Raw genomic sequence first — 144,179 nt, 5'->3', positions numbered from 1 at the left:
AAAATGGCTAAAAAAAGACACTCGGTCAGACAAAATCACGTATTTTGCCCTGACGTAGTTACTAAAGCCCGCAAAGTCATTGTGCACGGTTCCCTAAAAGTTTTCGAAAACAGTAAAGCCTGCAGAAAAATGGTTGCGAAGACTGACGTGATTGGTCATGAACCTCTGTCATGAGGAAATGACAAAGAAGTATTTTTCAGTGTTTAATTAAAAGGAAAAAATTATTTTAATGACAATTTATGTGATAGATTTTTAATTAAGTTTAAAAGTACAAAAAACTATTACATAATTTACATCAATCAAAAATTATATTAATGTTGATATTTTACAAGCATACACATGTTATTTTAATTACACAAAATTGTGAAATTTATTATATTACAATTACTTTTTGCTCTAACACGATTTATGGTTTTTCACAAAGCCATGCCGAATAAACGCACCCAGCTTTGGGGTGTTCCGACATGACGTAATCCGAGCTCGGCACATGTGCGTGTGGCTTTAAATTCTGATCTAATACCGATTACTGGCACGCACCAGTCTCGCTGGATCGAAGATTCCTTTCGATGCCTTTGATGTTGCAGATAATGACCGGGGAAAATTTTAATGTACTCCGAAACTTACAATTTAATATTTACACTAACCGTATATAAATCTAATTATACATCAGTACAGTTAAATTCTTACTTGTTTAGTATTGTTATATCACATCTTTTATTTATTATACTCGTTTATATGTACTCAAGGACATTATTTTATTACTTTATAATTTTAAAATTTGTACTAAAAGGCAATAAAATTAAATACCGATATCATTGTTATTGAACCGAAGGACGTTCAATGCTATCCAGCCTAGGCCTCTCCCACAGATTTTTAATATGACAGATTGGAAGCGGCCTGCATCCAGCGTCTTCCAACAATCTTACAGAGTCGTCTGTCCTTGTGGGTCCCGTCTATCCGTACCGGTCCGTATGGTAAGTGCAATGCCCGAAAATTTTCAAAAAAACTTTTCTAAGGAAAATCGGTCCTATGATACGTGCGAGTGTTCCTTACATGTTTAGTAAATTCTAAGATGTAGTCGTCCTTGGTGTCATGATCACTAAATCGTATTAACATAAAAGGCGTATGCAAAAAGAAATTATGGAGTCTTATCGGAGCATTATTTCTTCCGAGACATCATTACAACTTTTTCAGAGACGATCACACACGCTATCAGACTCTGTTGATCACCGTACAACGCATTAAGTCACGGGACGTGTTTAATCTATAATGCGCCTTATCGCAATATTTTCCATTTCCGGGGTAAAACCGGGAACGTCGGCGAGGCATCGCCAAGGGAAATAAGGAAGGCTGAGTTTCACTTTGTTGTTTTTTTTCCGGAGCCGGGGAAAATTTTTCGTACTTTCCTCTTCGTTTACACTTACAGCAGTTACCGGTGTTTCGAGCTCGATTGTTACTTGCATTCCGCTCTTTTGAATTAAATATAGGCGCCGGGCAAAGGGTAAAATGTCTGGATTTGCATTTCGTTTGCAACAATAAGACGGGATTGGAGTTAGTCGTTCCTATTCAAGTTAAATTTAAATAAAAAAGCTATGGCTTATACCGACAAACCTAATGTATTAAAATAAAAAAAAATAATTTTGATTCAATTATGTATGACAAGAGTTATTTTAGTGAAATACTTCACTTCACGTTTATTAAAATAATATATGCGCAGTAAAGCAAAATTACTTGTATTCTGGCTTCGAATTAGGAACTATATAAAATTTGTTCTTGTTTATGAGTAATCCATTTTGTATTAAAATACTATTACATAATAATTCATGTTTCGTAGTACTTCAGAAACTGTAGTACAAAAAAATTTATACTAGGGATGCTCGTATCAAATTTTTTTGACAGAAGATAAGGCAGACAGAAATTAGAAGTGCGTGTTTTACCTAACAATATGCTTTTTAATATCAAAGTGGTATTGTCGAAAATATTTTAAATTTTGAATCCGTCCCAATGCATAAGAAGTCGTTTCAGTATTTTCACACGTGTTGCTTCTACTGTCGATTCATACACGACACTCAAAAAATGTAAATTCCTCAAACCGTTAATTTGTAAACATCTCGAATATAACTTTTAATCACGAGCATACCTGGTCTTATACTTTTAATATTTTGCATCAGCTATCATAAAGTTTTCCGCCAATATCGCTCAGGTATCGATGTCGGTAATTAGTTAATGTTCGCGCTCATCTCAGATAATTTATTGAGACGGAGCACCAGGATACCCCCTCTGAGTAATATCCTCCCTTCTTTGTGCGGAGATCAACTCCCGGGAATTGGCGGCGGCGAAAAACTCAACCGAAATATTAATGCACAGGTTCTATGGTAAGTATTGACGTTATGTCTGTAGTTGCGCGACTATGTCTTGATATTATTTAACATTTCTTAGTCAATATGGATTATATTGACTAAAAGGACGCAACGTCAAAAGGCTTGGGATATGTTCTTTTGATATTAAACTGTTAACTAGTTTATCATTTACTTTTGAAATTGTTATTGCTATCAGTATCACCATCTCTATCACTATGACCATTACTATTACCGTTAATTTGACTATCGCTATCACTATTATTAAAACTATAATTATTACATCATCATTATGTCAGCTGATGACACCCGGTGCGAGACTTAGGCCTCCCCCAAGTTTTTCAAAAATTATAACCACGAGTAACACGAACACAACGCAAACATTCGTATCGCAAATCGTTTGCAAACTTTTACAGAATTTTAATTAAAAAATATACCTTGGTGGAATATAATACCTTTCACATTTTTCCGCTTGTCCGGAAATACGCTATATAGATTTTTTACATTGATAAAAAATGAGTAGAAATTTTCTAAATATTGAAATGATCAAAACAGTTCAGTCCCTGAATTAGAATTTGCTCTTCAATAGTCTCACCGGTGGATTAATCAGGGATTGTTTCATTCGCGCTTTGCGGTGAAAAATTGTCGCCATCAGCCGAGTCGGCGTCTCCTCTGTTATAACCCGATGATACATCGCTTTCTGACTTCGTAATATTTTTTATTTTAATATCAGAAGATGTAAGATAATTATTAGAAGTTGGTTTAAAATAGATATTCTCTTCTTATTGCATGCAGACTATGAATGTTTATACACATTGACATAATAGGTAAATATTGTTTATCAAAATAAATAAAAAACATTGTCCAAATATAGCTGAAGGCAAAAAATGAAAACGGCTGGACACATTCGGCTCGGAGGGAAATATTAAGAGGATTTTAGTAAAAATAGTAAAAACAGTTATCCTTTCCTACATAAATAATATAGTAATAGTGAAATAGTCGTCACAAGATGTAAAACATTTAAAAAGTTACACACTTAAAAAGGCGTGTTAAGATGTAATCATATAATATAATAAAAAACCTAACGTGTTCCCATAAAGATATTTGAAGTAAAGAAATTATTTTTATAAGTAATCGTTGTTAAGTATTAAGATAATAAATCAGTAAGTAAAGCGCTCGCTCTGAAAAATACTTTTATTTTATTTTTAATCGATTGCGACACGTCAACACCTTTTGACGGTTCGAAATCTATTTGAACAGCTTCTATTTACTCAAAAAATATTTTAAATTAGTTTTTGCACAACTAATCATCTACTTTGTATTTAAGTGTACTTATATTGCCAGCCAAATTATTTGATTTGATTTTATTTACATTTTTATTTATACTTATTCATATTTTTGGGTTATATACTGAAGTTTGAAATATTATAATTAGTTAAGGTAATATCATTCAAAATGATCTCATATTGTAAATATCGAGCCATAGTTATCGTAATCTCGTGATTTTTCGAAAATCCTACCCAATTTTATGTAAATTTACCTTATATTTATTAATTTTTTTATTAAAAAATACTGGAAAAGACTTTTTTCTATCCTTTCTGCTAACGATATCCAAAGTTTGCCACTTCCAGAAGAGTTAGTTCCTCATCTTTCGTATTTCCTTTTGTCAAAAATAGCTCTTGTTGAAGTAGTAATATTAGTGAAGTTAGAATTTCGTTATTTTAATAATAACATTAAATATTTTAAAGAAGAAATAAAATACATGAGAATAACTACCTATAAGGGATATTCTTATCAGAATCATCTTTAATTTTACTGTTAGTTTTTGTACCTTAAGCAAAGACAACCAAGTGTTTGCTTCATAACTTACCAGTAATAAATATATCTATATTTATATTTAAAAAAATTAAAAAACTAAAATAATTCGAAATAAAAATCGAATCACTATTCAGTCTTCTTGTGCTCCTTTGATTTTGAATATTGAAATGCATATTGAGTGACATCCCAATCCGGAGTCACTATAACGTATAATCTTAAATGATCTATAAACTTGGTAGCTTTGTTATTCGATTGAATAGTTGTGTGTAAAAAAACGAGCTAAAGCGAGGCGCACGAGATTAGTCACTGTAAAGAATTATTCGCTAAAAGTCTTCAATGGCCTACCACTTCAAACTCCAGTAGACATGGCATAAATAACAATGGTGAAATAGTATTTATTAATAACTAAAAAAGAAAAAAAAAATTAAATATTATGTACACAAGAAATGTAAGTGTGTACTCGTATATCAAGTCGGCTATGTATATTAAAGTTATGTATCTTCCCAGCTACAGTTTCTTTTTGCTGTAATAAGTTCAGGTTTCACTCCACGCGCCGTGATTGGCTCTGCTCCCAGGGGGACTGAACTTCGTCAGCAAATGAACTGTGAGCTAACACCATAATAATTTATAAGATATACAACGTTATTTATTACAGTCGCTGTGATATTCGATGGCATGCTTATGAAAACATATTAAAGTTTCCCAGTCACGATCTGGAAAAAACTAATTATTTTGATAATTAATGAACATGTTTTAATTTATGTAACCCACGTATAAATTGACCTAAAATAAAAATTGTCGTTTAAGTCATATGCAAACCTTTTCATAAATAATTAATTTTCTTGCAATAAATCGTTTAAGTGTTTAGTGATTTATTCTCCCCGAGCAATTGATGGTATATGTAGTATTTTAAAACAAAGTAAAAAACAAAAGAATATGCGAAAGCCATGTAGCATATTCATTGTAACTGTGGCCAATTTATTTCACGCGAAACACTAGTTAAAACACAAAACTGACTGCTTATTTAACTCATTGATAACTTAAAGTTATACCCGAGCTTGTTTAAAAATCATACGTGTTTAAAGAACATATTACAGACATAAACATTTAAATTCAAATTGTTTATTAAAAATGAAACATGTATTAAAGGACAAAAAATACGTAGTCTTATTTATAATTATTAAAAAAAATCGTAATTTGAAAATAGAACACGTTTTAGGCTGCCTACCTTTCCATATATACATGTACATTAGTTGAAAACACATAGAAGTTATCAGTCTTCCTGTACATGCACGCTACAGAAATAAATAAGTTGAGCGCGGAACAGGCACCGTGAAGAAGATATATTGTGTGGCGAGGGAATACAATTCCGGCAGCAGAGGTCGTTCCCGTTAGTATAAATGTAAGTAAATTTGAATAAAACATACTTGGGTTTCGCAGCGAATCTCCTTTTTTTGTAAACAAACTCAATGTTTTATGTTAGTTTATTTAAACTCTAATACGCCTTGTTTTCTCTTAGCAAACACACATTTAAAATTTCCATTACATTAATGATAACGATTTAGAAAAAAATATAAAGAGAGAGGGCAATAATGACTTTAATTTTGCAAGTATTAATGTAATTAATAAATTTGAAAACAGAAGTCATATGCAATTTGTTTGACTGTTTAAATAAAAAATGATGAAAGTAATAAAGTTTATGTTTAATATGCAAATCCGTGACAAAGGGCCATACAATAAACAGATAAAGATAAAATGATATTGAGATCACGCACTGTACGAAAAAGCTTTGTACAGTCGGCACATGTAATATATTATTTTATGTAAAATATTTAACAAAAGTAAACTACTCTTTAAAGTTGACTTATTGTAGGCGTTGTTTATATTCCGATATTCGTTAGTGAAAGTTCGGCTGCAACTTAGTATTTATTTTAATATGTTTATAACAATATTTGACATGTGTACACACATATAATTCCTAAGAAAATAAATTTTTTACGATTACAAAATATGGAAAAATAACATTATTTTATTTTTTTACAAAACGAAGCTCTATCATTTATAACAACTTAACAATAGCGGGTAGAACCATGATCACATGTGAGAATTTGACTTGTTCAATGTCTATTTCGCACCAAAACCAAGATTACAAAAAGATTTTTTTTGTTAGTCGCCGATTTCAAAATTATCAGACTTAAATCATGAATACCTAGATGTATTTCATAGATATATTAAATACTTGATTTAAAATCGAACGAATATTTTATTTAAATAATTGTTAATCGGCATTATCTATTTTATTAATAATTTTCTTTTTTTCCTATTTTAAGATTCCCCAAGTTTAAATTGTTTTTAAGGAATATAACATTAAAAATTGATTTTTTTTATATTTGAATAGTTTATTTTTTATTTGGGATAGCATTTAAATGGCCTTTTAATTTTGTTATTTATTTATATATTTAATCTAGCGAAAAGTTTTTCTTACATTTTTATGTAATTAAAACTCGTAATTTTCTATCCGTACCTACTCACCTAACCGTACATTAGGTTGACAGCATGAAATTTAAAACAGAAGGGGTTAAGTAGATACTCTAATCCACCGCAAGACAACGATCGGCCTAACTTTATTTTAATTAACTCAAACCATTTGTTGGGTGTGTAACATATACATATGTTGCCACAATTAACGAATGCAATTTATTTTAGCGCTTGATGTATTGCTGGCACGAAACTCCACTTATGTATAAATACATGAAAATATTTACGTCACAGAAAGTTACTTTAAACGTAGACGACTTTGAAAATTAATTACAACTCTACAGCATGATGTGTAAAATCTCTAATTTAGTGAAGTATAGCTCATTTTCTGTCAATTAATGTGCGGTATGCCCGATCCAAAAATCAATGGTTTCCAATACATCGTAACAATGTAGTAAGAAAAAACGGATTATTGTGGATTAAAATTAATTATTGTTTACTTTCTGTCCATACACACTTTGTATTGCCAGAAATTACTGTCTCATTACTATAGAAATAACTGATTAATATTTATTTATAATTCCAGAGTGATTCGCTCAATCTATACAGGATGATTATAAATAGGTGTAAAAAGTTGAGCTTTAAAAGAGTTTTGTTGAGCTATACATTCACCCCTTTAAAGTTTTTGCACCTATTTCCAATCACATCCTTTATAATAATTTACTTAAGAATATAATGACAAAGAAATCTGTATTAATACCATGATTTAAAAATAAAAGTGTTATAATGGAGGGAAAATTTATACGTCCAGTGCTTATTTTATAATGTTACAAGCTCCGAAAGGGAAAGTTTGACAATTCGGTACGGGGTACCAAAAAGGGTGTTGAAACAAATATGATATGTTTATGGGTTTCTCGTGTTATGCTAATGCGACATCACTAACGTAAGTTGCTAAATGAGTTTTAGAAATTTGTATAGAAAATTATTAAAGTACCTTTATACACGTACCGTTATATACAATGTAGACTTAAATAGCATAAAATTATTAGTTAGATTATTCATATAATTGTAATCAAAGTAATTTATTTTATATGAAATTATTAGAGCATTTTAAATTTAGTAAGGCATTGTTTGAACATAAACAAATACCCTGAAATGATAACAAATAAGAAGGCTGCAAATATAAAAAATAGGAGACCTATTTACTAAAAGGAAGAATATTGACTTGCAAAAGAGATATGAAAAAAAAAAACTAAGAAAAACACATGTCGAATGACAATCTGACTATTAAACTGTTTGTGGAACTTATTAATATTTGTTGTATTTTATTTACTTCCTATTTTTCTTCTATAATTATGCATGTCCGCCGATAAACGTACAATGCTAGCCATAGCTCTTCTATGTGTACTTTAATTTATCTTAATTTCTCTGTATGGCTCAAAATTATTGTATGTTTATCGTGTAATAAAAATAAAGTCGAAATTAAACAGGAAAACCTACTACTCCTTTACACGGTTTTCCTAAAAAATAACAACAGAGTTGCCATGAGAACGCTTCGTATTACTGACCACTATCACAACTATATTCTCAGTTAAATTACTCTTATACTCTCTTTACTATTAATAAGATAGTCGCTGTTATTATGTTTGTTTCAAAATTGTCAATAGATTTTGTACATATTATATACACCTAATCGATCACTCGTAGCTCCTCGCCATTAAGAAGGAACGAATACGCCCACGGGTGGTCCCTCACTGCCACGGGCAAAACGCGTATACAATTTTGAATAAAATTCAGAAGTCATTTGTTTGCCTACCTGTTAGTAAACGAACCTGATTGATTACTACAAGAACTGTTGGTATACTGTGCAATCTTAAACTCAATTTTTGAAGTATTATAATGTATACTCTAAACAAATTGATTTTTGTAGCCCTTTGTGGTTGGATATTATTTAAAAAAAGCTTATACTAATTTGATGTAACGATGTTCATTATTTAACAAGTGTATTACAATAACAATGGTAAGCTTAATTTAATTACAATATTTTAATTATGATAAGTATACGATAATGAGTTGGAATTATAATTTAATTAATTTGATTCTAGTTTTAGTTACTATTCAATTAAATTCTAAACACAACTTAATTTAATTTTTAATTATTTACTTAATGCCTATATGGATCCCGTATACCCATACCCCTCCCCATGGTACATCACGTTTCTCTGTCCATAGCTCTGGCCATCCATCTTTTCCCCAAACAATACATATTAATCTGCCTATCTGGTATTAGGTAGTTCTCTTGATCTAGTAACTCTTAACCCTGACTTAGACCTGATCTTAGTATCGATGGAACATATGAATAATAGATATACGATCCTTATAACGGGCTATGTGACTCGCTCACTTCCATTTAGCTTTCATTGAAAAGCTTACGGCATCGCATACGTTTTTTTTTTTAGATGTCAACGTTCTACTTAATTTTATTTATTTAACAAGAATTAATAAAAAATGATAGTGTATTTAAAATTTCATGTGTATGTAATGGCGGACATGGAACAACAGTGACATTGTCAATCACAACAATCAACCGCAATAGACAACAAAGTGAATTACGTCGCAACCCGCGGTCGCCCTTCTGAAGCTGAACTAAGCTAAACGCTAACCCGATCAGGCATAATTTGTGACCAATTAGAATAATGGTCCACTGCTAGTGATGTATGCATGGCATGTTCAGAACAGAAAAACTGTTGAAAGTGTTCTCCTATAAAACATTTAAGTAAATAATAATAATAAATAAAATATTAATAATGGATATCTTAACAATGAAATTAAAAATTATAAATTCACAATTTACATTTTAACACTTACGAAGTTTTTCCGCAAGTTTATGATATTTTTGTTTTTTATCAAATCATATTTTTCTTATTTATTGTAGCTGTTAGATTTATTTTTAACTTTATTTTTTAATTCTTCGTGTATTATTAAGTAATTTAAATTCTGTTTCTACTCCACGTATGTTTAGTTCGTTAATAAATGTTTGGGGATGCGGTTGTCCGATGGCAGCCGTCAATGTCGCCGATTGTACCATCGTATCTATTTAGGCACACAGTTAAATATTATATTGGGCGTGTCTGCCTCTGCCACTGTGCCATAGTGATGGTGTTAAAAATGAATAGCATAACCCCGTGAATTACAATCAAAACTCACTTAGAGACTAAAAATTAAAATAAGTTTTTATTTTTACGACTCCATTTTTGTAAATTATTTGACGTTATATGAGAAAAAATTTGAATGGAAACTAATTATTATTGCATGTTAATCCGCAGAAATGGCCTTGAGAATTCTTACGACCTAAGAATTTTATCTTTAAACGAAAACACTATTAATTAATTATATTTTTTAATTGTAAACGTTTTATACAAATTCTGTAACACGTGGAGACATGATTGCAACTATGTTCCAAATTTAATAGCACAATTATCTAACAAATTTTGTACAAAATCATGCTTAGAATCGAAAAGAATGCTGTTCCAAAATTAATCCAATATTTTTGTACATATGTCGCACAAAAATTCTGTAAAATAACACGCAAAGAATTCTACGCATCGATATTTAAAAATGATTTAGGCATTGGTTTTATACATTCCTCGAATAAATTTCGTTTAGGAGCGTCTTTTCACATATTTTAGTTCAATAAAATTTTAAAGAAATCTATTAAAAATTGATGACTTTATCCATGTTGAACAATGGCAGATTAAGCCTTTGTATTATGTATCTGACACATTTAACAGAAAGACCACACCCTGGATAAACATTTAACGTAAGCTACACGGGAGTTGGTTACCAGAACTGTTGATACATACTAACAAAGGCAATATAATTATGTTCATTGTCACACACATGTAACCATGAATTACGTGTTAATTTATTGAGGCGTGTCCGAACGTCCCACCGGGCGCGGGACATTGTATTGTCACTGTATTAGTTCTAGTTACATTGACAGGCACTAGACGGTTCAATTGTTGCCTAAACGTTAACCATAGCCTCCTGAAATATAAACCGATACTATAACTTATAAATTATTGAAACTTATACGTCTAAGAAAATAACTAATATTTATGTGTAATGAAGAAAATAATTTTGGTCGATATGTCTTTATTTTGTGACTGACTATTATAACAAATTACATTAGTTGGATCAATTAATTATATTATGTTCTTTCCTGTTGTAACAACATTAAAAATAGAAGCTCATTTGTCAGCTTAAAACTTTAAAGCTTTTACTCCTATTTCTAATCACTCTGTATAAAGTGATCACTCCGAAGTACGTCTCATTAATGTTTTTTTCAATTGTAATGCTACAGGCTAGCTATTAAATTGGCTGTTCAAAGTCTGTAGGGACATATAGTAACAATAATCAATTTTAATATGTAGCAATTCCTTTCTTTAATATCATTAAGTTATTCATTATTTTTTTAAAAGTCGAATTTTGGAAATGTTGTACCATTCATTAATTGACAGCAAATGTACTATAAATTCACCACTTTGTAACACTCCAATAACCAAAAACTCTATATATTTCCTGGACCTACAGTTTATTAATATGTATTAGATAAAGAAACCAGATGGTTTGAAACGAAATATTATAATTCTGTAAAACTTATTTTTTGATGAGTGTTTCCACAAGAAATAAATCCACAGTCTAACAAACAATCTACGTCTGTTTTCTAAAGTTTCCGTGCTCAGGTGCTGCTTTTAAACCTTTTTCTACATGTCAGAGATACCCTTATCAATCCTCGACTAATTTATGCACACATTTGTTTGACCAAAAAACGTTTAAACTTAACGATTTACGGCGAACGTCCGAATTTTTTTAAAGAGTTTACATCGAAATGTAATATAAACTTTGACATTATATTTACTTTAATACATAATTGAATAAAAAATGTACAAATTCGTTCGACAACATGAGATTTTATTAAATTCTAAAATATTATATCTTCCAGCAATAAGCGAATAGCGGATATATACGTATTTAAAATGACCAAGAAGTGGCCTCTTTAAATTGTAAAAAAAATTGCAATACATAAAGATCCTCATCCTCGCGTCATTTTCTTCATCTGATGGTCGTGATCTTCTAGACACGTTATATTGTCGAATTGCGACCGACAACTGTAAGTTTCATTCTTCTACGGCTGGGCTACCACTGCTCACGTTATTATTTATTATTACTCGATTTCAACCTTACTCGATATTGCCTACCAATTAAGCTGAGTTAGTTATTCCATATTTAATGTAAATTAATATAATTTGTATTAAATAAACAAAGTAATGGTACATATATGAATTATTGCGGAAATAACGAAAATGTTAACAAATCGATATTTGTTATTATTTGAACATTCCATGCAAATGAACTAGAAAATTAGTACAATTTAAAAATAGAGCACTTGTTTTGTGGCTGTATGTAGATAACGGTCATAAATATCGGCAACAAAGTCCCGCCAATCGCGACAATGTACACCCCATTTGTCGCGTATTGCCAGCTGTAAATAATAACATGGACGAGCGCAACTTTATCAAGCTAATTTATTGTCTCATTATGAGCGAACACTGCGTTTAAATTTCGAATTGGTCGTCGTAAATGATTTATAACGTAACTGGTTTTTTTGATACGAAAAGAGAGGTTATTTAAAAAAAATATTCTTACAAACTGTAAATTTCAGTTAGGGGTAAACAAACAACTAAAGTCTGCATGCTGATTAGTTGCCTAATATTATGACGATATCACATTAGTGATTTATTTAAAAAAAATATTAATTATTAAAATTAATCATAAAAATTACATATTTATTTGAACAATGCGTGAATTCAAAACGAAACGTATCCAAATAATCTTTTAAATTATATCACATTCTCAACTCTTGAGTTATGATCAATTATAATAGGACATCCAATTCTGAGCAAAGACCTCCCCGATAAATTCAAATTTATATTCAAAAATTTAATAACAGTCTCAAATAATGCTTAATAGTCTTTCGTACAAATAATTTGTTCTTACTTCTTGTATTGTGTGTCACAGTTTCTGAGAACATCGTTCACAGATTCACAGATTTTCAGTTCTCCTATTAGTGTAGTATTTTTTTGTAAAATTAAAAATTTCATAGGAAGTATTCGTGACAGGCTTCCACATTCATCCAAGATTATCGTTAAAAGGACAGGTTAAGAGTTGGTAGCATCCGGGACTTCCCCGAACAGGGTACTTTGCCCGCCTTGCGGGGAAGTGTTCTATACTGCTGTTGTCGTTCCCTGATCTTTACTCTAAGGTTTCAGTGGCCATCCGTTCTGCGCGCTATTTAGCCTACACACTGCTAGTTCAAGTTGCCAATACGCAGTGCTATATGCTTTACTTTCGTTCGTCGACGAATCTCTTCATTTCCGATCAATACGAGAGCATTACTATCTCGTAGAGAAATCCTACTAATAGGTCTCTCCATTGGTCGTTGAGCGACTGTAACCTAGTCAATCCTACCAACATTATTACAAAAATCATTTGGAACATAACTTTGAACCTGATTATTTCTAAAATGGTATGTTGTACAACGTAAATAACCGTTTTAAAATACTATTGCTGTGTATGTACATATATAATGTATAAGAGATTATTGGCTTTTGTTTAATTTCCACAATTCCAGGATGCGGAGTTAACGAACAAAATTGGTTGAAAATACTTAACGAAGCGAATACAAGGGCTTTGTATCATTATAACCGGTAATATTTCCCCCGAGATTGACATTAAAACTATACGCGGACACCGAAATTCGCTAAATTTGCGCAATAATGGCTCCCGTATCCCGGTTGATTTGCCAATAAACGTGCCAAAATGAAATGTTTAACGGTTCATTTATAGGTCTTAACGGTAATATAAGTTTCGATCAGAAATAAAATAAAATTATTCTAAAAATAGTTTCTACTGGTGTTCCAAATAATTAACTATCATGTGTGTAAAAAGGGATTCTGGATTTTAAAAATACATTTAAATTTCTTACTAGTTTATCTTCATTGAAAATTATCATTAATTTATAAAGTTATTGTAACAGATATGACTATAAATGATGTTATGAAATCATTTTATTTTACTCTTGTAATAATTATACTATTTTATTTTTTGAAGAACAGCTTATTTTCTTTGATATTATTTTTAAAACTATATTGCCGGTTCTTAAATTTAGGCTTTAAAATTAGAAAAATTTATTGACACTTGAAAGGGATTTGAAAACTAATTTTTTCGACTTGCTCAAGAATTTAGCTTGATTAGGTATAAACTTATGTTTTATATACTATACTTAATACCTAAAACAAATTAACAGTTCAATTTAGAACCCCAATACAAATATACTCACACACACAACTTTCGATTAAAGTGTCCAGAGACAGTCTGCAAATTTTGAGTCGTCCGGCCTGTAGGGAGTAGCAATCCGGACGGACGTTGCAAAGCCATAGTAATATTAGACTACGAACTCGGATAATCCATTTACGAAGTACCATTTGGATTTCGGGGCACTGAAAGGAAATTTCTACATGATAATATACATGATATGACGATAATATTATAACTGGTCACACATGCAAAAAGGTTTATAATTTTTTTTAAATTGTAAAACATGAGTTAATATTCATCCTTACTACTTATTAAAAAAATAATAAAAGTGACTTCGGTGACGAAAAATTGTACCGGAAAAATAAGTGTTTGCTCCAGGTCAGTCAATCTTCACGAAACAAAATTTTTTTGTTTAAATCTTTGAATATATTGACAAATAATAATTCAGTCCTAGTGAAATAAAAAAGTGTATCCGTGTACTTAATTTGTATGTCAAGATTTGTATCATGGCACTTTTACATCATTTTGTTGTTTATAAAAATTCCGTGAAGTCAGCTAGTGGTAGAGAAATTGATGTTGAAGTTAAAATATACAAGAGTGTTATTTAAAAGACCTATTTTTACAAGTGAACGTTTAACCGCGATGAACCAAATATGTTGAGGAAGCGTAAATTCGTGCGATATACACGCGACAAGTATCAAACAGAAAAATTATGCATGAAGCAATGTTATTCAATGAGGTGTACGAAATTCTCTACACCCTACATTCCTGGCTTTGAATATTTAAAGCGCTGGATGTCTCGCCGAGGTAAAATTCATTACCGTGCCGTGTAAAAAAGCCGCCCCTCTTTGTTTAAACACAAAATCACAATAAACTTGCTCTTGTAATGGGCTATGCATTTTGAGGAGACGCCATAGCTTCCGGGGGCGTTCCGTTTATTCTTTTAATCTGCTCAAGTACCGCACATAACGGTTGTACGACGTGGTAACTTTAAATATTTATTATATTGATGTAAAAAGATAAATAAGGAAAAAATACTCCGTCTGTATAGAGATCTTTCTTTCCGTGCATATAATTAACGTTTAGGAAGATTTGATAAGTAGATCAGCATATAGACAGTTATAACTCCATTATATAAAACGAGAAATTTACACACACACATAATAAACAATAGCTTGTAAGTGGAATTCTTTTTTAAAACATTAAATGACATAAAATTGGTAGAAAAGTAGATAAATTTTTCCGATACTAATTTACGTTAATAAAACTTGAATTTTTTTTTATGTTAATTAATAGATCTAAGTCCAATTTTAATTAATGAAATATTTAAATTCATAACATTTAATACAAATAATTTTATCATACTATTAGGCGTATTTCGACCACTTCAATCTATTTATGTTGACATTTGAACATAATCTCGTACCAAATATTGCTCGTTTAGTTAGTACGGAACTTTTCGCCGCTTATTAACGAAGCCAACAACTATGGCAAATCTAATTTCTTGTTGGATCATATCCTGAGGGAAGCGATGTCGGGAATAAGGATCAAAGTTGTCGCTAACACAATTAGTGAGACAGATTAGTTTCGGTCAGGAGTGGCCCAACTTGCTCACCGCGTTTACCTGACCATTTTGTGGATGCAATTAATTTTGCGAGAGAACCTATAATATCTTTACATATCAACATATTTCAAATAATTATTTCTTGTTTTATAGTCGTCATCTTATGTAGATGAATTAGTCAAAAAGGATATCAAAAAATCAAAGTTAATTATAACTGGATACCGTTAAAATTTATTAAAAAAAAGTATGATGATTATTGGCTTACAAATAATCATTATACTGTTACTCTTGTTAACCTAAAGCTTACACTGAGAGAATTGAGGACTATAGTATTCCAAAAGTGGTAGTCGCCATCTGAAATATGTGAGCGGTGAGACGAGGGAGGACGCGATTTACACGACGCACGCGACATATTTGAGAACAAACGGACTGACAGTTTTATCTACCTTGTCCAACAGATATCTCCTGATGTACTAATACTTTGAGTGTACCCTGTATTCTATGAGCAATGGTTCGATTCCCAGGGTAAAATCTTAAATAATTCATTCTTTGTACATTAATTATATAAGATTGCCACTGATTACACATAAGTTTTTATATGATGGACAGCAGAGTCCTTTGCGTACTATAAAACCACACTGCGATCGCAACCCAGCTGCCAAGCGTGACGATATGGCCCATAGATATCTTTAATGGGAGGCCTATATCTTCCAGTGGGGGTCTATGGGATAAAACGACGACACTATATTCAAGAATTAGAATCAGCGAAAATTTAATATTAGAACAATGTACATTAAAGTAATATCAAAATTAATTAAAACATTCTTGTGGTGTTTTTAGATGATTGACTATGATATACTTTGAAGAAGTAATTTTCGACCCCGGTAACCTATTATAGTTTTACTGTTTAACAATTAACAGATTTCGTATGATTCAAGGTTTAAAACAAGCAATAAATCTTTTAAGCATTAACAATTTACAATAAAAAGTAATGGGGTTGGATATAAAGATAATGTTGGACTATAAACAAATAAACGACGTCCAATGTTTATTCTTTCCAATTATACTATTCACCTATTTTGCAATATTATTACTGTACAAGTTCTACTATCCTTTTTAACCATCTCATATGTTTGTCATTCGTCATAACCACATAGATTAAGTTATAATGTATGCAAAATAATATCTCTGTACTGACTCTGTAATGCTGTGATATTCTACAGGAAATATATATTTATGTATCCTTTTAATATTAATAATAGAAGTATCAATGTTTTAATATATTCATATTTATCTGCACATACATTATTAAAAAGCTATTTTAAACAACATCAGAAAGCCATTTCGAGATTCATACAGAGTACAGTTATTCCCAGTTGGGCCGCCGTCATCTGAGGTAGCCAGTAACTACATGCTTGTTAACTCGTCTCATATATTATGAAGCTGTGTCAAATGTATCTGCTAGCGTATACATAGGATGTTACAAAATAAATTTAAAATTATTCATAACTTTTCATAGTTAATATTTATTTTACCAATGATTTGACTAAATTATTATTTTATTTACTTTACGTACTATTTATATATTTTTTGTTTAATTTGTGTGCATAAAGAAAAAGAACTGACAAAAAGGAACCAATAAAAAGGTACCAGGAGAGTTTATTGTAAAATCGTTCATAGTTTTCTTCGAAGAAGTTTCTAATTTTATACTGTTACATATATACCGCACAAATAAACAGACGAAGTTGATAAGTTCAATAGAGAGCGAAATCTATGAGGGAGGCCTGGACGATCTATGACTGAATGAAGTTGGGACGGTTGATAAATTTATTACCTATCTTATAAGTAAGGTTATTGTATTGCTATTTTATTATGAACGATTCTTGCCAAGATCGTCGTGAGTTTAGCGATTCGGTTTCTCAAGCAAAGTTCTTTTTTCCATAACGAGTCTTTACAGTGAACCTACCTCTTTTACTCGGGCTTGAGATAGGCAGTGCCGTTGGAGCAGTAGCACTGATAGAGTCATTTGAACTTGACTCGTATTCAATTTTTAGACATTTTTATAAATAGACAAATATATAAAATGTTAACATTCTTACGTCACATAATACCATTAAAATTAAGATATATACACATCTATATCACTATATTTTTCGACGTTATCCATAAATTATTTAATATTTTATTGTTAAAATACTAAATCACCCTGTTGCAAAGGGTGGTTAGCGAGGAGGTAAAATAAAGGCTCGCCGAATGTCGTATGCCGTGACCTTCTGGGATTTGCTCGCGGCTTACTTATTTAACTTCATGTAGAACTATCTCCGGTCCAATATTTGCATCAAGCCTGCACAAAGGTAACTGCGTCATTTAAAATTCTCCCGTTTGAGTCGGTTATACGCTTCTTTATTTAAAGTTAGTTACTGTACTTATATAGCGAATGAAAGTTGATATTGTGAGATGAACAGATCTTGTAAAAGAAACAGTGTGTAGGATTTTTTTACGTGATACTAATGCTTGAAAAGGAATTTATCTACCTCTGTATTAAGTATATTGTAAAAGTTACCTTAAAAAACCACTGTCAGTGTTGTTGTAGGCTCTTTCAGATCAGGGACAGACTTTTCAAATTCAGATAGATATTATTCGTCGTCCAAATATGTGGAGCGTATCGTTTAACAAACAGTGAATTAAATACTAACAAGCTGGTTCTCTCTAGAGTTCTCAAGTACTCTCTATACAACTCGTAATGAAACTTTGATTTTTAATTAAATACAAGCAACGTCACTCTTTTTGCAAATTTTCGAATAAATAAATAGAAAAAAAAACCTATCTGCAGTATTCTTGGAAAATGACTTTTGATTATTTTTTGCCTGGAATTAAAATTTAAATGAATTTTTCTTAACAGTCTTTTAAAAATTAAATGCTTATTCAAGTTACAATTTAAACAAAAAAACCGCTCAATGTGCAGACCTATTATATGTACCTATTGTAAGAATTCTTTGTCAAAAATGTTCAAGGAAAAGATGATTTGTCAAAATAAATTAACCATAAGACAGTCGTCATAACGTTGTCAAATATTTACGTAGGGCTCGCCGCGCCGACCGAATGTTACAAATGATAATGTACGCAACCTTCTGCAACTCGGTACAAAAAAAGCGACGAATATTATTAAAAAAAAAAACATTTTTCTTAACCCATACAAACCAAATAAATAATAATTAATCAATAAAAATTAAAATTATTACTGTTATGAAAACATGATAATTTCAATATTGAAGTACCATCAAAGTACAAAAACATTAACTTAGTTTTTAAGTAATTGTTGTTTATTATAAAACATTTATACAGATAAATAAAGTAAGCCTGAAATGTTTTTAAAATACCTTTGTTATTGGACTGAAACAGACTGAAACCTTTTAATAAATTAGAGGCCAATAGAAAAAAAGAAACCTGTCAGGACCAGTAGCTGACCATAATTTAAACTTCACCTTTATACGAGTTGATCAGCATTAATCGGTTCATTCTCCTACGCATCCCTTGTAACACATAAAGTGTATTACATTTTCGTACCATGTTGTAAGGAAATATGAAATCTCATGTGATTTGGTGCTTACAATCCATCATCGTCCACGACGTCCGTAATAACGTAGCTACCCGGAATGCGAAATACACGATTTTTTTCACAATAACAAACACACATTAAATCATAAACAATGTTTATTAGCTTTATAGAAAAACTATATAAATAATTTTTAAGTTCACGTTACGTTTAATATGTTAAATGTTATATTTTTAAAATAAAAGATCCTTCTTTTAAATTTCAAATCAAGTCCCTAAGGATGTAAAGAAAATTAAGTGTCTACTCGCAAGATGGCGCTTGCGTTAAATTTATATTGCGTCGCGATGCCGTGCGTACACTTAATATTCATTAATTCAGTGTTCAAATGAGCACCAGTTCAGTCTTCCGCATCGTTGCCGCGATAGATTTGAGTGCGGTTTTGTTTCGAGCAGTTGGGGTTTACAACTTACGGATAGGGGTATGTGTATGTGCGCAAAATGCAAAGGTTCCTAAGAAATACAATCTCTGAAATATTTTATTCCAAACTTATTTCTAAAAATAAATAAAACACTTCAGACATTACTTATATTTTAACCACTTACTTTTACTAACACCGTTACGTACATAGAATCGATTATAAAGTGAAATAAAACAATGGTTCGAAAATCAAAATTTTGTAGAAGTTCCTGGGAATTTTTGATTTCTGCCAAGGTCAATGTTTAGTTCTGTTTTCCAAGAAAACAATTAAATTAAAAGAAGCAAGGCACCAATATTTTTTTGTATATAAATAGGTGTATAACTGTTTGTATTTGTACAACCACTATATAAAACATTTTCTATTTTTACATAAGATAAAATATATTTTTATAAGAAAGAGTGTAATAAATTTATTTAGGCTGTATATAATTTTATATATCTTATTTCTGCGTTATTGTTGTAGTTACCAAACTTGAACATACATATATCTATATTTCTCTATACGTACTAAAATAACTAGTTTATGATGAAGTTTTATACGACGAAAGCGTGGCCGAGGCAAGAAATTAAGAGTTGTGTCGCTCAGCGTCCTCGGGGAAATTCGACCAATCACAGCGAGCGAAATTGCTCATAGCAGGATAGTGTACACACAGGGACGTCTACTGTGAAATTCTTGTGAAATAATTTTTTTACGATTCTTCTGTTTAATATTTTATTTAATTAATCGTCTTTTACTTTACTTTGCAGCAAAGCTAGTTGAAAACCTTAAATTTATCACAAAACTGCTAGTTTTCTGCCATTGAAATTTGAATTGCAAATTATCACGTCATCATTTATTTTTAAATATAGAACGTTTTCTGCTAGACATGTGCCTCACATATACTTCCAATCGATCTTGATTGGGTCGTCTGTCCACCTGATGGTGGTCGTCCTACACTGCGTTTGCAATTCTGTGATCTTAACTCTAAAACCATAAGGTCACAGCGGCAATTCTGTGCGTTGCGTGGCCTGCGAACTGCCTTCAAGTAAAAAATTCGAAAATAATACGTCATAAAAGTCAGTAAATAAGCTTCACTAACAAGAGATGCATTTAGAAAGCATTTTTAATATGTTTAATTATATCATTATTAAACTTGTTTTTGTTGTTTAATTATATCATAATTAAACCTTAATAACCTATATACATAATTAGCCATAATAGAGATCACTTTTGAAAGTAATTTAAAAACATATTTTTTAAACATGTTTAAACTGAAAAATAAAGGATTGCATTGTTTAAAAATTATATCGTCATGGCCGTAGCGTCATCAAGATCTGGAATAAAGTTCAAAATGACACTAAAGTTTTTCAAAAATTCACCTGCAGGGTACGTCGTTTCGCTCTTCGCTTTGCTTAGGTCGCCCCCAAAAATGTCTCTGGATGGATATACTATAATCACCACGCTTAGCAGACGGGTTGGCTCGGGATCGCAGTGTGATATTATGGTACTCAGTGAACGCTACTGCTTATCCTCTGGAAACTTCTTTGTAAATGGTGGCAATCCTACTTAATTAATGCCCAAAGTGTAAATTATAAATGAGACTATATTCATCAACCAAACCAAACCAATCGACACAGCAACCTACGATCTCAATTCTGTCTTTTACCTTCTTATACAAATTCAAAGATACATTTTTCTTGACGCTCAATCAACAATCATATTATTTATAGTAGTAGATATATATTTTATAATTTTTGTTTAAATAATACATACCACTGTTCAACATTTTTTTTTTAAAAAAAAGAGCATCTGAGTGTGATTTCATGCATCTGAACAGCGTACGTTTCGCGTACGTTTTCCTCGATTTTGTTTAAACCTTACGAATTGTTTATGTGTTAAAATGTGACCGACATTTTAACACTTAAATATGGTCTTTATTCGACTTACGAAAACGTCTTTGTTAAACTACAATTATATGAAAAAAATCATTATAAAATTAGCTTTTTGTCACTGTTACAATATTAAGAAGTAATTTGAAATGTTAGATTAAATTATAGACCAGTAGAAATACAAAATAATTTATCGTTAATCAAAATTGTGATCCAATATTTAGTTGGAATCTGCATATGTATATAAAAAGCTTAAATTATAGTCTTACTTACTTTTTCAACAAAGGAAACAGTGAAATTCTTAAATAACTTCCTATAGAAAATGAAATATAAATTGTTAAGTTACCGGTACCATTAAAAAAAAAACTTGTCAAAACATCAATAATCATCCGAACGTCCCTAAGGAGCCGCGGCAAATTCGGAAAACAACCGTAAAAGCTTTTAAAATTACCGCGCATTCATTCCCCGCCCTTTGTGGTGGTACGCAAAGGCGTTGGATTTTTAAAACTCAAAGTCAAACGTCATAAAGAAATAGATTCGAATCTTTGTTCGGAATTTAAATCCCAAGCGATTCGCACGTCACAACGCGCACCGCATCTGAATTACTGATTGATTACGCATTCGCAGTGCGGGTGACGTGTGGCGAACGAAAACAATAATATAATACTGGTACTTTTCATTTAATTTATAGTAATGAAATCTACGTTTTTTTCTATTTAGAGTCAAAGGTATCAACACCCTACTTAAATAACTCTTCTTCGTGTTTTTAGGATATAAAAAGAGATTAGCTGCCATCAAACATTTCATTTTACATTGCCGTGTATACCAAAGGTTGCAACAATCTAGGTTTTCGAAACACAAAATTTTGCATAAAGAATAAAACACAGAGTCAAAACAAAACGATTTATTAAAATTTATAATAAGTCGGCTTCAACCTATTATAGAAAAAATCTGGAATGAAATTTTAATTTAAAATTAACGAAAACTCATTAAGCAACTGACCCTTCTCATAACAAGCTTTTCATCTTGACACTACTAGACCTTTACTGACCCCACTGATGGCGACCGCAGATATCCCCCCAACGTCCTGCTGCTTTACTGATAAAACAGTAAAACCAAATGGCGCAAAGTGACCCGATCCCTTTTCAAAATTTCTATGGGGAGTTAAATGCTTAGTTAAGTTAAATGCTAACGGTTTATAATATTTAAACTGATCGTAAATACCATTAAAACACCAATATCCATATTATAATTCTATTTTTCAAATATAGCAATGCTTTGTTAAGTTTTCATTTATTTATTTTTATTTCTTTCTTTCACAGTTAGTTTTTACGCCTGTATTTCCCTAGACATTTAATTAAAGTTTAATTTCAATTTCAAAATAAAATTAAAAACTCTAAAATAACCAAAAAAATATATCAAAAATTGCAGTATTTATATCTTATTACTATATTTATAATTGTTTATTAATAAAATATTTTGTTTTCAAATACGACTTACATGTGTCAAAAATATTTCGCTTATTCACCATGTCCTTAAAGGTAAATATAAATTTATATCTCTGAATAAACAGCCAATTAAAACCAAAAATTCGTTGCGACAACTGTTTGTCTTGTTAGCAATATTTTTAATTGAGACAGACCCTGCATGCGTTGTCAAACAATAGTTCGAAACGACCATATTAGTTTGACCCATTATAAATATCTTTCTTTCTGTCTTTTGATTGTAGATATCCCTATCGTTGTGGTTAGAGAGAGCAAGGTATGCTGGAGAGATATCGTGCACGGGGTTGTTGTTTACTTAAACTGGGCAAATAATTAAGAATGTTCATTGGTTCTGTCAACACAGAGTGCGGAGGCAACGCGGTGTGATCGGCTGGGGATCCGATTGTTTGTCCTCTTTCAAATGTGTGGTTGATTGAAGTTTATAGCTTTTTGTTTCGTTCTTGATTAATATTTACCGTGTCCGTAGGTCGAGTTTGATTATTGGACCATATATATTATCAGAATGCAAGCCGTCTCCAACCGGTCCTATCAGAAATCAGGAAGGCCCAAGTCCAGCCGTGGACGTTCTATAACTGCAGTAACTATATGTCTATATATACGTAAATATACGTATATAATAGAAATAATAAATACATGTAGAAGAATATTTCAGAACTTACCATTTATAATATTACTTACTTAAGAATTTTTTTTCCGTTTAGGTGAAATAAAATATAACAGTAACAACAACTATTTCTCGTTCTATGTACGCACGCCACAGTTCCTAGCCGATAGGTTATCTTTGCCCGTAATGTTGTCTTTGTTTCATAACTATTTTAAAATGTGTTGACTAATATCTAAAACGGAAAAAATAATATTATACGTTACAATTTTTCCTAAACGATAAATATTATTTTCTTTAGACATATTATTAACAAGTTATGGTACAAATATTAATACAAACCAAAATTAATGCTAACTTGAATACTTATAATGTGGCAGTGACGTTTTCTTAACCGAAATAATTCTTATTTTTAAGAAGAATGAAACGTGTAATACTAATAAAGTTCGTTGGGAGAAAAATATACCAATAGACTATTCAACTAATGTGAATAAGTAGGAAATAAATAGGAAAACTTTCATAATGAATTTGTATGTGGTGAAAGTATGAGGTATAACAATGAAATAACTCTTTAACCTGCTGAAGGATTTAAGTCTGTCAAGAGTAAACATCAGCTCATTTCTGGAGTAAGTACTCAATCAACAGCACATAGAGCATAGAGCATCTGGGCCAAGACCATATCCAGCTCGTACTATGGAGCTCGCGGTAAGCTAAGACGGTGTCCGGAAAGAATTTCCGCGCTGTCGATGCCGTCGTTTCTCCAATGTACCACCTATTCCATTCGTCAAGCGTTCGAGCATTCGCATTAATCATTTAAAATTTGGGGAGAGGTCTGATCGGAGAAGGTGAATGCTAAGCCATTGCAGAGTGGCCTTCTGAATCTGCTGAGCGGTTCGTCAGCCCCAAGCACTGTACCCCGCCCTCCCTCTACAAAGCGATGGTCCAACACGGTGTATCCATGGAATGCTGACAAATTTCGTCTCAACTTATTGATTTTAACTGCCTTTTGTACTACACTATATTATAAGTATAGACTAAATGCAACACCTATTAACTAATTTACGAAGATTAAATTAACTATTGAAAAATATTAAGAAGCAATCAGGTGCCTCAACTGTGTATCAAGTATGCATTCAGATTTTATATGTTATGAATTAGGCTAAAACACTGAAATTGCGGCATTATGGAATAAAATGAAAACGATGAAAATCTATTTACAATTATTTACTACTAATAACATTTAATTTTTGTAGCTATTTTTTTTTCTTCTACTAAATTTTAATCAAAAATCTAAATTCGGAAAAAGCTACTGTTGTGAAATACGCGAGTTCGTAATTTCTTTTTAATCCAAACGTTTCTTTGGGGAAACTTGCCCGTGCCCTTATTAGAGCCCGCGTATTTATTTTGTCCGCGACCGGATATCGCCCGGGAGATTCTCGGGTCATTATCCGAGAGCGGGACACGTGATGCGTGAAATTATTTCGTACTTTACACAATTCGGGGTTACGATGTGCGTATGCGCCCCTTGGACGTGGGGTGACGTAAGAATTACAAGGATACGACTTGGTAAGTACTAAATTATTTGAGCAAAAGAACATAAAAAATTATTTGCCCAATTATGTTGTGATCATTGCGAACATCCTCATAATATTTTAATATTAAATAAAGGATTGCAAAAGAAATATTTAATAAAAAAAATTATTAAAATTGTATTACATTGTTTATTAATAATTTTATTGATTCGTGGTTTTTACGAACATGAGTGGTTATACATATCTTATAAAAACATAAAAAATACGTAATGTCATTGATATTCCAACGCATTTCCGCTTGGTTCACCGGGTCTCCCCCGCCCGATTACGATTCGTATAAAATGAACTTGTTATGCGATACATCTGGTACAATGCCGTTTGACACTGTGATGCATTACGCCGCAGTTACCAGCCGGTCTGGATCCAATTCGTAATTGTTACTCTAATAGTGTTTATACAAAATCCATTTGTTTGCATTCTGAAATCAATAAGCCGTAGTGAGTAAACAATTACTGATTTCAAATTGTATAATTGTTATACTATGTAAATTATTAATTTCGCACACGTTTAAAACTAAGTTTCAATAATCATACAAACTATTTTTATAAATTAAGTTGATAAAAACAGTTTATCCGTTAGTTCACCTATATTAAAGTTAATAATGACAGTTCATTCGTTCTGGTAATTGAAATTAGACTTTGTTTCAACTGAAGTAACAGTTGTGAAACCACAATGGTTACCATACCACGATCATACAGAAAGAAGCGTTGCTATAGTTTCTACCGCCTTCATTTTTGCCGGGGCTATCGTTTTTCCATCTGGTCAGCCAGGTATTAACAACCAGCCAAGTTCAGGTTATTATCAAGTTAACAGTTATTATCGATCGAGTGATAGTCCATGTTAAGGATTATTCTAGGGGGTTCTTGAGGCAAATAACTCCATTGAGCGTATTTCTAAGCGGGCTTGGCGGCCTTGCAATGCGATGAAATTGTAATATATAAAAACCCCAGCCAAGCCTCAAGACTTAAAGTTTTGCTACCTTAAAGAGATTTTAGATTTAGTGCCCTCTGCGCCCCGTATCCTAGAACCTATGGAATCTGCAAATGCCACCGCGGCAGTATTGTAAGCCGGGATAAAAAGTTGAAAACATCGCCTCCTCTAATTAGTAATGATCGATTAGTTACGCGGATAACATTGAATCTTATCACAAACGAATTGTACACACAAACAATAATGTACTGTTTGTTACGATTGTCCAATTTTAGATGTTTTTTTTTAAGTATGCAAAAGAAGTAAATTTATTACATAACCAAATTCATTATTTCAAAAACATTACGTCCACTGATAATCACACCCATATTTTTCCAAAAAAACCTATTGGAAGTGGCCTACATCCAGCGTCTTCCATCGTCCTTAACAAAATCGTCTGCCCACTCTGTGAGCAGATGTCCTAATCTGCGCTTGCTGCTCATTGCACTCAACAACCTTAAAGGCCCAGCGGCCATTTGTTTTACGTGCAATTTGAGTCTGCCCAGTGCCACTCCAACTTGTCAATCTGCTGGTCTATATTATTGTGAATTTTATAAAAATCTCTCCATCGAATTATTTCGCTTAATCTAAAGAACTCGATAAGACAGCACGCAGCAAAGCTTTAAGGGGAAAATAAATCTGATAAGCGACTGTTTATTCGAAAGAATTTCAATCGCGAAGTGTTCGCACCTCACCTGTCGTTCCCGGTTTCCGCCGACGGGATATTAATGAATTTCACCAGATTTCCCCTTGCTTCGTACAGAAATTCCCCGTTTACGCGAATCATTTCAGACATGTTAAATTATACTTTGCCTTCCAAAACAAATTATGTTAGCGATACATAGAATACTTTCGAGCGTGACTGACATGTAAAACTCGTAATGTAAGAGTATTTTAGATTCAAAGAAACGTAATATATTCAAATAAAAATCATACGCAAAATTTACTATCCATAAAGCTTCAACTATACGTAAAGCTTGCTTTAATATTTTTTTTAAATTTTCATTAAAGCGCTTTAAGGTTCTTATAAAGCGAAAAAATTAAAAAAAATGGCGAGTCAAATAGTACAAATAACACCATTCATTTCCAACAGACCATAGATCAAATTAAAAAAAACGTGTTCCTGGCTATCAATCATTTGACTGAAAACCAAAAAAGTTAGAATAGAATCTTGAAATATCGTGAGTTAGTAAACATTACAATAAAAGCACCATCTCATTATTGCTAAAGCTATGCAGCAGTATAATATACAGAAAACTAGTCTATTATTAAGACATTAAAACAATAAATGTATAATAGTGATCAATCCGAAATTTATCCAATTTATTGATTTTTTTAAAAAAAAACTTTTGTCTGCACGAAGACTGTCAGAACAATTTGTTGTATATACATTCAAACAATTATTCGCACATTCTTTTAATACATTTCTCTTTCTGTTACACAAAAGAAATAATGGTGAGCATTCTCTATTTTAAAATAACACATTTCTAACCCTAACGAGTTAAATGTCTTCATTTCACCGTACATTGAACGTCAATAAAAACACAAAAGTTTCGCTCAAATTGAATTTATTGCTTGTCAAATTTTCGCACTTGTTACCGTAGCTATTGTTGTGTGTGGCCATTGCTGATAATTGCTTTAACACATGGTATTATGACGTGGCGACGAAAGGGGTGAGATCACGAAATAATATAGAAACAACATTATGATTCTATGGACTAAACAATCAACTGCTCCGTTGATCACATTTCAGACAGTTAGCTCATATTTTATGTACTTCTTAATATCCTAATATGAAGTTTTTTAACGATATTATTAGACAGAAAATGTTGTAATGTTAGTTTTATCTGCAATAAAGACTGTCTCCATACTGCGGAACTCTTCTTACGTTGTATTTATCATCCCAAAGAGCGCAAAACCAAGAGATGGGTAAAATTGCACCCCAAAAATTATTCGCCAAAAGATCCTTTACATTGCGTTTACTGCAATAAAATAACAGCATTTTAATTGCAAAATGAAAACATTAAAGCGTAGTTTTTTTAATTTTACAATATCTACAATTTATATGAAAGAAATGGCAATGTCTTATCTGTGTTTTATTATATTTGATTATTAATTTTTTTTATTTATAGCCAAATTCATATAATTAAGACCAAAAATTTTTGGCTCATAATTTTTAATTCCATGTTAGCAATAAGTAATTTAAAAACAGTCTGATATGTCATATAAAGTTTAAAGGTTTCTTTTGAAATATTTTAGTCTAATAATCAGAGCAGGGCCAGGGGTCTGTAACTTACAATAGCAAGTTGCAGGTTTATTCTCGGTAGGCGTGAACACTTCTGTTTGTAATTTGGCAATGCTTTTGCTCATAAGCGGTAGAAAACAGTTTGAGATGAGCTTGGATCGAAATGGAAAAGGTACGTGTCACCTACCAATACGCACTGATGGAGTATAACCCGCATACTCTTCTTATAAGATGATTGCATACCCTAAATTTTATAAACATTACTACGTTTTTGACAAGCATGATCTTTGCCTATTCATTATTTTTATCTTCGTCATACTAATTTCAATTTTGTTTAACGTCCTTCAGTAAAACAGACAAACCAACAGTGAATTCCAATATAATGACTATTTCATTTTAAAATATTTATAATAATTTTATAACTTTTGTGCGTAAATTTAAACCAAACTTCGTACCCAAATTGATGTATTTTCAACAATATATTATAAAACTCGCGCGACACGACACCGAAAACATTTCTCGTCCATAGTGCCCGCGTCGCATTTACTTTAAACTTGTAGTAGCGCGTTGGGTTGCCTTAAAAGTGCTAAGCCGTGTCGAGACCGCTCTATTCCCAGGGATACGACTCTTATCCATCAATATCTTTTGCATGCGCCAGAACCGACGGCGGGAGTGTAGTTTATCACCAAAGTGGCTTCAAACTATCCATTGTTGTTTTAAACGTGTTTATATTTGTAGAACGTTTTTATAATCTGTTAAGCTTAATCTTAAATATGTAAAACAAATCTTCTACAGACGATACAGATATTTAAAAAATTCAATTGGTTTTTAGTTTTTTGTACTACTATTTTATAGTAATGCGTTGTTCAGAGCATTTATTCGTCATACATTTGATCGGTACAGTAAATTATTTTAAAAATATTACGTTTATATTAAGTTTATTAGGAACAAGCTACTAATAAACCACCAATATTTATCAGCAAATGGAAACCACGATAATAAATTGCTAGATAGTCTCATGATCGAAAAATCTTCCGTTTGTAAGTGTTAACATTTACATCAGTCTGAATATTGTAATAAGTAATCAATACAAAAAAACTCGTGTATCGATTTAAATTTATCAAAGTAATCTCATCAATTTGTAAATCTACCGCTTACGTTATAATTATATAATTAATTTATGTTTTATTCTAAAACCACAGAAACGTGATATGAACGGTCTTCACTTGATTGTAAAAACAATAATTCTAACATTGTGTAGTGCTAATCAGAATTTGTAATACAAAGTCTTTCATAGCTCACCTTTACGATCACCATCTGTTACATAAGACGACACATTTCATTGGTCCAGTTAATTTACTGTCTAAAAATTAGTATAACAAATATAATTACACCCGAAAAATTTATTTCGTACCAAAACAAAACAAAAACGCTTGCAGAAATAACAAATATATAAATACCACATATATTTATAGCAATTCATCAACGCTATATTATATGTTATAATATACCATAACTTAAGAAAACATTATCATAGGTAAATAAATTGAGGTGGAAGATTACAGAAACCGGAAAACAATTGACAATAATAAAACTGGAAAACAATGGTTTAATTATTACTAAACTGGACAAAGGTCTTCTTTGTCGATTTTGAATAGGTCCCGTTGAAAGTGGCTTACATTTAAGGTTTTCCAACGACCTTAATACCGTCGTCTATGTGGAGTATACGTCATCCTCTGCGCTTGACAGTCCTTAGTCTCCAGTCTGTAGATGTCTTAAGGCACCAGCGGCTCTATATTCTGTGCGCTTTTTGGCCTGCACACTGCCTTTTCACCGTCTACAATTACATTTACTGGTACTTTACAATTCTAAAATCGAATGAGCACATGATATACAAAATTATTGAGCACCCGATGTTTAAATTAAAACATTATGTATTTTATGGTAGTCTTGTGTTTATTACTTAAGAGCGGCTGGTAGACATAAAGACAAACTGCACCAATTTTGGTTGAGATTAGTGTTTATAGAAGAAAAAAAATATTAGCTCACCAGAAGGCACAAATTAGATACTCGTAATCAAAAGATAGTAAAGGTTTTTTTTAAGCAGAAAAGCGAAAACAATTTTTACTAAAAATACTTACTTTATCAGAAATTACAATCAGACAGTATACTATTGAAGAATGTGTATTATTCGTATTAAAACATTTTAATAACACACCAAGTCTATTATTCAATGAATTATGACGAGATTTTCTAAATAGATAGCTATATATTATTGAAACATATTAATAAACATGTTATAGTGTTAACACGTTAAAGTGCCAAAGATTTCATTTACTAGAAAAAAGAGCGTATTAACTATAATTACTGTTCATGTAAGAAAATCATACCTACTTTTTCACAGGTAAGAGACTTAGGCATTATTCTTTATGAAAAACTATTAGTTCGCACACTAATCACATTTTTAGTAAAGTCTATGTGTCATTAGGTTTTATGATACGTTATTCTTGACCCTTGAATGACATCGTCTTAAAATTCTTTATGTCAGTTACGTAAGGAACGTAAAAGAATTTTCGAAATTAATTCTGCAGCGTTTTCCTAGGTTACATAGAGAATCTTGAAAAGATTCAAATACAATTTATCGAGTTTTTTAATTACTTGGGAAAATTGTACATTTTAACATATACGAAGTCTTATCACTACCATAGAATAAAAACAGTTCAAAGTAGGCGACAAATAACAGACATGTTATTCCTGTACTATGTATCAAACAATAAATTTTATTGTACCGAATCTTTCCTCATTTCCACTAAACATCTCAAACATACTTCGTTATTTGCGGTTCATAAACTTGAATTTTTCCGCATACCATATATTTGTAACAAAGAATTACTCTCACTAGACTCTTTTGATATCACTGGATACTCCTACAAAAAAGTATAGGAACGTCTTTTAAGCAAAAAAAAAAAAAACAGAACATAAAAAGTAAATGATTTTTTTTATGTACCACTCTTAAGTTCTATACGATGTAATACACAAAGTATACATTAGAAACTTAATACTATATATAAGGGGAATTGTTAATTAAACATACACCATGCACAATAAACATACACGCTCTGTACACTGTCATTATAACACACTATCTTCTTTTTAGATTTTTCTGTTGTGTTTTGAATCGATAATGATGTGTACTTTGTAATTGGCGTACTTAATGTATAAATGTTTATATTTTGTTGTGAACGAACCTGTCAGCGTTGAAGGGCCTTGGAATAAATAAATAAATATTTTAAATTAAATTATATAACTACATATCTATACCAGAGAGAGATTTGCCGCATAAAGGACGGCTGTACTATTAATATTTTACTTATTATTAAGTTTTAATATCACCATCATGCCAGCCGACAGATTCCAAGGTCATTGCGATTGCATGGCGATTTTTGGTAGAAATCTGCACCTAAAGATGTAGTATTTTTATAACAATGGAAAATGATCACGTTAAAACCCTTTACATATACCAGGCGATCAAATACAACCCAATCGTTAACTTTGTAATGATTTCACATTCAATCAGGCCAAAAATACCCTGGGGCGAATTTTATTAAGCAACGGACGTCCATCCGTAAAGTAGCAATTACGTCACCTACAAACGACATTGAAAATTACCTATTGCCAACATTTTTTTTCACTCAACTCCCAGTAGGCATCGAAACTGGGTAGGAGTGGCCAATTGATACAAGAAACTCCCATTGGCCGGTAAAAACCCACCCACAAATGTAACAAAAAGGAATATATCAGTACAACACGCTTGTCCCAAAACGTATTCAGCAGAAGAGCCTTGAGAATTTCTCTTTCCCTTTCTCAAGCCGGTTTGTTGTGTTTCAGGACGGTGCAAACTGAAAACGAGTTTGTGTATAAATCCCTAGGAGATTGTACAACGCCATCTGACGGGAAATTTAAGAACTACTCAGTTACAGTTTTAAGAAGATGGCGCCGGTCGTTCGTTAAAAACGCTTGTGATTAACCACTTTTTGTATATTAATAATTTTACAGAATATTACAGAGGTATTAACACTCTGTAATTTGTAATTATATTGTTTTATGTAAATCCTATAACTTTAATAGTACTTATATTTTAAGTTATTTCAAACAAATATATTTTCATTAAAAAAGTTCGTGAACTTTTTATTTGCACAAAAAAATAAGAATGATTAAGGATTCAAATTGAATAAGAAGTTTCCTTTTGAAACCTTATGCATTTTACTTAAATAATTGACTGAGAGCAGCGTAAGTCGCTGTATCGCTGACAGTCGACCAGCTGTTAGCAATAAAGCTGTACCGCGGTAGTAATTATTAAATTATTTATTATCATGGCATTCGTTGTAGATTACCTGATTGTCATGTAGATCAGGCAGTGATAGCAGTTGAACTTCACACTAGTCGACAATTGCTATAGGCTAACATTAATATTCCATCTCTTATGTTTAGCTTATAATATAGAGTTGTATAATGTAATGTTCTTGCAGCAGTGACATCATGTTTTTTTTTTTTTTTAAAAAAAACTCATAACGCGATTATATTACCACCTATACAATTTCTTGGTACCCTTACATTTTTATATAATATAATATTCATAAATATAATATTCATAAATATAATATTAATATTATGTAAAAAATTTACAGGTTGAATTCACCGCCACGGAATTAATGGCTTGAGGGTCATTTGGTTCGATTTAAAATTTGTAATGCAAAATCACAATTTGTTTTATAATTTTTCGCTGCCTGTATATTTACCAGAAAGTTGAAGTTAAAAGATAATTTTTATAAAGATAATTAATTGTGATAATGAAATTTTACAAGAATAGACACAGCCGTACATTTGAAACAAAAGCATCCTTACATAATCATATATAAACGCACACGGCTCAACTTATTTTAGCTGTGAACCTATAGTAACAAATTATTATTATATTATGATCTCTTACTAAATCTACTCGAAAAACATCTTAGTTAATTCGTGTATGAATTTTCTTAATCCATTTGTGTCATTTTGTATTCATGAAGCCCAAAATACACTGAATACTTAGTTTGGAACTTGCTGTAATATCTATATTTAATACGATATTAAAAATTGACAGTTGTTTTTTCCACATCGTGGTGATAACCATGTTGGATCTTACTTTATTCTTTATGAAATTTAAAATAGAATTTTTTAGTCCTGAGCGGCTATCTGACCTGTGCTCTATGTGATAAGTGAACTACCATTTCAACTAACCAATCCACTGGACAATGCGAGCACAACGTGGAGCATCCTTGTCAGAGCTGAGAGTTGAGCATCCACCCACATGTTGGACTCACGACCTGACAATCGGTTGAAATCTATGGGGAAGCTTTTACAAACACCAGACGTTCTTAGACTGAAGTGATGATAATGATAATGGTGATAAATTATTACAGAAAATATTTGAGACATTAATTACTAACAAATTGAAAAGTAAACTAGATAGATATAGTTTCTCGAGTCAAAGCGATATTTATAAAATTTATTTGTTAAAGTTAAAGAGAGCGTGGTAAAGCCGATGTCTCGACTGAACATTCTCTACATAGAACTGCGCAGTCTATAAAACATTGCCGCATGAAATCGATCTCTGATAAGTAGCTTACCAATTTTATAAGGGAGCTTAGCGTGGGACGCGTACTCTAAGTGCTTATCCTTGAAAAATTGTACCTAAAGCCGTTACTTAGATGTCTCATTAAATTTATGAGGAATTTCTTTTTTGTCTATCGCTGTAGAATGAACGAATCTAAGAGATTGAATAGATGAAAATGCTTTGTAATAATTATGACAGTAAACAAATATACTTATTACAGATACTTTTAATAGAAAATTTAATCATATTAATAAATATATTACTTTTATTGTACATCGTGGAGACTGCCACACATTCTTACGTACGTGTAAACTGATAAAGATAGTCTATGGGTCTTGGTTTTTTTTTTAAAATATGGATACATGTTACAGCTTGAATAGTTAACAGTGTAAATGCTGTAAAGGGGGAATGAATAGTTTATTTGCGGACATTTAATATATGCTACACTCTGTCCAAAAATAAATATTTTCAGAAATTTTAAATAATGTTAACATAGCCAAGGAACGATTTTAAAATTAATCATTGTTTCGTGTATATATCCTTGCTGGCTTTATACTGCTCGAAGTCATTGGACTGTCGCATTGGAATTATTGCATGCAAATTGTAGAGTGGACACTTTATACAGAGTGATTAGAAATAGATGTTAGAGGTTTAAAGCTTTTTGCTGACAAATAAGCTATACATTTTCTCCTTTAAAGCTGTTACGCCTCTTCTTTTTTTCGTCTCTTTTTTCAAGATATAGCTTACAAATAAAAATATTACTAGAATTATAAATTGTGGGAACTGGCACATATTCTCATGTGCATGTATAAAAAGCTGTAAGAGGTTGAGCTAATAGATTTCATAAAAATTAAGATGCGCAATTAAACGTTAATAAGGCATAGTATGTATCGAAGGCATTTACCCAAGCTTGATGCAACATTGGAAACCTCTTTTTAAAACTGCTTGAAGATAACGTAAGAGATTGGTTGAAAGATAACTGATTGCTGAGTTTTGTGTTAATTATACAATACAATTTTTTTTGAGAAGCGATTAAATCCTAAGTTTATATGTACCTAAAAATTTATTAATGGTTATATAACATTTACATCGGTGATATCTTTTTGATCAGACTTATTGTCATCGTTAAAAACATTAAAAGTTAAAGTAAAAAATGAAAGTCCCTAGAAATCAAATATATCTCAAGCACACACAATCTTAAGTGAAAAAATTTCAATGTACTTTAACGATATAATAGGAACAAAATAATAGTGAATTTGAGTGCGGTAGACGTAAGCGCGAGAGATATAACAGAAAAATCTCTATAATTTGCTGAATGATTTATACCTGTCGAGAGCGAACATCAACTCATTTCTGAAACATATTCCAAAGCAGCATTAATAGGATAATTTAAAATTCGATTAGGTAATAAGAAAAATCTGGTTGATGAATGTGAAATCCAATGCATTACAAAGAGACCTGCTCTTTAGACCTTTTAGCCTTTAGCTACGTGGGACGTCAGCCCCGAGAACCGTAATTAACCCCTTTCTTTAAACGCGATGGAGCCCGCACCCGCGCTATGAATCCATGACATCATCATAGGTCTTTATAGATTCTAAATATCATCATTGTAACTTTTACAAAATTTTAAATTTTGATTATTTAATTCACTAGCAAACTAAACGGAAAACTAAATATTATCTGCATATATATATAAAAATTAACGAATAAAACTGTTTTATTTTTAAATAAAATGTCAAATTGCAATACAGCTGTTCGCTGCACGGTGAGTCATGAGTTTAGATGCCATAGATTACCAGTTTTAAAGGATGGCAGTGGATTCCCGAAGCAAAACTTTTTCTAGATTAGTACATCGCAGCGACATTTCAAACACCAACGCGTACTAAGCCGGTTGCAGCGACTTAAATTTTATAGCAAATGTGAATTTTGTTTAATATTTTATCAAAATATATTCTTTATCAATGCGAGGTGGCTACCTTGTTGAACTTTCTGAATTTTTAGGACGGATGTCGTTACTAGCCACTCTTCAAACATACTTTAATACATCATTGAATGTACATAAATAGAAAATGAAATTGTTGACTTAAAAGACCACCCATTGAACTTTTTTTAGTTATTATTAATTTGTTGTGTAATTCTTCTTGTGACACCAAGAAGAAGTGTACAATTAAGAGTATTAAAAACAAACAATTGTATGATTACGTAGTGATGATATAATTACTTCTTCGAAGTATTGTTATTCCTTATCACCTTGTTTTGTGGGTTCTGCACAGAAAGAGATTTACGTAATATGGTTTAAAATAATACAAAAGAAATGTTTATATTTACGCTTAGTCATTAACTCAAATCCAGCCACATATCTTGTTATTGTTTGATCTAGTCGAAGAAATATATATACAATTAACCTAATATATATATATATGTTTATATATATATATATATATATACACATATATGTATAAACAGCGTATAAAATTAATTGGTGTAGGACCAGATTATTTAGTCCTCCAATAATGACGACGAGGAGCTAACTAAATTATTAATTAAAATTTTTAGCATTTTGTGGTGGTTTACGTCACTTGGTTGAAAGTGGCTTGCATCCAGGGTTTTTCTACAAGCTTAACAAGATCATCTGTCCTTTTGGTTTTCTTATTTAGTTATAATTAGATTTTTCCCACGGCGTTATTTGGAGCAACGTAAAAGAATCTGTTCCTGTTGGTCAAGCACATTAAAGGCGTGAAATTGCGTACTAAGTTACGCTGTATCGGTAATAGCTAATTAGCTATAATCCCATAATCGGTCAGGATAGGAAATCGCCCACTCGGGTCCTATTTGCGGTTGCCGCGATTAGACCCATAAAACTCGATGTGATCTTGATAAGGGATGCGTGAAAATCGGTAACAAACCTATCTCGTTTGTGTGAATGTTCGGTATACATTCCAATATGGCTACACGTATTGTTTTATACAAACACTTACTAAAATATGGATTACGTAAAAGAAATACATATTAAACATTCCATATATAATTTTTTAACTTACATTTTCAATGTTTACATTTTATGTAACATAGTTTATAACAACACATATAACACTTTTTTTCTTTTATCAAAAATTTTAAATTCAGATTTAATATCGAATGTATTTAAAGAACATGGAAAAGGTCTTCACTCGAATACAAGGGGAATATAATTCTAAATTAATGAGAACATAGGCATAATAACTGTTACTTATTTTAATCCGTGTATATGTTGATTGGTCATAGGTGTGAATGCTCTGTTGTGAATGTCAATTAATAGTATAAACCTATCTAAAAATGATTAATTTTCAGTTTTCGAAAATGAGGAAAATTTTTTTTTAGAAAAAGCGTATTAAGTACATATTAAAATAAATTATTTTTTACACTCTCTGCCCGTAGAATTTGTACTGCCAGAAGTAATTGGCTTGTAGTATCCCTTTAGTAAAATTTAATTAATGTAGGATATTTCACAGTTATTACTTTATATAGAGAATTAGAAAAAGGTTTGGTTTCAGTAAAAACTCTTTTAAGCTTTTTACTAAAAATGTGTACGTAATCTTACGTTCACCTCTTACATCGCTTTGACACCTATAACCAATTTTCCATTATATTCATTAACGTATTTAAATTTTAAAACAAGGATATGGAAAAAGGCTATTATTTATTAATTCACTCTATTCTTGTGATTTTTCCTCGAAGGATATTCTCGATAAACAATACAAATTTATTTAAATTATATAATACACACGGAAAACAAATACAGTATATTTAGAGTTTAAACAATGATAAAACGAGGTAAAGCAAGTTATAAATATTATTGATAAATTACTGAATAATTATTGTAATAAATGTAAGGAAGACAGAATCATTACTAAATGATCCCTTAAAGTGACAAAGTGGTTCACCGGTTAGGAAACAGTTTACAATGCGGTCCAAGTTCTTGTATTTTTAACTTAAAATCAAATGTATTTATTGTTACTTTTAGTGTCCATGCGAGTACCATCTTTGGTATTTCTAAGCTTAGTAAATTTTCTAACAACAACGTTTTTACTTTTGAATAAATTTACCATTGCGTATCCACACAAACTATCACAGCCCAAAAGAGACTAACCACTAATAAAACAAAATACATCTATCGTTTACTTTACTATTAACATGGCTAGTATTTTTTTGTTTTATGTTGTTAAAACGTTCCAAGGTACGCGTTGTAATTTACTGATTTACATCTTACATAATGTCCTAGAATATGCCCATTCTCGCAATATATTCATTCATTCTTTCGTGAACAGTCCCGATGTTACATAATTCACAAAAACTGCGCCTCTTGCCAAAAACTTGACTCTCTATCTACGATTACAAGCCTCAGTTCTGAATCACTAGGCTACCAATGCTTGTCCTTTGTTACATTTAAATAATTGAAAAAATCAATTCAAATTTAAACTAAACCTAATTACAATTTATGTTAAAATTATTGTAGCGGTAATATTTGTAGATTACAGATCGATGTATGAGGTTATTGCATTTAAACTTTTATTTGATTGATGTATAAATGTAAATGTACAATTCGAAGCTCATCAGAAAAACTTTTGCTGAAATGGCTATTAGTAAACTCAAAACGAGTAGAATGGAATTCGTACTACGTTGGACTACTATTTCGCGAAAATTTTTGACGGGATGAATTCCTAATTTTTCCCGAACTGTTACTGCATTCACTTGATTTTTGAAACTAACTTTTGACTGCTAGTTGGCTTCCTGTGGCATCAGTGTAGCAAATTTTCCAGCCGTCTCCAATGTATTCAAATGCAGTTTTATTAACGTCTATGCATATTCAAAGAGTTCGTCTTGGTCCTCTGGTTTTATTTGTGAACATGCTCAGTCACTCAAATGTTTACCCTGAGTGCTCTCGTTTTTACTTTACAATGAAAATTACCGATTTCACTATTGCATTGTAACTTAGAATATTAATCCATCTTTGTTTATTTTTATTATATTCATATATTTTAGTTTAAAAAGGAGTTTTTAATTAACTCTTTTATTAATTATGACAATTACGTCATCATCACCATCTGTAGAATCGTAGGACGCCCGCTGACCGGTACGATCTTTTCTGCATCCTACATGCTGTATCTTCCAATCACTTCGTGCAAGGTCGTCTGTCTACCTTTTCCACCATAATTTTTAGTAAATTTTTAATAATAAGTTAACATTTTACTTTCAAAATGTAAGATGATACAGGTCCTGTGACTTTACTGTAATAATTTTTTTCTAGTGATGCACTTTGCGATCATTGCAGTTTAATTTTAATTGTAAATAATATTAATGTAATGTTTTATGAAATATTAATATTACATCAGAAACGTTTTTCGTGACTACGAACGGGACACGGTGAATGGAGGCTCGGAACAAAGTGGTACAATTAAGTAGCGACCCGCTCCACCAAAGTTCAACAGTTTTTCCCTCGTAATTCTATTACATTATTAACTTACAACGTGTTAAAGAAATAAGGATTGGAGTACACATTGTGACGTATTTATCGATATTATTATTAACTCCCCTTTTCTTAATAATGCACGAAATATTTATTTAAATATATAATACAATCTTTACAAGTGCTAGGAACATTGTACATACATTCTTTATGTTCCACAAATCCATAGCTCTTATTGTCAACACTTAAGAGAACTCGTCGCAATAAATTTAATACAAATTTTTCGGGTAAATTGTAAAATAAAAATCAGAATTTGCTTTGAACAAAATGCTACTTTGTTATTTTTTAATTAAAATTCTATCAATTAAAAAAAATAACTTAAAATTAATTTCTTTGATTGACAACTATAATATCGAATCCGTGTATAACAGCAAAATTTAAAAAATGATTATTGATGAAAGGCAATATTATTGAGATTTAGGTTATCGTGATGATCTATGAACTATAAAACTTTATGTACAATATACCTTTTTTAGAAACAAGAAAATCTTTTCAATGGCAGAAGACGCCGTTCTAATATTAACTAGAATCACATTGAACTCCCATATAATGGTATTCTTTTCTTTCAGACGGGGAAAACTCAGTAACTATAAAAATATAATTACTTTCATAATATCCTTATTACACTAGTATAGCTATTTAAATTAGGACTTTTTTAATTTTTTTTTCAATAAACTTCAATTTATTACATAATCATAATCAGAGCTTTGTCATGGGAATATAACGAAACGTAATATACAATCGCTCATAAAAGATTTACACGTTTTTCATCTAAAAATCTTGGTATTTCTGAATGGATGTTCCAAATACTGAATTAAAAATAAATTTACTACCTGTATATCAATATATAGCTCTATTATTTATACTTATTCTTAAAAATATGTTTTCATATCTTGTATTCGTTTAGCTTTAAATTTTTGTAATTCTTGAATTAAAAAGCGATCTCCGTAATTACTTAGCCTTTATTTTCGATGTTTCGATCTATGGTTATCTTTATTTACTATTTATTTTTCATACTCGATATCGATACACAGAGTGTATCACCTCCCTAGACTGCGACGTCTTCCGCTTGCTCCGCTCACACAGATCGCTAGCTGAAAACTTTTAATACTTTAACTTGACTCTCACTCAATTTCGCTTAACGCCCGCATCGTTGACACGCCTCGATGCCGCTGCGATATCGTCCTGTAACTGTTTTACAACTGTGTTATCCGACCGAATTGAAATTGTTTAGTTTGAGCGAAAACATTCAATTTATAATTACGTCAATTTAAATTAACAATCATTCATCTTAATATTTTTGTATACTATTTAATAGTTTTTTTTGCTAATAATTAAGTTTTATGTAAACCTTTCTACAAAAATTAAATGTCTGTTTTGCCTGAGTGTATAATACAATGCAATCTAAAGAACGCATTGCACCACAAGAACGCGACAAACACGGTTTAAGACGAAAATCTAGGAAGCCGCATGCGTAGGTCATTATTTAAAAAAAATCGCAATCTTCTTCGGCTATAAAAAATTAAAATTAGTAAATACTATAACATTATAACTAATTTTAAAATTAGTCCATACGTTAATGACAGTAATAAACAACATTTTGGGAAATATTGTTACTCTTGTCTCGTACCACTTGACAACCAATTAATGTCTTGAGTTACTACTTAGTGTAAATTTTATTACTAAACTTTCCCAATCCCAAAATTTTAAAAGATATTTAACAAAATTTTCTAGGTTAATTAAAGAGATAAAAATGATGCATCTGTCTCTCAAAGGAAATGCATACGTGAAATATGTATTTTCACAATTCATTTCTTATATATGCATGAGGTAGCTGTGTTTATTTAAACTCATTCCTTTTTGTGGGAAGTGAAACCTTCAGCCGGTACAAGGTCAAGAATAAAGATGACTATTACCTCATTTACAGGAAAGCGAAATATAGCGCTTCTGCAAAAGCATTTATACAGGTAGATGCATTTATTTGATTATTATTATATATTGAAAATATTGCAATAAATATAATATAATTTATGTAATGTGACAATAGATAATAATTAGTATAACATTAGGCTAAAACATAATCCTAGACTTTTTATTTAATTTGAAATGTTTATATTGTATTCTAATTGTTATTTGATGTATATTACACGATAAGTATTATAGAATACGGTAAAAAATGTTATACCCATTACAGACATAGTGTGTAATATGTAACCTGTATTGGGCACATAAATCAATTGTTTTAAACACACCCAACAAAGTTTTTTTTTTGTTACCGTCTTATAAAGAACTGTTGTTGTTGTTGAGACAAGAATTTTTGCTGGGAAAAGAATTATTTCCAGACACCTTTGGCTTAAATTTAAAAAAAAAATATTCAAAACGAGTTAAACTATCTGTTTGGTGTGTCATTATGACTCCTGAGTACATGCATTTAAATTCGTCATTAGTAAGACTATTCAAGATGTTTTTATTTTTATATTTTAATTTAAAATTGTTAAGTGTTGATATATCACGTAATCATGGAGGGCTTCCGACTTATGATCAGTCGCGATAGAAGATAAGAGGCAGCCTACTTGCCGTATGTAATTCGCTTGCGGCATAACTAATAAAAAAAAATTGACAAATATGTCAAAGACGGTAGTAACTTTGAATAAAAAGTTATCCAACCTTTTTGACAGACCAATAAAAATTTAGGCAAACTTCAAAAAGATAAACGATCGACGAAAAAAAAAAAGAATTGAAAACGTTGAAACAAAATAAAACCCCATCACGACACGACAAATTGATGTCATCCATCCCTCTCTCGCTAACAGTCGCTACATATCACGCCGCTCACGTCCTCGACATTTTTCCTTTATATATTATTAATACATAAGTACAATCGTGCACTCTTCGCACTCACGATTCATGTATAAATCTGTCCTTTTCTATATTGTTGGGTCTAGTTTTCCCAAGCGACCGAACCCCGAGGGTAAAACTCCCTAGGGTCGGTATTGACTCTACTATGGAAGGAAAGTTATCTGTACACCTATTGTCGGCCACCACCCTGCCTCCCCGGCCACCCGTCGAAGGACTTTCTTACGCATTTCACGCTTTGTTTTATTTTCCACGAGCTTTCCAGGTTTTTAAGTCAACAACGTTCGTTTGATTCAATGTTGATCTGTAGCCACTTGTTGATATCGATGTCATTTGCTATACTTGCTAAGGTAGATTCTAATTTAACAAGCATTTAAATTGTTTCGAACATAATTAATAACTATATGATATTACTAAGATGGTACAATTATTAGATTGTTTTCAGTTACTAGGAGTTATTTATAACAAGACACTAACATATTTCTAATTTTGTACTTACCGGGTAAATCTATAAGCAATCACAATGACTTAGCATAGAAAACAATTAAAACCAAAAACATTTTATTTACAGCTCCATGATGTGTATACCTCATAAGCTGTACGAAATTACTTATATATCTTACCTAGTGAATAATATTTAATGTCGATAATTCTTCTAAATTAGCTAATGCTATCTATATTTGATGAAAATTTACAAAAGGATAACTGAAATCATACTTAAATCCTATAAACTTCTATTTAAACCGAATCGAAGCATTTGCAAAAAATTGTGTATAAACAAAATTGAGAACGACTTAACAAATACGGCAATTTTTTTCTTATTTCAGTTAGAGCACTTGTAATTTGTCTCAAACATTTGCAATTAATTACATTAAGAATGTCTTCGGTATGCCTTCCTGGAAAATAATAAAAAATTAAACGAATAATATTTGATGTGTCGTCAAAATCAATTTTTTTAATTCACGTCTTGTTCGTTAATATTTTTTAAAGTAAGATACTATTGAAGTACAGTCTGTTGGAGTAACTAAATATTTGTAATGTATTTGTAATTATGTGCAATGTAAAGTCATAAGTTTCATAGGGAGGTTAATATGTAATCTACCACAAAGCCTCACTTCGGAACAGTGGTCAAATATCTTAGGATTTTAAGTCACTATGATACACTGGTTTCTTTGCAATGTTTTATCTTTATGTAATGTGTACGTCTGCGGGGAAAATAACGTTCGACCTATGATTGTAACACGCAGCTCTTGATCATTAGCTCTGCTCTGACGAGATTGAACAATTTATTCCATTTCTCTCTCCGATCTATGATATGCTTAGGATTTCTGTACAAAATCAAATCAATAATGAGGAGAGTCATTGTATTTACAAGTTTATGTGGTAATGGGTAGGCCACATAACACTCAAATCAGTTGTCCGCTGAGACCATAAGGTGGCACAAGTGAGGACCACAAGGAAGCCAACTTTTAAATGCATAACTATTTTATTTACATATTATCAATAACAGAAAAATAGTCATGAGGAACATAAAAATGAATAAAAAAATTAATTTGATTTATTTTCTATGGTTGCCAGTATTTGTTCGTGATTTTAAAAGCTCTGCTTTTTATAATATTTTATTTTTTATTAATTAAAACTTGTTGAAATTGACAATAGGTTAACCTGCATTATTAGAAATCTATGGAGGGTCCTATGTGAACCAGTGGACATTCTACGGTTGAAATGATGGCAGTTTTGGTGATTCGATCAAAAATTATAAGTTACAGTATATTTATTTAATATATTATTTATTATATTTAAAGTTGTAATAAATAATATTTGTAATGCTATATAATTAAAAAATGTGGTAGTAGTGATCATATTTGTTCGCATCGAAATTACCCTAAAAATAATTCGCGCTGGTAACCTGACCCGCCCCCACTTAATACGATTTAAGGGCAGGCACACACCGAACGCTAATTTAGTAATGCGCGGTCACACGACGCGCGGCAGCCACGCGGCGTTGCACCAACGATTTGTTCACTTAACTCATTTAGTGTAGGGACGACAAATATGTGTCCGGGCAGATAATAATGTCAGTTATCTTTGGTGCATTTGCGAAATTGGTTTTTATGTTTTATACTTTCCTTTACGTTTACTTACATAAACTTTATCTGGAACTGTAATATGAATCAGTGGAGGCTACGTATAAGACAAAGACGTATAGGACTTATTCCTCCATAAAACTTGGCGATCTCAGAACAGCTGGAAAGATAAAATAATGATGATGATGCCAATAGGCTGATGAAAATAGTTAAAAATCCTTTTGACATTCTGTATTTAAACTTATTATCGTCTTAAAAAAGTTAACAAAATATCTTAGACCTTCCTTTTCTTAGTTTTAAATCTACAATTAAAAGTAAATTATTAAATCAATCTTATTATAGCATGAAAATCAAAAGTTTAATTAATCGAAATGTATAAAATTATTTTTTATACTTATTTACATTATGGTATGCATTAATCATTGTAAACTTTCATTTACAAAGAACAACCATTGTGTTTCTAGGCGGCTTTTCTCAGCAGATTAGCATTAGCTTACTTCGTACGATGTTAAAATAATTGACGATTCAAATGTGCGCGTAAATGCCTTATTCGAAAATAAAGAAATTTTGAATTTGCATATCTCTATATTGATATAACTTTTGTATCTTAATATAGAAATGTAAATTAATGTAATTTTTTTTTATTTTAAGACAGTTTAAAAAATAATTTTATTTCAAAGAGAAAATAAAACTTTCATGTACATTTGATGTTAATAAATAGTTCAGAGTATCGGTACTTGTCAGATTGTCGATTTTAATACCTTCTACATACACGCGCTATAGATATTTCTTTTGAATGATAATTGTGTTTGCAAAATCTGAACGCTACGGGGTGTGTCATTCAGACACGTGCTTACTATGCCGTAGCACGTGCACCGCACACGACGTCAGTGGAGCGACTGCAAAACACCCGTTGCTAGTAAAGCAATTGCAATAAGTTGTTACATATTTGTTAGTGCATTATAATTATCTTGTTATAGAAAAATGTAATCTAAAATATTCGGCTAGCAATTATTATGTCCATAAGCACGTTTTGATTGAGTCTTTGTGAAACGGCCTCCACTAGTAAGTTAAAACAACTATCACAAAAGATAACTGTCGGCAGGTCAATCCCTATTAAGCTCCAGAGCATATGCAGAAAGGTTTGAAGCGCTCTTTTTAAATAGCGACCGTCTTTTTACTAATTCATTTATGATTTTTTATTACAGTATTTTATGTTATGATAACACGATCTTAAAGAATAGATGTATTATAATTATTTTTTATACAGTTTTACCGTAAAACAATGTAAACTTAACTTAATATAAATAGAGCAAGCATGTGTGTTTCACCCTTCAGAAGCCGGTGCAAATTATCATAATTAATTTATATTTACAAAAGAGAACGTCTGCAAAACACTAGTTGCCTCTTTTTATGCTAATTCCTGTAATACAATCCCCATTCTTCGGCAGCACAATTAGGAGCAGCGATAAACCCATGCATTATCTAGTCACCGTTAACAATGGAAAATATTACCCTTGGAGAAATATAAAAATGGTTAGTATAATATTACAGTTGGGGTCCAAACGTTAGCATGTGTGAAATCACAATGGTGCTCCAACTATTTGCGACGATGTTTTTGTTTGAGTCGTACATGATGGATGGGTCCTATCTGATACCATGTTCGATCCATCCTTGAAATATGAAAGGTTAGTTGAAATAATTAAGTAGCTTACATCTATATTTATGTTAAACATTGCTTAATATTTATGTAGACAAGTTTAAGTACTTATGGCTAGTAAAGATAATTATTTTTTTATTATATTTTTGAATTGAATCGTCGTTTCTGCCTATAGACGTACAGGGCACAGGTTTCTCCCAAATTTATATACATATATATATGTGGTATTTTTGTAAGCAGAAAGCGCTGCTACCCATCCTTTGATAACTTCATTTTTGAGCAGTGACAATCATATTTAACGAATACATATAGTGTGATTTAAATAAAATTGTATCCCGGGAATATATAAGACCACGATCGCAAGCCTCAGTCCTCTACCGCTGCACTATTATGACAAATATTTATCAAAAGTTATACGTTTCCTAGTCACAGCAAATCTTTTAATTATCATTTGTTCCGTAAGACGTTCGCTGAACATAGGAGTTACTGGACATAGGCCTCTCCCATAGATTTCTTATAGTAATAATAATAATGGTTAAAACTTGGAATACAAACTTTTAATAATCTGCATACACATTTAATGAATAATTGATTAATTTGTTAAAAGATAAGACTTGTGTAAATAAAACAAAAGCTTATTTTTATGAATTTTAATTTCGTATTTCGTGATAGTTTTGCTTGTGAACGATTACAATGTACATTTCTTATTCGATATACAATTGTTAAAATATAAGTAACTACATACAATATTTTCAGAGAAAATCCTCTCACACGCTTTCGATTTTGAGGATATAGAAGTCAATTTCGGCATGTTTTTATTTTTTGTATTTCGTATACACGATTTCATATTTCGTTGTATCTCGTAGATATTTCAAATAGAATTTATCTCTCTAAGTAAACGATATGTTTGGATAGATATGATCGATTTAGAACGATATTCACATTAGTCGATGTTTACAGGCAAACTGAAATAAATATATCAGATTGTTCTAGGATTTACAATACGATTATATTTAAATTTATAAACATTACTTACAATAAATATATCACAGACTTTACAAAAAACGAAATATTGACACAGATAGTTTTGATAACAGCTTTTCTAACATAATTATTTGCAATTATTAATTCGAAATCCTGAGCAGTTAAAGAGGTTTAATCAAGTTTCGTATATAAAAATCTACAAGACTATTTCAATCTAGCAAACAAACTAAATTATCATTACATATTACAAAGTATTAGTATGTACAGGAAAATTACACAATTATATACATCTTACGCATACTATGCCGCCTGTTCTAGGTAACTTTAAGTTTATTTTACATCATATAATGTATTAAACAAATAAATACATTTAGCATGAAAAAAATGCTAAAGAGGAATCATTTTCCTTTAAAAACAAAAATGTCACATTTTAACAGTTTTCCAATTTATTATTATTTTTTTCATAACTAATACAAAGGAAAAGTATTGTAATAAAAGTTATAAGGATTGAAAAGTAACATTTAAAACAAGTGTAAACACGCCCTTACCTTAATCCACAATATGACATAGAAGGGACGATCAGTGGGCGTATAATAAACCACTGCTTCAATACAGATTTTTGTTAGAGTACAGTCCTCTGAGTCAGATTTTATTACAGCTCTCACATTATAAATAAATGAACAGTATAATATTCTTAACTTAGCATGCGTTACTTGGAGGCGAGAGGAGCAGTCTGAGCGTACTGTTGCGCACTACAAGTAGGCAAAGAGAAGGGATTCACGCTGAAAGGCGACGATACCAATCCGCTCATTCCTGTAGAAAACACTTTTATTAAACTAAACATAATCTTTTATACATTTATAATGAAAATATGGGATAGCATTAAAAATACTACGCCTTTATCTCTCATCATAATTTCAGCCGCATGACATCCATTGGTAGACTTCTCTTTTACCCATAGCTTCCCAATAAAACACTGAAAAGCTGCATGTAACTCGTCTTCTATAAGTTGGGAAAACTACCTTAACTAGGTTGTCTGTACACCTTGTTGGATGGATATCATACGCTGGCCCGTGTTCTCTACTTCAAAACCTTGAGGACCTAAAGGTTTTCTGGTCGGACCCACTGTCACTTTAACTTATTTACAAGTTTAAGCTTAGCTATTTCGGTAACTTTCGTTCGTCTACGAATCTCCTCATTCCTGATTCGATCTCGTAGAGATATTTCCACCACAGCCCTATACATAGCTCGTTAGTAACTCCGAGCTTTTCAATAAGGCCCCAGGTCCTATTATTCTTTAGTAGGTAGTCAGTAACATTCTGGTGAAAATAAATCCTGGTGGAATCCCTCTATTGCTAAAAAAAAGGATTAGCAAATTAAAAAAAATACAAAAACGTAGGGAGGCATAATTTACGCCATAGTGCTGAATATGGGAGCATTATTACAAAAGTTGTCTTTTGACGAGTAATACGTATAAGTACATGTTTATAATGCTCTGTATAAATAATAATAAAAATTAAATATGAAACCACGCCAATTAAATGTGGTCCACAGTAAAATTAATTTTTTTTTGGCCATGATTTTTTAACTCAAATAAAACTTAATTACAACTTATGTATAACGATCATCATCATCATGGTAATCAATTTACGCCCTCTGCAAGGCGTATGCCTCCTGAAAGTTCGACACGATGACCGGTCTTGCGCTGCCCGCATCCATTACGATATTATTACGTAAATGTTTTTACTTTACAAATTACGAGTAACTTGTTTACGGGCTTTTCATTGCTATACAAGACTCTAAATACGCGCTATATCGCAAAATCTAGCATAGAAATCAACATTATGTGCTGAAGCCGCTTATTATCACTTCATTTAATATTTTTTATATTATGTAATATTTTATATAGATGTTAATTTTAATTAATTTTATCTTTTAATTATAATAAAATAAGAGACAGAAAAACAATCAATGAAAACAAACCTAACCTCGACATGCAAAAGCATAGAAAAAAACATGTGCTCGAAGTGATTCGCAAAAAAAGTAGCAAAGCGGACTAAATTAAAGAGACGCAAAAACAACCGAAATAAAAAGTGGAGCACTAACACTGCACGGACAAGTGTTGCCAGGTATGTTGCGCGGCCTGCTTTACGACAGCGAACGCGCTCCTTAGCTTAGCCTCTTTACAGTGTTGCCCTTTCATACAGCCCGGATTGCATTTTGTATGACCGCTTGCTGGGAAGTCGACCGTGCATTTCTCATTCCTTTCAGTGTAATGTACACTATCTTTTGAGTTATACTCGCTGTAGTTGTGATGGTCAGTTTGTCCGTTCACAGCCGGGTGGTACGGTCCTAACGACGCTGAGAGAAGACTTATTAACTTAAAGGTGCATTGAAAAACATTAGACCGTAGCAAATAAAGTAAATATTTATATTAACAAAATCATTAAAAAGCAAAGCGGGAATAATCTAAATAATATACAAACAAATTTGAATAATTTAAAAAACTAGGGCATCTTAATTGCTCGCTATTTAAACTGTATATACACGAATTTAAATATTATGTTTTGAAAATTTCGTCTTATTATCCATGTTACATCATAACTAGCAATGTCAAAGTACTTATAGCACGTACCAAGGCAGAGTCTTGAAGCGATGTAGCCTGGATATGTTTTTAAAAACTAAGCCTGGTGATTCCATTGCAATCACAAGTCGGCCTATTACATTATTTATTTCAATGGACTTGGAGTAACAATAACCTTAATTATTATTGGCATATACAGACTCAAAATCGTAAATATATATGCTTTAAAACTTTTACAACTATTTAAAATAACGTGTATAAAGTGATCACTCAGAAACAAGTTACAATAATTTATTTTCTATACTGGAATAAAACAGGTCAGAAAGTTTCGGCAGTAAAAAGTCTGCAGGGACAGTTATTAAACAGTAATTGATGTAATAATCTGAATTCTAAAAATGCGTTTTATTATTAAAAACATTTTGATTAACATTGATTTTTTAAATGTACCATACATTGATTGACGGAAAAAAGCTATACATTCACCCCTTTAAAGGTCTTGTACCTATTTCCAATCAAGTATATGGGAGAGGTACTCACGTGAAGTGGAGTTGAAGAGCGAGGTGGGCGGTGCGTAGTGTTGCGCGTAATGCGGCGTGGTTGCACCCGCGCAGTACCGTGGCGACACAGACCCGCCGCTACGCGCGTACTCCTCTAAAAGAAAAAGCCTGGGGTCAACAACAAACTGTGTTAGGATTTCTTGCCACAGTTCTACTTTCTATTGATATTATTTACTTATTTATATAAAGTGAACCATAAAAGGCGTGCTAATTTCAATTCTAGATAACTTTTTATGTGCATAACTACATATTTTTGTAGCAAAAATAGCCAGACCTTTTTTCAACAAGATGTCGTAGCGTACCATAACTATAATGGGTCTTTGGCATTTGTAAATGAAATGTTTAGTATAAAACTGATATCGCGTCAAGGGCAAATTCCCTGGCCTCTCCAGTACTCAAATCTATTTTTCTGAGTCACCTCAAGAGTAGCGTTTGCCCTAATAAACCAATGTATCGTCAGATAAAAAAATCACGTAAAAATATCTGCAATCCCACTAGGAAAGCGAGCTTTCACGAATTTGTCTAGATTCGAGAAGTGTTTTAGTTTAGATAGACATGAAAATCAGAGATGTTACTTTTAAACTAATTAAATTCCCATATGCTTATTGTATTATAAATAAAAAATATAATTAATCATTCCTAAGTTTTGTAGTTCCTTTTTCAATGATTTTTAAAACCTGTCTAACACAATGGCCGACAATCTATATCAATATCTAAACAATGTTATTTATATAATGGCACCGAAAAGATTTTTGTTATTGTTAATACTACTTTATAATTTTCTTTTTCAAAGTAATATTTAGGACTTTATCACAATATTTCTTTTTATATTATTATTTGTTTTAACATAACAAAAGGATTTGTAAAATTTTCTCGCTACTTGCTTTCTGTTATTTATACGAAATCATAAAATGATGAACAAGTAAGACGTACCTTCAGTCCACTGGTGAGGCGCGGCGTCTTGCGCGTACGTGTTGAAAGAAGCAGAAGGAGGCGGCGAGCGTGGTAACAGCTGGTTGTTACGAGGCATCGAGTACAACGCTTCCGCCAAGTCTGCTGCGCGTTTCAAAATTATCTCCTGCGATATGATAAATATGTTTGGTACACCGTAAACTTTAAACCAACAGAACTTATAAAAGTTGTAAATGATCATTCCTAAAATAATACTTGTATATGTATACATATTTAACATCGTTAAATAACGTGAAAGAAGTTGATAAAAGAATTTGTAAATACATTTTATTAGATTTTATATCTTTAGTTACATTTTTGTACAATTTGTACGATTTTGGTACAAAATCAAATAACTGATCTTCATTTCAGCCCATAGATGCCCACTGCAAGGCATAAGCCTTCCTCAAAGATATCTAAGGGGGATATATCATAACCGTCCCAATTGGCAGGCGGGTTGATGATCGTAATGTCGTATTGTGGTACCCAAAGGTCGCTGCTGTTTAACCTCTGGAAACTTGTTTTGTGGGTAGTGGTATTTCTATATATAATTAGTGCAAAAAGTGTGAATTATGTACGATTGATCGAGAATTGAGCCCGCCACCAACGATTGCAAGTCTTAGTCATCTGCCACTAAGCTACCCCTACTATAAAGAATTATTAAGTTTAGGTACTTCGAACAGATCAATAAAACAATATTAATCCAAAAAACTATCTATGTATAACGTCTATAATTAATTACATGGCAAAATTCTTACAGTTGGAAATTATCAGTCATTCATTTCATTAAATAACGTACATAAGATTCTTTACAGGAGACCGTTTAAAACTATCCACGGTTTTGAAAAGAGTACTTACTGTCTCGTAAAATGAGACCGTTTTAGAAAAGACCTTGTAAGACGCGGATAAGAGCACTCGGAAACTCTAGCTAATAGTTCTAGCTTGATAGCATGTATCTTATACGCTTTCAGCGGAAAAGAAATTCTTTTTTATCGGACATAGCATTAGACATCAGTCACGTCTGGTTTATTATGAAATTATATTTATTTATACAGAATATTATGTTATAGGTATAAAATCTTTAAAAGGGTAAAGTTATAAAGCGATCACTATAAATAAGTTTTTTTTTTATTGCAATGTAACAGGCTACTAATTTATGGTAGTAAAAAGTATACAGGGACAGTAAACAATAATAAAATTTAATACGTATGTTATCCAAATTTTCAAAACTCTTTGTAATTGTATTATCATTTCGTTATTATTTATTTCTGAAACCATTACTTTTGGTTAGGACGTACCATACATTAATTGAGATTGACCTATTTAAAACTATTACACCTACAACTAATGATCTTGTATAAAAACGTTACTTAAAAATTATAATGTAAATATAACGACAAATAAACAACAAGATATTTCTAAATATTTTAAATTATTTAGTTAATAAATTGAAATCAAATTTGTTTATTTACAAAAAAATTGTTTTGTTTACCTTTCATGTTCGTTAATAAATTCTACAGTACATAATTTTCGACATAAAAACATGTTGTAGTGTTAAAAAATAGACTATAATAATATTTGCGTACCTTAGGTAACTTCTCCGGGTCACCGGGATGCCTGGGTATTAGTTTCTGCAGTCTTTGGAAGCCGTAGTCTATCGTAGGTTCGTTGAGAGCTGCTATGCGGGAACACGAAAACAAAATCAATCATTTCCCGCTCCGCTAACGACGTCTAATTGATGGATAGTATAAGAAATAAGTCAATCGGATTACTTACAAAAAGAAACCAATAAGACCGAATTTTTTTATCGAATTTTATTACTGTTACCGTTCTACTTTATATTACATTATTAAATTATAACTTTTATACGAAATCTGGTACCATTGAAACAATATTCATTTTACACAGAATAAAAGATTATTTTACGTTACAACAGATATAATTATGTACATGGCCTTATAGAAGCTGCAATTTGCCAATTGCCCCATAAGGTATTTTTTTTTGATTTTACTTTATGATAATCATCATATCAGCAATAATTGAGTTCATTCATCATCATAATCATTTCATCTTTATTTCAGCCGCAAGACGTCCACAACTGGACATAGGCTTCCCATAGAGTTTTACAAAAGAACAGATTAGAAGCTGCCTACATTCGATAACGATTGTTTGAAATTTAGTCAAGAAGTAAAATAAAATAATCGCTTTAATGTATATCAAATTGTCAAAATTATGCACGTAATGTACTCGTAAATAACGAATAAAATTCTAAATTACTTGACCAAGAATGACTCCAGAAATTATGTCCGCCCTTTGTTAAACTTTTATTGAAAACTAATAAATTTTTAGATATTGATAAATAAATAAAGTTTCACTCACAAACATAAACAAATCTTCCAGGCGCCCCTTTGCAGAACTGTTTACTCTTGTAAGAAAGCGTTACTTCCACCACGCCTGGTATATGACGCGGCGGCGTTTGCACTCTGATCGCGTGTGATGTTATTAACTGGATACAAAATAAATCTCATTTAAATCTGACACACAAAATAAAAATATCGATTTGTCGAGACAAATAAATTAAAACTAAAACAATTTATAGAAAGTCTTATTTCACTAAACATGTTTTTTTTTTTAAATACCAAGATATTACTCAATTATATTCATGAAATCCAAAGAAATAATTTTTTTTTCATAAAACAGAAAATCGTACTTACTTTAAACACGTAATAAACGTTTACATAAAGATTTACATTAAAACAGGAATTTTTAATTTTTTAAATATCACAAATTTTTATGTACTAACCTCACTCCAAACCAACATTGTTCCAAATACAACTTGAAGTCCATCGAAGAAGTTGTCACCGACTATAATGACAGTAGACCCTCCAGAGGTCCACCCTTCACTTGGCGATATAGCCTTGATACAAGGCGTCGCCACGGGTAAAGGCGGATATAGACCAGCTGTGAGCAAATAATTTGTATTAAAGTATTTAATAAAATAAACCAAATTTTAAAAACTGAAAACGTAATTTCAAATGATCGCTTAATAGTACTTAAATATGTGATAGTACTTAAGTAATAAATTCTGCTCACGAAGACGTTCATTATCGACACTTTAGTTTAATATATATGTTAAAATATAAATAAGGTAATGTAACCTACAGTCGATACAATATTACATGGAAGAAGCATGGGCGAATATTCCTATGAAGATGACTGCTACGAAAACATTCTGGCAAACCTTATTAATTTACTACATATTTCCATTATCCAAAATATAAAAGAAACTATTATTTTTAATTCACGTTATAACCCTAAGTATTCTGAGTACTTCTCAAGTTGAGCTATTGTAACTAAACTGCGAGCAAGCATATTAATATAGAGTGTGTACGGCAGTATTTTGAGGAGGTCTAAGCTTTGCAGTGAACATCTATGGGATGAAAAGTAGAAGAAAAAGAAGTGTAAATTAAACACTACTCCGTAAAAATACAATAGCGTAAAAATATATAAAGAAATAATATAAAAAAACCACTTTTCATTATAAATATACTCCTGTCAAACTTAGACTGCTAATGTTATGAACGAAAAAAAAACTTTTTTCGGTACGAAGTTAATTCAATTATCTCATTAAAATTCCAAGAAATAACTTTAAAACTTAAAAATAAAATGATATAAATAACATTTAATGCAGCTGAAGGCATCGCCATAAAGTTCGTCGGCCCAGACACTACACAAAAGGCAAATTTTATGTCCCAACAACTTAAAAAGTTGAATAAACGAACCACTGAAACTAATTCCGTCCTGCTTGAGCATTTGTATTAGACGGTTTTGTAGAAAAAGGACAATCGTGAAGCGTAAAAGTTATACCGGGAAGTTCTAAAGGGAAGAAGCAATCGACAATGATAATTGAAAATGATTTTTAATGGCAAACAATAAAGTCAGAGATAGCGTTAACGTTTAACGGTTGTTATGACATTATCGAAGTGTTAGCGTAGATGCAAGAAGGTTATAGTGAGGGGGACACGCGCCTCAAGACAACAGGGGGAAACTCAAATCTTGCGAACAAAACGACTCGGTAATAAAGACGAGAAGAGAAAGTGAATTTAAGGGGACGAAAGAAGATTACGCAGTCCGTACCTTTTTAATTTGGCTAATAAAATATTTTTCGTCGTGGCCTCTTATAGAAATATTTTCCGACGAAATAATATTTAATCTCATAAATTAGGTTCTTGGTATAAAAAATGTATTTCTGAATAAAATGTGACATTTTGATACTGTTAACTTAATTAATATATGTATAAGTATATCAAGTGAAATATGGATTTTTAAAATGTGTTTAAAATTTTAATTTTACTATTTTTAAAAAGGGATTTACATAATTACTTTAATTTTTGAATATGAACAGGTTCTTACGTCTAAAATCCGTCAAAATAGTTGCATATTTCATAACTGTCAATAAATGATAGTATCCTTATTTTCACGATGTATTTATTTACAATAATGTTTATACGTAAAGTTTTAGCTTTCTCTTTTAAACCGGTTTTAGTTCTGTTTTTTACTTTTTTAATTAAGAAACACTATTTTATTATATAATAAAACTCTGTGTGGAAGGCTTATGCCTAGCTTAGGATGTCCTGCAACCGAAATGATAATGGTGAATTTATAATATATCTGTAAATATTATGAGATGAATTATATGTAGATACTAAATCATCGATATTTCAATAAAATACAAATTGTATACAGATTATATATACGATTACATACGATACATTAGCTTCAGAAAAGTCATAGCCCAGCGGTAGAGAACTGAGACGTGCGATCGCATGCTGCGGGTTCAATACCCCAGGTATTCAGTGTTTTACATAACACTTTCCGAGTTAACTATATAGGTATATAAGGATCTATAGTAGTATATCGCCCCATAGATTCCTTTGATGTAAGCCCGTGATTTGTAGTCTATGGTCTGAAACGACGACATTGGTTTCAGGTGCTTCTTGGAAATCAATCAATTTTAAATCTGAAACCAATAACATCAAAAAAGGAATGCTCTTACTCTAGTACAAATATTTGAAAAGGAATAATCTCGCACTAAATTATCCCTCTTCTCTTCAAGTCGGCTTCAACACCCTTATCCGAGCGGCTTCGGGTTCTATGCAAATGTCTACAGTGATTCCTTGCATACAAACGATATCTCTGGATATATATGACTGAGTATTATGTCTTTTACATACTTGTTTCCGAGACTCTATAGTATGATCAAAAAAATCTGATATGAAAGAGGAAAACCCGTTTTGTAATTACGTAAGGTTAATAAACTAAGACAATGTATATATTTAATTCATATAAATATCAGTTTTTGTTATTTTAACATTTGTTCGGAATTTGTTATGTATATTATTTGTTTGTTCGAAAACGTATCGTCCAAAAAGTGTCGTTACATAATCACTGAAACAATAGCTTTTTCAGTAGTGTCTGATAATAATTCTATGTACCTAATGCAATCAAATTATCTACGCACACAACACAAAATCATGCGAGTTAAAACTGCTGGACTAATTTAAAAAATTTGTGTTTTTTGGATTTGTCTTGTCTATATATACATATATATATATCTGCATATATAAAATAAAACCGTGATAGTTACAGTATTTTAAAGAAATATATTTTTAATTTAATCGTATTTTATTAATACTGTTCTATTTAAAAATTAAACATTATAATGTATCGATTCTTGAAAAAAACGAAGTTTGAGTGAGTAATTATTGAAATACAAGTGTCAATAAAGAAAATAAAGAGATTAAACATACAAATAAAAATTAATTTGAATAATACGATTCTTGGGATAAAAAAATTAAAGAACAAATAAAAAGGAAAAATAAAACGTACAATTATTGTCTGGCGCGGCGTCAATACCTTCAGACGGGTCCAGGCGCTTGGCTCGCCGGCCGTGCTTGCTGTTGTTGTGAACGAACATGTTGTCGGAGATCGCCAGCAGCGGCCCGTCCACCATCACTTGCGTCGATATTACCACCTGTTTATACAGTTTATACATTAACATGTACGACAAAAATAAATCATACACCACTTTACTAGTAATAATTAACACCACTTCTAAATTCTTTATAAGGGGCAATACTAGTAATAAGAGTATTCGATTTTAACGAATTTAATTTCATATTAGTGGTAGTACAGAGAAGTAGAAAGGTTCAAGTCGGAATTTACACAATGTACCAAGGTATGCGTTCAAGTGACAAGTAAAGCTTTCCCCTTTTTATCTCACATAAACGCATCTTACGTTCATTTTTTGTCATTATCTTTTTAAAATCTGGTTTATAAATAAGTATAGTTATTAAATGTATAATAAAATGTACAACTTCATATTTTTTGGTTAGAACTTTCTTTTCTAAGTTTTGGCTTTTGTAATACTGTCATTACAAATTCAAAAGCCAGGTCTACAGTTTTATACTGATATTTATTAAATCAACATTCGGTAAGTCAAGAAGTATATAATGATTCAAAAAATTTGGAGACATGTAATCTATTACTCTGTATATACCAGTTTTAAACTTAACATGAACATGAAATTTATTACTATTTTTACGTTTAATTTGGTGATTTGGAATAATTTTTTCGTAATAGAAAATATGAAAATAATAAATAAGGAGGTGAGATAAAAAAAGAATATCTTTAGACGGAACCACAGAGCTATTTCATAAACCGTCACACAAGGAAAGCGCCCAACACATACATACGCAGACGGAATCGAAAGGGAGAGTCCCTGGGGAGGTGGAGCCAATGTCTCGGGACCGTATAAAATGGACGAAAGTTTTCCAATAGGTATGCAAGGGATATGCATTGAGTGCATGTGCGTGTTTGGGCTGCGTGTATTGCCCTCGCGCTTAGTGATACAATACGGAAAATTTACATAGCATTACAGGTATGCACTTGGGTCTTATAGTATTTCTAATTCTTACACTTTTAACGGCAATAAATTCCTGTTGTCACCCTCTGTTTCATGTAGATACTTAATTAGGCCTTACTACATTTTATTACTATTTTCATGTCTAAATCTAGACCTGTATAATAAAGTACGAAATAGAATAACATCGAATATTTTCTCCGATAACTGAGTGCATTCCTTCGGATTCAGAACCAACCTACAAAGGTGTGTTATATATTATAGCCATATATTCTTACCCTTGAAACGGGGAGCGACCACTGAATTATTCAATGACACACAGAGAGCCCAAATATAGACATAGCTGTGCACACCAACCAAACTGTTTATAGAAATAAACGCTATATGTATATACAGTTAAGCTCTATATTTGGCTAAAGTTTGTAATAGGACACGTAAGACAAATATGTCTTAGCCAACTATGAAAGCAAATTTGTACTCATGAGTAGACTTAAGTGTGACTGCACCTTTAATGTCAACCGCGTCAGGGTTGACGCTAATTAATTTATGTAAGTTTGTGAAAGTTTACTTTAACTATGAATTATGGCGTTCTATGACGTATAATCTACACTTTACTATATATGTATTTTCAATGTCTATTATAATTATAATCAAAAATGAATGAAAACATTTTAATTTTACGGAACATATATAGAAAAAGAAATCGATGGTTTCATATATAATAAACAACGTGATGATAATATAGCAAAATAAGCATTTTCAAAATTCGGCTTAACATGTAAAAAACGTATATACTCGTAATACTTTGTACTGCCAGAAGTTATTGGCCTGTCGCATATCAACAAAAAGAAATTAATATTTGTTACAATAATTTAATTTTAGAGTAATAAATAGTTAATGCAGGGTTATTATAAATAGTAATAAAAGCTTCAAAGCTTTCTGTTGACTAATGAGCCACATATTCACCCCCTTATTTTATGAACCTTTACATCTATAACCAAACACTCTGTAAGTAATGAAATTATTATTCTTTTAATAAATAAAAAAACTTGACCTAAAATAAATAAATTTAGAGAAATACGTAATAACGCTCAAATTTCAATAATAATTTTTTTTGTATAGAATGAAAAATCTATATTAATAATTTTGTAAAGCCTAATACTTTATTTCTTTGCAAATCGAAAAAAGTAAACATGTAAACTCGTGCAAATAAATTTAATTTCATTCCTCCCCTAAATTGGAGGCGTTTCAAATATTCAAGAGTCGTGAACGCAACCCTTCCTTCAGTAATGGTTGTACCTCTGTCTGGATGGTTCAATGAATAAGAGACAAGAGATGCAACAAATGTGTCTAAGTTTAAATTTAATCAAAATAAGTTATTGCTAATTAACTTCGCACCAAACATACTGCATTTACAATTAAAATATTAATTTATTATTTTTTAAAGAAAATCCTCTTTTAAGTTTTTTTTTATCTAAATCTGAATTAATGATTCGATAATAAAAATTTAAGAGATTTCAATATTTACGTGTGATACGTTTTTAAATGAGATTTTTTTTAATGAAAAATTAATTTCTATGGGAAACTTATATGCCATAATTTGTGGTCACCAATACAGGAATATCAATGAAACCAAAAATAATATAACGCATGAATAGATAATTAAATTATCTTCTAAACCTAAGATTGAATGTCAGGAAAAAAATTATAGTATATAGTAATTTTTGCTATTAAAAGTTTCGCTTGTACTTGATTTTCCGCGTTCACCTTTTAATTGTGGCACACATCAAACTGGTCAGACGAAGTCGTGCAAGGTACACGGTAATTTTTCCTGGCGTCTAGTAAACAAGCAACCATTTACGTGTCGACAGTACGAATAATTAAGACCGGACTTAAGATTGCGTTATTATTGCTACAACTTGTTTTTGTTCCCTGAACTGAGGTAACTCTATTGTATATTATTGTTGATAACGTAGAAGTAAATTTACTAGCAATATACGCACTTTATAATCTTCAGTAACACTGATTGTCGCTTATAGTATTTGTGCGGGATCAGTTGATTTTTTCACAGGCTTATTCTTAGGTTTTCTTGTATTCGTTTATTTGTCATATTTACAATATAATTAATTCAAAATTTAAGCGTTTAAACAACTATACCCAGTAACAATATTTTTTAAGATCTATTAATCTATGGGTGAGACCTATGTACAGCAGTGCAGCAAACCCATGGTTGTATTGATAATGATGAAGAATAACTATATAGTCGTAGAGAGAAAATTAGGTAAGCGAGTAAGAAATACAATATGTTTTAATGAAAGTTGTATTGTGAAAATGAAAGTTTTCTTATCTAATAGAATCAGGCGTTACCTCGCGGAAGTCCATCCTAACTAAAAAAGGTAATATACGGTAGAGCAATGTTTGTCATACTATCGTATTTATATTTTCAATGAGAAGTAAACTCAAAATTGTTAGTTATATAATAGTTCAATATATTAAAGACATGTAAGACATGTATGTGTCGGAAGTTTAACATCATCGTTATTAGAAATAATATATTCGGTCGCCGTTTGAATTTATGTTCCATTGAATATACTCACTTGAAATCTTCTCATATCGCGCGGGTTTCCAGCGTTTTTTAAGCAATTTTGGTTGCATTTTAAAAAGAACTTGAGAAAAAATCTGAAACAAGTAAAAAGTTTTAATTAGTTGACTTAAAACACGATGACTTGTTTTGTGTTGTGTTGTGATGTTGATATAAACAACGCTATTCCTGGTATTAATAATCACTATTTAAGTAAATAAGGAATATATTAATATATAAGGAAGACATATGTCTTACAGTGGGTATCTATTGGCTGATAAAATAATCAATCAAAAAAATCCAAAAATGAAATATCAAAAAAACATCTAATTTCTTCGCAGCGTCATCTCACAAGGAGGACAGACGACTTTGTTAAGGTCGTCGGAATACGTTACAACCCGCTTCCAACCGATCATAATGGAAATATATAGGAAAGACCTTTGTCAAGAGTGGACTTTAATATTTTGCTGAAAAAACTGTTCATTTTGAAGGCTTTGATTGTGTTTATTGAATTTCTATGTGTATTTAACAAGATGCGTAACGTTTTTTTGATAATTTAGTTGGTGACATGATTATAAAAATTACATTCAATACAAAATACTAGGGAGTATAAGTATTAACTATATACTTTACTAGAATAACACCTCTTTTGCCAACAGCCATCCCTGAAAGTATCATTGCTATGTTCGCTGCTAATCCAGAATCTTGAGGTCGCAGCTGTCTTCAGTTCTGCGTGTTATATAGTCTGCCTACTCTCAGCTGAAGTTGCCATTCCCTGCTACGTCAATTATTTTCATTCGTCTACGGATCTGTTTATTCTTTTCAATCTTGTAGATAAACCCTAAGTATAACATTCTATGGCTCATTAAGTGATTGTGTATTTGCTAATGAGGTCCAGAGTGAGAGACTACGTGTTAGTGACGTAAGTCATTACTTGCGACTTTAGTCAATACACTGAGGGGTATTGAACGCGAAAAGGTTTCATATTTCCCCAAGTGCTGTCCAGCCGAGTTGAATTCTATGATTGATTTATTTCGCTAATCCTGTTATAAACTAGCAATTTTCAGCATTAATATTATTTTTTCGTCATCCACTACTGAGCATGGGCCTCAGCATCTCCTAAACATATTAAAACAAAAAAAATTGCGCTCGGTATCTCTCATGCTAAGCATGGCTAGTATCGAAGCATGCCTTACTTTATGATAACGGAAAAACACTTACTTAAATGAAAATACTACCCGTCATTAAAATCTAAACAATAAATTGAAATAAAAAATATTGTAAATATAGAATCATCGCGTATATATTTTCCAATACTATCTTTATAATAAAGTGTCGAGGGTAAAATGTCAAGTAATCACATTTATCTACACGACTGTCTCTCGTACCGGAGCTTTTGACTTTAACGACAGCTGTTTCCACTTCACAAGCCGCATCATAAACAGAAGCATTAACGTATTAATTTGTTTCTCGTGTTCACTAATTTGTTCTTCCCGCCTTTCCGGCCTAATTTTTTTTTGTTGCGACTATTAGAGGCAAAAACGTGTGTAACTTACATCCCCAGTTTTTCCTTTACATTTTATTTATTATTACTATAAATCTTGTAAATTATTTCATATTATTTACAAACATGTTTTTGTTAATGTTTAGTTTTTGATTTGCGATTTCTTATTGATTTTTTTTAATATTGATACTAAGTAATTTCCAACGCAATGGCTATGGAATATCAAATCGGCTTGAACACAATCGCTGTTATTATGAAATAGTGCAAATTAACTGTTGTTTAAAAATAGAACTTAGGACTCTACACTTAAAGTCTTTGCGAGGTGTAAAGTTAAGTTTGTTGATGCATAAAGTAGTGTGCGATCAGGCAGCCGATCACGATGAATGCTTTAGCAGAAATATTTTACATGGCCTCGGGCTACGCCGCACCGCCGCGCTGAATATTGTTGTGCCAACAGACAAGTATATGCATAGAGATGATATACCACTTAATTATACATTATTCCAATTTACTTGAATGTATCAAAGTTAAAACGAATGTCTGAAGTATCTTACATAAATCAACATTTTACAGTTAAAGATATACATTTTTACCATTTTAGAAGTGATTACTGATATTATGTTATTAATAAATGAATCATTATCTTTTTAAATGAGTATATGTTAAAGCTAGAAATTTAAAATGAAAATATGATTGTAGCAGCTCTGGAAATTATTCGAAATACGAGCATATAGAGTCAGTCGCGTACCTCGAACGTATTTGAGCTCGCGTAGCCCGCGGCGCCGCACATCTGTTCCCGCATTATTTATGTTAAACACCTTATGTCACAATATCGCGAGTTAGGAGTTTACGCGGCTGTCAACCGACACCGGCTCTAGAGGTATGAATGGAGATTTTATTTTAGGAACAAGCGTAGATAGAAATTTTGGCGTCTGAGTTGGCAGACGATTAAGGGTAGGTTTCGACTAGTAAGTCATGTAAAGTGTGAAATTTAGACAACCTTATTCCCTTATATTAAATTTGTATTTTTTTATTGTAAAATATTTAACACAACAGTAATAAAAAAAGGCACATTTTAATTCACAGAAAGCGAAAGTATTTGACTTTCACTTACTCTAAACGAATCCGAAGTAAGAATATCCGTATATAAACGAAATTAACCGACATAGCTCGAGGCGGTTAAAGTTGCAGTTGACACGATAGATATCGCGCAGAATAGTGTCGCTGGTGCCTTAAGTTTCTTGAATGGCGACCACAGACAAACAAGCCCAGCGAAGGACGTCCACTTATAAGGTGGACAAACGATCTTGATATGGTCGTTGCACTGTAAGCTGATCGGTTACAAATCCTCTTATTTGTAGTGCTTTTATTGAAATTAATTAATAATCTGTGTTTGAGTATATTAAAGCGCTAGAAGTTAAAAAATAACGCCATATCTTACTCTATATTTTATTTTAGAATTGGGTAACTGGTTAGAAATTTATTTCAGGATCACGATGACATTATTTAATCATAAAAATAATTTAAATCACCTATATTTTAATTGAGAGCGTAAAGAAAAGCAAGTACGATTAACTTTAAAAACCGCATGTCCCGCTTTCGTATCTTTGACCGCATAAGTATTGATAGAAACGAAAAGGTCACATGACAGTCACGTTATCCCCCGCCATTACTCTTTTACACACAGTTCAGCTTTTATTTTTATTTAATGCTTTGTACAATCTTGTAAGCAAACATTACTCAGTACTACTGATTGAGACAAACTCTTAAGAAACAATAGTATCATTGCTCAACAAATTGGACAAGTTAACGTGGCTATGAGTAGACCATACAGCGCGCATAAATGGCTGTTGTGGCTTTAAGGTTCTATAGTGGATATCATTGAGCGACATTCGCAGCAGAAGACGTCCAATGACAAGAAGGAGAGACGCCCTTATTAAGATCGTCGGAAGGTGCAGGGAGCAGGCCGCTTCCAGCCGTTCTTTTTGGAAATATATGGATAAGACCTACATCTAGTAGCGAAAGTCCTTCGGCTGATATGGCGGTGAAAAATAATTGATTATCAAAGCAATGGCAAAGGATGGATTATATACGATAAGTGACCTTAATTACTTTACTATAACCAGCGGCTAGTTTTCTAGACTTTTTCATTAAATGTTACAATTTTTATTTCATTACACAGCTGATATTATTTTATTTGTCCGACATTTTAATTGGCTTTCAGTTCATCTGGTCACTAGTAGGGCTCTCGTGTTGGATGTTCATAAGCCATAGTTACTGCGACGTACCTTCAAAATTATTAAATAGCTTTTACAATTAACCGCCCAATCAATACATCTAAGTAACAAATACAAGTCATGTAGTAGAACCTTCAAGAGTGAAATGCATTGCCAAGACATTGAAAGTGATGTTTATCCCAGATCCAACTGGAAATGGAAGCATTATAAGTCATTGGCGGATTTTCTAAACTAATTTGTAACTAATCAGTACTAAAACATGATCACAGAATTCATCTCTAACCATGACAATTACAAGTTTTAAGAGTATTAACATATACGATAGAATTACTCGTTTCAACACGTAGACGTCTATTGCAGGACACAGGCCTCGTCCAAATTAGTATATTTGGCGGATATTTAACCGCCACGCTTGGCAATCGGGTTGGTAATCGCATTGTGATATTATGGTACGCAGAGAACGTTGCTGCCGATCCTCTTGAAACTTTTTTGTAGTGACAACCTATATAACTAATGCACTAAGTGTTAATCCGTTACCGCCGGGGGTGCTCAACGGTAGAATTATTTTCCTTAAGTCCTTCAAACACTTACTGTCACTGACTAAATTCTTTGCCATATTCTGACTATATACCTTCCTTCAAGCATTTTTTTTTGTTATACATGAATTATACCATAATATAGAACAGTCAAGGAGAAGATCGCGAACAAACCTAAAATCAAAAATTCGAAAAGTATTCGACTGCTGGCTAACCTGCCCTGGTTAGTTGAGTAAGTTTTATTCTACGCTCTGTGTTCCTCGAAATCTGCGAGAAGGTTGGCCTCAGCACTGCCAACATTACAGGGCTAGTATACAATGATAATGTTAAAACCAATTTATAGTAAAATTTTTCAAGCGCTTACACTAACACATACACACACACAGTTAACTCCAGGCCAACGTCTGTAGCTCACAGTGACATTCGCAATGGCGCTCCAAGACCGGACAAGCGTTAATTTATTTGAGCAGCGTCGCGATTTACGAGTCGGAATGATCCCTTACGTTCGCTGAGTGCCGTCGGTAATAACTCTGATGAGGCCAATCGCTCGCTTCCATTCATTAATGTCTATAAACACACAATTTTACATCCTGTCATTACACGTACCTTCGTGTTCTCGGTCTTATACTAGACTTCGTCGAGTTAATAAAACTTTCTATTGGCTATATATACGCTATTAGAATAGGATCTCAGATAATATTGAGAAACTTTATATAGGTATATTTAAAAAAGTCTTTCTAAGAACTTTGTGTGCTAAGGCTTCTTTTTCTTCTTCTTTTCAGACGGTAGACGCTCATTGCAAGGAAAAGCATTCCCCAAAAATCGCTACGATGATTGGTCTTGCACTGCCCACTTTCAGCACGTTCTGGCGATCTTAATTGTGTCGTCGATCTACCTAGTGGAGTGCCTGCTCAAACGAGAACCTTTCAACCTTAACGGCTATCGGTTGCACGAGTGATGTACGTCACTAACTGTTCTATAGACAATTCTTTTAGATACGTCGGTGAATATGTCGCAAAGAAACTCCCAACGCAGGCTGTCTCCATTGCTTTCCGGCCTTCGTACTAAGGGTTACTCCGTTATAAATAAATACCTATGAATACATTAATATGTTCGCATCCAGGCTATTTCAATTTCAATTAAATATTTAATTATATGTACTTATAAAAATAATTAGTCCTGCTCAGTTTTTTTCGTCTGCTCTTCTCCAGTTAGAAGCCTTTATTATCCGAACACGTGGCTCATCTTAAAGTTAATAGGAGGCGTAAACCTAACGTTTACTTAAGACTTTTTGGAATTTAATTTAATTAAGACTAGTTTTAATTAAATTAAATTCAAAAATTCTTGTCTTGATTTTGTAATTGAATGTTAATTACTCACCTCCCATGAAATAAGTGAAGTGGTTCTTGATCGGTTCAAATGCGTTTATGTAAATTTCACTTCAAATTTTTAGAACAATTATTTTATACTATTTTTACGTCATGCAATTGTGCCTTTCAGATTTCCTAGAATTAAATCAAATAATATATTCAATTAAAAAACTAATCTAACAAAATCAATTTGGACTAGAAATCTGGAGAATTTTATTATATAAAATATCAATTTATTTAAATGATAATTAAACATAATAATATATTTATTTTGTACTTTAAATTCAGTAACGGCAAAGTGATTTGACACTAAACTAATGAAGAATTGGTAGTTCATAAACGGTGTAGAAAAATAAGTTGAGAAAACTACTAAAACGGTGTTAAATACGAAAGAAGACCGCTATTTAGAAATACCGACATTTAACAACTCATGAGTTGATATACATATAAAAATTTATATTAGAATACCGACATTTAACAACTCATGAGTTGATATACATATAAAAATTTATATGCAAATCATCATTAAGTAACCCTATCAAGTGATTGCTAGTTTAAAAATAGTAAATAAACACTGCATCATTTTTCAGCCCATGTAAGCAAGAGGTAATCGCTGAAATCAAACCATACCCAATAAAAACATCTACCTACAACGGGGGAATATTTACCTATCGCATCACGAACAGAAAGGAAACTGTATTTTCATCGTAAAAACTACCCTCGCTTTTCATCCCTAACCCTCATATATGTATAATACAGCCCCTGTTAGACGACTAGTCGTTTATGGGTTATGTAAAAACTGTGTAAAATGAAAATGTTACAATCGAATAATATTAAAAATCACACTTTAAAATTTGATTCAAAAAAGAATCGTTGACAGGTAGCGTTAATATATATTAATATCTTAGATATAATATATTTACTAATTTCAAATTATATTTACTATTACAAATAATTCTTTTTCGATCATGGCCAAGTCTTTTTCTATACAGGCCGTTTGATTTTGGAATGAGTTACCCTTGAATGTAGTTAGTGCGAAATAACCACCTATTTTTTAAGAAAATGGTTAAGAAATATTTACCAGACTATTGTTAATTTATCTTTTAATTCATTATTCTTCTTTCTCTGTTTCTTTATTCTTTCTGGGGCTAGTGCGATCCAAGTCAGTTTGATATTTTATTTATTATTATATATAATAATAAATAATTATATACTATACTGTATTTTTATAAATATAAATGAATTAATAAAAGATATGTACATATGTGTATTTCATTATATGTATGTTTTGTCTATAATAATAAAATATAATTTAATTACCCGCTATTGATCACTATATTATTTCCATACTATGAATGTCTGGAAGAAATTTCCTCGTGTGATAAAACCGTCTATTGTACTTTTATCTTTACTATTATGCAATTATTTTTATATTTTATAGTGTATACAGTAAAGAGTTTTAAATGAACAAATTAATATTTTTTAACTAGAAAAATCTTATGATAACTCAATAATATTTTTATATAAAATCAAATCAACATTTACACATACTTACAATTAACATATAAAGAATAATTACAAAACGGTGAAAATAATGACGAAAACCTACACTGAAACACAATGTGAATGAATATTGTCGTCGTTTCAGCTCATAGGCGCTTAGTGCAAGTCATAGGCCTCCGCCAAATATATCTATGGCGGGATAAACCGTGAATAAACCGATACAAAAAAGAATTGCTGGGCAGGCAGGCTAGAGATAGCTGTGTGGTATTAGGTATTATTAGTAAACTTGTTTGTGAGCAGGGGCAACCCTATATAATAATTATTTATCCCGGGAATTGAACCCACGGCCTACCATCGCAAGTCTCAATGTTCTACCGTTGAGTTACCTTTGCTCATATGTTAAAATAAACACATACATTTACTAAAAATATTTGAGTAGGCACAATTAATTGGTGTCGTAGTAGTGTGAAATCGATCATGATATATTTTTAATAATAAGTTTCAGCTTCTTTATACTTTTATTTAGGCCAGTTTCGCAAATGCCGCACTATGGGATAAAAAATCTACTACGGCATTAAGTCGAGGCGCGGCCGGGAGGCGCGTCGCCCTCTTCAAGGAACACTTGAGCGGCCCCCTCCCCACACCAGCCTTCTCTATACTAGTTATACTTATTTGCATCGAATGTTCTTTCCAACTATTTTTAAATGTATGCATCTTTCGTGGCCTATTTGACTTAGAACTACTGAATTTTTCCTATGCAGATTTTTAAATATGTACCAAAATAATCATAATATTTTTCTCTTTAAGTTTGTGTTGTTTAAGCTCTTAAATATTATTTGTAAAAGAGTAATAGTCCCAGTTCTACGGCATCTTTACTTAACTATATTTACAGTATTACTGATTTCTATTAACCTTAATTACTTCTTAACAAAGTACAAGTTCTTCTGTAGGTATCTTTTTTGGTAATAAACTAACATTGTAAATATATATAAATGTGTGAGGCGATCTTTGGATAAGGCCTATGCTATGCCGTGCAGTGATCATCTATCGGCTGACACTATGATGATTGTGTGGTAATTTTTTTTTTACTTTTAAATAAGCAGAATAATATTGGAATCAGCCAGCCACTTATCTTGTAAGTGATACTTATCACATATGCAATCTTTAATAAAAATGGAATCATTTTTACTAAAGATTTTAAAACATAAAATCTAAATTGTAACCGCATTGTACTCATAACAAAAAAATCATGAAAATATGAACTTTGTACGTACATGAGATGTGTTTATTTTATGAAAATACTCAATAAATTCTCAAAAATTCCTAAGGCGCAAATGGAAAACATTAAAGTAAATTTTTAGGGTCTATGCTTCAATATTTAATTTAATTTACGAGTATATCTATAACCAATAGACCTGTGACAGAAAGTAGACGTAAAAACGTAATTTGCAAAAACATAATTTTTATCTATGCGGTAAAGTAATTTATCCTACGGATAAATAAATGAGTGTATCTTTTTAATTATGTGTATAATCTTTATCAGGTACAAGGACATAATGTATCAGGAAGCAATTTTGAAAGACTAATTAAGAATTATTACATCAAAAAAAGGAAAATATCACCCTGTAAGTGTCTTTAAGCTTGCGAATTTATATATTCGAACCAAAAGTAATCTGATAATATATAATGTTACTGTTTACTCTAGATTACGGTTCATAAGTTCGTATAGCGTTGCGAAGCAGTCAAATGCAACCGCATATGTTTGACTAGTGTACTCGAAACCGCATTTGAAAAATCGAACGCTGAAAGAACGTGGTACTGACAACAAGCGGTCTCTTATAACTTTTCCCTTTTAACCTTTGGTTCCCCCTTCCCGCGGCCCGGTCACCCGCTCCCTCGGGAGGCGGTCCCCAGGGCCGGCATTGACTCCCCGCGCCAACCGCCCCGCCTGCCACCACTCAATACCGACACGCCATGCGGACGCCAAAGATTAAGTAACCGAAAGATTGATGAAAGTATCTACCTACAATTTGTCACGATTCGCATACTTTTCTGAAATAGATTACTAGTCTCTTTTTTATAAACATTGTACTTAGATTTTACTATCATACATTATCTAAGATAGATATTGATGACTATATATCTGGAAGTTTTGATGCGTATTATTATTTTTTCCACGAAGGATTAGAGGCTTTAATGAGTTACTGATGTACAAAACAAAATAGAGGTGTTTATCTCGGCACAATGAAGATATGTCCGTTTCTCTGCCAAATTCTTGCTCCAGGATTTTTTCGATACATCAACGCTTCGACACAATAATCTATACCTTTGACTTTTAGTACACCTATTTTTCTAATAAAATGTTAACAACGTATTTACCTTATTAATTAACATACATTTTTTTAATATTTAATTTCATCTACCTCTATTTTTTTATATAATATTATTATTTAATATGTCAAAACATATAAGTATTCCATTTCTGTAATGTTAACATGTGTAAAAAAGTTAAACTAACATGTTATGAATAGCCAGACACATAATCTAACTAACATATTTTTAATGATTTAGTTTGGTTAATAACATTTTTTTTATTAATACCGGTAACGTAATTATTAACTTTGCGCAACTTAAACGTTATCGGGCGTACTTAATCTTTGAGTACATGCGACGGGCCCATAACCGGCCGAGTTTTCGACTTTGTTTTTCCGCATACGTCTATAGCAAGCGTTAATATTTCAGTATGTACCAAATTCAAGGGTTAACTGGTCCCCTTCTCGAATGACGGTGGAAATAGATCGGAACAATAACAACCATTTCAACATCGCCTGTATAGAAATCGTGCAAACAGCATTAACATTATTTACGTTATACCTATCCTTTGACATTTGTATGTTGGATGGAAAATATAAACTACAATAAGATTTATCAAAATTTTTCAACTGATTTTAAAAAGTAATTTGATAGAGATAAATACATGAACTGTTTATTTAAATGTTATGATATTACGCATATTAACAATCTGCATCAAAATCGTTTTTTTTATCATTCAATTCTACGTTATTTTAAAATCATTGTGGATATATATGAACCTGAATTCTGAAAGAACTGTGGAAGCTTTTTTCCGATGTGTCGGACGTCAGGAGGGTACCGCGGGCGACGCTGTATCCCACCGTTGCCATAGCAACGCGATAAAACCTCGCCTTTTCATAGCCCTCTTCGAAGTGAGCGCCGCATTACGAGATAAACTAACGGCAAATATCGGAATATTATCAACGTTTTTTGCGTCTCGTTTAAAAATTACAATAAAGACTTTTTGAAACGTTTATTCGTATGCTTTTTACACTTTCGTCTATATTTTTCGCGTACTAAAATATATATGTACTTATAGCATGATCATTGTCTTCATCATTTCGGCCCCACTGCTGGAAATAGACCTCCACCTATTTATATATTATAAGATATTCACTAGGGTCAGTTAGGAGCGGCCGACCAAAGTCGACTATCCACCTTGAGACTGGACGTCCTGTGCTACACCAGTCCGTGGACTCTGAAGAAGACCCCAGCTTCCATCTGTCTTGCTCACTATATGTCTTCTCATTCCTAAATCGATCTCATAGATAGAACATAGCGAACTCAATAACTCGTTGAGCGACTTGGAGTTTACTTATGTCATATATACACGTAATTAGTATAGGAATCCAGGAATTTAATTCAAAAAACGAAATAAGATATAATCGATGTCGTGGTATAACGACTTTTACTCGAAGTTGAAAGCCGTTAAGATTCTTCGAAACTTTCCGACAAAAGTTACCAATTTATATACCAGATCTTTGCGTGCAGTGATTGAATTGGTTCATATGTTTTATTTCACTTAATAACTTAATACACCCTTATTTATAATTGAATTAAATTTGTGTAACATAAACACTTATAGTTAAAAAATATATCTGCTCAAATGTTCGATGTTTAAACTACAGTTGTACTATGCGATACTCTTATAAATCTAAAAGCCATCTCTCCTCGAGTATCCAGTTGACAATCCACCTCCGGCTACCACACACCACACATCGAGGCAATTGCCCCGCCTGAATGCCTTCCCCGTCCGAACGCACAACTACTAAAATTTGCAGCATTATCACTGTTTTGATACTACAGGATGTTCAGTCTAAAACAGACTAAATAAAAAACATTAAGTACACATTTTACATTGTTATTTAGCGTGATATATACATATTACCATTAATTTTGCTGTAAACTATTTTTTAAATAATAATTATTTGGATATCATCTGTGGTAAAAGTAAATTAATAATATGAAGACGATCTCTAAAAATAATGATTTTCACTAATATATATTATTATTACTCGTTTATATAATTATTTAATAAAATCGTTAATTAAAATTTCACATTGCTTGCTTGGACTTTTTTGGCAAATTACGTAATTGTTTGTCTTACATAATATGGATTAAAATAAATTAATAATTTATAAATGAACATAATTTTAATCATCATGATTGCTGCGATATGAGCTACAAGCCTAGGGATATACCAACAGTAATTTTTTTATCAACCTAAATTATTTAAATCAAGAAAGACTTAATCATCATCATCATCATATCAGCCCATAGACACCCATTGCAAGGCCTCTCCTAAAGATCACCACGATGGAGGGTCTAGCGCTGCTCGCATCTAGCGAATTCTTTCCTTCTTAACTATGTTGACGGTCCACCTAGAGGATACCCACCGACGCCATTAAAGACTTCGATGTCTTCAACTAAATTATGATGATTTACATAGATTTTTTAATTCTAAATGATATTTTGATGTATATAATAATATTAAACGTTAATATTTATAAAGAAACTCGTATTTTAAATTTTATTTAAATTCATAATGATGTTAAGTTAAAATTGGCAACCCTAATATTCAGTATACTCTGTCGGTGGAACAAAACAATTTCACTAATTCACAATGCCATTGAATTTTAGTAACAACTATCTCGATGCTTAAACTAAAGCCGTAGACGCCCCGTAACGCAAAACGCCGCATTCAGCTCGACCTCTTTCCTACACAATCAACATACAAAGACAAGAGGCAACATTACGCGGGCATCACTTCATTGTGGGCACCGTTCTAATTGTAACTACACTCTTGGGCACCATCAGGCGCTCAGCGCTCCGGCGTGTAGGCGTGTGCCACTAATCTTCGACCCCTACATGCCGATACGCCACCTACCGTAGCAAAATGAAATTCAGACTTTAACAGCATTCCATAGAGTCCAAATTCGACTATAATAAAAAAATACTATTCGCAAACGTTGCGCGGGTTAACGCACACTATCAACTCATTAAATTGCATCGCCTTTTTAATGAGTCTGAAAGTGAACAAAGGATATTGAACACGATTACATTAAGTACGTAGTTGTAGGCGGCGAGGTAAGCAAGTTGTTTCCGAAACTTCTATACAGGTTATTAGATTTATATTATTTATTTTCGATTTCTTTACTTCCTACCTAATTTTGCTTCTTTAATTCCTGGTGTATTTAGATATTGTAGTGACTTTTTATATAAGTAAAAAAATGAGAACCGAATATTATCTTTCTTATGTGAACAACACACATGACATTTTGATTTATCGAACGAATTCAGTATCGCGACATATACAATTAAGAAAATACATCGAGACGCAGGGTTAGTCTATTTAATTATTTTCACAGTATGTGCTATTGTTTACTTTAATGGGGTAATATTACTAAAATCGATACAATATTTGCTCTACAAAAGAAAGCTTTAATATGAGCGCCGAAGAATCTTTTCGTTTTTCGTCAAGAAAACTTTATGTCAATACATAGTCTTTCGATAAGTTATAATTTTGGCTATGTACTAAAGAATATTAATATTTAAAAAAAAGGTGTACATAAGGTCAGCACTAGAAATAAATAAGCTTGTTATACTTGTCTCTAAGCTTTATAAAATTAGTAGCTCTTTGTGGACAACAGCGTACAGTTTTGTAATACGCTCCCGTATGATGTCTCTAAAGATCATTAAAGAAAAACACAGTTAAGATTTCGCTGTATTAATGTGCAAAATTAATTGTAAAAGTGGTAATAAAAAACCCCATCTGAGTTTACTGTAGGCATTTCCAAATTATGTCACATCGGCATCCTCATAGCTTTATTTTAAATAAATTAAAACTTTAAAATAATGTTCTCCTGATATATATTGCTTCTAGTTTCTATGAAATTGTATTCTTCGGTTATCCTCATTATGACGCTTATAAGTACTCGCTATTTATGTTCCGTAAAGGATATTAATATGAATAAATATTAGATGAATATATTTAGTAATATAGTGTCCGGACTCGTACACGCTCTAAACATAGACCGGTTGCTTAGACATTAAAAAAGCCTCATCAAGATAACGCACGCAAAGAATTTTCGTACATTTAACACGGCTTAATGTATTTATATTTGAGCGTAGGTAAATATACAAACATGACCAACATGTAGCAAAAGCCTCCCTCATATTTACCGGGTGAATATGCTATAAAGTGATATCACGTGATCGTTTTCGGCCGGGTAATAGTTATAAATTACGTGGGTAGTTTATAAAAGCCGGTTAACCCGAGGTAAGCGGACAAGGAGCATAATTTATTATTGGAAAATTCGCGGGCGAGCATTTTCATATGCGCTATTGATCATTTTATATGCGTACTATCGCAGAGCTATCGGGACAACATGCTGTTACACTGTCAGTGGCACAATGTTATATTATGGATAATCTTTAACAAATTACATTAAATATGGCAATATAGTTAAATTAACTTTATGTTTTTTTTTTGTCTTTTAACACTTAATTTTTTTTCTATACAAAGAGCGTAAGCATCAATGTGAAGCTGCAAATGCTTTGTTGGATTATTTACCTTAAAACGGCGTAACTGTGTAGCTATTACCTTAATATATTTATTATATAAAAAAATGAATAATTTTGCTGAAAGGATATAAAATAGTAATTTTTAACATTGTTTTCTACGCACTATATTTATGTTCACTATAAGTAGTTGTCGTAGACCACTGAAAGTAACAGACATGGTCCAACGGATTTGTGAATTGATGTGGCAGTAAGCAAGCCACGTAGTTGTCAGAACAGACGGACGCAAAGGTCTTTAAGGTTCTGGGGTTCCACAGACCGAAAAGAGCGACGTAGGACGTTCAATCACAAGGTGACAGACCTCGTTAAGGTCTTCGGAAGATGCTAGATGCAATTTATAGGTGAAGCCTATATACAGTAGTGGACATCCCAAATCTAAAATAATGAATTGCTATTCTCATAAAGAAATTAAAAATAAAAATTCTTATACTCATAGACCGTACCAAAAATCTACTAATAACTCCACACTTCTTTACTTCGTGACAATCTACAATAAAATAAGAGCTTTTATTCACGGTTATCTTTTTTCATTTGTCTCAGTTTAATAAATTGAAACAAAGTTTTTGTTTCAACAATTATAAATGTCGTAGGCGGTTGAAGTTAACGAATTGATATCCACTTTTAACGCATCAACTTCTATTGGATTTTGTTAGGGAGAAAAGAATTTATTTATTGAAAATATCACCAAACTGAATTATATCATACAGTCGAAAATAAAAAAAAATGTTATTAGGCTATAATCTACAACAGTATTTAATTATTTCGCGCCATTAAGTGTATTGCTGTTAATAGTAAATGTATTATTCTCAAATAATTGTTGATATAAAAGTACAATATGCACATCGAAAAGTACAAAATACACGTATGTATTATGCTTGATATAAGCATTAAAGGCACATTTACAGTGTACATTTATGACTTTGTGTATATTGGGCGTTCAGTTCGAACTGGCAATGGAAAATATAGTTGCACTGCGCACTGTATCATCTTCGCGAGGGGTCCCGCTGAGTTATTACAGCGTAGGTACAGTCGTGCACGATATTCTCACTAGTTCCCAGTCTCCTATATTTATGGAGTAAATCTTTCCATTAACTTGTATTTATTTACAGATTTATAATATTATTTACTTCAAGATATACTTATACAAAGCAAAAGAATATCTAGTAGACGTAATTATATAATAATTTGTATGAAAATAAAATGAACGTATAATTAATTACGGTACTAGTCTGTTGAAAACGGCATGTACGCTTCTCCGTTCACCTTATGTGTGGAAAGGTTACCATCATCTTAAAGCCACGGCCGTTGTTCTGCGCGATATGTGGTCAACCCGTCTTGTCTTGTCTATGGGCTATGTCGGTAATTTTCTCTTTATTCCTGATTGGTCTAGTAGAGAAAATCTGGAGAATAGTCGTTTCCTTGGCTTCTTGCGACTGTGTACTTACTAATGAAGCCCGAAACAAAAAAAAGGTTTCTATATAGATAATACGTGAAATTAAAAAATAACACCACAATTTATTAGACTCTTACTTTAATCTAACTTGAGATCTACACACGTGCCTTCTAATTATCTTCTTTACCACTCTGGATTAGTGGGAAAAGCTGATGCTTAAATAAAAAAAAGTCCACCGGTAATCAAAATATAAAGTTGAAATACATAATTAAATAATGTAACTCATACTGTTCTGATGTTAGATGTTGGGTCTCTCTTACAAAAGTTCGTCTTGGTATATTCCGGTTAGAAATTATAACTAAATAAGAGCATTTAAAATTGTTTACTAAAATTACAAGGAGATTAGCGTCGTCTTATTCGGTGAAGTTAAAAACTTTTACAGTTTTATGAAATTCAAACATCAACCCCATGATGAAAATGTGTACAATGTTGTGCGGAATTATGTTTACCACTTTTTGTCACTTTCATCTTAAGAATGATAAGACTTAAAATAAAATAACAATTTTAATCATCGATATTATAAAGAAAAAGAAAATTACCATTTTAATGCAATTAAAATACACATATTAATAGTAATTTTTTAATTCATATGTTACAAATATTAAACCAACAGTTTCTGACTGTACCGCCTATTTTATATTCGCAGCAACCCTGCATCGTATTTATCACAAGAAACTTTTAAGGTAAAGCATATTTACGCGTTCTTTGCAACTTGCTTGATAAAATTCGAATATTTCCAGTGTATTTACAAACTAAAGAAATTTAAGTTTTTCTCGTATAAAAATCTAGTCCACCTTTGTAAATAGGTTTATAATAGACTCAAGACACATATTTTATATCTAAACATCTTATTAAAATTTGTTTTAAATAATGTTTGTTGTTTTTTATCGAACTTACATACAAGATGAATGGTTACATGTGTAAAAGGTTTAAAGGCGTGAATGTATAGCTTTTTTGTCAGATATAAGCATTAAAGTTTTTAGACACATTTACAATCACCATCTATGAGGTGACAACTCTGAAATATTTATTTGTTATATTGGAAAGCGACAGGCCAGTAATATCTGTGCGGCACAAAATCTGTAGGCACAGACAGTTAACAATAATTAATTTTAATATGAAGTGATCCAATTTTGAAAACGATTTCTCGTACTGCTTTTATTTATAAAACCATTAATTTTTGCACAGGTTTTGTAATACATTAATTGACAGCATATGAGCTACCCCATTTACCCCTTTTAAAAATAAATCCTCATTTAATTTACGAATGATGAAGTATAATATCTGGATCATTTGTAATATGCCTGTTATATATTGTTGTAAGCATACTCTGTATTATTTTATTTAATTTAGGTTTATAAAATATTAACAAAAATTTAATCTCACAAAACTAAATTTACAGTACATCTCATGCGTATCGCCTTAACAAAGCTCGGAATCATCGAGTCCTTTTTTTAGACGCTCATAAGACTCTGTTATTCGGTGAAAACCTCGGAGTTTCGACTTTTATTCGGTTTCAATTATTTTTAACAAAAAGTTGTTTAATCCAAATTGTAAGACATATGATATTCTTGTTTGCTGAATGAATTTCATAAAGCCTGTAAGCATAATCATCTCTCTTGTACTAACCTATATAGAACGTATCATCCGGGCATTAAATACGTAAACGATGGGAAGTATCACCGGCATCATGTAAATAAGACTTAACTTTAGAAGTTAGTTTATTTTAACGCTGAAAAATAAATAGGGGGGCCTATATCCAGCAGTAACCACCGTTAGGCTAAAATGATGATGATAATGACGAAAACTTAAAAGAACTGATGCATTAAAACTACAGTGTTGGTGAGCCCAATCACATATGTCGTTATAACGACATCAAGTAGACTATACTGGCAACAAAGTACTTAGAAAGAAACAGGGATGAGAAAAGTAGGCAGACGAAACAGACGGTAAGCTAATGACGTAACCGACACAATAAGAGAAGACTAGCTGACTATAGAAGGTGACAGAGAGACATGAAAGAAGATGAAAGAGGCCTTTACCTGAAGACCAGAAAGGTTCATATCCAATACTAACTAACTAATACATGACATATACAGGTAAACAAATTTGTAAATAGAAAATCAATAATGAGATAAAACTTTATTTATATACCCAGTACATATTATTAATAAATTTGAATTTTATTGAGCAAATGTAATTTCAGCTGTAGGACGTTCAATGCTGGATATAGATTTTATCCATATATTTTTAATAAAATCACTTGAAAGTACTCATTGTACGGCTCTAATGTATAAATAAAAAATGTCAGAAAGTAAAGATGTGAAATTTGAACGAATTAGCATAGCTCTTCTATCTTTCTTATTAATTTCCTGTATAGGAACGGACGTAAACGGAAGAATAATTAATTGAAACTTCTTTTATATTATCATACTACAGCTTTGTTTAAAAAATTAGAGTTAATGCTTAGCAGTAACAATTAACTTTGTAATTGTTTTAAATGAAAAAAAACTAATGTTTTTTGTAGTTGCTTATAGAAAATTAGTATTTCCGGCCAGTATATAAAATTGTAATAAAATATAACAAAAGGTACAAGAATTAATAACCCGTACAGTAAAATTAACATCATAGAGGAGTTCAATATAATTTTATCACGACAATGGTGAAAAAGTAGCAGTGTACAAAAGCATAACTTCATTCGATTCAAGAATTACAACTTTAAGGTGAAACCAAAACAGCGAAGGCACGCACCGAAAACCAAAATATAAACGTTATAACGGCGCTCCTTCTAAACTGCTCTATCAAAATATAACGACCGCGATAAAAACGATAGAAAAGAAAGCAACCATTACCGATGAATTTCCAAAGATCGTACAATACCGATTGTGCATCCTTGTCAGTCCTTAGTTGAAGAACATATCCCCTATCTTTTTCTGGCAGAAGTTTTTCGTTTTATGCGAGTCGATAATATTCGGACTACTCAGTAAGATATCACTGTTAAATATTTAACGATGTCCGCAATCCAAAGTATAGTAAAATATAATAGTATAATAAAATCCAAATTTCTGTATTTTTACCAATATCTAATACTATTTTAATGCAGGTAACTTCTAATTTTTATTTAATGTATTTTAAAGTTTGTTTACAATTTCAGCTGTGACGTGACCTGACTGACTGACGTGACTGACTTATGACTATTTTTTTGTCAATGAACATTCAACGTTTTGTCATTGCACAAGTCCACACACAAGTTTGTAAAATAAATGTAAAAATAGTACTTTTAATTTTTTTTATGGCATTGTCGTCTTGTTGTTTGGGACATTCTGCAATTGTCGAATTTATCATAGTAAATAATTTCAAGAATGCGATAGGTAATAGTTTGTTGACCGTATGGTCTGTTTCTGATTTTATTTGGGTTTTCTTTTTTTTTTTTAACACGCTTTTATTATGTCCACTTGCTGTACTGTAAATTAAATCTTCCAGTACGCTTTGCGGTAAGTGAAGATGTTAAATTGTAAATTAGATTTGTGTATTGTTAGGTATAACTTGTATTTATTCTTGTATTATTATTTTATATATTGTAGTATATAATAGGATTTATATATATATTTTTAAATGGATAGCTTGCGTGATTTCGACAATCAGTATTTTTCTTGCTCTTCATCTTCTGACGACTTTTTAAGTGCTGACTCTGATAGTGATGGTTCCCTTTCTTGCTCTGTGCATGATCAGGTGAAGACTATATTTTCCAAATTTCCAAATAATTTCAACGTCGTTCACATTAATGCCCAGGGCATCCCCGCTCACTACCCTGATCTTGTGGCTTCCTTTAGCAATAGTCCCGTGGATGCAGTTCTTATCTCAGAATCTTTCTTGAAACCCTCTCTCCTCTCTTCCCAATTCTTACTTCCTGGTTTCACTCTTATACGCAACGATCGGACGGGCAAGGGAGGCGGCGGTGTCGCTATTTATCTTCGGAAGGACATTACACACACAGTTATCGATGTATCCCCAAGCAAGTACTCCTTTTCTGCTGAACATCTTTTTATTGAGATAATTCTCAACTACAAGAAAATTTTACTTGCTGTGTTCTATTCTCCTTCTCTGCATATTGATTATTTCAACTCGCTCGAGAACCTGTTGTGTAATGTCTGCCCTAATTATGAACACGTTCTTTTGCTAGGCGACTTTAATACGTGTCTACTTAAAAATGATGCACGGACTCAAAAACTGCAGTCTCTCTTGTCCTCTGTCAATTTGGATATACTTCCGCTTTCCGCTACCCATCATTCCCCCCACTGTACTCCTTCCCTTCTAGATCTTATGATCACTTCCTCCCTAGATAAAATTGCTATCCATGGCCAGTTTCCTGCCCCCTTTTCGTACCATGATCTTGTCTACCTTTCTTTTAAAACTCGTACTCCCAAACCTAAACCCAACTTTCGACTCTTGCGTAATTTCAGTGGTATCAATCTGGAGGCTTTGAGACGTGATGCAGTCCATATTGATTGGAGTGTTGTTATTGATGCCGACCGCATTGACGTGAAGGTTCAAGAATTTCAGAGGCTCATTTTCCAGCTCTATGATGCTCATGCCCCAATCAAGAAAATTAGATTAAGACATGCACCTGCGCCTTGGATCACGCAGGATATTAGGGATGCGATGTTAAAACGGGACAGCGCCAAGCGTCGCTACAATAAATGTCCTTCAGACATAAACCTCGGTCGCTACAAGTATTGGAGAAACTTCTGCAGTCGTCTGTGTAGGGATGCGAGAAGACGCCATATACATAATTCCATCGTTGGCTCTAGCCCAGCAAAAACTTGGTCATTTCTGAGGTCACTAGGCATCGGTAAGACTTCAAATTCCTTTAGTGGCTCTGTGGATTTGAATGCACTAAATGTCCACTTTTCCTCGGTGCCTGTGACCTTAGATGCCAGTGTTAAAGCTCGCATATTGGGGCATCTCAATGACCAGCCACGCCCTCTTTGCTCTTCTTTTCAATTAACTACTGTTGCGGAAGAGGACGTTAAGAAGCATATTCTCGCTATCACTTCTACAGCCGTGGGCAATGATGATATATCCTCCCGCATGATCTCTCTCCTACTTCCACAACTCTTACCCATTCTCTGTCACATCTTTAATTACTCCTTAGTAAATAGTTGTTTTCCATCAGCCTGGAAGCGTGCAAATATTATTCCTCTTCCAAAAGTCTCCAATCCTACGTCCTTTTCCAATTTTCGTCCCATATCTTTATTGCCTTACCTTTCCAAAGTCCTCGAACACATTGTCCACAATCAGCTGTCTTCTTATCTTACATCAAATAGTCTACTTTCTCCCTTCCGGTCAGGTTTCCGGTCAGGTCACAGTACTGTGACAGCGCTGCTAAAGGTCACAGATGATATACGTCTTGCAATGGAGGACAAGTCTCTGACGATATTAACACTACTCGACTTTAGCAGCGCAATTCTGTAGACTTTGATGTCCTTCTCGCTATTCTTCGCTCTCTTAACGTCTCTCCTCTTGCTTTGGCGTGGTTTGAGTCTTACCTTCGTGGTCGTTCTCAGCGGATCCACTCTGATGATGTCTCCTCAGACTGGTGCGATCTCGGTGCGGGTGTGCCGCAGGGTGGTGTACTGTCACCACTCCTGTTTTCCGTTTTTATAAACACAGTAACCACTGTAATTTTGTCTAACTTCCATATTTATGCAGACGACTTGCAGATCTATCGGCATTTCAAAATCTCTGATCTTGATGATGCTATTGCTCTTATCAATGCCGATCTGGAGCGGATCTCTACTTGGGCTAAGTCATTCGGACTAGTAGTAAACCCGAAAAAGTCACAGGCTTTGCTTATTGGGAGCGCATATATGTATAAGCGTCTTGGCGCTGTCACTGCTATCCGTCCATTGCTTTACGATGGCGTTATTATACCTTTTAGCAAATCTGCAAAGAATCTAGGGGTAATCATCGATTCCAATTTGTCTTGGCTCCCGCACGTCAATGAGGTCAGCAAAAAATTACATTTTTCACTTCACTCGCTCAAATGCCTCCAGAACTTTTTACCTCTGAAAACCAAGATCTCCCTCGTACAGACTCTCCTTTTCCCCATTCTTGACTACGCTGACGCGTGCTACCTGGATGCCACTGAGAAGCTTCTAAACAAACTAGAGCGTCTCCAAAATGTATGTATTAGATTTATTTTCGGTTTACGTAAGTACGATCATATTTCCCAGTTCCGATCGCAACTCAAGTGGCTTCCAATTCGTCACCGCAGGAACGCTCATGTTCTTTCTACTCTCTATAGCATCCTATACAATCCCTCTGCTCCTTCTTATCTCCGTAACCTCTTCCACTTCTCCCGGGCCCAGGACAAACCTTGTCGTACGAACGTAAGGACGTCACTGGCCATCCCCACCCATCACTCTGATTTCTTTTCCTATTCCTTCACTGTCCATGCTGCAAGATTATGGAACGCTCTCCCCTACGAAGTACGTGATTGTCCATCATTACCTGTATTTAAAAAGCGAGTCAAAGAGCACTATTTATCGCTAGTTGTCTAGTATATATAATATTTTTAGTTATATATGTTATATATGTATTTATGCTTATATTATGAATATATATTATTTATTATGCTTATTTATGTAAGTATATAGTATGTAAGTATACATTTATGTTCATGTTAAGTATGTAATTATGGTCAAAAGTCGTATCTATTGTAAATATTTCAATTTAATTATTGTGCACGTTGTGTCTGCCTTACTTTTTATGAATCTCCTTCCGTAGGCCTACTGGAAGAAATTTCTGGTTAGAAATAAGTAGTGCCTGTTGTGTCAGTTATATTTGTATTGTTACTTTAGTGTTTTTATTGTGTACAATAAACTGTTAAATAAATAAATAAAATAAATATAGTTTCCGTGTTATGTCTTGTTCGCCAAAGTAATTTTTAAATATAATCCATACTTAATTTCGAGATAATCAATGACGTCTTATCATACGATTGCGAAAGACCATATACTTTTTTTACAGTCGTTTATTGATTAATTCACTAAGTTCAGTTTTAATTTGCAACGGACACAGGCATGAACTCCAGTACGTGTCCGTCTTGAAACGACCTTACGAAATTAATTTTGCACCTGAATCACACCAATATGATGTGAATCATGATAATATGATGAATGATAAGTTGATCCCTCCCTGATCAGCTATGGTAGCCCAGCAATAGAAGACTGAGATTTGTGATCGTAAGTCGCGGGTACGATTCCCGAGATACAGTCGTAAATGATTTTCATTTTGGAGGAACGGCAGCAGCGTGCCCTGTTACCCTGCCTACCAAGCGGTTATTATAGTATATATGGAATATATCCCTAAATGGATATCTTTAGGGTAGGTCCATGCTTCACAATTGGCGTCTTTGGACTGAAAAGACAACGACGAACCTAGACGTAAAACAGAAAGAAAAAAGAGTAAAAGAATATTAATTTTAACTTTTAATTAATACAGAAATAAATGTATATTAATATAATATAATGCTTGGATAAGTGGATATAGTTTTCACTAATCTTTGAATTGTACAAAACCTACTATGTAAATAAAATACCCTCTAATTAGGTACCCTGCCTTTATTTATCATTTAAACGTGTTCGTTTATGCTACAAACAATGTTCTAACTCTCAATAGATAGATACCACTTTTAAAAATCATTTATCTATGAATAGCAATAAAAAGGGAGTCAAGATAATGAAATAAATCCAAGTAAAAAGTAAAAAGTTTTTTCACAGAAACGCTACAGTAGCAATATTAAATGTCCAATCAGTACCCCGGGCAACGAGGAATTAGCGTTAGAAAGTCAACGACAAAGCGACGAATCCTGATCTACCCTTTTATGCGGCGCGGCATAATAAAAAGAAAAGTCTTATTTGAATTTGGAAGACAAATTAAAAAAAAAAGAAAATGAATTCTGCACTAATTTAAACAGAGAGAGAGCTTCGAGACGATATTCGGGGATCGGGCAGGAGAGCTTAATTAATGCATTAAAGTTGTAAGTGAAGGTACGCAACAGTCAAGGAATTTTAGCCTTTATAAGTCTACGTGGACGATATTGAAAACATTATACCAATGTAATACATGGTACCACTATTTCATAAAAGTTATTATAAGCGAAATTGTAAAAGGAAATAATGTTACACGCAGTCAAATAATATTTGAGAAAAAAAATGCGTGTCACAATTTCGACTAACATTCCACACGCGTTTTGCACGACCCAAAAAAACTAATCACAGATAAGCGTACGGGCTCACGTCCACACATTGATCCTTAGCCATTGGAAAGGTTACGAAGGCACTTCGTCTTCATTCGGGAATCCCTTTAACGAATCGTATCAGTTGTAATGAAAGCTAATTCTTTCATTAACTTGCCGCGACAACGGGGAAAAATTGTAAGGCAAACGAAAACAAATGCTCTTTTGCCCCTACTGAAAACACATATGTAACACGATTGTGTATGTGTGTGTTTAAGAATGGATAAGCAATTCTGCGAAAATTTCTTGTCGCCAAGTTAAATTTAGCTTACACAACGACATTGCTGTCTTAAACTATTAAAAATGTCACATAAAAAAGTAATGTTTCAAACAGTTAAGAAGAATAATATTTTATTAATTAATTAGTTAGTTTATTTTATTTATGTTCGGAATTAGAATGTACGAATACAGTACTCAGTCCCTACATTATATCTCATCTCATTTATCAAACGTATAAATCGAAATCCGATCTGACAAGGCGTTAATGGGTGGCTCAATGCAATTTTAACAACCCCTATCGAAGTATAAGTGAATTTCTTTTTCGTAAGCTTCTAACACGTATTTGTTACAATGCATTTTCCCTCTTAATTCAATTTCACCAATCAGATAACATAAAAAGTTGTTTCTTTTTTACTGTATTATTTAAAAGGTTTAAATTACAAATTTAATGGCTATATCTATACTATTTTCTTGTTAAGCTTTTGTAATGCCTATCTTTATTCATGGCTAATATAACAAATACTTTTTTTTTCAATTTAATCGGTTTAGTTTAGTTCCATATTTAAACAATATTACCCTTTTAAGAAATATGTGCACACTTCACATATATACGTACGAGTATAGATATATTCGTATTACTAGCAGCGACAAGTGACACTATCGATATAAAGCGAAAATTGGATTTACAACTGACAATTGAAGAAGGCGCTTCCATCAATGCCGACCCCTACGATATGTTTACCGAAATACACTTTAAAAGCACTTTCTATTCTTGTTTACGCCATTTCAAGTTTAAGCTCAAGCGATTTAGAGCTTTAAGTAAAAATTGCTCGAAATTTAGTCAATTTATTTTAGTACTCAAGTAAATTATTAAATTATAGTAAAAAATGAAAAATAAAAACTAGTAACTCCCTTGCTGGAAAATGTGTAAGTTATTACAGCACATTCTCATAAAATATCTCTCTTTTAATATCATGAAATAAATTAAGCAAATACTTGTAAAGTAATCCTATTACGTGAAGGGTTTTTGGTGATTATAAATCTTGGAAAGGAGTTGTTCGTATACTGTATTAAAATTAATATGACCACCGTACAAACATGTCTGAGTTTGATGTGGTTACTTTTCAGATCAGAATATTGTTCGGAACTCTTGTAAATTTTAGTTTAAGAATGCTATTCTATAGAAGTTCAAAATGATTGTAGTTTCTATGAAATGAAGTTCTTTTGACGTTCTTTTCACAAGTGGTTACTGGAAATTATCTTAATTCTATAATATTATGTAAAAATGAAATAAATATTTATTCTTTCGATTAAGCTTCGCTAAGCACTTTCAAATATCAAGACATTGATATAACGTAAATTTTAATATATATTTATACATAGTATTATTCCATTTTTCTCAATACTTAGTATCGGTTTCCATTTTTCTTAATACACCGCTACAGCAAAGTTCAGAATGTTGATTCCATCGAGAAGAATCTAGCGGATATAAATAAATATATAAATTATGACAAAAAAAATAGTGTAATGCACATTTCTGAAGTAAAATCAGTGATGCAAATATAAACAAAATAAGATAATACAATTCGATCTTTCACAGTGCATAACTTTACATAAGTAAGCACAACAAGCAAGCTACGCTAATGCAATTTACAAAGCAGGCAATCAAGAGAGCTAGCCACATTGTTGTACAGCCGCTGTCAGAGAGCCAAAGGATGGGGCTCAGTGTTCCTTAATAATTAATTGGCGCTTAAACGCGCCGACGTCTTGCTTGAACTCCACAGGGGGACTTACTGGCTCCTATGCATATGCTCCGTAAGTGGGGATAAGTGTACGCTCGTTTCCGAATTTGCAAATTGACTCACCGAAAGATGATTTATGTCTGGTAACAGAAACTTGAAATTTCCGCACCAACCAATTTCGTTTAGTATGACTGTTTATTTTTTAGCCTTCATCATCATTATCATCATCATCACCCATAAATTTTCATGTTGACCCGTGTCGCACTACCTTCATTCAGCGACTTCCCGCGATTGTGTCGTCGGTTCATCTAGTGGCGGGTCTACCCACGTCGCGTTTACCGTCTACCCCAATAATATCTTAATTTCAGATTCAAAGCAAATATTTATGTCAATATCAAAAATTAACAAGGGTAATTTTGTACACCCATCTTTGCTGTACGTCTTTGAACTATTCTAAGTACTATGAATTAAATAAATGTTATTTGCTTTCTGTTATTTTTATAGGTTAAATATATTTACTTGCATTGAACAACAAGGTAATAAATTTTATAAGCTTTCAAAAGCATCATCATCATCTTTACAACTGAAGAGCATCTAGGGCTTTAGATCTCCCCCACAGATATCCATAAGACTGGTTGCGTCTATCTTGTTTGTCACACACTTCGCTTGCCGGTTCGCAACATTCACTTCAGAATCGTAAGGCTTTAGTGGCCAGGCCAGTGTTGTGTGCGCTATACAGCCTGCTCACTGCCACTTTCATTGGCCAATCCAGTGGACTAAGTTGGTTGCAATTGCAGAAACCAGAGTGTTAGTTACTTTCGCTTGTCTACGGATCTCCATATTTCTAATTCTATTTCGTAGGAAAATCCTTAGCATCTCCTTCATGTATCATTGAGCGACTTTGACCTTTCTAACAAGGCCCGTAGTGAAAAACTAAGGGTCAATGACATAAGTCATTATTAGTAACACACATTGGTCGTAAACTTTCGCATTAAGAGACCAGGAGACATTACATAAGATGTCATACGTGATAAACGTCCGTCTCAAAATATAATAACGTTAGAGATATTAAATTTCCCATCCAAAATCGTATTATATTGATGAAACGGTTCATTAATCAAAGTAAAAGGTCTGATTGCCTTAGAATCTTGATCGCTAATTGAATACCGCACTCGTATTAATTGAACATAAGTGATGCTCTGGTTTTGCCCCAGGCAAGGTTTCGTGATATTACAATTTAATGATCGAAAGCGAGTGATATAATAACCACCGAATATGTCATTCTATTTTTAAAAGTTTAAATTAAATTTTAGTTTTAAGCTTTTCTTTTAAATTGTTTTTAATTCAGATAAACCATTTTGTAACATAGAGAATTCCAAAATGATTTTAATATTTACAGACGAATAAAAGTTAAAAAAAATTAATTAGTCATAAATAAAAAATCTGCTACCAGACTGCTTCAAATAAAAAATTTGGCTATCAAATTATACATAATTTAAAAAAAATACAGATTAGAGCGCAAACATATACTGAAAAATAAAGAAATGTGCCGCATCCATACAAATTATAATCCTAGACAACAACGATTATTTGTTTACCAATTCCCCAACTCACGCAAACCCATCATAAAAACCGCAATTAACTTTATTTTGTTTTACTACCAACTACTGTCTTGTGTCTTCAAAGATGCTAGAAAATTTATTTACAATTTAACTAACCGCATTAATGGATCTCTTAATTACGTCTTCAAAGAAAACCATAAATTTAATTACGTCATTATCACTAATGTAAGTGAGTGAAGATTTAGACAAAAGTTCTGGAAATTCATTTCAAGAAGCATTATTTATCGCAGCTCCAAAATTGTTTCGACTCTGGTAATATAACGTCAGTATTAATTGGGAACGAACGAAAGCAAAAAGGACGGATTATAAAACCTCGTCACTAATTAAATAGAATCAAGACGTCCTCTTGTTAATAGATTTGCTGTTAATTTGGAGAGAAAGCAAACGTTGAATTAAAATTAAATTGAAAATACGTTTATGTCATTTTTGAAAGATAATGAAATATATAATTTATTTTACTAGTAATAAAATAAAAAAATGTAATACGTTATAAACGCTTACAAAAAGAAAGGTGTTAGTAATAGAGAAAATGTACATTGAATAGAGTCGTATAGAAAATAATACATGTACAATAAAATCGCTTCTCAGATTAGAGCCAACACTGGCAACGGACTAGTTGCAATTCATCATTATTATTCCAGACAATTTATCAAGCGGTTGGCTCGCTTCGCCCGAGCGGATCGCACATTCTAACGAGATGGTGAATTTTCACCGAATAATTTCCCGAACCGACGAATCACGTATTGGAATCAGGGATGAGGTTGAAATTGAGATAGAAGACCTGTACATGGGCAGGCTAAAAGTAGCTCCGAAGATGAGACAGAATTGATAAGGATATAACGGAAACAATTTGCCGCCGGCCGTAAGTTATTCTCCTCTAATGTCCGAATCTTTTTATAACAATGTTTAGACCTAAATTATTAAACTGAAAACTCGTATTAAGTTTATTTTATTCCATCTATCGGAGACGGAGGGTTGATACTATTACCGAAGTTCATTACATCGACTCTATCATATTTCAATTTACGACCGTCACCCGCACTTATCGAGTAGAAAAATCAGGGGGCACTCGTGAGGAGACTCGATATAAATCAAAAATGGGACGTCTCATTATCGCGCTACTCCGAATAATTTCAAGCGATATATAAGAAAACTGATGTAAATTTTAATAGAATATGTACCAAGAAAAGTAACGGTTGGATAAAATTCATAAAAACCGAAACTTAGCCGCTTATATTACATAGTAAATTCAAGCTGAGCTGTGGCATTAGATAAGTCGACGGCGAGAAAATCCTTGGTCGGTGGGAATATGAAAATGGCCCTAGTTGTTAAGTCTTGTACAGTTTCTGTCGCTATCTTTTGGATAAGGAGTCTAATCACTAGTCGTCGTGTCTGTATCGGGCCGTACGGAGCGTGCCACCGTCCCAAGGGTACGCTTTTAGGACCAGTTTTCTTTTCGGTTTACATTTCTCTGTAAGTGTGCCGAATTCTTTTGTTACGTTTTACTTTTTTGTATAGATATGCATAATTTCCGAAAGGTCTTGACACGGGTACGCGAAAGTGTGTTCATAAGAAAAAAAAATACTTAATATATTAAGAGAAGACAAATATTAGTGCTAAAACATACTTACATAACACTCAATGAAGAAATTCGCAAATCCATTAATAAAGACTTATGAAGTTATAGAAACTTTGCCCGCTTTAGCGAAACCGACCCGCTCATAGGTCGCGCATCAACAAACTTGTTTTAAACTATGTGAAAAATAAATTTACGTTAGCAACTCTGCTATTAGTAATTTGTAATAATGATTACTTTTTTACATCATCAAATGGAAATTATATTTAAAAATATTATTTCGTGATAAAAACTTTTAATTCTTTAAGAAACATTTTCCTTCCCAAAATTCTCAGCGTAATAAAATAGGTAAACGTTCGAAAAAAAAAGGTAATAGAGAAATCAGCCGCTCAGAAACGAATTTATTTGGCGAAAAGGAAAGAGGCGCGCGAAGGCGCGGCGTATCTAATGAGATAATATAATAGCCGTGATTCTCCCGTACCAATGTTCGTGGGCCCGAAAATTACCGGAAAACTGCAGCCGAGAGAATCTCGGTTTCGTATTAACGTACCCTTAATGCAAACTTACAGTCGTGTTTTACAAATTGAGTTTTACATCAGTTTCAGATATTATTTGGATACAATTAAATAATGTCTAAAACTCACAACGAAGTATATAGAAGTCTTTTACGAAATCAATTCAGGATCAAGAGAAAATATGCGACAAAGTCCAGCGGATTATAAGTTGAAGTGGTAATAGGCCGACCTCGCAGAATAAATAGACACAAGTGCTTTAATCTGATAGACTGGCAAGTACAACGTAGTACATCCACCCACTAGGTAGACAAAAAACCTTATTAGGTTCGCGGAGGCCCCAGGATGCAGGTGACTTGAAATCGGTCTTATTGTAAATCTATTAGCATCCTCTATAGGTTTAAAGACTAAGTTTGTAGACATTTTATGATTTAAATGATGATTATCATGAATATTTAAGTTTATAAAGACAATTTACTATACCATATATTTCTATGAACAATAAAAATTAACATATAAATGTACAATTTTATTTAATGAGCACATAAATATATAATTTTCTTAATGTGTAAAAGATTGCACGTACGGATGGATATAGCATCATTTTCACGCTTCCCGCCACCAGTGACACAAGGAACTCTTATTAGCTAAATAATTTTTACCTAAATGGCTTCGCAAAAGACAATAACCGCCAATGAACATTGTAATCGATTTAACGAAACAATAATATCAAGATTATGATAGAACAGTATCGGAATATTTATATTCTAGAATAATCAACGTTTCAAATCAAGAAGTTTTTTTTTAATTTCATCTTAAAAAAATTGTATCAATGTACAAACAATTACATTAATAGCGACAAGTTATAGAAAGGGATATACTTATCAAACACCGAATATAAGAGGGTCATATCGAATTGGGAATCGATTTTGTCGCACCCGAAATAGGGTATAAAAATCCTATTGTAATTTAGATGTCGGCCATATGTCGAGTAAGCTCACTTCTTGTATCACTGCTTCTGTTAGAAAGACATTATTGATTTATTGCATAGTTACGTTTTATTTTGGATGATATTTCAAAACATGAATCTTATAACTTGTATATTTTGAATGCACTAAAAGTATATACGTATAATTTTTCAAAAATACTTTGATGTAAGAAAACTCAGCTTTTAATATATATATATATATATACTTATTAATGCAGATATATTTTAAAATAAGCAATACATATGCTGTTTTATACATGTATGAACAGGGTCCTGTTTGTACCTTTTATTACCAACTTTTAGTGTTATTCGTATAAGACAAAATTACAGTTTAATAATTCTTAATATAATTTTAATACCGATATTCTGCTATAAGTTTGGTGCCTGAATATATAAATTCGACAGGTGATAGTAAATTCAAAGCATCATATTCATTTCTGTTGTACAACGTGCACTGCTAGACAATAGCCTCCCCCAAAGACTTAAAGTACAGTCAAATTTAATTTATTAAGAATAATTTATCAGACAACATTTTTAATATCTCCTTAGAGCGAAAGTTTGAACCCCATACTTTCTTTACAAAGCACAAATTCAACTATAAGGCACTTAACGATCTGGACAAACGGACAGACTTTAATTATACTTCATTTCAGGTTAAATTTAGTTCTAAGAATGTTAAGTGTAAATAAATAATGCTTATTAATAGTTTTTATATAAGTTAGTTTAATCTCTAGAATATAAATATTTAACATACGTTCAAATAAACGAGTAAAGAATAACAAATATAAGTTACCAAATGAAAAAGAGTAGATCTCTGTGATCTCCTTGTTAATTATTATGACTTGTGAAATTACATGCCTTAGACCACTCAGAAAGGAGGCACGGAAAATACTCCTTTAACCTGGATACTAGAATAATCTGGATTCTTATATATATTCTTTTTACAGTTTGTGATCAGCGGTAATGTTACGTAAAAAGACATTCTACTGAAAATTCAAACATGCATACGAGCAATCGTAACTTAATTCTTTCCTGCTAAGTAAAGACTTCAAATATATCTTCTGTGTAATATAAATATAACATATCGCTGTATACACGATCTGTGGCCTCTGAAGTAATATTTAGCGGCATGTTCGACGTTGCATATTCCATTACATAATTACGATGGTTAGTCTTTGAACCTCGTCTTTAGTGTGCCTCTTTCGCAATTCAAATTGGTGATCAAGTATTAAGTACAGGTTTGGAGATCTAAAAGACCTCTCGGTTTTTATTTTTTACGACGAACAAAATACATAGTTCTTTGGAAATATTGACGCAGCGAGCGTGTTAAGATGTCTATCCGTTATCATAGAAGTCATGCGAGGCAAAAGCAACGTCGCATATATTTTAAATGGTTATTATGTTTTCCTAACAATTTTAATTTCAATGGCGTTAAAATATGTGACCGAATACATATGCCCACTTAAAAAGTATTAAAGTAACCAATGCATAATCCGTTAACTGTACTACCAGTCACAATATGTTAAACAAAACAATGCAGTTTATTTCAAGTGACGGCAACCCCTCGGTCAACCATAGCGTTTTAAATTCAAGCACGACAAAACATCTTAATCATTACGGTTCATAAAACCCTTAAGTGATTGCTTACAGGGGACGGATTGCGTGAGTATGAATTGATTTCGAAAGTCCATCTTTTAAAATACGTCCCCTATAAAACATCGAACAATCTATTTGTAACCGAACATAAATGTCTACGGTAACGAAAAGTTAACATCAAATTATTCATATCATTTTAATTATACTTCCGTTATAAAATCATTAGGTGTATGAATGAAAAAAATATTTATATTAATATTTTAGTAAAGTCACAATCCTCTTAAATTTATTTATAATGAATCCATTTATACATATTTACTATATATCAAATAAGGATCAATAAGTAAGATAATACGTACACTTCTACCATTTATATTGCTATACATTAATTATACCTAATGGAATATTTTAATAAGTTATTAGATCTGATTTAACATGACAAATTTTTTTTTAGAGTGGCTCTTTGTCTGTATTTATTTATTTTTTGTTATGATTGTGTATGTGTAATTATGTCCACGTGTATTGTCATGTGAAATAAATGTTTATCTATCTTTATGTGTCTTTTATTTGTCTTACCTTTTCAGTATTTTGTATCATCATTTCAACTCTGAAACTATAGTAACTTCTTGGCAATGAATATATAGGGTGATTGGTTATAATTGCTTATATAGTAAAAGCTTTAAAGGAGTCAATGTACAACTCACTTTTCAACAAAAAAAATTTAAAGCTTTGACAAGTATTTCCAATAACTCTTTATAAAATGACCATTCAGTGTATAATATAATAGTAGATGCCAAAACCGTAAGGTAATGTAAAAAGTGTAATACTTTAAATCAAAAATATTCCTATTTATCTTAAAATTAGTTCTAAATCTAGATGTTTCTTTTAAATGTAATATATCTGTGCAAAAGTTTTTTTCTAATTTATACGTTAAAACGACTTTATAAATATTTGTATCGAATGAGAATTCAAAAATAAATATGCACAAAAGTGAATATCAGAGGCACTATATTGAAAATGTTTTGAATAAATTCAAAAAAATTTCCATAGTTGAAACACAGCATCGCATAAGTTAATAGTGGAGCGGGCGCGCGGGCAGAGATAATGAAATTGTGTACAGGAGCGCAACGAGCCGCGAGCTTGTCTCGGGCAAAAATCCACTTAACAAATTGCTGCTGATTCGAAGGGTTCTGGATTGTTGACTGCTTTTACTGTTGCCTTCGTGTTACTGCTATGTGCGAACACTTTATCTCATCTTCAAACTGTAAACAGATTTACGGTGTTTTATTTATATATGAGCAAACAGATGTCATACATATTTCTAATGTTTCCGTTATTATTTTTTATTTAAGAGTCTGGAGTAGACACAACAGATTGTCAAACACGTCTTAGGACAACTCGTTCAAAAACAAAGTAGACAGATGACTTTGTTGAGATCGACGGTAGACGGAAGACGGCAGACCGCTTCCACCGATCCTATTGGAAATAAAATGGGGAGGCATGTGTCCATCAGTGAAAGTTCTGAAATTTTTTCATCTACAATTAATTGAGGAAGCCTTAATAATTAAATAATGATGACGATGATGATTATTGCTTATATTTACACCGCTAAAGACTAAAACATGAAATTCTTCTCATCGTGTATATTATTCATTAGTTCAATCATAGTACTTGAAATAATGAGTTTCATACGCCTAATTCAGGTTTTACGTGTCAAAAATTTTACTCCTACGCGGACGGGGCCCCTTGTTTAAATATCGCATGCGAACGACAATTATGATTATGGCTTAGAATATTAAATTTAGTGTATACGAATTTCGGACGTAACAGCGACCGTCCATTTGCTAAATAAACTATTATGGCGAATGCATATAATAATTAAAGCGTCAACGAACAAGGCCATCGTTCCTCAGGCAATGACAGCGTACAAAAAAAAATATAAAAAAGACAAATTGTGAAACGCGGGGTAATGAATTCGGCGCCGGCGTTTTGCACGCAATTGCACAATTTCAATTATCACATTACGAGTGACTCGTATGCGAGTGATATTGGGCGCGGCTCTACGCTTGATGGATTATTTGCCCAACCTACATTTTTTAAAAATGCAACACTTGTTTTAACTTAAAATTATGATAAAGAAGCTACTTTCTAACATTTAGAATGTAACTAATAGCGTTATGTAATACTTAACAAACCCTTCAGATTCATGTTATTAAAAGAATGTGTTTTATTGCCGGATAATATTTACACAAATAAAAGACTTTTTTTTCAAAAATGTTAAGTATATATGAGAAAATTTGATTTCGGGCCTCAGTGGCGAGCCCACACTTGCCCAACGAGCCGTTAAGAGGACTGTGCTCAGAATTTCCTTAAGAGGTCGAATCAGGAATGTGGAGATTCGTAGACGAACGAAATTAACCGAAATAGCCCAGCGGATTAGCAAATTGAAGTGGCAAGAGGCAGCCCACATAGAGCGCAAAACAGGTGGTGACTGGGGCCTTAACTCTCTGGAGAGAGGACGATGGATCGGCCAACACCGCATATGACGTGCACCCACCAGATCAAACAACCTTTTTAAAGTCCTCAGAAGACCCTGGAGGCTTGCCTATTCAATCGGTTCTATTGGAAAACTATGGAAAAGTTGTCTATATATGCTCCAATAAATAATGAGCAAGCATCACAATGTAAATAAATATAATACAGTAATAAAGAAGAGCATGTAAATGTCGTCGGAAAACACTTAATGCAGGCCAGTTCCAACCGGAACTATTGGAAATCTATGGTGGAGGTCTATCTACAGCAGCGGACGTTCTTCAGCTAAAATGATGGTCAATCCACGTGGTAAAATAAAATACCAGAGCCCTTTTCATTATTGTTTATCGGCTTTTAAAATACAGTACAGATTTAATTTATTAAAACTCCTTTATATTTCCATAGATATGTCTTATTATATTATATGAAATTAATAGCATAACTATAATATTTTTTAAATAATAAGATTTAATTTCTGCTTTGCCTCTCTATAGGTGTTTAAAGGAAAAATGTTAACGAAAATTGCGAATGAATTGAATCGATTTGGTTTCGATTAATATTCATCAGCAATCCCGGTTTTTACAGTGCCTTCTAATGACTAAATCGATCACACGTTTGAGCATAGCGTAATTTGGAAACATCAAACGTTGGAAAATCACACAAGTTTATTCCGTGGCACAAAATTTGCAGGATCAACTTTATGCTCTGTCGAAAAGCAAAGGAGAGCTCGCGTACAAAGGCCATCATTTAATTTTTTTTGTTTTCGAGGTACAAAAAATTCGAATCGAGTGAATTACAAAACCGGCGGACGAATAAACAGGGCTGACAAATAGTACAAAATTTTTCGTCTGTTTTACATATGCCACCTTAATTAAATAAAAAAAAATCCTTATAAAGGACACTACTAATTACGAATAATTTAACTGTAATCTGGTCCCAACTCCTCCCTAGGTTGCCGTAAGAACAGACTCAGAGAAAAATATTCATGGAGAATGAGCAGCAACATCTCTCGAATATATTCGAAGTAAAAAGCTGCACTCACCGTGACAAATTCCTTGTATAATAGTAGTTTACAAAGGAGGTCCTTCTCCAGGAATATACGTCATATGGCTGATGTGATGATCCTTACTTGAAGTAATTTGAATAAAGGAAAATTTCGCATGCCTTTTATAGTTTGATGCCATAGTACATAGTTTAACTCCTAGTTTATTTATATTCCTAAAATAAAACCGTCTGACTATTTCTACATCCCTGAATTCGAAAATATCGAACGATGTTCGGAACGGGAGACGCCTATCTCAATTGAATTCCCGAAAAAGGACGCAAAATAAAAGCACCGCGACTCACCGCCCCTCGGCCTCCACCTGCGGATAGTGCTCGCATCGACTTCTATTGAAATTTCGATATTTGTCAGCCTGATTAGCCCGCACTCCGCCCGCGCCTTTGTACCGGCGCGAGTGAATAGCTCAGCGTGAGACGCGGTCGCCGGGGCGAGATGTTGCCTAATCAATGCCCGTGTCGGCAGATATTGAGGTTTAGAGCTAATTTCTTTTAACAATTGCACCGACCGTTTTATTGTTGCTACGATAATATTAATTTGGTAAGCTGAATCAAATGTTATCCCTGATTTTCGATCACACCGTTAATATTTGGTATTGGCGCTGTAAAGTTCTCGAGAGGCCACCACGAACTGATACAAGCGGGAAGAGTAGGACCCTCACGAAGTGAAACGACGACATAGTGAGGTTCGCGATAAATCACTGCATGCGGGCAACGCAAGACCAGTCATCGTGGCGATTTTTTTTTCTGACAACTGAAATGATAATGATTTGGTACTGCATGGACTAAACAGCATATGTACGCGTTTAAATAATTTATACAGTACTAAAAATAACACAATATGGCGCTGGTACTAGACAGCCTCGCGCTATTGTTTGATACGAGTATTCGTATAAAGACACCGGACACCGCTCACTTGTATCGGAGTTAATTAGTTAATAAGAATAAACAGTAACACGTCTTAACTATTTTTTTTACAGTTGGACGTTACCATAAACGGCTTACATTTATAGACTAAAGAATACAGCAATATAATTATGAAACCAATAGCAATGTATGGATAATTATAATTAATTCTGTGTGGATATTGAAAAAGTTAATAAGATAAACATAGAGTCGTGTACTAAAATTTACATAAGAATAATCATTTTATTATATTTTCATGAGTCAACCCAGTAAACCCATGAAGAATATGCATTTTTGCGCAACGCGAAGCTTATAGCGTAGATCTTGCACATCGAATATTTAATTTATATTATTAAAATTTTCACAGCTAATTCTATTGGATATTTAAAGGAGAGGCCAATATTCATCAGTGTACGTTCCACGTCTGGAATGATGTCAAAATACCATCGGTTTAAGGTTTTATGTACCGCAGATATCTTACAGCGAAATCTGTCTTCCCATGTACATCGTATATAAAAATTGCGTTTTTCAAGAATAACATCGAATATATTCGAGTTAAGTGCATATTTACGTGCTGTTAGGGATATTCATAATATATAGGATACTGATTCTAAGCACCTGTGTCATTGACTATATAAACAAATATCATATAGCCCAATAAATAAAGACTATTTCTCAAAGTAATAAAGAGATGTAATAAGAGATAAATATTCCTAGTCGTCTATTAGTCCAGAGAAAAATGTAATAAAACGGTAATGCGCATTATCAAAAATATGTATAATTGTTTATTTTGCTATAACGATATACTAAACATATAGCGGCAAAGATGAATGTCATTTTTTATTAATTTTTCGTGTCCTCTTATAATACAAACTGACAAAGCTTCACAATATTTTCAACGCCAATAAAGTAAAAACTTTTTCAGTCTGAATTTCGCATATAAATTTTTTTACGAATACAAAATATTCAGATAAAAAATGGCAACATTCCAAAGTTTCGACTACGTGCAAAATGCATTCAATGTCGCAAAGTTTCGAGATGGCAGTCGTTGCGACTTGACGAATCGAAAAAAAGAACAAAATACGGAATAAAATATTCCTTTTTGTTTGCTTTGATTTTGGTCAAATGACGATTAGCACTACGTTTCTATTAATGTTATTACTTTAACTCATAATGCATAACCAAATATACATCAATAGATATAATAATAAAAATAACAATTTTAGAACATTTTATTATATGTTTAAATTTATTGTATTTTAATAGTCCTGAAATAAAAGTTGTTTGAAGACGATGTTTTAAAATTAGTCTTATGCTATTATAAAATAATTCACTTACCTGTCGATGATGACAGGGTCCGACGGTGTCTCGTTTCTGTTTCCACAACTCTTCTTGTCGCAACACCGACTGAAAAGAAATCCCAGCTTTAGAACAAAATAAAATCGAAGTTATTATTAATTATTAATACAATATCAAGTTATTATTAACAACTAATTATTTGAGAATTAAAGTAAAATATCGTTTTAAAGTTATCATATAATGCATTAATTGTGAAATGATCTTACGTTTGATTTTAAAACTGACAGTCAAAAATAATATATTATAAATTAAACTAGACAATAAACGTGAACTATTGTTTTTAGTTTGATCTTATAATTAACGGTGTTGGAATAAATGCATTTTTATTGTCGTACTAATTAATTCAAGTACATACGTTTATATCTATTAACATATGTACCTGAATAAAACTTATAGATATTAGTTACGAAGAGTTCGTCAATTTTAAAAAATACATCAATAGAAAATATGTAACCGAAGTCTTATCCACACTAGGCGAAGAAATAAAGCTGCACGCGCCCTACCGTGCCTCCTTGACGCAAAGGGCAAAGACATTGAAAGGACAGACTCCCCAGAGACTCCTCCCCTAAAGACGAACAACAGGGACGCATGTATTGCACACGATGAGACAGCAAAACTACGTCTAAGGTAGAATAAAATTTTAATTGCCAACACAAACGCAGAGCACGTTGCTAAACACAAACACATTGATATGTCGGCGAGACGATGCGCTACAGCTACGGCCGGAAAAATCTCCCCAAAACAAATTGCTGTAATAAAGAGGACATTCTTTACGTTTTTGAGGTCATAATGCAGAATTTTATACAGTAATCCCCCAATTTTGTTTTCTTTGTACGATAAAGTCATTATTCTTCCTTTAATATGACACAAAATAATAGTCAAAGAGTACAAAATAAATAGCTAAAATAATTTATATTACAATATGCAATATTTTATATTAAAGACGAATCTATTTACACTTCAAAAAAAATTTTAAATCTGGAATGATGACATGCATTTATTGTTCAAAAGAATGCTGTCCATTGCAATGACAGTTCGCAGAATTTAGCCAATCGGTTTAAACTCGATTAAGATAACGTTTTTTTTTTAATTTTAGTGAACAGAAATTATGTTAATAATTAGTTAAATTGCAAGGGATATTAGTTTGCCTAGTTTTCAAGCTATTATATATAGAGTATATATTGAATAATACGTTAATATAAAAATATAGTAAATTTTACCTGCACATAACTTCATGTGTCAATAGAACTCTGCACATTTCCGGGTTTTTATCCTGACCTTCGTACACGATAGGCTAAAACAAAAATACATGTGTAAAGTATTGATCATCTTTGATTAAATCGTAACAAATACAGTTAAAATCTTCGTCATTCTCTTTAATCAAATTAATTAAATAGATTAAAAATCGTAATATAGATAAGATTATTTTTCGTCTTCATCAAGTTATTATTACTTTTTGCTAATTTATGCACCCCTTTTGGCATAATCAAGCTTTGTTATCTCTAACAACATATATTTAGGCACACCGTCTTTTATATTTTTTGCATATAAAATAGGCTAGTTATACATGCAATTTTTCAGTATTAATAAGGTAAAGTAACATGTTTAACGAAATACATTTTTTTAAATAAATACGTATAGATTTACATGAGGAAATAAATGTAAGAAATTAACCGCTAAAATTAAGGCAGTTGATAAGGTTAGTTAACAAAATTGATTTATGTATTTATACATAGGGACGTATTTATTTACTCAGCGATATTATTAAACAAACACCGCATCTATTAATAGTTGAACTGACATATATCTTAAATAAATGTGCTACGTTTCTTAGTTACTTTATATAATTTTTTGAGGATATAGGTTAGTATCTAGAGTCGAAACTTTATTTCCCTCGTTGTGAACTTCCCCTCGCACACGTGTCAGGTTCGTTTATCTATTAATATCTAATTACTGGTTGCCCTTAAGCTTCGGGGTGCGCTATAATCCCAGATGTGTTCAGTTGAATTTTTATTTAGGGTGCTGGGATGTTTAGAAGGAATTTTTTTCTTTAACATTTACTACAGACGTTAAAAGCAGCTATTATATCAAAGGTACTCTTTACCACTCTACGATACATACAAGGTCATTGCTTATATGTGTATTGCTTTAAAGAAGTAAATGTATATCTAATTTGTCAGCAAAATATTTAAAACGTTTTACACCAATTTCCAATCACCTGTATATATTTTAACGTAATTAATTTTTCCTATTGTCTGTAGGTGCAGATAGTAAATAATATTTCATTTTAATAAGTAAATCGAATTTTATCCCTTTCCTTACTACGTTATGATTTCGCTATTTATTATTTCTGAAACCATTAATTTTTGAGTAGGATGCACTATGCAGTAATTAACAGTAAAAGAGCTATAGCTTTACTCCTTCAAAGCCTTTACATCTGTAACCAATCATTCTATACTTGCTACTAATCTCAGTATCATAGAAATTAAAAAAAAAATACATATATTTTTATAATAAATTTTATTCATTTTTGCCACAAAACCTACTGCATTAAAAAAAATCTTTTGAGTTACATGTGTATACTAAATGACCCACAAAATCCATCTCATTGACCAAAAGCTCACCAAAATCCTGAAGATGGATTTTTGTCCCTAACAAAACGTTTAATTGAATATGAAATGGAGGGTATTACAATCTTTTGTACGTGGGATTTGGAAGGATTTTATATTCGTGGGGTGTCCCAACGAAAGGTATTCAAGGGTCATAGGAAAGTATTTAAATACGACAAGACGGCTAAATACTGCGGTCAAGAGAAAACGTAACAACAATTAGTTGTATGGTGAACACTGGTAAAGTTGCGTATCAAATAATTATTTGAAACTAAAGAATTTAGATTAAAATTGTTTAATTAATATTGACGAACAAAATACACTTAACAGTTTGTTTATTATAAATAATAAGAGTACATTCTAGTCGGTTTATTTCGCATCCATCGTCGTCGTTTCATACAAAAGAAGCCCACAGTAAGGTATAGGCCTTCCCCAAAAATATCTATGGGGAGATGTACCATAATCACCAGGCGGGTTGACGATAGCAGTATGATACAATGTGGCACATAGGACGCTGTTCTCGTCCTTAAGTTAGTTCAAATTGATTACAATTTGTTATTATGTCTAAATAAGGTCATAATTTTTTATATAGATTACGAAAAAAATACTCTAAATGTTTATATAATATTATTCTGTTCAAAATCTTCCGCGGGAAGCTATAATTGTGTGAAAACATGAATATTCTTTGTTAACTTAGTCGTAAATTCATAGAAAAAAATTGTATCAAGAACCAAAGAAAGCAATTTGTTTTACTTAAAGGAGAAAGCAAGAACTATATGTGACGCACCGATCCACACAGATACAAGGCGTTATGTGAGAGTAGTAATCTCGCAGCGAACTAGTGAACATTTTTCAAGTTGACTCCCTCAAGTCCCCCAGGGTGAGTCGGGGCGAGCCGACGATCCGCGGCGTTGCCACTGTGCCGCAAGGGATTCAATCTCATGGGAATTAGTGGAGAGTCAAAAAAAACATAATTACTAGTATGCACTACTCTAGTGGCTATAATTAATTGTCAACAATCTAAACAGACAGATCTCGTACGTTATATCAATTATCTTTAAAAGATTGCTTACAACAAACCTTTTTTAATATTCGTGATGTTCTCTGTAAAAGGGTTTAATATGTAAACATACGAGAATTAGACATTTTTTTAGAAATATACAATTTTAAACAATAATGAAACAAAAGTGGGTAAATAATAATACTGTATAAAAGTCCATGTTGTATAATTTAAATATCATGAAAATGAATTATTGGGAATAGCTTTTTATATTGGAAGAAAAAAAGTAATGATTTCTCGTAAGTTTAAACATATGGGATATTGGTAGCTTTTAAAATTATATTTTCACAAATGAAAATCGGTATTATTTATGAAATGTCAAGTTAAAATTACAGCATGTTGTAAACATTAAAACAACTAAAAATTAATGGTAATTGTAAAATTAGATAATAAATTCGCGGTGTCAAGACCATGCTACCATTGTCCTAGATTTATAGAGAAACGAGAAATAAAAATTTCTTTACAGAAATAAGGAGCAAAGATGCAGAGCGCTGCAAACAATGTCGCCTCGTGATTTACATGAGCGACAACGCAACTGTACTTTAGAATTTGAATACACTGAAGAGATTTTTCTCTCTTTTGTTAATTTTTCAGATATTGAACAGTAACATACTTTTCAAACTACATCTATGTCACCGAGTAAACAGTGTGCAACTCTTCATGCACTTAAAACATTCACAAACTTATTAACTTGCTTATAAATAGACAAATGTGATAACAAAAAATTTAAAATCAGTTTAATTTTTTTTTTGTTTATGTAACATTTTTGAACTTGTGGCTATAAAACAACTTATATTTAGAATAGCCGCCAGTTTTAATAAGGCCTGTTTAGTTTAAAAAAAACTTTCGGCATAAATGAAAGAAGATCAGAAATTCTAAGTTAATTTACTTACTTAAGCCGTAGTATTATTTAAGCCGTAGGACATTCACTTCTAGATATCATTCGATGACCTTTATATACCGTGCAGATCCCGGTTCCGCAATCTTATGTCAGATGGAGTGAATTAAAAGTGAAACAGAATGAAATACATCCTATACAAATACGATTTGACCAAACGACTATTATATCTGGAACTTGGTGCTAAATAACAGACATTAGAATATGTACAAATCCGAACACTATACCACTAAAAAGGGAAATTAATTTAATTATGCACAGGAAGTTACGATATTAAATAAACCGCTAAAGTGCCTTATTCAAGTTATGTTTACACTGATAAGTTGCACTGGCAATGCAATAGAGGCGCCGAGAAATAAGAACGAGGACATTAAAAAGCCAAGAGGAGCTGTGATTTACGTAGCGTCGGTGCGCCCGCGACAAAGGCGCCTCCTGTACATTTGCCAGAGTTGCGTAGATATTTTTACTGTTATTGCTTCTGCACCTCGTTCGATGTTTAAAAGTATTTTTTTTATCAAATTCTTATAACTTTATCGTTGAAAGTTCTTACCGTTTTAACAGACACTTTAAAATTCTGCTACACCTTAATTATATTTTATATACGATGCCGAAATATTTTTTTTTAGGTTATATTTTTTAATCGTTTCATGAGTTACTTAATACGTTACAATATGAAAAAATGGTTAACGTTATCGACTATGGCAAGAAAAATAACTAGCCAAAATTTCTGTTAAATGCGCTTCTAGTATATCCATCAAACACATCAAGCTTATGCGGTTAAGAAATAATTTATCCTATCCTTACGAGGACCTAAAAATTAGTTGTGCATTTTATTTAAAGGCTCTTTGAAAATATATTCGGTTCGATGAATAATGCAAACGGGTAAAGAAAATCGAAGATAGTGGTAACCGAGTGCATATTATTTTATTACATAAATATCAACGAAGAAATAAGGGTGGAGTTAAAAAAAATACTATATGTAGTGAGTTGATATATATGCTTTAACATTAAAATTAGTAATTTCCACCAACGACCTGCATATCTTCCCGTAACGTGATCATAAGTTTTTACAGCCTTTTCGGCCTGTGACCAAATAACTAGTAATTTTCAAGCTAACAAATTAATAATGAGATGTTACGTATACATTTGCTTCCGAAGCTCATTTACTCAACAAAAAGTTCTAAATTAATACGTTGTTTGATCGTTGTTAAGTAAACACAATCACCGAGGCACGTGCGACGCGCGCGCCTCGCTTTACAAATGCACGGTGATTGTATGGGATTTGCGCGAATCTCATTCCGGGTACCACGAGTCAGTATCTTAAGACTATATTCAAACAGAGGGTGGGCAGATTGATGGTTTTGATATTGATATGATTGTGATTTAGTGTGTGAACAATAAAGAAACTATTTTATATCGTGTACCTTTAGAATTTGGGCCTTTAAGTTGTTGGATATAAAAATTGTTGTGTTGTAAATTCAAATTTATAAGATAATGATTAATATAATAATAATATTAAACGTGAACTAAGAAAAGCTTGGATTTGGTTTGTCAATGACAATAAGAATTACAACATATAGATATCGTTAGATATGCCAGAATTAGCGATCTGTAGTATAATATTATATACTGTACAGGTTATTTGTCAGTTCATTTATTCAAGTTGGTATTAATTCACTTGAATGAATCTACCCAATATAATGAGATATGACATTGTACGATAGCAACTTTATGACTTACTATTGGATAATAGTTACGCGCTTTAGTAAGATCAGGTAAATAGCACTTTATATTTATATATTTGAAATTTTCCAGCTTTTATAATTGAAATTAAATATAAAGTTTAGGTTAATTTAATTTAGATAAAACATTTTATGTAACCTGCGGCTCACATAGATTATTTTTGTACCTTTTTTTAGTTTATTTACTTTTTATAATTGTAAAGATATAACATAACGAGTTATTAATTTTTAAATAATCAAATTTTGATTGACAGAATAAAATTTTGTATCGAAAACATAGATATAACGAGAAAAGTCACAGTCTTGATTACATTGCGTGTACAGCTCGCATGCACCACTCAGCATTAGTTGATTGGCCGTGTGCCCTGACCTAACGTTTTAATACAATTAAACTAACCGCAACTCTCTATTATCTGGACGCCATCTTCCCGCAGTTTTTAGTGAACGACTGTTTTGCGTGTCAATCTTCACTGGTCGCATGTTCTCGAAATGATTTAAGTGTATTGCTTTTTTGATAGTAATTTTATCAAAACAGATTGTTTGAAGTTACTCTTCTTCTCATTCGTGCATCCTCGTCAGAGTAATCGTGGTCATGCCCCGGTCGGTGCTGGTGCCCCCACTGCTTTCACTAAACGTCGCCACATATCTCGATGTTAGGCGGAAAGAGAGCATTCATTTACAGACTTAATTGTTAATTCACAACTGATTTTTTGTTTTAAGTTATTATTACTTTCTATTCTGACCTTGTCATTTTAAATAATTTTTCTTTATGTACGAAACTTGAAATTAGTATAACTTTACTGAAATACTTTTTAAAGTTAAATATTTGGATATTTTTTTAATGCCAAAAATGTCCACGTGGGTAGAAATACTCTTGTTCCTGTTATTTATCCAGAGAACGACTATCAAAGCGATGTAATATACATTCTTGCCTTAGAATAAAACTAAAAATGGTGCGACTAAGTAACCGTAATTGATAAACTATATTTTTAATTAGATGAAGAAATAGTGAATCAATCTTATTAACTATGGAATAGAATTCGATTGTTGGGAATTAAATAACACAAAACAAGTCTACACTATATTAGGTATCAATAAAAGTGTTCATCGTTTACAGCTTCATTTAATAAATACTCAACCATGTTGTGTTCTGTAAATATAATATAATAAAGTATATTCCAAATGAATGAAAAGATGATTTAGTACGTTGTATTATAATAAGAGAGGGCTATGTTCCGGGTTACTCTACGAGGTTGTATCTAGAATGGGACATCCGAAGACTAAGGAAAGTTACCAACATAGCCCAGTTGATTGACTATTTGAAGTGGCATTGCATAGGCAACATATCACATACAATATGTAGCCGTCTTAAAGTTCTGGAGTCGCCCCATAATGTGGTTTGACGACCTTATTATACCTTGTAAAGGTCGTTAAAAAACAATGAATGCATATCGCTTTGCACTGCACCAATAGTAAGTTTATGGAGGAAGCCAATGTCCAGCACTAGACGTCTTACGACAGAAATTATGGTGATGATGATGATTAAATATTATGTAAAAATACTTATCATAACGTTATTTTTTTAAATAAACCGTAATCATATTAATACATGGTTAAAAGTATTCGTAAGGTACAAAATAATGGATAAAAAACTAGTGTTCATAACTATTTGCATGTATGCAAATAGTTATGAACTATTTGCATACATGCTTAGATACACGCTTCATCAATACCCAAAAATATCAATAATAAAATTATACTTGTTCAATAACGTAAGTAATTAAAGGTTTGATCTTATAAGAAAATCCACACAAAATTACAACGATATAACTCACTACGCCTGTGAGCAGTGTAACGATAAGTATAAGACGTACGCCGCGAATCCGCTGCACCTACCCCGTACAAACGTACGCAATTCCGTAATTCTTAGTTAACAACGTTCGGCCCGAGTTAATTATGTTCACGGCATAAATCTTTCGTAATTGGCCTCTTGTTACACAACACTAAGAGCTCGGGACGTGTTGAAATTATATATGTGGGGCACACGGTGAAGTTTCATGATGGCTTCATGTGCTAAAATTGTTATTTATGTAATAAAAGCGAGCGTGATAATTGCGCCGTCTTCGGCCAGGCAGCCTTTGTATGCTTTGTTCAAACATCCCTATACTTAGTTTAGTAAATACTTTATAATCAAAAGCTCGTTCTCTTGTTAAATTTTGGTTTCTCAACACGTAAACTATAGGACATGTCTTTGCCCGCATTTTGAGTTATTGACCACCGAATCGTAAAGAACTAAAGACCTATTATGACCATAAATTATTCAGGAGATTAAAAATTATATAGATCATAAACATGTCTGGGATTAGCATCATGCAGATTTTCACGAGACAAGTAGACGAATGAAATGTCTTTTATATAATACTGCTTATCAGTTATTGGAGTATGTATTTTAAAAAAAAAACATCTTAAAATCTAAATTGAAATATTACATAGCAACGTCATTAGTTATCTTATCGATTGATAGATGAATACACAATCATCGTTCAGGTCGTTTTTCAACCCTTCTTCTGCCAATCAAAATCTAAACATTTGTGACGCGGCGATTTAGTCACAAAAGGTGAATTCGACACCCGTTCGCACCCGATTCGAAACCGGCGAAATTACAAAAGTTTAGTGAAATAAAATTGCAACACGAGATAATGTTAATGATTGTTCTCGAACGCAAGCCAATTCGAACGATGGAGGGCGTGCGGATTAGGGTCTAATCGGGCGGCGGCGATGAAAATCTGCCACCCGCCACGTGACCGAAGCGTGATCGCCACGTGCATCACCCACGACCAGGGGACCCAGCACTGCCCACTTACTAGTAACATGTACCGGTGCACCGACTTAGCCGGACGTACTAAGCATTGGTTTCAAATAAAAATTAATCGCATCGGAAAATTGCGACGAGTACTGGCTCCACCTTTTATTTATTAAATGCTATCTAATTCGATAGAGTTCCAATTAACAATAGTAGAATTTGCAACTCATTTAAAAATAAACACAATTTACATGAGGTACTTTAAATAGATCATTTAGTTTAATGATTTTGTATCTTAACTATAAACAACAGTTAATTACAAAAACAAATATTTGGAATGTTTTAATGCTGTGAATAAGTAATGGTAAAGCATTAAAAATTGCTCAGCAAATTTGTAAAATTATTTTACGTGATATTTTTCGATTATATTCTAACATAAATGGAAAAGCATTAATAATGGAATAGCATATTTTCAGTTTTTTTTTCTCGCAATTATTTCGGTTTGTCTTCATAAGAACCCTTGAAGTAATGCATTTTATTAATATCGGTAAATAACCTTTATTTTAAAAAATAGAGAAGCAGCAACTCTCAGCGATTTAATTCAGTTTAGATTTGATTAATTGTATGTTAATTTTTGATTGTTATGCTGCAAAATTATATCGCAAAAATTTTAATAACAAAGTCCTGTAGTTAATACAAGTTGTATGGTAAATGTATCAATTTAAAGATTATAGTCTCCTGATATAATTAGTAGCTAGAAGATATTTTACGGAACCCTTTACCTGTTTTGTGACGGAGTCAATGAGACGCACGAAGATGTCTTGCTCTTGTCGGATACCTACAAAAGAAATCGTTATGGTATTAAGTTAATAATAAAAATTCCAGAAAATTATTTTTATAAAATAATTTATTAATTGTTTAAAGTGTGGTGTTTTAATGTTCTATGTAATAGATTTTTACACTTATACGTTAATTAAGGCTCTTGAAATGTGTTCTCAGAGAAAAATGTTTCGCAAACCACGGACTGCAAGACGGACCAATAAATCCAATCTTGACCAGTTCAAGATTAAGTCGGGGCTCTCCATGACATGCTGCCAAAAAATTCTAAGTCCTTTAGCCCACATTTCTCGCAGATAACTTTGACAAACTGGTTGTAGGGAGAGTAGATGGTAGAAGACCACGAGAGGGATTACGTGCCCGCTGATCGGATCAAGTCAAATCAATAACTCCCTCATTATAACTACTACTCTGATGGAAGCTAAGAATCAAGGCGGTTCAATAAAGACACGACTTTCAGTAAAAAAGAACAAACAACTGAAAATAAATAAACTTAAAAAGTTTATAAATCGAATAATATATGGTTAATATATATGTGCATAATGGTAGTAGCATAATATTATTTAAGAAACGATAAAAATTTTTAAACACATCGTACTAAAGCATCCCGCTTATATTTTAAAGCATAAATATTTTACTTCTGTAACGGCTTCAAGCAGAAAGGTTTACACATAGTAGCAATAAAGATCGTAGCGCGCTGACTACGAGCGTAGCACGCCGTAGCAGTGTAGAGGCAGACTGCACAATTTGTTAACCTCCTAAAATTGCCTCCACATGCTCTCCTCTTTTTTCCCTTTTCACGCGACAAGAATTAAAATAATAGACATGGTGCGGCGGGAAAATTAAAAAGCATCGCGTTAACGGGCCTCATTTTGTACGTAATTGGATGAAACAGTCGCAATACACGTATTGTGTGAACATTTCGGATACTTTCATTTTAAATAGAAATTTGAGAATTTAGAATTTTACTGTTGAAATTATCAACTAGGGAAATGAAGGTATCTATAGCTTAATTTGAATGATATTACTTTGTTACACTCTACTACACAGATTCAGTGAAATGTAACAATTATTCTCCAAAGAAATAATAATAAACAGTTAAAATATTCTTATTACGTTTCGATACATTTAAACATAATTTAATATAGATTTTTAATTAATAATGTAACTTGATGATAAGTGCTGGTTATTTTTAGAATCGACTTTTATTATAAAAAAGGTCGAAAACTTTTTAAAAGGAAGGTATGTATATGTGTTACGAGTCAACTATCGCTGACTATTGCTTATCATGACAGATATAACTACTAAGGCTGCAAATGTTTACAAAGCCTCAATCGAATACATTGTCCTCTACCCTGCACTGAATACCTGATTTCACAACGTAACATTTTAGGCAAACACAAATCAAAAACAAAAGTTACTCGAACTTGTAGCCGCTGACCAGAATTTTTAACTTTTATAAATTAAATACCGTGATACTCTAGATTGCAAGATCCAATATTATTTATTTATTTTATAATCAAATGTATTTTTTTAAAATAACATTTATATGAAAACAGTTAATATGTATGTGTGAATTATGACTTTTATCAAAACTATAAGAGGTTTTTTTTAAATGCAAAATATTGGATGTGTCAGTGATTGTAAAATAGTGAACCGTCAAGAAGGTTATCAAAAATTAAAATAATTTATTCGCTACCTGCCTTAGCTGCTACCCATTTGTATTAAGGTTGCTTGATATTGTGTTTATCTAATGCTATACCTGGGCACATCGACGAGACAATAGACAAGCCGAGATGACAATGGAAGCCGCAGTAAAGGCAATGTTTGTTTAACTCCTGAGCAGTCTCGGTGCCTACGCTTCTTAAGTATTCTATGCTAAACACTCGAACGTAAGAGCTCAATAAGTTTTAAACGATTGAAATATAATTTATAATAGTGAAAATTAAGTTTTAATCCGAAAACCCTAAAAATGTTGGTAATAATATTAGTATATTTTTTATCGACATCAGTAAAAACTAAACACAAAAGACTTTCTTTTGATCTTAATTGTTACCAATTGTCACTGTCATGTAATATTAATATATTAAATCCTATTATAGGATAAGCCTGGCAATGAAATACTCTACTATTACTAAGGATGTTATTACAATGACCAGAAAAAAACCGTTTGAGTTTATTGCAGGTTCTTCTGAGATCAGTGTGTGTTAGGAATCCTCAATGTTTTAAGTTGACGGATACTTTTTAGGAGGAGTTCAATCGGATTCTACTTTCTATCGAATTAGATTTTTCCGGCATTCTACGCATGACGAACACAAGCGTTGACCATAAATAATGTAAATATAAAATATGTATAAATTTCGAGACTTTACGAGAAACAACTGCACGGTGTTTTGATTACTAAGCATTATAAATAAGGATTGAAGTGTTTAATCAGAATAAAATGCTTACCATTAGCGTATAACAATTGGAGTCTATATTGAATTCCATTATTAGTCTTCTGTCCTTCGGCTTCCTAGACAAAAAGATAAAAAATTCTGATTAAAAACAAAACATTATAATTGTTGTAGTTTATTAATTATAGTTTTTTCAGTCATGATTGTTTATTTTACTCCAATGGTTATTTCTTTAGTTTACACCTTTTAAGGCTAGTTAAAGAATTACAATTACATAATAAACATATTTATAGAAAACTGTAAAATTATTATAACACTGAGACTAAGCGAAAAGTTTTTTTTTAAATTACAACAACACATACTCGACGTACGTACATCCTAATAAATATGAATAGTTTCAAATATAAGCATAATGGCGAAGTACCTAATCTAACTAGAAATAAATTAAGTTTATACCTTTCTGTAGGCTACATTTAATTTGACACACATTTGTGGGAGAAAATATTTACGTAGACTTACGTGTAATATCTCTGAATTATCACAGTGTATATATCTCAGAAATACATTTACAGTATTTGATTTTTAAAAGCTTTATTTAAAGTTTGGGAATGAATAAGTCAACTACAGTAATATAGTAGATAGTAGAAATGATCACAAAAATGCCCGTCTAAATTTGTTATGACCTCTTTATTTGACATTTTTCTAATGACACAAACGAAGTTTATAATTTTTATATTCTTTTTTTACTGTTGTTGAACTACGAAAGCTTGTAAGAGCAGTTATTAATCTTCGAACAAAATACTTTATCCTTTGATTTTATAGTTTTAAGTCTCAAATTATCGTATACCACCGGCATGGCGAATCAAATTATGTAAATCTTCATCGTATACACAATAGACATCGTGTCGGTCCGAGCCTGATTGATGGACATGCTTGATTCACGATAGCATCGATGTTTAAAGGATTTATTGATAAGCGAATCTTAATGTCGTTTGTTTAAACAGACGGCAAAAAATAATAATTAAATATTAAGTTTAATTTTTGTCTGCCTTAAGGTGAATCATCTCTTTACTCAAAACAGTATATCAGAAAGTCATGTTCATATTAACAAATTTAAAGGTGAGCTAAGCGGCAAAGATGATTCATTAATTTATTAACTCAAATCATAATCTTCACCATTATTTCAATTGCAAGACATTATCAGCTGGGCTGCTCTCTTACAGATTTTCAATAGGATAGGTTGGAAGCGGCCTGCCTCCAGCGTTTTCAGACGGCCTTAACAATTTTACCGAGGATTATTTTTTTTCATCTAAGTATGTCTTATTCTGTTATGTATGCTATAATAGTTCAGGAATGTATCGTAAAAAGGATAAGATTAAACAATGTCATACAACGAAATAATTATTTCTAGTTTTTAATAACCTTATAAATTGTAGTCTGGGGGTTCAGGGGTCTAGGGGTCCTAGTATCTCTAGGTAAATCCAGTCTGGTCCAGCTGATCTAAATTGGCCTTCCTAAATACTCATGAGAAGGCTGAATAAAAACCAAAAACCTATATCAGAAGCGGTATGAAAGATTTTTAATTTAATCTAATTTAATGCTGTTTATTGAACGCGTTATATCAAAACGAAAACCATAGAGTTAATAAAATAAAAAAAGTACAATGGGCGATCTTATCACAGAAACAATTGCTTACATACAACCATAGTATGGAAACAAAGGAAAGACAAGGTACGTATAGTCAACGTGTACACTGAGATAGTTAAGTACACAATAAAATTATTTATCATATCCTATTTAAAATTTTATAAAAAAACAATCACACTAACTTTAATACTCAAATCGCAATATATATAATATAATAAAACATACTCATAAACTTCAGTAAATAAAGGAATTTTTAACTAAGTCAGGTGATCGGGAATCGGATAGCTTATATGTATTATTTCATAAAAAAAACAAGAAAGAAACTAAGATAGACATCAATTTTACCTATAGACATATTTTAATTAATTATTAGTCATTTTGACATGTTCTGTTTTAGAAAAAATTTTTGATCTTGATTTGATTTCTTGTTATTGTTTTATATGTATAATTGTGGTGTAAAATATATGTTTATCTATCTATTTATGCAACTTAAAAAGAACTTACTTGATCCTTTTCAATAAATCCGATGAAGGCAGTGCGCTCAATCTCGACGGGTTGTCCAGCACGATCGTACAAAGCGACCACGAAGTGGAAGAAGTTACTTTTGCGCAAGTTGCTGGGTGGTTGCTTTTCGAAGTGCGCCCGTCCAACACCCACGCTACTGTTAATCGATAAAAAATAATTACTTTACATTAACAATAAATATTTACCTCTTTTTATTATTAGATGTCTCTTAATTAAGCGAACTAAATAAATAACCCTTCGACCCACTTTCGAGTGGAATTCCGAAAAGTATTTTCCGTAAAGCTGACCTCTACTCGGCGAAAGGAATATTTCTGAATTTCAAATATCTAAGCCTTATAGTTCCAGAATTATCGGTATGAGTCAGGACATAGACGACAACCCATTGTATCAATAAATATATTATACATTAAACAAAATGCAGTAACACTTTGCAAGTAAGTGCGATAGATTATAATTATTCATTGTTTACACATTTAATAAACTTCTATGTTATAATATTCATGTACATTTTCATGTTGTTATTCTTATTTTCGTTTTGAAATTTATTACACAATTCAACATGCGCACAAAATAATATTAAGTTTACACAATAAAACAATAAACATTTATAGTGCGTTTATTTCATCCACAAGTTTTTCGCTAATACCCAAAAACTTTTTCACTATCATTAACAATTATAATCTCTATACAAATAAAAATGTACGTAAACCACAAACTTGGTATTGGTTACGTTCAAAACTAGAAAAAAAATCTCCGGTGTCACAAGCGTAGTCATAAATTTTAAATTCCTTTCACGGCTCCTTTATATTGAGCCGCTGTTTGTCAATAGAAACGGCGTCTCCGCCACCAGAAATATAATGTGGCTCCCGGTAAACTGTCCGCATTGAACTCGAAAACAATGGAATAGATCATGTTACTTTTAAAATTGATTTACGATGGTCGGTTTCGAACGAGAGTTGATAAAAGGCTTCCCTTTTTGCTACTGACCGTTATGTGACATCTAAATCTTTAGAAATACTTATTATCAGTTTTGCAAGTCATGTTTTAGACGCACTATACTGCAAAGTGAAAATTAGCTACATTGACCAAAAATAAATAACTTTTTTATGACTAGACCTCGTTAGCTCTTTAAATTTCATAGGTGAATCTGTAAAAGTTAAGATCATTAGTATTAAGGACTTTCTACTTCCAATCACCTGTATAAAGTTATCACTTTGAAACATGTTACATTATTTATTTTTCTATTTTAATGCAATAGATCATTAACTTTTAGCAGCACAAAATCAGCAGAAACAGATGGTAAAAAATATTTGATTTTAATATGTCGTAAATCGAATTTTAAAGCTGCCTGTTCATACTATATTATTATTACGTTATATTTTGTTTCTGAAACTTCTTTAGGATAAAGTGTGCCATATATACATTGTCAGCAAATGAATTACACATCCCTTTAAAGATTTTGGAGTAAATTATAACCAATCACTCGTATAAAAAACTAGACAGTTAAAAACATAGTCTTACAAAATTAAAACTATTGAATTGAACTCGTTTATTTTGTGAAACAATAAATCTTAATAGCCGAAGTATCGATTATACAAAATAGAGTGATGACACTCAAATAGTGCCACCCGCTTCGATATCGACATATGGCACAACGTGCTCTTACATATTTACAACGACGCTCTTATTACTTCGCGTTAAATCTTAATTTTGAACTACAAAATTTAAAAGGTATTCAGTAATCGCCTAATAAATTTGTCAACGAATCATCAATCGGGAAACTATTCTTAGTTTCAAGTTCTGTAGACATATATACCACTAAAAAGGATCATTGCTTATAGGTGCAAATATTTAAAGAGACGAATGTTTAGCTTCATTGCTGTCAATCGATAATTACTAATTTGTTCACTCTATATAAAAATGAATGGTATTATGATTAATAAATAGCGTTATGATAATATAGTAAGAAAAAGCGTTTTCAAAATTCGGATTACTACATTGAAGTAATTATCGTTTACTATCCGTCCCTGCACACTTTGTACTACCTAAAATTATTAGCCTGTCACATTCCAATAGAAAAAAAAAATTAATATAAACATTTCAGAGTGATCGCTTTATAGAAGTTGGTTGGAGATAGTTGTCAAAATTGTAAATATTTTTGCAGACGATTCAGGTATATATTTAGCCCTAAAGCTTTTCGATCTTTAACCAATATAGAAGACAATAGTGAAGAAGTTTCGTATTCATCATTATCATCACAGCAGTAGACAGATGCCGACTGCAAGGTATAGGCCTTTGGCAATGATCGTCCACAAGGGCACTAGTCGCCTTGTGCTATCCGCATCCAACAAATTCCCCCCAACTTAATTATGTCGTTGGTTAGGTGGGGTGCTTATCAACGTCTCTAAGTTTTAATAATTTTACTAAGTAAAATTTAATGAAATCTTTTTCTACGTTGAGTTAGTTTTTTAAAATATTTAGATTTGGTAGAGTAACTAAAAGACATCGACATGAATGATTGCGACAGTCAACAGCACTACCAACACAGCATTACCCGCCAGGAGCGTATTACGCTATGGTCGCCCATTCATCTCTTCCCGCTGCAGAATTTGCGTAAACAAATTGGTTTCGCGATTGCCATTTTATACTCTCGCGCGCGACGCTCCATTGTTTTATTTATCGCTACCAGTTTTGGCAGCGCGCTCGCGATTAGGTTGTAGCGCTTTTTTCGCTTACAGATCACGGTAGATTTGTCAATCCCTTTTGTGATTTATTTTTTTCTTTATTCTGTAAACATCTTCACATCCAAATGTGTTCGAGGTACAATAACTGTGAAGCTTGTTTGCTATCCCTAACTCGCTTTCGTTCTCAACTTCGCCTACCAACTACTTGCTATTTCTTTTATTTCTAAATATTGATACATCATTATTAACGTGGTATTCAAAACAATTTTTATATTAGCTTATATTTTGTTAAATGCATTTAATAAAATAACATTTTAAGTATCTGCCGCGGACGAATTAACTCTAAAAAAGAATCGTTTTCAATTTTAATATTAGTCATAATAATAAACACCATTTTTTTAAACAAAAAAGACATTTTAATGTTAGAACATAAGATGGTTCTTCTTATTATTTCTGATATTTCAGTAACTATGATGCCTTAAAACCTCACACAGTTAAATTTAAGAACCAGATCGTCAATAACACAATTCGTCTTTTTAATTTCTGCAAGACAAATTAACTAATATAACATATAAATAAAGGATCACGTAGTATATTTTCTGTGTTTTTAATTAATAAAAAGTATAAACATAACGAATGCGTATCATTACCGATGTCGAGTGGACGTAATCCCACAAACATTGTATCTAATAAGTCTAGGGCGCGGTGCGTCGGTGATTTAAAGCCGACTTTATAAATGCGCCTGTCAACGGGGAAGGACGGCCATTTGCGGGCATTTGTCATTTCGAAATATTTCGATTTGTCGAATGTTTTCTTTAATTAAGAAAGCAACATAATGAACTCATCACTTTTGTGATCCAATTGTATTATCATGTTGTTTTAATAAAAGCGAAAGACGTACAAGAGTGCCTCTTTTACTTGAGATAAAACATTACATATTAAATAAAACAACTATTCTTCTATACCAATCATAATGAGTAAACTTACACTTACCACTGCATGATTCTTTAAAAGTTTTACGTGCAATTTCGTTTTGTTATAAACTTCTTCGTCCGCCCACAAGGTAGAAACGCGACCTTACAAGCTTGCGTTACACTTTACGGCTATAAGGCCCTATTGACATTCTAAGGGAAAGGCCTATGTCCAGAAGTTAACGTTCCAATAGCTAATATGATGAAAAACTTCTTATTAATCGTTTCTTCATAACTGAAAGTCGTGTTCGTCATGAAACGCCTTAACAGATATACTTTGCTTTTATCAGCGCAGTAGTGATAGGGCACTGGTAAAATCTAGTTATTAGCTTGACTTGACGAGACCACCGGGTAGGTGATCGTCCAAGTGGTCTTTAAATGTCTGTTTTTCCTACAACCAGTAGTGGTCAAACTTATTTGGTTATCTGCAAGCAATGTGGCCAAGATAACTTAAGAGTCGTCAGTAACTTTGTAGAGTGGTTTTATTACAAACGACAGTAAAAATTATCTTAAATATTATTATCATATTAAATGAACAAAACGTTCGATTATTATTTAATTCTGAAATTTAGTAATTATAATGCAGACATCTTATATCAGTAATTAATTCCGATTTTGCAAATCGTTGTTATATATGTTTACTGCTATATTAAAAACACGACGCATCTATAGATCTTAGTATAGTAGGTATATTAAACTAGACCACCAACTAGATACTTATTTCTAAATGCTAACTGTAATGCGTATATTCTAGTACTCCGGCTAATGGGTCGCGTAAATAATAGGCTTCTTTACTACCTATTAACATATATCACTAACGTCAAAACAATTTTTGTACACATAACACGTTTTCGAATAAATAAATACTGTGAATATTCTGTGAATATTATATTAAATTAAACAGGGTGCGTTGAATTTATCATTTTATTTATAATAATTAAATATTTTATACAAAACATCGAAAACAAAAACTAAACGACTGTAAAATAATAAAACATATTCTTTTTTCTACATAAATATTTTATATGAAAATCAACAGATCTAAAGTAATACATAGCATATTCTTAAATAAACAGCCAGTCCGTAATTGAATAAACAGTTTAAGGAACAAACTGCGGTGAACGAAAACGTAACAGATGTTGGAAGGGCTAACAACAAACACAATGCACTCGTTTTAATTTTTATCTGACATAATTTTAACTCTATTACAAGTGCAGTAAATGTTATTTTCGTTTGTATTTAGATTTACGAATAGCGGTCTATTGCATAAACAAACATCGATTGGGTTTGACAAATACTTGCTAGGATATTGCGATGAGATGTAGCTAAGTGTATTCCTGTACGGAAATTTAATTACTTTTTTTTCTTTTTAAAAATGCTTAATTAATTTTTACTGTTAGTTATTACTAATCAGTATCACAGAAATCTCAAAGTATAATATACACTTAACATATTGTAGAAAATTTCGTGTGGTTCTCAAAAAAATTATTAAAACCGTTAGATAGTTACTTCACATAATGTATAACCGTGAGGTACAAGGCAGTAATAATCATTAGCGATTCTAAGAGATCCTTTCTCTGTACAATTATCGAAACACGTGAAGTTTGACAAAGAGTGGCGTCATAGATAAGTCATAACGAAAGACCAACGACACCAGGTTGAAACGCCTTTTTTTTGATAGCTCGTAAATAGCTTACAGAACAGATCAGCCGGTAAGGCCTTAGGATTCTGGAGTGAAGACTACGAATCTGGGAGCGCAAGATACGTTCACCCATAAGGTGGACAGACGACTTAGTTACGGTCGTCAGAGGACACTGGACGCAGCCCGCTACCAATCGGTCCTGTTGAAAATTTACAGGGAGGCCTATATTCAACAATACATATCCTACGACTGAAATAGTGATGATGAACTTATAAATTTCGGATCTGCATGCCCTGGCCAAATCTGATAACGTCTACCGCCAATCGAATATAACATAACTTATAAGACATATTTAACTGAGAAAAGTGTTCATTACAAAATATATACATTTAAAACTTGAAAAGTATGTATGTACAATAATGTACCTCCGAAAAAAAAACCAATTGATGTTTTAAATCTCACATATCATTTAAAAGAAACATTTCAATTTTTTTTCTCATTAAAAAACACATAATCATGGAACTAAAAAGAGCTGAAAGAGTGCAAATAAATTTAATATCCCAGTAACGTTTATGAACACGGGAGCTCTGCCGTCCCCCAGCACGCAATGATTTATCACGCCCTTAACGCTTATGAATACACTTGTTACGGTTTCGCTTCATTATCGGCTCCAAACCCGCTCTGATTGGACATCCTGGGCTGTATAATGAAGCCATTGTGCTATCGACAGGTCGACTTTATGTTGTAACTTTCGGCGATTAGATTTAAACCTTGTACAGGTGTAAAACGTGTGTGTAAAGTGTACCAAGGACATTGTAAATTAGAATTGTTCAGCGCTTTTTTAAACTTTTAATTTTTATTATTCAAATATTATTAATTTATATTTAGATCATCAGAAGTGTAGCCCACCAGGCTAGCTAGCCGCAATACACGGAGAACTGGTGGGCTAAATCGACTACTTAATACTTTTTTATTTTATTTTCTCGAAAAACAATATTATAAGGAAAACAAAATTAGGTCTTTAAAGGAAATAAGACAACACTGCCCTTTCTGCATATAAAGCATATAGCGAATTAACACTTGACGCTAGGTGTCAAATATTAATGTCAATCAACACAAAAAAGGCATTTAAGGATGTAAATATATCGTGTACCTTTACAATGAAAATATAAACAATATCATGCTCCTGGGGCCACAGGAGAAAGATATTTTTTGGAAGTACTCCTATTTCATTATTAAAACGATAAGGTAATAAATACTGTGATCGTCTGAAAAACGTTTCAATTCTTTATTAGCTAATAGTACATGATTAATATCTATGAGTGTTTTAACAAAGTACAATACTCGTATTTTACTATTACATATATATGAACGAATTTTTTAAAATTTTCAATAAAGTACATTCCTAAATGTAAAATGTATTTCATTGAGCACATTAAATGTGGTATTTAAAATTATCTTCCACTTTTTACTTATATTTAAAATTAATTCCTTTAAAAAATGCATTAATATATTTCTATACATATTTGATTATTTGCCACAAAATATGAGAAACGAGATTCACATCAAACACGGCTCCCCCGTTTGATAGAGCTCTAATCTCGTAGAGTTATTTAATCTCATGGAGTTATTTAGTTTAGTTATTAAGCACCAAGCATCTATTCTTTTCGGTTTGCTGGGTCGGTGAAACTTTATATAATTTGTCGCCAGTAATCCGTTTAGTGCGCTGCTCTTTTCGGTCGGTAATAGATCCAATAATACCAGACTTAGAGAGCACAGTTTTACGACGATGTTTATTTTACCAAACAATTTATGTACATGTATCATATTATAGGCGTCAATCATGGCATATATAGACGGATATTAACTTATTAGGCAGTAAATCTTCTTCATATCTTATAGTAATAAAGAAACATTTTTATAACATGTTACGGAGAAAAATTCCAAAATCTAACCATACATATTAATGTTAGATCGTAATAAATTTTATGAAATACTTTAAGTTAAAATGTAACAAAAAAAGTATAGTAAGTCGTTAAATTCATTTTCAAAACAAATATGCTTTCGATTTTTTGTAACAAATGCGAAATGTTGATATTAATTATAAAAATAGCCAAACCAACTCATCTTTCGTCCTTAATAACTTCATGGGTCTGACGGATAAAAAAGTAACTATTGTGTATAAAATGTACGGATAAATCATAAACTCACTTGGTGTTGTCAACTAAAGAGCCAGGCGTCATCCAAGCGCGAGTCAGGGGTTCTTCTTTGAGCGAAGTGACAGGGCCGCGGGGCTGAGCGTGCAGCCCGCCCGCAGCCTCCTGATGGTGCAGCCCGAACATAAGCCCACCTGGCGACAGACATAGATGTCAGGAGTTGGTAACCTTTTTTCTAAACTCATCATAAACTTTCTGTTTTGCACATGATTTAAAGAATGTTATTTAAAATTAAACAAAATTACATTTTTTTTATTCTAACACATGAAATATTAATGTCCAAACATTTCTATTCAAGAACATGTTCCATTCAAAATTTCTCGTTTTCTGTTCCGAATTAAAGAATTTGATTTTAAAGTTACTAATTTATTATTATATCAAAAGATTACTTTTTTGACACTGTCAATAATTTCATCACTATAATAATAATTTTGAGTTCCAAAAGTTTTTTAGGTAGTGAAGTTTCGAGATATTTTCTCATTGCAATGAATTATTATAATTTAAATGAAAGATTTACTCTAAACTCTCAAACTTAACTTTCGAACTCAAGCCTAGCATTATACAAATGTTTTAGCATATTTATTACATATTCTAGAGTTAAAGATTAGCAATGTAACAAGTACAAGAAAAATGCTTTTTTTCTATTAATATCTCTTCTATTATTAATAATTTTAGTAACATTAATTGAGAATTGCCATTCTTTACAGTCGTTGAGATTATGAAATAATGTGTGTGCAAAATATTTATAAATAATAGATGGCAAATGCAAAAATTCTTAAAATTGTCAAATAATAATAATGAAAACTTCTCGGTATTTTTCTACCATTTAGGATATGGTTATTACAATAAAAATAAATTTACCATATAAATGGTTTGATAATAGTTTATTTTTAATATTATTCTAACTGATATCATCAGCTTCATTTTTGATAATAACTTACACTAAACTTATTGTTAAAATGATGAATAATTTTAACGATTACCAAAGTTTTGTCTAGTTCTATATAAATCAACTTTTGCCAAGTTAGCTTGGCCGGTTCTTGTTAAACTTTAGTTTCTAAAAATGTTTTATAACTCTGACATGGTGACGAAGTTTTGAAACCGTTAAAAAGTTATAGGTCGATGTTCGGGATTCGGTCTTATGTTTAGCTCACCTGAAGACCTCGGCGCTCCCGTCGGGTATAGTTTCCGTCCCCATCCCACGGGGTCGAGCTCCAGCGGCGGCCACGGCGAGCCCGTGTACCCGCCCGCCGCGTTCAACTCGTCCGACCGAATCGCGAACTACGAACGGCGCCCCGAAATAAGCGCCCGAGAGCGCGCGAACACCCCCGGAGACTTACGAAGCACGGAAAAATACCGCGCTCACCAAATTTCTTTTTCAAAATATCTACACGCACTTTCAAATTTAGAATGCTAATTCTTTCTTTAAATATTTTTATATCTTAAAGACGTAACTAAAACAATGTCCGATTCATATTCTGAATACACAAAAACTAAACTTATCACTTAAATAAAATTATACAAGTAAGGAAATAGATATTAAGTAATGTAAAGAGATGTTGGAATAGCTTTCGAGTAATATTTTACAGTTAGCCGACAGACGACTCTATGTTTTCGTGTGTTCGTGCTGGGATAGCGGTCCCGGTTGTGCGGGCGATCCCGCTGTGAATTTGCGGCACACTAACAAGCGTCGCGGGAGCGAACCGCCGAGTGCTAAGGCTTCGCAGCGCCCCCGTCCGTCCCCGCGGACTGTGGGAGGCGCCCTGGGGACACGCCCTCGTCTCACGAGCGGGACAACGCGACTGACGCAGATGGCGCCACTTTTACGCATCCTTTTTTGAAATATAAAAATTCTAAATATGCATCTTTATTTATTTTTATTTTGCAACATGACTGATATTTTTTGAGAAAAATTTTAAGGGTAAACATAAAGGCGCAGCTGCGGAATAGAGGTCGCGGTTAATGATAATGGAGGGTCGGTGCGAGGTTTCCCTCAGAGACCGCACGCCGGTGGCGCAGGTAAGGGATGGGATGAGAAATGAGACGCAGCATATCTCACTGGACCTGCCTGCCTCTGCTCTGGGACGGCCCACAGCGCAACAATTACTTATTAAACCGAGTTGGATTGACGATGATGAAATTTCTGTGGGAATTGACTTCAACTACTTGTCTTGGCTTTGATTTGTTAATTATTACCTTGTCAGTTAATTTAGCACTGTTGCTCGTGAAAACTTTAATATCAATATTATTTCCACTTACACCTCGTTGTTTACACAATGATCGCAGGTTAACTATTATATGCAAGTACCAGTATCAGTGGTAGGCTATGGTGAGGATTGAGAATTGGGATCATAGGTTGTGGGTTCGATTCCCAGGATATAATCTTATGTAATTCACACTTTGTGCAATAATTACATAGGATTTCCACTGCTAACAAATAAGTTCCCAAAGACGTCCTCTGCGTATAATACCACACTGCGATCGTCAACCCGCCTGCCAAGCGTGGCGGTGATGTTATATCCCCTTTATATGTCTTTGGGGGAAACCTATGCCTTGCAGTAGACAACTGGAACAACGACGACGATGACAAATTACGACATAAATACAATAATAAATATATCATAAAAAGGCAATTAATTGTAACAGCGCAGGAATTGTTTTTTTTTCATAGTGTGCTAGATTGTTTTAGTACTAAAATTAAAAAAAAAACATTTTTCGGAAAAAAATTTCGAAATCAAAAGACCGTAGTATAACGAAAATCTACATTTTTTTTATTTACACGTTTTAAGAGCTCAGTAATATTTCATTGGAAAAAATCTGGCAACAAATTTATTTTCTTAAATTAAACAATATGCACAAACAAAAAACATAAATAATTGACTGTAGTATAAATATAAAGGCGGTAGACGAATACAAAAATGTCAATTTCACATGTGAAATTGTATGACCTTTATTTATATACACATTGAGACTGGGAACGTAATCGCTTATTTTAAAACTCTGCCTGAGAGTGTGTATGAAATTTAAACCGCTTAAAATTATGCGCCTGCCGATTTGCTAATATGACGCGTTATTATGTTTATTTATACACTTTATTTATACAAAGTATAACAACCAACTTAATGACGAAGGCAATCTTTACCAGTTAACCATAGTAAACCCTAAATAATTTTAAGAACTATTATATTGTAGAACGAAAATAAGGTTTTCAATTTGAAATATTCAATAAATAATTTGAAGCCTATACAGATTATAATAAAAACGAATTATAAATAAGAGCGTACTGTGGAAGGAGATTTCAAATATAGTTTAAATAAAATTTAATACTAGTTATTTATTTTTATACGCTGTTCGTTCTAAAAGCAATAAGATATAACGAACTATTAGATAAGGAAAACTGTTACAATGAAATGTTATTATGACACATATAATTTAAAAATAAAACATCCGTATTTTGTAATGAGGTTTTATTTTTTAATTATGTCTGGTATATAATATAATTAAGCTTATCACGAACATCAACAAGGTATATTGTTTTACGTGAATATTTATGAATTTAAAAAGTTTATTAAACAAACACTTTAATAAAATTGTAGTATAATGTAAAAGATTTTGAAGTTATAACCTAACTTGTAGATGATTTGCCACAAGAAGCACATTTGTCAAAGTTGTACGATTACATGGAAAACAAAGAAACCTGAATGAGATTGTTGTAGGTTCTTCTCAGATGAAGATCATACCTTTATTTTAAGTTGAGAAATGTATATGTGTATGTATGTTATAGGTGAGCTTAATTTTGATCTAGTTTCTATCAAACTAAGATCTTTTGATGTTGTTTTATGACGTAAATAAATCATTGCTATAATTAATGGAAAATATTTACTAATAAATAATATATTTTGAAATCAAAACATGCCTGGTGTTATCATTTCCCGAAAATAATATGACTATGTATCAAAAACTAGATTATGATTAGAAACATTTGCAAGGTTTTTTGTATATAAGCGGGTTTGAACATGACTTTGCCATGCCAATTAAGCGTAACAATTTTTTATATACAACAAAACCTTTATTTATATTCCACAGATAATTACATGCTTTATTCAGATGAAAGGCACAAAAACTATTTGGTGCATTAAATACAAATGCAACAGAATGTAAAGAATTCAATTCATTTCCAATCAATTAAAATATTCGTTCATAACCACAACACGATTAACTTTCAAAAATATGTTTGGCAATATTTCTTTCATAACATACAAACATAAAATAAATGATCAAATTAAACTACGTTGATGATTAATTCCTAATTATAAAGCAGAGATATAAATGAAAGCAATGGAAATAATAAAATGCATACATAAAGGTATGAAGGACCAGACATTTAGTTTTCGCGTATCAAAAGGTAATCCCTAAGTACATTAATTCTTGTAACAACTTTTCATTTCGTTACAAAGGTTGTGTTTAAGTCTACATTTTAAGCTCTAACGAGATATCGCAATAAATTCCAAAAAAATATACTAATTCCTAATTAATAAATATTATTATTTATTACATGTTCTATGATACGCTTATAGGTCGTTTGAGCCCATAGACGCCCACTGTAAGGCATAAAGATAAAGATGTCTATGGGAGATTTACCATAATAGGTTGATGATCACAGTGCGCTATTAAAATGCGCAATGGACGCTGCAACCTATCCTCTGAAAACTTGTTTGTGGGTAGTGACAACCTCATGTAATCAATGATTAATGATGAATTATGTAATGTGCAATGAATTACGTAAAATTCTAAATTGCTAACAAAGAATTAAACCCGCGACCTACGAGGGCAAATCTCAGTCCTCTACTGTTGGGCTACCACTTAAACGCTTATTAAAATCATATAGTTTTTAAGATAAGTAAATTTAATTTCCTTAACACAGATTACGTTTGTATCGCTACTATATATTTCTCAATTAAGGGGCATTAGTTCGAACTAATCTCCAGAATCAACTTATTAATTCAATAAAAAATAATGACATGTTCTGTTTCAGTGTAGTTTTTGTCTTCAGTTTTTATTTGTTTGTTAATATTTTGTATGTTATTAAAGTAAATGTTTGTCAATTTATCTAAGGAATCAGCATTTGAGATTCAAATTTAAAATGCGAGTATTATTAAATTTGTGTTAACAAGAGTTAATCTTACGCCGTGAAAAAGGCATATTATTAACGACCAGGGCGAGTTGGTAAAAAAAACTTTGTACACTCCATACTTATGACTATAAATAATAGGCCATTATTTTTTTATTAAACTATGGAACCTAGATTTATGAACGGCCGTGTGAAATAGGCTTAACCAATATTATACGGTTACGAATATTGTAAACGTCGGTCACGTTACAAACTACTAGGTACCTTTATAATTTTCTTTAAGAGATCGAATCAGTTATGATGGGACCAGTGGAGTAGCAATAGGAAGTGGCAGCCCTCCACACAGAACTGATGATGGCTATTCCCCTAAGACTCTGGAGTGGAGACCATGTACCAGCAAGCACAGCACCCACAAGGTGGAGAGACGACGATACACGCTGCTTTTAACGAATCTTGTTAAAAATTTAACGAAAGGTCTAAACTATTCTGTTGACGTCCTGCGGTTGAAATTATGGTGATCATGATGAAGTCACCAATATGATTACCTTGCATCTTGCGGTTTTTTGATAGTCGGCATTAACACTCTGGTTCGGCGAAGCGCAGTTCCACTGACACGTTTTTTTAAAGATTATAGATGTCTTGTCTGTTTCTCATTCTCTTCTCTCTAAAATTAAAGGACAGAGGAAGGAAATAATTCAGGAACTATAACCAGAATAACTAGTTACACCTCTGAATTAATGTGAATTGCTTTAGAAAAATATTCACATCGTTTAGTCATATCATTGCAAAATAGTTTCGTGACAACGGTGAGTATAAGAATACTCTCAAACAAGCAACGCAAAAAGTTATGTCTTTTTAAACTTAAAACTGATAAAAAACGTTTCTTAAGAATTATTTGTTTCTGTCATGTGAATTAACAATGGAACAACCCGTCGAGATTACTTTTCTTATTATTTTACTAAATCAAAGAATTTTGATACAAGTAATAAACCTAAACAAAGGTATGAAAGAACGTATTTGATTAATATCATAAATAATATAGCGTCAACCGCCTATAAAAAGACTAATATCGAAGTTATTTCAACAACAACAAACAAGTTGGCAAGGCCTCAGCGGACGCAGAGTGCTCTGGGAGGCCACAGAGGGACCGCCCACCTCTTACCACGCCCATTTTAAGCCACGCCTATCCCCGGTGCCTAGAGAATTGATCTACGTGAAATATTGCTTTTTGTCTCATCTTAAGAAGTATGATCGATAAAGTGGTCCTAGTATAACCACGATACAGAAAATGTATTACAAAGATCATAACAAATTCAATCTTTAACTTTTTAATGTTTATACAATCCACCGTCATCTACTTAATATACCAAGTCAGTACCAAGTCTTTACGTCGTCATTAATCGCGTCTTCATTTTACATTCGCTATACAAACAGCTTAATCAAACTTAATGAGACTATCTTCTTTTGTTGGTGGTTATATTTCGTGTAAACACATTATAAGAAATATAACCACCAACATTAGAGCCGAAAGGTTTTCATGTGGCGACCACGAGCCGGTAGACGCGGCGTGGGTAGGCCCCTCTCTTTGTGAACCAACATAGTTAAAATCACTTATTCTGTGTTGATGTTCTTATTGTTAGCCCAAAGGCTTTTATAGCTTCATCGGTGCTGAGTTCACGAAGCCAAAGGGTCCGTGAACTTAAACGGTAGCTGGATACGGTAGCCGGATAGTGCAAGTCCGGTCATCGTGGCGTTATTTGGAGGAGGCCTTGCAGTGGACGTCCTTCGGCTGAAAAGACGAAGAAACACATTATACATTTATAAACAAATTCATCAGGAAAAGCACAAACTTTTATAGTTATGTAATTACTACCGTTTACTTTTAGCTTTGTTTTTGACAGTAGCACAATACCCGTAGAAATATGATGATAGAAAAAGAAATATATAAATTAAGCACCACTTACATAAAAGAAAGTAACATAAAGCTTAAATTTTATATATAAAATATAACAACAGACGGTCTTATGACTATAATTGATATTCCTCAAACAACCATAGGAACGAATTACTACTTAAAAAAGGTGGGTGTGAAGTTAATAAAAAATATACACGAAAAAGCCATGTAAACAAATATTTACGTATATACATAAATATATATTACCAAAATATAGCGAAATATTGCACAAGATAATAAGTTTTAAATTAGGAATAAATTTACTTTGAGTAGCGTTAAGATATAACGTGAACACATCAGGCATTATTTGTTTATAAATATTCGTTCTAAATTTAAACGTACTTTTTAATTATATAAAGAAAGACAATATTTAACATCTGACTTAATAATTTCTTTAACATAATTAGAATATGAAGTTTTTAGAATATTTTTAAACATTATAAAAAAAACATTTTAAAATTAACAAAATAATAACATAATGGTTTCGATAACAAAAGAACTCTGGCGTTTAGGATCATGGATTGGATGAACTTCTTGCCAAAACTAAATATAACATTCAAAGAATAGTGTTTGTACATTGCTCTTATCTAGTAGTTGAATAATAAAAGAAATATTTATTACTCTCGAAAAATTTACATTTAAATTGATTAGCTATAACAGAACCTTAAAAAGGTCATTTAAAAGTTGTCACAAATAGTAATAAGCGCAAAAGTTAATTATTTTTTCTCACAAATGCTTTGTGACATAAATTTATTATAATAATTGCCTAAAAATTGCTACTGTTATAGCAAAAATCTTAAAAGAAGTAGGATAACCTAATTAGTTGGAGTGAAGTTGTACATACTTTGAAACACGTTATCATTACATGAACAAGAAAAAATATATGTTTAATTCTGTCATATTAGAATACATTTATGGTCTACGATGGACCTCTAATGTTATTTTCAATAGGTTGACAATTTTTTTCTTTACAGACCACAACGTCATGTACTATCATCTTAAAATGGTTCTGCCACTAGTAAAACCGAAACTTACATATTATGTCTTGACGTTACCACAAGTATAAAAATAGACAATCTGTCTTCCGACATGGATGTCCTTATTTTTCAAGCTCATTATTTCTTACGCGTAGCTTTAGATGGCTAATTAGCATGCGAATGTCTATTTCCTCGCCGGTGACTATAAACAGAACAATGGGATCTAGATCCAGGCATTACAATTAGGTTACTATTGTGATAGGTGTGGGATGCCAACTAGACCTCAATCCGCAGGGAAATCATTTGCATTTGAAAGTCCTTCCCATTTATAAATAAATTCTTAATAGTAATTTTATTTCATTATATCGGCTTATGCATTAGCAATATCAAAATAATATAATTTATTTAAAAAAAAATCTATAAGCGTTTAAGAATAAATGTCTAGTGTTTTCTAAACACCTTAAAAATAAAATCCAGATTTAAAATGTAAACTTACTCTTTATTTTAAATCGTTTCAGTAATACTGAAAATAACCACAAAGATAATTTTATTACGATAAAATGAAACAACGTCTTAAGTATATATATGTAGTGAGTTTAATTAATGTCTATTTTTAACAGTTTTATGCTTACGCTTATTTTTTCTTTTTTTTATATTCTTTGTATATTTCACATTGAGTGTAGACCAAATAAAAATAAAATAAATAAAAGGAAACAATATAAAGTACTCTGAAAACGCGCATTAGGGCACAATGATAAAGAATTAAAAGCTATTTCGCAGTGTCAAAGAAGGTCTGCTATATTCAGTAAACTAAAACGAAATAGTACAGGACGCCATTAGACTGCCAATATACAGTAACTTATCCTATCGGTACATTTAGAAACGGATGCCTGCGTCGCCCTTCCTACTTCATTTTAATTCGAAACCTTAAGTCAGCTTTAAATTACACTTTTTGCTGCCCTTATAACACCCCCGACGACTGTCCCGGATTAGGGGCTACCAACGGGTACTTTTTCCAGTGCCAAGAAACATCGTAGTACCTTTACATGCCCCCCAGGGGGTACTTTCAGACCCTTAACGTTTACGACTACACGATTGCTTTTCTATGAAGGGACTAAGGAATGTTCGCGACAAAAACGGACACATGGCATAGCGGAAGCGGATAAGAAATTGATTAGGATCCGGGGAGTGTGAACGCTCGTATCTAGTGGCCACTTGACTACTTGACATCACATAAGTGTCAGCTTTTAACACCCATGTTTGTTGATTGGATCGCTTCCACACTTTTTTTAATTGCGCCTTGTTACGATCGTAATATTTCTTATTGCAATTTGCGTAAAACAAAAAAAGGCATGTAATAACCACGAACGAAATTTCACACAGCTACCGAAACAATATATTTATTACTTAACAATCGTATAATTTCACAAAATACAGCATTTTGGTCGCTTTGATCATGCAAGGAATTTGAATTATTTTTAATAAATAACTACTATTTTTAAAAAGAATATGTTTGAAATTAGAAAATAGAAAATACCGAGCATAAATATATAATTTATATATTAACGGAATTATGAATTAAGTTTAACTTGACTACTATTTCGCAGTTCTTTATAAAGGGTTGGAGTGTCGTTATCGACACAGGGAACTGTAAACAAGACACTTGTTAATTATTATGAACAAGTCATTAGATATTTTTTAAGACATTACATATTACAGATTAATTATGAGAATAAACATTATATCGTAGAAATACACGACTAGAGATAGCTTAGTAATAAAAGATTTTATTACAAAAAAATCGAGTACATTCGGATCTCATTACAATGACAAAGAGATTTAAAATCTGATTACAATGGCATTTAAAGATATAATGTAAAAACAAATATGGATATAATTTTACAAATATGTTACAGGGTAAACTCCTGTTATTCTTAAGTAATATACCAAGCGCATATAACATCATGTACAAGAGAATTTATCAGCCATAAAATTCAATTCTCGCATGTTCGAACCTGACTTGCTATTTCAATAAAATATGATTGCAAACATCTATCTGATATAGTTCCATGCTTTTCGTATTTGATTTAAATTTAATCTTAATCTCCATAATAAAATAAAAAAGTTTTAGGACTTTGAAACAATTTATGGTTTTATTTAAATAAAGAAATTTCCTGTTACAAAATCATTTCTAATATTTATTTATTCAATATATCTATGTATATTTTTGAAAAATGTATCTTGAAATATAACATACATTTCAAGATCTGTGTTACGTTTGTTATTAAATATAAAAGTATAGTAAATAGATTTACACAGAGCACATAACTGTTGAATAAAATTTTGAATCATATTTGCCCTATTTTGTAGTCTACCGTATTCAAGACATTCATACTAATCTAGCTTAATGTGTACCATAACTTTAATGATAAAACTTATAAACAATAAATAAAATCCAGTTGCTTAAGATAAAACTGTAAAAGACCCAAAATAAATCGAACCAATAGGCGCACGAAATTTTTACGCATTTAAAAAATCTTCAAATGGCCTCGTCCTATCTCGGAAAAGCAACAGGACCTCAAATAATATTCAACATATTTCTTAATATTATAAAGTAGTATATCTATATGTAGAGTTTTATACTTGACTACCTCTCGTTACTATTATTAAGCTACAAAAGTATAATTTATGTTTATGTATGTTTCCTATGCTTTAAAGATTTGCATGGTTTACACTGCATATTACCGGCCACTACAGCTACCTTGTGTGTCATCACTCTTGCGGGAATTAAATTGAAACGCCATCACTGATGTAGTCGCTGCCGTTAAGCTAAGGTCGTCTATATTAGTTAGTAGGTCGTTTATATAGTAAATTGTAAATACTCTTTGCACAAATGTGAATGCGTTTTCTTTGATCATTCTTAGCTATTACCTTCTCGCCAACGTGCTCCAGTGGTTATAACTTCTACCCGCTAATTGCCTATATTTTATCGAATTAGGTCAGATACTTGCTCGGGTTCATTATTGACTCCGACGTGATCCCACGACCGTTTTCGTGCAACACGCAGCCAGTGATGGTTTAGACGTATGCACCGTAGTGGCAAGCAATATGGAGATTTTTAAGCGGTGTGTATTTTATTCGCGTTTAAAAAGCGACTAATCGATAAGCAATTATTATATATATACATCACCATAGTAAAATGAAGAGAGGCGTTCTTTTTTTTTAAATCTTATTTTAACTGGTTAATGTCCGAACGTGCCTTTGAACATTGCTACCTAAAATGGAGTCTAAGATAAAACAGCTTCTTTGCTATACCTGTAAGCTCGATGAATCTGTAAATACTGGTAAAGCAACAGTTACCTTCCGTAAAACCTTTACAATTTAATTCGTCAAGAAACTCACTTAAGTTGACCGCTAACAAAAAAAAATATTTTCTTAACGTGAATAGAATATAGTAAGAATAATATCCAAACTAAAAAACTAAATATTGACAACTGAATCAGACAAAACTTGCCACATGCGGCGCTTACAAAACGACAAACGTTTTGACTGAAAGAATGAATAGAGGCTATATTAACAGTCTTTAGGGATCCCCTTTCAAGTGTCAACGGACCGTAATCAGAAAACAAACAAATACATTGACCACTACTGATCTGTATTGACAGTAGCGAAGTCAAAAAAAATTATACTTGGGTCAACGTTTATAATGTTAAATATATTTTATAATTATTATTATATTTTAGCGCATCATTTAACTAAAAACATTTAACTAAAAATATACTCCTTCACTTTCCGTCTCTTTTTATCGAAATAGAAAGAAAGATTAATATATACTTCGACTATACGTATACACGTATGATATTAGGGAAATTATCTCAACATTCTTTGTTTCATCGTCATTATCATTTTTAACATAACACTTCCACGGCTGGACATAAGCTTACGCATAGATTTCCAACAGGACCGGTCGTAAACCTCCTGTACAACGTCTTAGTGTGTCCACCTTTTAAGTAGAGGTCTTACGCTTTATTATTCTTATGAAATAACTTACCAAAAGTTATTCCGTATGCTTTGTGACCTGCCACTTGTTATTTGTTGAGCTTTGGGTATACGATCAAAAAATTTTGTCAAAAAATTATACAGAACATTTGATTTTTATAATTCCAAATGATGTTTTAGTTCAAAATACTGATGTCTATTAAAAAATATGCAGCACTTAACAAATCTTTTCCATATTATTTTATGTTTTAGTATATTCAAGAAGTTTCCTTTTAGATATTAAAATTACTATAGTTAATTCTAATCTTTCAGTAGTATTATATTCATAAAGTAACATAAAAAGTTGCGGAAATCTAAAACAGAAAATATTCACAGTGGCAGACAAAAAAAATTGGTGCGAACAATTCTCATTAGCGTCAAGTCTCTTCACGTATTTCTCACAGGATCCATGCAGCCATTTTTCCACATGCAGCCTTATATGTGTGCGAGGTAGCTAGCTTGTCATAATACGTTTAGCAGCTACCCTTCTGCAGCAGGCCAAAGATTATAAAAGTAGACAGAAAATGATATAAATATCATATGGTTATTTCATTCACCTCAAACGTAATAATAATATTATACATTATTGTTTATACTTTATAATCTTAAACTCTTTTGATTTTAGCAAAATCTTGATATTGGTTGACTATACACACGTCTGGAATATTCCATTGTTACTAAGAGATTGGATACCATCATCGTCAGCATCATTTCTACCGGAGGACGTCAACAACTAGTTACAGATCTCCGCTGTTAATTTTCAACAATACTGATTGGAAGTGATCTGCATCCAGTGCTTTCTGATGACCTTGACAAGATAACTCTCCTTATGGGTGGATATCTAACGCTGCCTTTGCCGGTCCGTTGTCTACATTCCAGAACCTTCAAACTCCAGGCCATCTGTCCTACGCGATATGTGGCCTTGCCAATACCAGATTGCCAACCCATTGTCTCCCCCTTTCCTATTCAATGAGGGGCATAGCCCTCTCCGTAGCCAGAAGCGGAAAACCACTTTTTGTGCCATATATCGTCATTGGCAACTTTGGTTATATACTTTCTCCCTGAGGAATAATAGTTATCAATGTCTACAAAACATTGTAAGTGTTGGTACATCTAGGTTATGAATACATTATAAATTTTACGTTTTATTTATTGTAAAAAATTCAATCAACTTTTTTCGATAGGTACAAAATGCTGTTTTTATACTACTAAGGCAACACACATCTCGACCGTGATGTGTTTTCCTAAAAAATATTTAATAATGTTATTCTAAAACATACTTTTAGTTAATAAATAATTATTGGATTATTAAAATGTGAAAATAAAATTTAAGAAAATAAATTTAGATCGTGTAAAACAACGAGTCTACGAACACACCATCTACATTCATACTTTGGGAGCTTTTTTATTATTCAATATTTTCAAATTGGCCTCGCACCGTTGTAATGGAGCCGAAAAAATGCGGAAACCCAGCAAATGGATTTGAAGGCACATTATTTATTTAAAGTCTCAAAAATATACCTTCATAACGGCGCTCTTGGTTAGTTTTACCATTTAAAAGACTAATGTACTGTGACGGCAAAAAATCTTTTCTGAAATCCAAGACTTAAATATTTATGACATTATTTCGTTTAGATTTCTGTTTCTGTTTCTCTTGGTTCATTATAATAAACCTAAGTGGCATGGTACGTGAGTACCTGAGCAAATCAACTTCATAGGCATCTTTCGACTCTAGAAATGGTCATTTTAATAATATTATAATGAATATATCGTATATACTTACGCCTTTACAAGGACGATGGACTTAAAGTATATGAGACGCTGTGCTCACAATAACAAGGTTCGTTATAGATTTAAGGTACCACTTCATGCCACCCTAGCCCCCGACGTCTAGCTATATAAGTTAGTCTCACTAATCTAGTAATGACACCCGATGTTCTTTAACCTAGGACAGTACAATCAGTAACATCATTTCAGCAATAGGCCGTTAACTGCTGGACATAAGCCTCCACAGATTTCTAGAAGAACCGACTTGAAACGGCCGGTTGAAAATGTGCTGCAATGGTTCCGGTATATTGAATAGCCCCTACCTTCTCTCCCGTGATTGTCGTAAGAAGCAGAGGCAGAAGCAGCTAAGGAAAAAAATTTCTGGATCGATGGACAGCAGCATTATCCGAAAATATTTAAAATAAAAGAACGAAGCTCTTTAACCTGTGTGCCAAGAACACACATAACACCTTTCTGAGGATAATAATACTCTAAGATGAATCGTAAAGAATATATAAGGCATTAAGTTAGCCATTGTATAATATGTGTAAAAAGTTTAAATAAATTAATATAATTGTGGAACGATCGATAGATTACGATAAGGTTAAAGAGTGTTTTCACTGTCATGTTTGATTAAATATGTATTTGTTACAATAGGAATATTTATAACAATATAATGCAATAAGTGAAGACTTATAATTCAGTATTAGCTACACAATTAATTTGTTCATACATAATTAAGTACAGCTCCTAGTCTTACATACAATTAGATTAAGTAAAAAATGAATAGATATATATTTCGAGTCGTTTTTTGCTGTAGTCGCAAGTGTTCATTCATTAGTTTGTTTTGCATGACATTCTCCACTTAACCGATAACAATAGCAATAATTTCCCATCACAAAAACGCTATTTCCATACATCACAACACGTCCCCTAAAAACGTAGAAATAACAAACCTTCGGCCGACAAGTGGCTCGAAATTCGCCATATGACCGACGTGTCAGAAGCACCATTTATCATGAGAGATGTGACAACTGAATTTATTTATATAAAAAACAAACAATAGTGCTGTTAGGGATGGGCTTGCCCCTGAATAACAGTTTTGCTTGTTCCGTAGTCTTTTATGCACAGAGTAGAAATAATCTGAGTCGTCAATATTTTTACCTTCATAAACGTTAGTAAAAATATTTTTTTTCTTTGTTATCCACGATCAATCTGGCAACTGTAAACGGATGTTCTGTGAATTATATATGTTATATGGCAGATCAGGGAAATTAAAAAAATAGTACTTTTTTGTTATTTTTATATGAAACATTACTTTAAATATACAGCACTCTTTACCAAAATTTAAAACCAACAAACTATTTAACGGTCACATATAATACTTAAAACAACAAAAAACATTTTTTGCATTACTCGTTTATATTTATTATTTAAATTCCCTTTATAATAATAAGTCACAATATAAATAAAAATCGGCCTCGAAACTAAAAAAATAACCATTTGCATTAAAAAGTCGTCTCTGTACGCGCACTACTCTGCGATTTTCATTCAAAATCCGGGGGTTAGCTGGTGTATCTGTGCACTTTAGGGTGCAATACAATGGAGAGATAGCAATTTGATATTCAGGCCACATTTTTAATAAGCGCCGTCGCCTGTGCCCCGTTGCTCGTAATGGCTCGGACGGGCCCACACTTAAATAGCTTTTTGTTATGCCATTAGCGACTAGCCCCTGGAAATGGCCAGTTAGTTTACTCTAAACCGGTACTAACCGGTTCTGCACAAAATTTTAACGTAGATATTTTGTGATTACGTATTGCAGTGTATTTAACTATGCCTCTGTGTTAACTATTCCAAGTGTAAAGTGAGTTAAATTAGAAAGATTCATTATAGTAAGTCCTTAGAAACTTGTGACTCATTACCCATTAAGAAAGGTTGACAGAAACGAATACGTATGTTTGAAAAGCGTAAATGAACTAATCAGGCTAACATTGCTTCCTTATTGACTTTCATCTAATTTGTCAAGAGCCAACAGCTGAGTGATAAAGATAAGTCAATGTGAACACAACTTTCTTACTATAATATATTTAGCAAAGGAGAATAGATAAGCGGAGTAACAAAGATATGTTACTAATATCTTAACGCAAATATACTATTGTGTGAACACGGCTTTATAATTTTCTATTTTATAATTAGTAAAGAATGGCTAAGTCAAGTGACAAAGATTAGTCACTGTTTTCTTGCCGCAAATACACTCTTTATTAGGTCGAATCATATCGTTATATTTCTTAAACAGGATTATTGTTTACGCCTTAAGGTCCACTTTTACGGTCTAAGCAACGATTGATGTTGTTTAAATATACTTTTTAATTAATATTAATTCCAGAATTATGTTAACCGGGGTGCATTATAGAATGTGCATAGTAGCAAACCATCAACGTCAAACAACACAAAAAGCCACTAAAGCGCCGAACGAACAGATGGGCCACAATACTTCGTTACGCTTATAAACTGTCACTCAATAAAACATACCTCTCTTACGAACTCGAGTGGTATATGGTTAGTTAACTATTTATAATAATAATTTTAAAAATGCATTAAGTGCATCAAAGATATTTTTTAAAACTGTACATATTTACCAATGAAAAAAAAAACGAAACACTACTTGGCTTCTAAGAATATCTCCTGATGGTATTCACACGCATTTAATACAGAAATTATGTAAAATCATACAGGGAAAATACTTTTTGAAATATATGATAATTTATGATCAATTTTTTAAGAACATACATAACTAGACATAATAAAAAATTGTAATGTTTATTGTCTGAAACTAGCTTATATTAAATATTATATATTTAAAGTACAGGCACTACAACATCATTTTTGGTGAATAATTACGGACTGGCATTAATAAAAAAAATACTCTTAAGATACTCTACAGTATTTTTATTGGCGAAAATTATAAAACTTAAACTGATGAGTGATTATTTGTGAATTTCATTTATATCAAACAAGCGGTAAAAAAATTAAATCATAATATTTGTTGAGCAAACGCTTTTTACATCGCACATAGGTTAGTATGAACACTTTACAGATTAGACTTATACACGGTACATAGTTCAATCGTAATAAATTTAATGCAACTGTATACTGCATATAAAGTAAGCCCACCTAAGACAATACAACTCGCAACAAACTTTACAAACTTAGTGTAACAGTCTCGTATCACTTAATTAGTATCCCGGTTTGGCTCAGCTCTAACTAGTTGAACTTTGTACACCTAATTAGAAGCAACTTGCATCGACTGTCTAGGCCAGACTGTTAAGTTCAATCTATACTACACAACTATAATACAGATTAACACACATAGCTATACGATGAATGAATATTGATAATTGAAAAGTTTGTTTGATAATACAATTTGCCAAAAATTACCAATAACAATGATTTTACAGAGCGACAGTCGCAGACGACTTAGTAATAATAATAATACACTTATGAACTACATTATAAATTAAAAATTGTTTATCCATTTATATTAAATAAACGTGAAATCTTATAAACGGCTTATTGTTTCAGTTTCGTTAAATATTAAGATAGAGTAATTGAAACCCAGTGGTATAGGACTGAAACTTTCAATCGTAGGTGTCGGATTCGATCCCCGGGATACATTCTTATATAATTCACACTTTGTGCGTCAATTATTTAAAATGTTGACATTGCCTACAAACAAGTTTCTAGAGTTTGGAGAGCATCGTTTTTTGCGTACCATAATACCACACTGCAATCGCCTAACCTTTACCAAGCGCAGCGATTATGGTAAATACCTTATTGATATCTTCCAGAGGACGTCTTTACGCAGAAAAAGCGACGATAATAAAAAAAATTATTAGATTTCAAGGATTTTGTAATGATCAATAATTAGTAAACTCTTCTCTCCTGTTATTTTATTTCTTTATTTAATATTGTGTTACATTAAGATGCAAATACTTTTACACCAATTATTAAATTATCTAGACAATATGTCATTTATAGCAAAATATCAGTTAGTGTCTCCGACAATTGTTTAGTTCAAGTTCACAGATTACCACAAGGTTACTCTTATAGATTAAAAACTTCAAAAATGCAATTTAAATTCTTTCTGTGTACTACAGCGAACAAATTCAAGATCTCATATTGAAATATCATTGAATAAACAAAATCTCAGACAGAATCAGTCACTGTTTACAGTTTACAGACATCCAACGGCCAAAACAAAACCTCCCACAATGATTACCAATAACAATGGTCGGAGGCAACCTGTTGCATCCAGTATCTTCTGACAACGTCCTTTGTCCACCATGTAAATGGACGGAACCAGATCCTTATGGTCGCAGCGGCTGTCAGTTCTGCACGATGACCTGCCTTTTCCCTCTCTAGTTCACACATCCAGTTTCTGATTCGATCTACGTCTTACTTGATTCTATCTCATAGAGAAATCTCGAACATAGTCCTCTTTGTTTCTCACTGAGCGACGGTTAGGTTGCTAATCACTGTGCCAAAATCACACACTAACACAACACGTCTGTATTTGTAAATTACATCAATGAGTATCTTTATTTCTAAAACTCATCGGTATAAACCCGAGAATAATGCTTCAAGAGTTTTTAAAAAGTTTTCTGGTAATGTTAGGAACAAGGCTAAATTATTAGTTTATCTTTTCCATTTATTATTATCCATATGAATTTTTTCGACGTATTATTAAAACAGTTCCTGTTAAATATTAATATCTGGACAGCTTCTGGTAGAAGCTTCGCTAATTAAATGGAATCTCAAGACAATACATAGTCAAGACTTTTCAATGGTGCATTCACACGGGTTGAAACTCTACTAAAATTTATTTTCATTTATTTTATGTTGCTTTATTATTCATTTAGTACATTATCGCACCTTGTTGAACTTCTACAATTGATAAGTCAATGATCCAGTATTAACATAGAAAACTAAGAGAAACGAATATACAATAAATAGTTAACTCCTGAGAACTTCGTAAAAAATATATATTAATGATTCAATTATTGAATACAATGTTCTGCAATAACATTAACATATTACTTACAAAAATTTATTTAGGAAAAAAATAATGCAAGTCAAAGTATTATAATGCAACTTAAAGTAAAATAAATTTTTTCTCGATTTATGTATTTTAAACTGCGTTACAACACGCTAACCTGATGCACATTAATATGTACAAGTGACAAACAAATAAAAAATGTTTTCAATAGTGATCAATATTCATGGATTTTAAGTCTTAAAAATAATAAATATTACTAATGAAATATTTTTTCTTTTTCGCCATTTTCTGTTTTCGGTACACGATTTTGTTGTTTAATTATAAACAAGGCGCGTTTTTAAGGTTTAATTAACTACAAAGATTTGACAGCAAGTGATAGATGTTTTTATTTAATCTGTGGTTGTATGAGGAAAAACATTGCGTTATGTTTTTGCCCTAAGTTTTAATTTTTTTCTGGTGTATAAAAGAAGTTGCCGAAATGTCTAGCCTTTCTAGTATGATGCCCTTAGCAACCATTCGGTAATTTATCTTTATTTACCTATGAATATAATTTGTCTGTCATATGTAGAGATTATGGCAGATAGTTAAAAATAAAACACAAAATCCACGAAAATAATCAAGTAGTGTGTAAAACGCTTAAGGCATCCATCTCAGAACTAACGGAAGTTATAATTTATGGAGCAAGTTCCGGACCCAGCCTTCACGACCGCGCCGTCGGGGGCCGAGTAGTGCGGCGGTAATGAAACGCTTGATATATAATGCAGGCAGAACTCAGATCTTCTTGTAACTAATTCCAAGATTACTTAAATACGGATATTAGAAACCCTTGCAAAGGAAATCAGGTAGACACGCTGTGTTAAACAAAAATTGAATTTTTATCTCGATATTTTTAGTTATTGTGCACATTTTTCATATTTAAATCAAATAGGTAGACGTCGATGACTGTTATAAAACAGAGACATCTACTGTTGTTTTTGATAATCATATTAATTTCAAGCGCCTGGTAAATACATTTTTAATATTCTTTTACTTTGCCAATAGATGGCGCTTATACCTTAGGTAAAATAATTCTCTCGCATTTAAAAATATATGTAGCTGTATTATTATTCATATAATCATTGCGTCTAAAAATACGTAAAAACAAAAACATTATCTAATTGGACATGTTTTATTTATATTGTACAATCAATAACAATAAACAGATAACAACCATTGTAATGTTTGGCTTTTCGATGAAAGCGTTTCTTATAAACGGCACATATTTTCCCGTTGTGTAAGGTAAAATTCGTGTATAGACACCAGGATATTTTCCACAGTCACTGCCCCACGACACCATGCCAACTTGTACGCCATAGCATACGAGGGGACCCCCAGAATCTCCCTATAAAATACAAAAATTGTTTATTTGATATCCAAAGCTACATATTTAATTTTCTTTTACCCTTTAAGCAATGCAAATAAACTATTTTTTTTTTCAAATTGAGTACCTTAAGCCATTCTTTAAACATTTGACAAATAAATAACATAACAAAATATCTATAATTCTTAAGATTGTATACATCATACATTTAAAAAAAAAACTTTCATAATTAAGAGTACAATAAAATTATCTTAACGATACAAACAAAGATTGATTAACGATTGTTTACATGAAACAGAGATTTGTTGAAGTAAACACAATTATCGGAACACTTTATTTTTATTGTTAATACAATTAATCATTGAACACGATGTAAAAGAACGATATTTTTGAACCAGTAATAATTTAATTATTGAAGTGGTAACATGTGGTTTATATTTATACCGATTTTATTTTCTGCCGTCGATTTGACTTCTGTCGACAAATTCACTGGAGAATGGCTGCCGATCGTCACGTTTCCTAATGTTGTTACATATCCTATATGTGATAAATACAACATAACTATTGAAAAAGAAAATGCTTGCCGCTGCGGAGATTCGACTGTTCCTTTGATAAAGTCTGGGAAACCTTTGACAGATACACCAGCACGTTCAATAACAATGCCAACGATAATTGTGGAGAGCGCAGAAGAGGTGGCAGCGGCGTTAGAAGTAAAATGCAAATGCGGACAAGAATTTACAAGGCAAGCTGTATATCGTTTAATAAACGACAACTACTTCGTTGTATATGAAAAACTTCCACAAAACTTTTATGGCCCCGAAGAACCGAACACAGCTAATTTATTAGTGAAAAACGTAGAAACAACGGCCGACCTGAAGAAGGTAATCGATAGTATTTCAGAGTTGAAAAATAGAAGCGCCGGAATAATGTGTGATCCAGATAAAGACTACAAGAAATCTTAATTTTCCTATACGGACCGTTTTATTAGTTACCATGCCGCATCATCCATGCCAACCATCGTATTATCTTTTCTTCCTTTAGAAATTATCATAATTTGCCATGTCATGTCATGAACTCCCTAGTGCCTAAGATACAGACTAAGCCTAGTTTAGATACTAGAAATGGGACAATACGATAATGCATACTATTATTATTTTATAATAATAATAACAACTAACTAATGTAACTTGCTTACAATAATATTATCACGGAATAATATTAAACTAACCAAAAAACACCAGTCATAGCAGTAAAATTCGACTCAATATTTCTTGGTATATTTTAGTTCTACTAGCACTTTGAATTATCATGTATAATGTAATATATTTTTGTAATCAATAACAGTTTTTTTTATTTCCTTCCTACTTCTCATACTCTTTAATACCAACAATTCATGAGAGACAATAACTATACCGTTGGAAATGAAAAGATTCATTTCTTCAAAACTAATGTGACATTTAAAAAGGCTGTTCTATTAATGGGAGCTCAAAAATAAATTAAATCATGAATGTACTCAGAATGGTTTAAAACCCCGAAATAAACATTATTTCTGTATTAATACCTGAAGATAATAGGTAATATATATAGATAATATATATTACTTATTATATAATCCTGCAACTTTCCTCAAGCGATCGACGCAACTGTTCTCCTGGAAGGAGTCGAGATGGGGATTCACGAGGTATAACGGAGTTTCCACATTTCCTGACGCGACCTAGGAAAATTTCTGACATTTGCGAAATTCAAGATGGCGGCCGCACCACGAGTACTGACTTTTGCTTTACGGTGTTTGTTTTTTTCTTTTTCACGTTACGAATTTCACAGCCGAAATTATAAGTAGGGCGTTAAAACAACGTATGACAAAATTGTTTGGTTTAATAAGGGGATTATAGGAAAAGTAGGTTGCAGTTTGTGTGCGCTGCTGCGCAGCACGCGTACACCTACTCACCTGCCAAAATCTACATACCTGCCCGAGCCGATTAACACATATGAACAACCTAGTTCTAATATATATATAATTCATATATATTAAATACGTATATTTGACTGTCCTTATAATGTACTATCCAATCTAAAAAATGTGGAGAGTGACCATATGAAGTGGTTTTTTTGTATTATTTTTCGAGTGATAAGCTTCAGTTAATAACTAACTAACCTAACCTAAGAATAAACTTAGAAAAGTTCATATTTTTTCAAAAGAATTTTAAATTTTATGAATTAAAATTACAGGCTTAATAACATTAAAATAGCAACGTTTGTTGACACGTTATTGCTATAAAACTTGTTGTTAAAAATGTTTTATTTCATATCACAAGGATACTGATTAAATGTCAGCGTTGGAAAAGTATAACATAAAAAAAATTGCATTTTTTATTGTTTATAAGAAAAACATTTGACTGACTCGCCTGATGTTATGTGATCACGAGGTCTACGATGGTACATACTACAAAGAAGAAACCTATTCGCTCTTTTATTGAAAACCTAATTATAGTTAGCTGGAAACAATGAAGCGGGTAGGTTATTCTAATCCTTGGCTGTTTGCACTATAAAAGTAGCAGCAAACTGCTTAGTGCGTGTTGAAGGAATTTCAACCGTTTATGAATGTCTGTGATCGTGATCTCGATGACCAATGAAAAAAAGGAGACGCGGGAAATTATTCATTTAATTCCAACGCACAGTCTCCAAAATGTAGTCTATAGAACACCGATAAACTGGCAACTTTTCGCCGATGATCCAAACTCTGAAGCCTAGCGCTAACCGAAAGCATTGTTACCAATAAGCTTCTTGGCTCGTCTTTGTATAGAGTACAAAGCTTCTAGCTGGTATTTTGCCGATCCATCTCACAGAAGGCTACAGTGTACTATACATGATCGGACTTGTACTACATACAAACTCAGGAACTGTCGTGGAATATAACACTGTAGAACCTTTCACAGGATACTCAGCTTTTTGGCAGCTAATTGAGCGTTTGGACTAAATAACCGTTTCAAATTTTTTATGTTAGTACAAGACCCAGCAGTTCAAGTATATTCGAATCGAAATTTAAGCCGACTTATACAGGTTACTAGTTAAGATTTGAGTTATTTACCTGACAACTATCTTTGCCAGCTGCACCAACGCACCAATAGAATGTGTGTAAATATGTTAAACCATAGATGTTTT

At 32.2% G+C, this 144,179-nt stretch overlaps 2 protein-coding genes across 2 annotated transcripts; one reads left to right on the top strand and one right to left on the bottom strand.

Annotated features, from left to right (window-relative positions):
* Positions 1–47,952: 47,952 nt before the first annotated feature.
* On the bottom strand, positions 47,953–122,204 carry kn (EBF transcription factor knot). Its single transcript, XM_068761366.1, has 16 exons — positions 121,889–122,204; positions 120,730–120,868; positions 113,201–113,357; positions 111,105–111,168; positions 108,599–108,654; positions 99,925–99,998; positions 98,684–98,752; positions 60,772–60,853; positions 57,142–57,286; positions 54,056–54,213; positions 53,632–53,758; positions 52,839–52,930; positions 51,235–51,379; positions 50,282–50,395; positions 49,267–49,521; positions 47,953–47,973 (listed from the first exon to the last, which is right to left on the bottom strand). Coding segments are annotated over exons 2-16 (1,671 nt in total). The 5' UTR covers positions 120,861–120,868; positions 121,889–122,204; the 3' UTR covers positions 47,953–47,971.
* Positions 122,205–141,409: 19,205 nt separating this feature from the next.
* LOC137918340 (uncharacterized) lies at positions 141,410–142,337 on the top strand. Its single transcript, XM_068761115.1, has one exon. It carries the CDS (start codon positions 141,443–141,445, stop codon positions 141,977–141,979), a length of 537 nt encoding a protein of 178 aa, XP_068617216.1. The 5' UTR covers positions 141,410–141,442; the 3' UTR covers positions 141,980–142,337.
* Positions 142,338–144,179: the final 1,842 nt, after the last annotated feature.

The sequence above is a fragment of the Battus philenor genome, unplaced genomic scaffold (genome assembly GCF_028537555.1).
Source record: "Battus philenor isolate CCGP_79_NKW_IND1 unplaced genomic scaffold, ilBatPhil1.0.hap1 SCAF_14, whole genome shotgun sequence".
Lineage (NCBI taxonomy): Eukaryota > Metazoa > Arthropoda > Insecta > Lepidoptera > Papilionidae > Battus > Battus philenor.
The sequence above is the reverse complement of the archived record's forward strand: the minus strand, read 5'-3'. Positions and strand labels throughout refer to the sequence as shown.

Excerpts from the sequence above, each read along its gene's own strand:
- kn (XM_068761366.1), bottom strand. The coding sequence starts at position 120,860 with ATGTTCGGGCTGCACCATCAGGAGGCTGCGGGCGGGCTGCACGCTCAG. Across the intron at positions 108,655-111,104 it reads CCAATTGTTATACGCTAATG|GTATCCGACAAGAGCAAGAC; the intron begins GTAAGCATTTTA and ends TTTCTTTTGTAG. Across the intron at positions 50,396-51,234 it reads GCCTCACCAGTGGACTGAAG|AGGAGTACGCGCGTAGCGGC; the intron begins GTACGTCTTACT and ends TTTTTCTTTTAG.
- LOC137918340 (XM_068761115.1), top strand. The coding sequence starts at position 141,443 with ATGTGGTTTATATTTATACCGATTTTATTTTCTGCCGTCGATTTGACT.